The sequence below is a fragment of the Gobio gobio genome, assembly GCF_949357685.1.
Source record: "Gobio gobio genome assembly, chromosome: 15".
NCBI lineage: Eukaryota > Metazoa > Chordata > Actinopteri > Cypriniformes > Gobionidae > Gobio > Gobio gobio.
The window spans coordinates 49,872,931-50,017,109 of NC_137108.1; the positions used below are offsets into that span (position 1 = coordinate 49,872,931).

A 144,179-nucleotide genomic window follows, 5' to 3' on the forward strand; every position below is an offset into this window, starting at 1 on the left:
TACACATCTTCTCGTCTGAAGGGACTGTATGGCAGATAGGCCCTGAAGCATGGCAACGCGACGCAGCGCTCGTTCCCTGTTCTCAGGGAACAGAGGTTACATACGTAACCTTAGACGTTCCCTTTCGAAAGGGAACTCTCGCTGCGTCTAGCTGACGCTATGGGGAACGATATACCAACGCCGCCATGCTGAGGGGAGTGTCTGCCCATTGGCAGTGACAACTGTCAACTCAAGTAATTCATAGAAAAACCTGAGCGATTCCCCCTCAGGTCCAGGGCTGACAGTGACAGCACTCCCTACGGTCATAGCCCAAGCTATAAAACTAAACGGAACCCTAACGCACTGCGTGGAGTTCCATCTAGACAGCTTGAAGGCCCGGGACCACTACTTCCAAAGAAGGGGTCCCTTCAAGGGAATGTGGCTAGGGGACCCGAAGGAACCCCAGCCAGTCACTACTCGGGAAATGTTCTCCCGAGTGCCACCAGGGAGGCCTGACCTGGTGCCCTAAGTGTTATGGACACTTCGGTTTAGCCAACCCTGTCTGTTCAAACAGAGCCTCTGGATGGTGCCCAAGGGGCGTCCAAGCTAAGGGACTGAAACACAGGCAGTCTTACTTAGCCCGGAACTCAGAGACGGGTTATCCAAGAGAGCAACACTCAGCGTAGTGCTTTTCAACCCTTGCTATCGAGGGGAGTCTGCCTGCTCAAATCAAGGATCTACCAGGTGCTTGTGTTTCAAAGCAGTAGGGAGGCCGAAAGGGCCTTAATGACTGATCTAACAGGGAGGCCTCATGAGAGGCCTACGACCGTCTGACCAGGCTCAGGCGGCTGAGCACTCATAGACGACCCTCATAGAGGGGAGCAGCTGAGCCTGCCTGGCGAGTAACCTCCAGCTGTAAGCCCAACTACCACAATTTCTCACAGAGAACTGGTAATCAAAGTGCCTAGCTCAGGAACTTCAACTTCAAGGAGGCCCTGTGGGCCTACTACTTGATAGCGGGTATTCCAGGGAGGCCTATAGAGGCCTACTACCTAACCGCAAGCCATGCTGGAAACCCAAGCATCCAGGCTCGGGACTCCGTCCTCAGGGAGGCCTTAGTGAGGCCTACTACCTGACAGCAATACCGCCTGCTGAGGTTACCCTTGTTTTCTCAAGGAGGCCTATGGAGGCCTACTACTTGACAGTCAAGCTACGCAGGCTAGTCGGGCATCCTGTTTAAGGAACCCGTCCTCAAGGGAGGCCTATTTAAGGCCTACTACCTGATAACCAGCCTTTAGGGAGGCCTGGAGAGGCCTACTACCTGATTGCAATACGTGCTAAATGACTGGGTCCCAGGAACACCTCAGGGAGGCCTGATGGGGCCTACTACCTCGTTCGAGTGACCACCATCTGGGACTCGACAGTCAAGCTACGCAGGCTTTTCGAGCATCCTGATTAAGGAACTCGCCCTCAAGGGAGGCCTATTAAGGCCTACTACCTGATAAGCAGCCTTCAGGGAGGCCTGGAGAGGCCTACTACCTGTTTGCAATACGTGCTAACTGTTTCAAATGACTGGGTCCCAGGAACACATTAGGGAGGCCTGATGGGGCCTACTACCTTGTTCGAGTGACCACAATCTGGGAGCTCACCCACCGGGAGGCCTATTGAGGCCTACTACCCGACAGTCAAGCTACGCAGGCTTTTCGAGCATCCTGATTAAGGAACTCGCCCTCAAGGGAGGCCTATTAAGGCCTACTACCTGATAACCAGCCTTCAGGGAGGCCTGGAGAGGCCTGCTACCTGTTTGCAATGCGTGCTAACTGTATCAAATGACTGGATCCCAGGAACGCCTTAGGGAGGCCTGATGGGGCCTACTACCTCGTTCGAGTGACCACAACCTGGGAGCTCACCCTCAGGGAGGCCTATTGAGGCCTACTAGTCGACAGTCAAGCTACGCAGGCTATCCGAGCATCCTGATTAAGGAACTCGCTCTCAAGGGAGGCCTATTGAGGCCTACTACCAGATAATCAGCCTTTAGGGAGGCCTGGAGAGGCCTGCTACCTGTTTGCAATTCGTGCTTAACTGTTTTAGATGACTGGATCCCAGGAACACCTTAGGGAGGCCTGATGGGGCCTACTACCTTAGAATTTAACAGCAGGTCTTCAGGGAGGCCTGATGAGGCCTACAACCTGCCTCTGGGAGTGACCACAATCTGGGAGCTCACCCTCAGAAAGGCCTAGTAAGGTCTTAGAGTTAACAGCAGGCCTTCAGGGAGGCCTGATGAGGCCTACAACCTGCCTCTGGTAGTGATCACAACCTGAGAGCTCACCCTCAGGGAGGCCTAATAAGGCCTTACAACTAACAGCGGGCCTTCAGGGAGGCCTGATGAGGCCTACAACCTGATAGCCGCCAGGCTAGCTGTCCCGATGCGCACATCGGTACATACCTCCAGTGAGGCCTGGTTGAGGCCTTCCAACTGAAAACGCGCCTTGTTCAAGAGGCCTACTGAGGCCTACAATTGACAGCCGACCTTCAGGAGAGCATTTTTGCCCCTCTTTAACCTGATAGCCAGCTAGGCTAGCAGTACCTTGATGCCTCAGCATTGGCACCTGCCTTACTAGAGCCTCCGATCTAAGTGGTACATATTACCAACGGTGGCGGTGCCTCAGCAACGCGCCTCCTTCATCCACATCCCAACTGACGCCTCAGCGTTCAGTCGTTGATGAATACCCAACTCTATACAGGAAACCTGGGGTCTGTAAGAAATACATATTTTTAGTGTAATACACAAAAATGACCACTCTCACCTGCGGCATGCTGAGCGAAGACTCATTGTGCGGTTCTCACCACCATGTTCTACCGCCCTTGAATGCCTGAAAGGGGCGTTCTCACTGAGCAGGTCCGGGTGGGCCATCAGAACATAGTTCTACTCATCATGGGCCCGCCTCAGGCCTGATGTAAGAAGTGCCTGGGTAAAAAATCATTAAAAGACATTAAAAAGGAAAAAGGAGAGGGCTAGGATGTAACCGCCCTCAAGGGAAGTGATCCATCACCAACGGCGAGAGCGTTGGTCCTGGATCACCTCCCTCAGATCCTTTTTCCCCCCCGGGAATCCCATCTCCTCTGTGCCCTGCTCCTCCACGGAGGGGGGGGGGGCACGAGAGGAGACGCTAGCTCTCTGGTCCTGCCTACGGTCCTCAGACCGTGAAGGACCAGGTCCCGCCTGCCTGGGTGGGGGCGCGGATCTCAGCGGTATGCATGTCTTAAATGCCGCTGAACGCGCCTTCGCCTCCCTGAACTTTCCAACCCCCGCCTCAACGGAGGTGCCGAAAAGTTCAGTCGGCGAAACCGGCGAATCGAGGAGAAAGCCTTTCTCTTTCTCCCCGATATCAGCCAGGCTCAGCCACAGATGCCTCTCCGTGACCACCATAGCCGCCATAGAGCGGCCGATGGCAGCAGCAGTCTGCTTGGTGGCCCGGAGAGCAAGATCTGTGGTGCGGCGCAGCTCAGCAACCGCCTCAGGGGACAGCCCGGCCCCCTGGTCGAGATCCTCCAGCAGGTCCGCCTGGTGCGCCTGAAACACCGCCATGGTGTGAAAAGCAGCACCAGCCTGACCCGCTGCCGTGTATGCCCCTGCCATTAAAGCACAGTTTGAGCTCTCAGTGTTGATGCCCACGAAATGCGAGAAAAGTCTGCAAACTTTCCTCGCCAGTCGGTAGCCTCAACACATATCCATATTCCCCTATCCCCTCGACATCAGCGAAGTTAAACACTGATGCTGATGAATATTGGGTCGAATATGGATTCTTCCATGCCCTCTCGATCTCTGTAAGAAGATCAAGAAGGAATGGAAGGCTCATCTGAGCTGATGGTTTATGGCCAAGGAGAAAACGATTGTGCAATCTACCACGAGCGATCTCTCCTCTAACGCGCCAACATGGCAGCCGCAGCCTGCCTGCAGTACGTTCCATAACATTCATCAGCTCAGCATACACGGTCAGGGTGGCTGAGAGGATTCATACCACTCTCACCAGCCATCCCTAAGAGCACTTGCTGTTTAGTCTCGTTAACCGCCAGATCGTCGCGACGATCGGCGAGCTGCATCTGAGAACCCATGATGTATGCCAACGCTCAGCCTCAGCTTGAACGGGACAGCATCATCCAGTCCCAGATGCCAAACTTTCTTCCCTCAGGAAAAAAGCCAGACTAGAGTGGAGCGATCTCAGATTGAAAACCGCTCACACTCACACACAAACAACTTCAAATGAACTTGACTGTGCATGCTCTTGATCCCAGGCAGTAAATACACACTCGTGTGTATTAATAATTGAATTTGTTTTACCTTAACTCGTATAGCAGTTCAAACAGACAGTCCCTGAAGACGAGAAAGATGTGTATGTGTTGGCACGGCGCCCTTTTATACTTCCGGGTCGCACGTTGATGACGTCATGGGCTGACGTCGGTCAAAGACTTTGCCGTGATTCGATAGTAGCTTCAGACACCAGTCACGCCGAGGGCGTTCCCCATAGCGTCAGCTAGACGCAGCGAGAGTTCCCTTTCGAAAGGGAAACATAGGTTAACTGATATTTCTGACAACTTAAAAATCAAAAGGGGTCAAATTGACCCGCAACATAACACAAGGGTTAATACAAACCTGGTAAAAATGAGTGTCGTCAATGGATGAAAGCCTTGTTTTGCCCTCCAGGTGGGGATCATGTGAAAACTATGAATCATTGTTCTACCACAATAATGTCACATATTAATTAATATTTTGATTGACCGTCCTTGTTAGACAGTTAATTTTGATTGGATAAGCGTTTTCATTATAATGCTTTTCTGTGTTTTTATAATAATATTTCACAATTTGTACTGTTTTTGATCAAATAAATGCAGCCGTATAATAATATTTCACAATTTTTACTGTTTTTGATCAAATAAATGCAGCCGTATAATAATATTTCACAATTTTTACTGTATTTTTGATCAAATAATTGCAGCCTTGTAATAATATTTCAAAATGTTACTGTATTTTTGATCAAATTATTGCAACCTTGACCTTGTAATAATATTTCACAATTTTTACTGTATTTTTGATCAAATAATTGCAGCCTTGTAATAATATTTCACAATTTTGACTGTTTTTGATTAAATAAATGCAGCCTGTAATTTTGAAAGAATTTAGCAAATGCGCTTTCTATCATTTCTTTGTTTATTGCATGTACTGTATGAGGGATGCAGGATTTTGCTTGTTCATCAGTATCTCACTGTAAAAAGCTTTTTTATCTAGAGAGATCTTCAAATCAACATCCTGCCACGACCGAACATGGGTGCGACTCTGAGAACTGGGCTATCAGCGTCTGAAACTCTTTGCTTTCATGTCTAGGGAGTGTAAAGTGTGTACAAATTGAACCACACCAGAAATCCAGCCAATTTTGCTGATCTATGATGATCTGCTTCACCATATTTTTCTGAATGGAGTGATTCAGGGCTGCTATGAGCGTTGAGCAGCCGGCTAGTTTTGCTCAAGGACCCAGATTTTACATTAGACGTCAATGTCACATCATGCAACCTGTCCATGTTGTCTAATTTATACCAAGTGACGAAATAATTTCTGCCAGAATACTCTAGTTTGATTGGATATGACTTTTACTTTACTTTTTAGGAACTTTGAAACTACATGACAACTTATTCTACTAACCCGAACCCTAACCTAACAGTCTACTACAGTTTTGTGATTTTTTTGGCCAAACCGTTCAGAAGTTAAAAGCGAAAATATAACTCCAGACCACTAGGTGGGACTGCAATGAAAACTGTGCAGGTCATGGTTGTCATAACACACACCAAATTTGCGGCGTTATATATCAAGCGTTGCGGAGATATAGCCTCATGTTCATTTTGGCGTGCACTTTGTTGAATTCGTTTGCTCGTTATTCGAGAGCGATTTGATGAATTCTATAACTTTTTACCGCCATGGTCTGAAGATGATCTGGTTAAATTGTTGTGAATATAGGAGGAACAGGAGGAGTTCAATGCCAAGGAATCAGAGGACAAAATGATTTTGTTTCTATCACTTACGGTTCAAATGTTATTAGCCTAAACCTAAATGCAGCTTTGGACAGTTGGTGGCGCTAGAGGGATTGAGTTAGAGACTCAAAATTTGCTGTGTTGACAGTTCAGACTGTCCACGTTTTGTGTGCCAAATATCATAACTTTCCCACAAGCGGTTCTATGGACTGCCATAGACTCATGAGCGGAAGAAGAAGCAGACTAATAATAAGAATGCCACCGATTACAATAGCACCTTCAATGCTTGGCCACTAATGAACATATTTTGACCTATTTGGTGCATCCCTCTAGTCCGAAGATTTCCCTGTGCGACTGAGACTGCCTGATTTGTGAAGAAATCTGCGTTCTGTCCATAGCCAAATACTCCAGTGAGAGTTAGTTGACAAGTAGTTGCAAAGTTACTTGTTCTCTCTCGCTCTCTTCTGACGAGCTTGTTTGTTTTGCATGTAATTATTTGTATTTTGCATTGTTTTTCCCTGCCATCGGAACAGACCTGCCACCAGTTTTTGGTTTGAGAACCACATCTTCCTGTACAGTAAACATCAGCATTTGTTCAAATAAAGATGCTAATACAATTCACACACTCTAAATACTGTAAATTGTTCAGCAAGAACAACAAAATAATAAAAGATTCTAAATTTAGACGAGACCTCTGATATTTTGCCCTAGGCGGCGTAATAAATTTAGTCTGTAATTAAAAAGTACCGACTGGATGAAAACAACAGCAGTCTTGCTTCTTCTTCTTCTTCAGCCGGGCTGATAGTTGTAAAGATTAATTTGAGGGTGTTGTTCGGGGTGAGAGGGAACGCTTGAAATCTTGTGTTCTGCAATGTACCACCATTCCTGTACAAACTGCTGAGTTCTTTTTCAATCATGCATTTTCATTTTACTGTCCATTAGATTGGGCTGGCAGGAAAAATATGGCTCTGTCAACACAATTAAGCTGACTTCCTGTGTCAGACACCCACGCCGCCGCTTTAACACCTACTGTCAGTGTGCAGATGTACTTCAGAAGCTGCACTGTTAGCGACTTCTTCAACACGCACTCTCAGCTGTTATGGCAGTCGTGGCAGACGGCGTGAAATATTTGGTTTTAAAGTCAACATGACATCGAAATTAACCCAATTAATTTATTAATGTGTGTTTCTGGTGCATATTGTTCCACATAAAAAAATAGCAGAATGTAATCATTTGATCCAGCTCTGAAACAAATCCTTCTTATGTTCAATGGAACTGATATGCACTGTATTGCCAAAAGTTTTGGGACGCTGCACATGAACTTTAATCCGTCCCCAAACTGTTCCCACAAAGGTCTTGGTAAGAGTTCCTTTCACTGGAACTAAGGGGCCGAGCCCAACCCCTGAAAAACAACCCCACCCCATAATCCCACCTCCACCAAACTTTACACTTGGCACAATGCAGTCAGGCGAGTCCCGTTGTCCTGGCAACCGCCAAACCCAGACTCGTCCATGGGATTGTCAGACAGAGAAGCGTGATTGGTCACTCAGAGAACACGTCTCCACTGCTCTAGAGTCCAGTGGCGGCGCGCTTTACCCCACTGCATCCCACACTTTGGTGATGTAAGGCTTGGATGAGCTGCTCGGCCATGGAAACCCATTCCATGAAGCTCTACACACTGTTCTTGAGCTCATCTGAAGGACACAGAAGTTTGGAGGTCTGGAGTTCTTGACTCTGCAGAAAGTTGGCGACTTCTGTGACCCTCAGCATGCGCTGACCCCGCTCTGTGATTTCAGTTTGTGTCTGAGTTGCTGTTGTTCTCAATCGCTTCCACTTTGTTATAACACCACTAACAGTTGAGCGTGGAATATTTAGTAGTGAGGATCTTTTAGGAACTTTTTTAAAACTAAAAAACAAAAATAATATTAGACAACTTGAAAGTTTATAATATAATATATTGTATATAATATATAATTATATATGTATTTATGTGTATATATATATATATATATATATATATATATATATATATATATATATATATATATATATATATATTTATATATATATTTATATATATATATTAGGGCTGTCAAAAGATTAATCGCGATTAATCGCATCCAAAATAAAAGTTTGTGTTTACATAATATATGTGTGTGTACTCTGTTAATTATTATTTATATATAAATACACACACAAGCATGTATATATTTAAGAAAAAAATATTATTTTTATATATAAAACATTTATATTTATGTATATTATAGATTATATAAATGTATATATACATGCAAATATTTCTTAAATATAAACATGAATGTGTATTCATTTTTATATATAGATAATAATTAACACAGTACACACACATATATTATGTAAACACAAACTTTTATTTTGGATGCGATTAATCTTTTGACAGCCCTAATATATATATATGTATATATTTATGTGTGTGTGTGTGTGTGTGTGTGTGTGTGTGTGTGTGTGTGTGTGTGTGTGTGTGTGTGTGTGTGTGTGTGTGTGTGTGTATACACATATATAACTTTAAAGAATATTTATGTAACTTCTATATAGACCATCTATTAACTTTATATTCATAGAGAAAATACAGTTTCTACAAAGACACGTAAAACTTTATAGCCTTTTTTTCTTACTTTCTCTCTTTCGTTAGCAGTTGGTCTCTACGCTTGTGATGTAGTCATGGCTGTTGAAAATGTGTTTCACATCACAACTGCTTCTATATTGTGTAGTTCACCATGACCGGAACGCTCCATTATCCAATCAGCATCCAGAACCAGAACCGCTCTCTTGATGATTTGGATGAATGTGTGTAAATCAAAGCTGATCAGTGTTTCTCTCCAGCGCTCACCAAGCCCTCTTGTGGTCACTCTGGAGAACAGCGCGTCAGAGGCTCGTCCTGTCTCCTGGATCCACATGAAGGTCAGTCCTCCAGAGTCAGATATTCTCTCCTCTCTTCACATTACTATTTCAGACTCAAGGAATTTCCCCCGACCCCTCCCGCTTGAGATCACTCTCATCTGAAACTAATGTGTGACGCTGATTCATACAGAGAACCTGAAAATTATGAATGCCAATGATAAATGAAACCATCATGGCTTTTGTGGAGTCCCGAAGCCACTATTTGGGCGCGTTTTCTGAGAAGCAATGTGAGGATGACAAGAAACAGCTCTTAACGATAAGAAGTATATTTCACTAAAATCTCCAATAATGGATTTGATAGGAATGCATTCACTTCCATTAAAAGCAAACACACCTTTTGTTGTCGTTGCACGGCTTTAGAATACGTTTAATGACTTCCTCTGAGATTATGTAAATTTTGGCCTAGTTATCAAGTCCGAGGTGTCAGTGTTTTATTTTTGTGGAAATGTACAGATGCTTGTTTCCATGATGTGAAGTTAAACATAGCACATTGTTGCAGCCGCCTTTCCGTTCATATGACAATAACACCGCAACAAACATATTTGGACAAACACCCTTGAGCTTGTTCTGTAGCAACAGGTGATGCTCACCAAGGTCGTGTAGGTGAGAACACACATTCTCCTCTCAGACTTTGAGATAATATGCATGTCTGCTAGAAAATAAAGTGTAAATTAGTGTCAAGTGCAGAGAGCGCAGTCTGATATTTCAGATTTTTTTGGTTGTATTAATGCATTTAGTTTAAAATTGCAATCTGCAGAATAAAATCTAGGCCTGTTTAGTATATGTGCTTGTGTTATATATCAGAGACCACTCAGCTTGATCACAAATTAAATATAGATCAAAGTCAATCGTGTAACTTTTGTGCCTTTTTTCCTCAGAGACTCAGAGAGTGTGCATTGTCACTTCAGGAGGCTGGTGGTCATGTTACAGCACTCTCTGGTCTGCACTTATTCATTCAGGGTTTCCTCATGTTGCATCATGTAAATTCTATATGATTTCAATACATGTTAATGAATTCGCGTGTGCATGAAAACCAACAGGCTGGGAGTTTTAAAAATCGATTTCTCTCTTCTTCTTTTTTTTTTAAATCAAACTTTGTCTTCAGAATCAAAACACTGCGCCGTTAATTATTTCCTCTTCATCAGAGGAAGGAAACGCTGAAGCTGTACTGGAAATGTGCATCGGAGATGACTGTGTGTGATGTATGTTTACTGTCGAATAAATGTCAGATTAACTCTGGTGTAAAAGCTTTCTAATAACGTGCGCTTTTGTGTCGGATGACTCACATTTGAAAGGATTCATTCTAATCATCATCATCATCATCATCATCATCTTCATATCTGGTGCAAAACTCCCGCAGAATGACAGTTTTACCTCGAATAGTTTCCTTTTCCGCCTATATATTTTTTTTAAATATATGTTTTCATCAGGTGTTAGAAACTGGAGTAAACGATAAATTATTACAATACAAATAAAAACTAAGACTAGGTTATAAAACGTTTGTAAGCCGTGCTACGAATTACAACTTTATTGCATTTGGTGTTTATTTAAAATTGAATGATTTAAAACGGAGAAAAAATCAACTCATAAATCAGCGCTCGGACAGAAATATAACAGAGATTTGTTTTAATTCTATTATGTAGGCTAAACCATAAAAATAACCCATGTGTACATTCACTGAAGTGATATTAATATATGATCGTTATTAAAAAATAGAATCAGTTACGCGACAAAATTAAACGTTCTCTCACACACGCGTGTGCATAATTGAAAACGTATTGATCTATAAACAAGTAAATGCGCTTTTTTTAATTTTATTTTTTATAAAAAAATAAAATGTTCTTGTGATCCCGTGTCAAGATGCGCGAGAGCCGCGAGTGTGTGTGTGTGTGCGTGTGTGTGTGTGTGTGTGTGTGAAGTCGCACATGAAATCAAATGACTAGAAGTGTAAACACACCGTGGCTGCGGATGGCAAGTTTTAAATAATTTTATACAGTCCTCCTGCCTGACAATTTTAACATGTGGTGTGTAAATATGAGAATGGCTGAGTGTGAAAGTGGATGAGTCCCTGGAGAGCGCGCACGGAGACGCGCCGCTCCAAAAATCAAAGTGGGGCAAGGAGACGCGGTGCGCCACAGCTGGCAGATCGTCTTATGTCGACGGGGAGGGGCGGTTCGTTTACCTGACACCCCTCTCATCGAGCTCGAACCCTCCCCCTTCCCTCGCGCTTCTATCCCGCACCGCAGCCCACGTTGCGCGCAGTCCGTGCGCTCCCAACTCCAGCGGCACGCGCAGGGACACCTCCATCTCCATCAGCGAGCAGAGCTGTGCACGCGATCCGGCTTTGGATCTCTCAACGCGGGGACGAAGTTAAACGAGCGCTCTCAACTTTTGGATGGAAAACGCGAGCATTCGAGGAGATTGCTAACTTCTCTAAGGTATTGTAGTATTTCCGTTCTCTCTCTGGTGTCTCCGAGCATCTGCTCCGAACGCAAAGCTGCTGTATATTTAACGACCAGTCAGATCCGTTCAATAGATACACAATTGATAACGAGGGGGGTGAAAAATCATTCATGTATAAACATCCAAGTATCCGGGAGATTTTTGGCAAGTTCGTTTTTTAATTTTTTATAATGCAAACTCCAGTGTTTTAAACACAATCCGGTGGTCAGGACCATGCGCAACGCCAATGGCATATGCATGCATGTGCACCAGATCCAAACAGGGAAAAAAAGGAGGAAAAAAAAAATCCCATTTTATGGAGTCAAGAGGCAGACATGCTCCTAAATAAGATGAAATGACTAATACGACTAAATGGTTCTAAATAAAACTGACTCCCAGCCTGCAGAGAATCGCTTCACACTCTGTGTGTGTTTTCCTGCAGGCTGGTGTGATGTTGAACTTTTTATTTCTCAGGATTATGAGTTTTAGTGCATGGTCGGGACCACAGTTTGCATTTACATGGCAAGAAAAAAAGGAGACTTGAGGGAGATTTAAGTAGAAGAAATGCATTTGTCATATGTGCATCAAATGCACGCTGGAATATCTGTTTTAATGCAAAATCTTCTGGAGCTCAGATGAATGCATATTTCTGACCCGGGATGCTTGCATTCAGGCAAATAAAAGTACATTTGTCTCTGTGCTTTTAATTCACATCTACGGCTCACAACTGGTGTGATAGAATAAATGATATTGTATTTAAATATATGTACATCACAGTTGTTATGCGTGTTGATCTCGTGAAGATGCTCACCACAGTTCCTCGTGCGAACATTGCATGTAATTAACGGCGGAAATAAAACAACGTGATGATGATAGAATTGTGAGGTGCACGCCCCGAAATATTATTCTGTGTGACTGACACACTTCTCGCAATCCCGTTTGTAGTGCAGAGTTTATCTGATTCCCTCATTAGGAGGTCAGTGTGGTGAAAACCAGGTTATTCTTCTCGAGATTACTCTAGTTATCTGGGGTAGAATTAATGTGGTGGATCTGGTCAGTGTTTCTCAGAACAGAGCTCGTGAGCTTTTCCTGCCAGTGTCAGGTTTGCTTCTTGTAAGACATCAAAGTAGCTGCTATTATGCGGGTCTTCTTTCACTCTTGGTGTCACATTGAGAAGTACAGTCTGCTGATGTGAAACCGTGTGGGCCCTCTTGATGTCAACCCGAAAGTTGTCGAGCGTTTTTATTGGCATCGCTTAACCCCATTTCCACGGCTATTGTTCGAGATGCTCTCCCTGATAAGATAATCTGTGTCCCAAATCTCTGCGAGATGTTTGTGTAAGCAACATCCTCTGGGTTTCTCCCGTCTGACAGGGGGATCCGCGCACAATAGGCCCCGAATGCACAACCTTGAGCTGCAAATAGCAACAGGATGTCAGAGTAGTGGTGTTGTAAATGGACCAAGCGGTGAAACTTCTCACCTGCAGAAGGGAGAGGCGCACGCCGCTTGCCCTCCCGACCCTTGGAGACCAATTATCCGGCACGGGTTATTTTCAGCGTGCACCTGAGAGCATAATCAAGGCAACTCGTCCTTGATGAATTATTTCCACTCCGTCTTGCATGATTTGTCCTGTTGTAAGTGACAGCTATCGGAGCTCGAATTCCTCGCCTCCCGGCTGAAGAACTTCTCGGTTGGTCTGTGATTCTTGTCGTGAAGCAAAAGCGTTAATTGTCTTCACCGCAGCGGTGATGAACGCCAGGGTGAAATAACAGCTCCTCAGCAAAGAGAAGAATTATACTTGTGGTTAGAGCACGGTAAATACCTGTTTAGCTGCCAGCGCATGCATTTATTAGACTGTCGCCAGCAAATAAGAGGTCTGTCTCGTTTTTTAATATGTGGCTGCTCGGAGATTCCACCCTGTTTGGAAAGAGCTGTTATGATTTCTAATAGTTAGGAAAGGTAACAATGAATCAGAGACTTTTGATGACAAGCTCCAACCAGTTTAGGGGAAAAAAAGAAGAAAGGAAAATTAAGGATTGTTTGTGCATACTTGGGCTCTGAGTCAAGCAGAGGATCACGTGCAACTCCAAAATAATTTAGCAACTTTTTTTTTTCTCCCCCGAGCTCATCTGCATACATTTGACGCCCGTGCTATTTAATTCCTCAAGCGCTGACTTTTATCTGCGTTTGACAATCGTAGCGTCAAAAAGTGCGTCAAGTCGATTCGGTCACGCTCAGGCTCGGTGACACTCGCGTACAACATCATCGTTCTCCGCAGCACCATCACTAACACAATTTGAAATGCGCACACTCGCAGCGTACCACCTTAAACCTTTTTTCAAATTTCGCATAACCTAAATTTAGGCACTCCATATGTTTTGATCTGATGTTATTGTCTGCTATTTCTATGCTTGTCGTTATCCGATCTGTGTAGGTTTTCTCGAATCCTTTGTTCTGGTAAGGCGACACAAAGAAAGCAGTATGTATCAGAGGAATGCACATACTGCAAAAGATCAGGGTTTTAATACCCACCCACATACTCGCGAGAAACAATTAAAAGAAGATACTCTCTTTTGCAGTGCACACACACATGCACTTATAGAGATTTGGAGGGACGCAGATTAACGCCATGCAAATCTTTGCCTTTGCAGTGTAGTAGACTGAAAAGAAGGAAGAGCTTTTCATTTGTTGCTTTTGATTTGTCGTGCACACACACATATTGATAAAACTGAACATCCTGGCTTTTGTCATCAGGCCTCTGATGCATAACATGCAACCTTTCAGACTTTTGTTGCATCCAATCCGATGCATTTAATGCCCTATTTTTAGTACGGTTGTGTGTTAGACGGTGCACTCCTTCTGAACTTTGTGAATGACGGGCCAAAGTTCTGCGTGGGCTGCATCGTCTCAGCAAAGCCCCGGACAAAGAGCTTCTCAGCCGTCCTTTCCGTCTCACTGTCACTGCTTTAACTTTATTAATTGTTGATACGCGGCAATCCACGAGGCAGAAATTACAGGGCTAATTATTTGATCATGTGACGCTGCCCCACTGCAGTGACAGAAAAGTAATTTCCCAGGCCTTGAAACTGATCTCGCTTGATCGTTAGATGAAGGATTCGTTTTATAATTCGATAAAAGCCAGGAATAAACAAGAAGCCGATAAAGAGCCGTGCGCGCGGAGGGAGTAATTGTTTTTAAATAATTAATACGGACTCCTTCGGGAGGCTCAAAGAGCAGGATCTTTTTTTGTTGTTGTTTGCGGCTGGACTTTAGGAAAAGCTCTCTCTGATTTTAAAAGTCTGTCACACTTTATCTGGCAGGTGTTCAGCCACAGGGGGACGTTTACAGTGTGCACTACACGGAAACGAGTGTTCACCGTGAGTCGAAGTAATTAGTGTAAGTTGTGGACGCCCCTCGTAATAAGTCATTAGACATTAAATGATTATTATATCGTGAGACGTGCACAGTCAGCTCTAAAACGTCCAGACTGCAATGAGTTCCAGGTTTTGGTGTTTCCAGGAAACGTTTGTTTTGAACGTTTCACACACTGCCCATTTGCCTCCTCGTGGATCGCGTCTCTCGGTTCGCTGTGTGGTGGGCACTGATGACTTACCCCATGCTGTTTGTGTTATCAAACTGCCGAGATGCTCTTGGCTCTGATTTATAACACTAGCTCAAATAATCTCGTTAATGCACATTTAACATTGCGGAAGTGGCAAGCACATAGACTAAACAACACCTACGCGAGCGAGCGTTCAGAAGAGCGCTGGTGAAATGTGCCGAGTGATAAACGGCCTCCAGTGCAGCTCAGGAGAGGAGCACCGCACTGTCTGCCTGTCATGAGGGCTTCCGACTTACACACGGTGTGTCGCTATTCCAGGAGGAATGGGAAAATGCAACATCCTTAGGATGCAATGCAATGACCAGAAGTTTAAATCCTTTGGGGGGTTTCGAGAGTTGTGCATTTTTTGCAAATGTATGTGCAAATGCCAGATATTTCATCTGATGCTATATGAACTGAGCTTGATTATTGTGTCATATTCCAGGATAAATGGGAAAATGCATAATAAACAATGCAACATCTTCAGGATGAAGAGCTTTAAATTGCTATTTAAATTTTTTTGCAAATATTTTAAATATGACCAAATATTTCATCTGATGCCATATGAACGGAGCTAGCATACTGTGTCACTATTTCAGGATCAATTGGAAAAGGCGATATAAACAATGCAACATCTTTAGGATGCAATGAAAAAAGTTGAAATCCTCTGGGAATTTTTTTTTTTTTTTTGCAAATATTTTAAATATTTCATCTGATGCCATATGAACTGAGCGTGATTACACACACTGTGTAGTTATTCCAGGATAAATGCATAATAAACAATGCAACATCTTTAGGATGCAATGCATTGAGAAAAGTTGAAATCCTCTGCGGTTTTCAAGAGTTGTGCATTGCTTAAAAAAATTTTTTTTTTTGCAAATATTTTAAATATGACCAAATATTTCATCTGATGCCATATGAACGGAGCTAGCATATCGTGTCACTATTTCAAGATAAATTGGAAAAGGCGATATAAACAATGCAACATCTTTAGGATGCAATGAAAAAAGTTGAAATCCTTTGGGAATTTTTTTTTTTTTTGCAAATATTTTAAATATTTCATCTGATGCCATATGAACTGAGCTTGATTATTGTGTCATATTCCAGGATCAATGGGAAAAAGCATAATAAACAATGCAACATCTTTAGGATGCAATGCAATGAAAAGAGCTTTAAATTGCTATTTAAATTTATTTGCAAATATATTAAATATGACTAAATATTTCATCTCGACTCCATATGAACGGAGCTAGCATACTGTGTCACTATTTCAGGATAAATTGGATTTTTAGGATGCAATGAAAAAAGTTGAAATCCTCTGGGATTTTTTTTTTGTTTTTTTTTTTGCAAATATTTTAAATATTTCATCTGATGCCATATGAACTGAGCTTGATTACACACACTGTGTAGTTATTCCAGGATAAATGCATAATAAACAATGCAACATCTTTAGGATGCAATGCATTGAGAAAAGTTTAAATCCTCTGCGGTTTTCAAGAGCTGTGCAATGCTTAAAAAATTTTTTTTTTTGCAAATGTATTAAATATGACCAAATATTTAATCTGATGCCATATAGCTTCATTACACATACTGTGTCGCTATTCCAGGATAAATGGGAAAAGGCGATATAAACAATGCAACATCTTTAGGATGCAATGAAATGGAAAAGAAAGTTTAAATCCTCTGGTATTTTTTTTTTGTGCAAATATATTATATATGACCATCTGATGCCATATGAACTGAGCTTGATTACACACACACTGTGTAGTTATTCCAGGATAAATGCATAATAAACAATGCAACATCTTCAGGATGCAATGCAATGAAAGAAAGTTGAAATCCTCTGCGGTTTTCAAGAGCTGTGCATTGCTTTAAAAAAAATTATATGCAAAAATATTCAATATGATCAAACATTTCATCTGATGCCATATAGCTTGATTACACATATTGTGTTGTTATTCCAGGATAAACGGGAAAAGACGATATAAACAATGCAACATCTTTAGGATTCAATGCATTGAGAAAAGTTGAAATCCTCTGCGGTTTTCAAGAGTTGTGCATTGCTTTAAAAAATTATTTTTTGCCAAAAATATTAAATATGACCAAATATTTCAACTGACGCCATATGAACGGACCTAGCATATTGTGTCGCTATTCCAGGATAAATTGGAAAAGGCGATAAAAAAAATGCAACATTTTTAGGATGCAATGAAAAAAAAAGTTGAAATCCTCTGGGATTTTTGAAGAGTTGCTTATTTTTTTGTGCAAATATATTAAATATGACCATCTGATGCCATATGAACTGAGCTTGATTATTGTGTCATATTCCAGGATAAATGGGAATCTGCATAATAAACAATGCAACATCTTTAGGATGCGATGCAGTGAAAAAATCTTCTGGGGTTTTTCAAGAGCTGTGAGATGTGCATTGCTTTTTTTGCAATTTAATTTTTGCAAATATATTAAATATGACCAATTATTTCATCTGATGCCATATGAACGGAGCTAGCATAAATGGGGAAAGGCGATATAAACAATGCAACATCTTTAGGATGCAATGAAAAAAAGTTGAAATCCTCTGCGGTTTTCAAGAGTTGAGAGATGTGCATTGCTTTTTTTGGCAATTTAGTTTTTGCAAATATATAAAATATGACCAAATATTACATTTGATGCCATATGAATTCCGGGATAAATGGGAAAATGCATGATAAATAATGCAGTCTTTAGGATGCAATGCAGTGAAAAAATCTTCTGGGGTTTTTCAAGAGTTGAGGGTTGTGCATTGCTTTTTTTTGCAATTTAATTTTTGCAAATATATTAAAAACGGCCAAATATTTAATCCGATGCCATATGAACGGAGCTTTTTTACTCACATTGTGCCGCTATTCCAGGATACATTGAGAACATCTTTAGGATGCAATGAAAAAAGTTGAAATCCTCTGGGATTTTTGAAGAGTTTTTTTTGTTTTTGCAAATATATTAAATATTTAATCTGATGCTATATGAACTGAGCTTGATTACACATATTGTGTCGCTATTCCAGGATAAATTGGAAAATGCATGATAAACAATGCAACATCTTTAGGATGCAATGAAAAAAGTTGAAATCCTCTGCGGTTTTCTAGAGTTGTGAGATGTGCATCGCTTTTTTTGGCAATTTAGTTTTTGCAAATATATTAAATATGACCAGATATTACATTTGATGCCTTATGAATTCCAGGATAAATGGGAAAATGCATGATTAATAATGCAATCTTTAGGTTGCAATGCAGTGAAAAAAATCTTCTGGGGTTTTGCATTGCTTTTTTTGCAAATTAATTTTTGCAAATATATTAAATACGGCCAAATATTACATCTGATGCCATATGAACGGAGCTTTTTTTACTCACATTGTGTCGCTATTCCAGGATAAATTGAGAACATCTTTAGGAAAGTTGAAATCCTCTGTGGTTTTTGAAGACTTGCTTATATTTTTTGCAAATATAAGACCAAATATTTCATCTGATATCATGTGAACAGAGCTTGATCGCACGTGCATCTAAAATTTGACTCTTAAATGATTTATATTCATATCAGTGTGACCAAATCAGTCCTTCACACCAATAACATTTGTGTTTATAATCATTATATTTTTTACTGTTTCCCATGAGCACGTTCCCATTTTCAACTCTTCAATTGTGTTTACCCTTCTTTAAACAGGCCAGCGCTGAATTATAACCACAGTTGATCAAATCATTTCTGCTCTGTGAGTCTGCATGCCCTTCTGTATGTCAGAGTTGGTGTGTGTGTGTGTGTGTGTGCCAGGGCTCTTGGCAGTGTCTGCACCTGTTGGCAGCATCAGGACCCTCCTGGCAAGGCCGGCAGAGATTGTGTGATGCTCTTGTGCGAGAGCAGAGGAGACTGCAGCCACGTCAACATGGCGGCCGGACGGCAACTGCACAATCCCTTTGTGAGCCACTGATGGATTGTGGGAAATGCAGCACAGATAAAATGCATATTTTTGAGATCGGGTGTATTTTACATGCATATTGTGTGATGAACTGCTGTATTGGTCATAATGGAAGAGCATCTCTGGAAAGTTGTGTTGAACTGCAGTGTGTGATATGCATTGAAACGCATCTCTCCTCTCTTGGCCATCACTCTTCTCTTACATTTCCTGTTTTGAGCCGACAGTGAGACTTAATGTTCCAGCTCAGCCGCTCTGCTGATTTCATATCGTTTCGTGTCCATACATGTTGCACACCCTGCTTTTAAAACACATTTTACTGTCACTATAATTAATTATTGCGCCCATTAGTCATTATAACTGTTGATTCTGGCATAGGCATGTGCTTGGGTACTTATAAAACAAAGCCAATCTTTTCTTTTTTTTGCAGTGAATAAACAGTATATTCAATCTCACTTGGCATCACAATAACATACAGTAGCAGAAACGCATGCAATTAAATAATTAGACTATCCCTCTGGATTTCCCCTACAGGTCGAACTCCTGCACTGGTCATATTTATTTATTACTTCGATACACAAGTTATGCTGAAATAGTATGTGCGAACAGTCAAGTTCAGATCAGCTGACGACCTTTGACCCCTGCACTGGGTTAGAAAATGGACAAACCCACACTGTAAAAAAAATGATAGGATCAATCAGTTATGACAACATATGTTTTTAAAGTTCATTTAACCTGTCGAAATAAGTTAAGCAATTTTTAATTTTTTTAATTTAAGTTATACCAGATTCAAATCAACATTATAAGTCAGTTTAACGTAATCTAAATTGAAATGACTTGTACTTTTAAGTTGCTTTAACTTAAGAATTTAAGGCAGCGACTGAACTTAAGTTTTTAAGTTGAAATAGGTTGAATTTTTTACAGTGCAGCGGTTGGGTTGTTTTAACCCAGCGAATGGGTTGTTGTAACCCAGCGGTTGTGTTATTTTAACCCAGCGAATGGGTTGTTTTAACCTAGCGGTTGGGTTGTTTTAACCCAGTGAATGTGTTGTTTTAACCCAATGAATGAGTTGTTTTAACCCAGCGGTTGGGTTGTTTTAACCCAGTGAATGGGTTGTTTTAACCCAGCGGTTGGATTGTTTTAACCCAGTAAATGGGTTGTTTTAACTCAGCAGCGGTTGGGTTGTTTTAACCCAGCGAATGGGTTGTTTTAACCCAGTGAATGGGTTGTTTTAACCCAGTGAATGTGTTGTTTTAACCCAGCGGTTGGGTTGTTTTAACCCAGTGAATGGGTTGTTTTAACCCAGCGGTTGGATTGTTTTAACCCAGTAAATGGGTTGTTTTAACTCAGCAGCGGTTGGGTTGTTTTAACCCAGCGAATGGGTTGTTTTAATCCAGTGAATGTGTTGTTTTAACCCAGTGAATGGGTTGTTTTAACCCAGCGGTTGGATTGTTTTAGCCCAGTGAATGGGTTGTTTCAACCCAGCGGTTGGGTTGTTTTAACCCAGAGGTTGGGTTAAATGCTGGGTTAGTTTTATTTAACCCAACTTTTTTTTTTATTACTATATGTCTGGCTTAAAATGAACCCAAAATAGGTTGGAAATTAATAATCAGACACATAATTACTAGAGGAAACAATAATAGTCAAAAGGTGAACGTTTATTAATAAGCAATTTAATAAACGTTTATTGTTTAATTATTATTCATTAAACATTATTAATGCTCATTTATTAAACATACGGTATTAATAAATGTTAATTTCCAACTTTGGGTGCAAGTAATATAGTCATTTTTAAACAATAGTTGAGTTAAATAAAACTACCCAGCGGTTGAGGCAAACATTTAACCCAATCGCTGGGTTAAAACAACCCAGTTTATGAGTTTGTCCATTTTGAACCCAACTTGGGTTGTTGCTAACCCAGCATTTTTTAGAGTCATCATTTTGCCTGACTGTTGTCTTTATGCATCTTTGTGTTTTTGTTTTTATTAATAATGTTATTAATTAATTAATAATTAATGTGATTCTAAGTCATTTTATAAGTTGAACAGCACTGCGCATTCTCTTCAAAATCAATTGTTTTACACGCATCAATTTTGCTTATGTTTACAGAAAATAGATCTGTGTGTGTGTGTGTGTGTGTGTGTGTGTGTGTGTGTGTGTGTGTGTGTGTGTGTGTGTGTGTGTGTGTGTGTGTGTGTGTGTGTGTGTGTGTGTGTGTGTGTGTGTGTGTGTGTGTGTGTGTGTGTGTGTGTGTGTGTGTGTGTTCAGTTGGATGTTTGCTGTCACCTGCACGCGTGCGTGCGTGTGTGTGTGTGTGTGTGTGTGTGTGTGTGTGTGTGTGTGTGTGTGTGTGTGTCATGCACCAGCATCACTGACAGATGGCGTGTCCTTTTGCTATAAGAAATATTGCACTCTCGAGGCTCTTTTGCAACTTTTAAAAAACAGAAAAGCTGCTGTAATATCATCACACTCGTTCATATGATCATTCGCGTTTGCCTTCCACTCGATTCCGATCGACAACACACACCATCGCGACCAAAATCACACCGTGCGCGAACAAAGATCGTTTATTTTATAACAGAATTAAATAAATATGCACTCTGCTTTTATTGCGTTATGCAGAAATCCATGTGCATCCTGTGTGTGTGAGTGTACAGGATGTGTGTGTGTGTGTGTTATTCAGTAATAAATGCAGAACCGCCTCACTCTAATCAAGCTGATTAAAAATTCCTGCGCGCGTGCAGGCGGAAATCCACCATCATCATCCTCGTTCTCCGGCACTTTTACTTTATTTTCGCCTCCATCCTCCTCCAGGACAGCGGGACACGCGGGAGCACCCGAAATCCGTCTTCAATCGCGTCGTTTAGGAGCTTTCGAGATGAGGAGAAGCGGCAGGCAGCGCGGAGAGAGAGAGAGGGAGGGATGAGCCGATGCAACTCATAATTTAATGGGGACAGAGAGAGAGAGCGAGAGAGAGAGAGAGAGAGACTGAGAGAGAGAGACACACACACATACACAGAAGGGAAACAGAAAGAAAAGGACCGAGCGCGAATGTTACAAATGTAACCAGCGGAAGATACAATGTAGCGTTGACGCGCGCCAGGAATGTTCGCACGCTTTGATGTTTCGCTCGACGCTCGAAAGTGTATCGCGCACTTTTAAAGCCGCTTCGGATCCGCACCTCGGCTGGAGATGAGACGGCAGGTCGCCGGGGCTTCGAGCTGTTGTTCGGCCAGATGAGAGGCGATCCGCGAGCGCTTCTGCTCCCACAGCCTCGCGTCGTTCGAGCCCAACGGGATGTGTAGGGAACGCCGATGCTCACTTTTATTTTTCCGCGTTATTTTCCCGCACGGAACGGACGCTGGATGCGACGCTAAACTATTGAACTCTAGGATTGATGCGTTTATTCTAAAGATTTCATCACATTTTTAAAGTACTTTGCGCTTTGTGTACACGCTTCTAAATGCGTTATCCGCTGTCACCCACGAGACACTGTGGTGTGGAGGATAGATATTAGATATAATAAGTGGTATTCGCCTGAAGTTTGTGCTCATCCTGCCAAAACTTGTTCATCTCTTTATATGCTCGTCTTAAAGTGGTGAGTTCAAGATTTCATTCTTTTTTTTATGGGATGATTTAAAGTGTTTCTACTTCCTTTTAAATCATGAAATGTGTGTATGCACGCTAGATTTGTTTAATATTCTGTTATATACACTTAAAAAATGTACATGTGCATTAGATTAAAGTCATTTTAAGGGTTAGGAGAAGTTGTCTTACTAAATGGACATTAAATCCGCAGAATTTTTATATATCCTCTATACCTGTTCTGTGGGTTTTACATGAAGTCATGTCAGTTCATCTTGTGCTGTGGAGCTCATGCATGTCTGATGTCTTGTTTGGCCTGTTTGGTGAAATCTAACCCCGTCTGTCATGCTGACTGTGAATGCAATGTTGAGACGCGTCTTTTTTTTTGTGCTAATCTTGGATAGGTGTTGTAGGGGAAACTTTTTTTTTTTTAGGGGGGGTGGATGTCATTAATTGTAACCAAAAATCATCATCATTGAGTCTCCCCTCAGTTAAATATTTTACCGCACATTAATGCGACTGTACAAAAACGAGCTTGTTTGCTCTTCACATGGGATTCTGCAGTGGGTTAGACATGCATAATACATGCTCTTAAGAATCGTCGTCGCATGAAACATTGTAAATGCCATGTTACATTAGGCTCGATTTGACATTTCAGTCTACATGGAGGAGTCGGAAGTTTATGTTGCATTTTCTTCTTTTTCCGCGGTCGATTAATCTTTTTAATAAAGTTTTGGATGTTTATGATCTTCCTAACGCCACGTCTTTCCCTTCAGGTGACAGCGAGCAGTGGTGCTGAGAACCATGGAGCATCTCAGCGAAACGTGCCTGGGGAAGGAGAACTGTGAGATGGTCAACAGTCTGAACGACACCAAGGCACCTCCGGCCAAACTGGCCCGCCTGGAGCAGAACGGAAGCCCGCTCGGCAGATCTCGTCTGGGCAGCACTGGAGCTAAACTCTCCGGAGTGCCCTTCAAACCCCCAGGACATCATCTAAAGGCCTGCCACAAGAGGGGTGAGCTCGCTTTTTCTTAGCACTGTGTCCTGGGAAGCCATTCCAGCGAGAAGCAAACACAATGATATTGGGCTACTGGATATACGTCACTCAGAGTGACCAATAAAATGTTGTGGCCACTGATGGTTAGGGCGAAAAACTCTAATGCTGCATTCACACCAAACGCGAATAGAGCGTCAAAATCGCGTCTAGTTGGACGCTTGAACATTTTGCATCCATTGCATATAAAATCGAGCGTTTGAAGCAAAATAGATCAAGGCGCTCCAGGAGAAATATGTCATAAAACACCACTCTGCCTCTTTTCATTTTCATTAAAAATATATATTAAACATTAATAGCCACACAAATGTGGTCCAGGCAACTCCTACATTATCTTCACTGCATGTGTATTTAAATATCCTTGAAAAATAAAGTAGTGAAACTTCTCTTTGCCCTCAGTCAAAACGATTTGGCAGACAACAAATGATAGATTCATGATCGTCCGTTAGATCCACACAAGACGAGTTATATCTCGTGTTTAACCACTACAGGACATCAGAGCCAGCGGCAGACGGCAGAAGGACTGGCCGAGGAAAGGCTGCTCTCGCCGGGGTTCATGAGCGCTGAGCGCCCGGTGATCGCCTGGATCTCACAACTCCAAAAACACAAGATTATTTTTTTAAATAGGCGCTCTCTTTATAAATAAACCACAGATTTGAGCTTTAAACAACTACATTCTCACCTGAAAAAGTCTTAAAACTAAATTTAGTGACACTAGTAGTATTTTTAAATTATGCAGGGTTTCTCATCACGTCACTTTACCATGTGACAGCAGCGAGCAGGCTCCTGATTGGTTAACGCGGCGCGAATTGACGCCAAAGTTCAGATTTTTCAACTCGGGCGTCAGACGCGAATTCGCTTCAAACGCGTGAATGCACAAAAAGCACCACTCGCGCATAACGCACGTATCGCGCAAGACGCTCAATTCGCGTCCAATTTGCGCAAACTGGATGTGCGAATGAGGCGGAATCGCGTCCTGGACCTCCAGACGTGCATCAACACGCTTTTCCATTGACTTAACATGGAAATCACTCGCGCCAGACGCTCTATTCGTGTTCGGTGTGAACGCAGCATAATACAGTCAAACCAAAGATGATTCAGACACCAGATATAATTTTCACTAGTGTGTGCAGGACACTATAGTTTATTAATATAAGTGAGGATTTTCAAAATAAAGTAAACTGTGACATTATAATCCAGTAAAACTGGGAGCAAAATGATTCAGACACTTTGAGCTGAGCACGTTTTGCTGAAGTGTTTTTTCTTTAGTTGCTAATGTGACTGAACTACATGAAGCATTGCTTGGTCATCGGTTGAGCTAAACTGGTATTATCTGATTGTGTAGTTAAGTCTAATTGGTTGATTGTAATCGCATTCCTTTCTATCAAAGTTATCTGACATTATCAAGATGAGTTCTTCTCATAATTTTATTAGCATTTTCTAAACTATAGCGGATAAACTGATAATGTGAGGAATGTTGAACGTGTCTGAATACATGTTGGTTTGACTGTATCTTGCACCTGGAGAAAATATGGCTGGGGTATTCAATTAAAGTTTCATGAGGTCCGGTCTCTGTGTTTACTTCCCAGCAGAGCTACGGACAATACTTTTTTTTTGGAACAGTTTTACATTTCCGTTGGGGCAGCTGTAGGACTTTGTAAAAGGAAAAAAATATTAAACACTCAAAATAGTGATTGAAGATGAGACTCTTGGGCCAAAAAGTGGGATTTTTACAGAAATGTAACCAAAAAAAAGTATGTATTTCTCCTAAACTGGATGTGAATATTGGCCAGGACACTCTTGTGAAAGAGATTTATAATCTCAGAGGGATTATCCTGGTTAAATAAAGGTCAAATAAAATAAAATAAAATAAAAGGTAAGATCAGGCAATTATTTAAAGGGTTAGTTCACTTTAAAATGAAAATTTTACTCACCCCATCTCGTCCAAGATGTCTTTCTTTCTTCAGTGGAAGAGAAATGAAGTTTCTTGAGGAAAACATTCCAGGATTTTTCTGCACATAATGGACTTCAATGGGAACCAACGGTTGAAGGTCCAAATCAATGCAGTTTCAAAGGAAGGGCTTCAGAGGCTCTGACCGATCCCAGACCAGGAATAGAGTCTGATCTAGACAAACCATCGGACACATTTACAACAAAAATAAACATTTATATACTTTTTAACCTAAATTGCTCATCTTGCGCTGCGACACCACGGATAATGTAATCACGTCGGAAAGGTCACACTAGATGTAGGCGGAAGTACCGCCCGTGTTTACAAAGCGCTCGTGTGAAGACTAACACAAACATCCTTTAGCAAAAAAAGGTTAAACGACGATGTCGGATGATTTTGAAGTTGGAGATGGAGGTTTTTTTTTGTGAAGGGTGTTTGTATTAGTCTTCGCACATTCGCTTGGGGCGGTACTTCCGCCTACATCTAGTGTGAGCTTTCCGACGTGATTACATTATCCGTGGTGTCGCAGCGCAAGATGAGCAATTTAGGTTAAAAAGTATATAAATGTTTATTTTTGTTGTAAATGTGGCCGATGGTTTGTCTAGATCAGACTCTATTCCTGGTCTAGGATCGGTCAGAGCCTCTGAAGCCCTTCCTCTGAAACTGCATTGATTTGGACCTTCAACCGTTGGTTCCCATTGAAGTCCATTATGTGCAGAACAATCCTGGAATGTTTTCCTCAAAAAACTTGTCATGTTCATCCAAGACATGAACGTCTTAGATGAGATGAGGGTGAGTAAATGATCATAATTTTGAAGTGAACTAATCCTGTAATGTATTATTATGTACATTGACATCTTTGTGTCTGGCACGAACACACTGGGGGTGCAGGGTTTACCTCTTAGGAAAAATATGGACCATTTTTATATTTTGCTCAACGCAATAAATTACCAAAAACAAACAATGGACACAATCTAATAATCCAAACTCTCATCATGAGGACAAAACAAAGTTAACTCATTTCAAAGTCTCTCCCTTGCCACCTCTAAATACATCATCTCCAAATTCAAACATTGTTTATTATGAAATGCTATTAATATGCTGATTATTAATGCTAAATGTATGACAAAAACGCCACAGGTTAACTCGTCTCAAACCTGGTTTAGTTAAACAGTCGGAATCAGGATCTGTATGACAGATTAAAATAATTGTATTTGCTTCAGTCTGGTTTTCGGCAGCGTTTTAGTGAAAACTGCTCACGTGTTTCTGCTACTGTTGTTAAAATAACTGCGTCTGCAGCTCTTCATGTGACGCTTTGTTTAAAGTGAACAAAGCACGTTTGGCTCTAGATAAAAATATTATAGATTTAGCTCCAAAACGACCCGAGCCCTTGTGGGTTGAACCACTCCGTTGTTTCGTTACTTTAATCTGTAGAAACGTTAAAATGACGCAATTATGTCCGGATGGAGCCATTTGAATAACACTGAAATATGGAGTAAAGATGCGAAGTAGTTAGCATATTTGTTGCATCGCTAGTCCACCAGCAACATTTCTAAAGGTATATTTGTGTTTAGTATGTCGGAATATCTTTTCGAATTGAAATTCTTAGTAAATTAATTTTGCGTTTCAGTGATTTTGATGTTTCAGTGCATTGCTATTTACTTCTCTAAGTGTATATTAGTGTCAAACGATTAACCGCATCCAAAATAAAAGTTTGTTTACATAATATATGTGTGTGTGTGTGTACTGTGTATAATTCTGTATATTTGAATGTATACATTTAAGAAATATTTGCGTGTGTGTGTTTATGTATACATAATAATAATTATACACAGTACACACATATATTATGTAAACATGAACTTTTATTTTGGATGTGATTAATCGTTTGACAACAAAACCAGTCATATTTTTTTGAAATTGAGATTTATACATCATCTGAAAGCTGAATAAATAATCTTTCCATTGATGTATGGTTTGTTTTGATAGGACAATATTTGAAAATCGGGAATCTGAGGGTGCCAAAAAATCTAAATATTGAGAAAATCTCCTTTAAAGTTGTCCAAATGAAGTCCTTAGCAATACATATTACTACTAATAATACATATATGATATATTTACGGTAGGAAATGTACAAAATATCTTCATGGAACATGATCCTAATATCCTAATGATTTTTGGTATAAAAGAAAAATGGATAATTTTGACCCATACAATGGCTATTGCCACAAATATACCCGTGAGACGCACGACTGGTTTTGTGCTGCAGGGTCACATATAATAAAATATATATTGTGTATGTGTACAATTACGTATATCTGCAGTGTACAATTAAAGGGGAAATATTTTAGCTACACCAACTAGCGTTAGTTATTCATGTTCCTCTGCTTCGTTCCATAGCTCTCTGGCCAAGCGTTATTATTATTATTATTTATGGGGAATGGTAAAGTTTTTGCTGAGTGCCTGCTGAACTTTGGTAGCTACTGTATTCATTGTTTTAGCTGAATAATATTTACCATGGGCTTTTCTCAGCTCATGGGAACAAAGCGTGTATTGATCCTGAAATGAACCGACACAGCAGTCTTTATTGTTAGATCTTTATCTATTAAAAATGGAAAAGCTTCGATTCAGCACATTCCCTGGCATCTGCTTATGATTACCCTATTTATCGATTGTTTTCCAGAAAACGGTCGCACTCTTAGGGAAGCTGCGACCGTGAGGAGCAGAAATCTGATTTATCACAATATGAGACGTTGATATTACCCCCAGCCTGTGTTAAACCCTGTAAAAATAAAGATCCCGAGTCCAAGAGATCATGAAGTTCCTGAGATTTCATCACCGGAGTGTTGCAGCTGGCTGGTATTATGTGATATTTGCACAGTAAACCCGAACACATGACAGCTTTGGACGGAGATTCTTGGTTTTTTCCCTGATAGCGCCGCACTGTTTACACAGACTCGTAAACCTCAAGGCTATAGGGAGCTGCTGCGTGCAGTGCATCATGGGAAGGGTTCTGGGATCTGCCTGGAGAAGTATTCTAATGTGATTTGAGCACCTTAACAATAAATAAAGCGCTAAACCCACGATAACCTTTTAGTGTGCTAACGCGTTTAAATAGCAGAGCTGTTTCGTCGACGCCGTCTCTGCTCGCTCCGCGTTCTGATCTTATTATGCATGTTACAATGTAACGCCATTACAGCGGATTATAATCAATTGATTAATTAGAGGTGGCACGCTTAGGCAAATGTATCTGTTCCTGTTGCTCGTGCTTTGGGTTATGGTTCCTTCAGTAAATGCAAACTTTTATTTGCATTTGCATTTTTGGCCGAACTTGCATGCAACACATTCCTGCGTTCTAGCAGCTCCCTGTGTGTGTGTGTGTGTGTGTGTGGTGCACGCTCTCTTTAAAATGTGTTGCATGCATGCATGCTTTAAAAAGTCAATCTAAATACTTTGTAATATTAAAGGGATAGTTCACCCAAAAATGAATATTAGCCCATGATTTCCTTTCCCTCAAGTCATCCTAGGTGTATATGACATTCTTCTTTCAGACGAATACAATCTGAGTTATATTACAAAAATCCAGGCTAATCCAAGCTTTATAATAGCAGTAATAGTTGCTCTGTTTTTGAAGTCCATAAAAAATGCAACTGTCCATCGAATAACGTGCTCCACACAGCTCTGGGGTGTTAATAAAGGCCTTCTGAAGCGAATCGATGCGTTTGTGTAAGAAAAATATCCACATTTAAAACTTAGTAAAGTAAAGTTCCAGCCGATCACCTTCCGTGGAAAAGTGTTGAAAGTGCCATCTCGCAATTCAAGATGCGTACGCGACAAACGGAAGCCTTTGATCGGCACTTTCAACACGGTTTCCATAAATTGAATACGAAACTTTACTTTATAAAATAATAAGCGACCTCTGGCGCAGATAAATTACATACTGTGCCTTTAACATGAAGCATAAAAACAGTCGTAGATCATCCAGGTAATGACAGACAGTTCAGATTCAAGGGTATGTGGATTCAAGGGTAATGTGGCGATTTGTATTAATTTTGGTTTTCTCTGGTATATTTGTGCAATAGCCAACAATACATTGTATGGGTCAAAATTATTCATTATTCTTTTATGCCAAAAATCATATTAAGATCATGTTCCATGAAGATATTTAGTAAATGTCCTACCGTAAATATATCACAAATGTATTATTAGTAGTAATATGCATTGCTAAGGACTTCATTTGGACAACTTTTAAAGGAGATTTTCTCAATATTTCGTCTTTTTGGCACCCTCAGATTCCTGATTTTCAAATATTGTCTTATCATAACAAACCATACATAAATGTAAAGATTATTTATTCAGCTTTCAGATCCTTATGACTGGTTTTGTGGTCACATGTAAACATCTATTATGTGAAATAGCTTATTCAGGACAGTACTGAATAAAAGTAATCTCCATTTTTTTTTTTTTTTTTATGATCCCAGATTCCTCTTATTTAGTTAAAACCAGGGCTTAAAAACGGAAAAAAATATCAATCGGTTCACTCCGAGCAGAATCGATATTATAGCGTTTCCGTTTTTGCGTTCCTCAATAAACATTACAGTTCCGAAAACGGTTTGATATGAAAAAATACCGGTTAATAACGTTATTTTAATTTAGCCTATACTTTAAACAAATACGTATAAATAGGCTTATTTTCACTCAATAATAATATAACGCATGGTAATTAAACTTGAATATTTATTTCATAACATTTTTAAAACCAGAAATACATGCATTAATTACAAAGCATAAACAGCGGACCTGTTTTAATGGAGCGTTAGACAATCGAAAGTGGCCCTCTTATGCCTAATTCTTTTCAGAAGAGTGATAACATTCTTTTTACATAACTTTTTTTCAACACAACTTGTTTTAAAAATTGCATGAATAAAGAATAAATAAACTGGATAACCATTGCTCTTTTAATGCACCGTCAACTGCTAATTTCAAAGCAAACACTGCGCAACACGTCCTTGCATCACATAATCAAATTCAGTCAGCTAATAAAGCTTGATCATTTAATGCAATATAACATTTAATACGAAGCATCAACCGTCTATATAGAAAACATTGACCTGTATTGGCAATCTGAAAGACTATAGGATAAATGTTTGATAGATGCTGTAGCCTACTTGGATAGGCTTAAACTGAATCCATAAACTAACCTAAATCAGACTATTTGAGCTTAAAGTCCGTACTGCTTATTTAAACGTACGAAAAGAATGTCCTCCAATACCTGCGCTTTCATTGTAGACCTCAGCAGGGAAAGAAATGAGGCATGAAAATTCGCACTCACACTGACTTGCGTTACCGGTAGATTCATAGATGATGGTGCGCAGACATTTCACTCACGCTTGATCCGTCAGCGTCACATGCTGGACTACTCTATTCATTATTGGTCACTGCCAAATTAAAATATTAAAGAGAACGATAAAATAACGTTATTAACCGGTTAATGATCATTTCAAATTAACGTTTCTGTTCAGAACGATTCAAATTGATTTTGATTTCGTTTTCGTTTTTGTTCCTCTTAAAATTAAGTTCGTTTTCGGTTTTCGTTTTCGACCGGTTCAGAGCCCTGGTTAAAACTATTAAAACTTTGCATATATGGGTATGAAACTGTATGTTAGGATGCTTTTGCAGCGTCCGAGTCTGAGAATCGCCAATCGCTGTTTACATGAATTGCCCGTTAGTTTACATTTGAATGTCATTTATTTCATTTAATCACTTGCGTTGTAAATGGGTGGTAATGAAATCCAGTGTATTTGAAATGCATGCATTTGGTGTAAAGCGTGCCCTCTTGTTTCTGCTAGGTAACATGCTGCCGGTGTTCTGTGTGGTGGAGCACTATGAGAGCCCCATCGAGTTTGACAGCAAAGAGGAGCACGCAGAGTTCGTTCTGGTCAGGAAGGACATGCTCTTCAACCAGCTGATCGAGATGGCCCTGCTCTCTCTGGGTTACTCGCACAGTTCGGCCGCACAGGCTAAAGGTACGGCATTTCACTGGCTTTCCCTGCACAGATTTCTCCAGAACATGCCCAGGATTTGTTCTATGCCTTTAACCGTGAGTCATCGAACGCCGGGCAGATGCTCAGATATTTTTGGAGGCTAAACAGAGATATTTCGGGAGTGATTTGTTGGCCAGGCTCCGGGTTTTGCTCGTGCTGACCTGATGCCGAGGTCAGGGGGGTTGTGGGTAGCGGCAGGAACACACAGGTGCACCTCCTGCTCTCTGTAATCACACTTTTCTCAATGGGAACGAGTGTGGAGGTGGGCCTGCTGTTTCTAATTGCTCGCTTTATGGAGTTGGGGGTTATTTTAAGAGCTGTAGCCTTCAGACTGTAATTTATTGCAGGCTGTCCATCATCATTTCTTTTTCCTTTGGATCTTCTGGATTTTCGTTTAGTGCCAGTCGAAAGACAACACATGCTCGAGATTTGAGAGTGAAGGCCTCTCTTCAACCCCATACTAAAAAATACTATGGTATTATCATAAAAATGAACTTAAAAAAATCGAATTGATAGTTTTTTAAAACTTTCTATTCATCAAATCTTGAGAACAAATTTAACTGTTTTCAAAATTGACAATCATAAATGTTTCTTAAGCATCAAATCCTCATATTAGAGTGATTTGTGAAAGGTCATGTGACATGGAGTAATGATGATAAATTCAGCTTTGATCACAGGAATAAATTACACTTTACTATATATTCACACAGAAAACACGTATTTTAAACTGTAAAAATATATCAAAATTTTACAGTATTTTTGATCAAATAAATGCAGCCCTGGTGAGCAGAAGAGATGGAAAAAACATTAAAATCGACCCCAAACCTTTGACAATTTAACCAATATTTGTGCATACTGTTTTTTTAAACAATACCATTCAAACTTAAATTGATTTCAGCATTAAATATGGATATTTATAACCAACATTTTTCTCACTTCACCTGATGTCTTGTCTAGATTTTTTTTAATTAATGTTGTCACAATGCATTATGGGATTGTGTTAGATGTCCGCGATGCTTCCCGCATAAGGAGATTGCTTTAAATACCGCCTATGTTTTTTTATTTATTATGAAAAATTGTCTGTAAGCATATGTAATAAAAACAAGAATGAATGTAGGCAGCTTACTAGGTATTGAGGTTTTAACATTACTGTGATGGTAATAGTATTTTTTTGAAGTGTGTTATGTTGTATATGGTTATTAAAGGATTAGTTCACTTTCAAATAAACTTTTGCTTATAATTTACTCACCCCCTTGTCATCCAAGATATCCATGTCTTTCTGTCTTCAGTCGAAAAGAAATGAAGATTTTTGATGAAAAGATTTCAGGATATTTTTCCATATAATTGAAGTCAATAGACCCCAACTTAAACTTTATTTATTTTTTAAAAAATGACCGATCGTTTCACTAGATAAGACCCTTATTGATCGTCTGGTACCGTTTGATGTGGTTTAAAGCCCTTTTGAAGCTGTACTGAACCTCTCATTTGGACCTTGAACCGTTTGGGGTCTATTGACTTCCATTATATGGAAAAATATTCTGAAATCTTTTCATCAAAAATCTTCATTTCTTTTCGACTGAAGACAGAAAGACATGGATATGACAAGGGGGTGAGTAAATTATAAGCAAAAGTTTATTTGAAAGTGAACTAATCCTTTAAATAGCATAACGAAGTACCAGAATTGCCACATTATTTTTTGTAAAGAACCTAAAGGGGTCCAATTTAGTTTTTTCCATGTTCATCTGTCTTTAGTGTGTAATGTTGCTCTTCTCTATATCAGTGTTTCTGAACTCCTGAAACGCCTCCATTGTAGTCTTGAGTTTCTTCCGGGAACCAACACGTCACAATATTCCTCATTATAATAATTAATATGCAGAATAAAGAGGCGGGGCCTGGTTGAGTTAGTTAGTCGTGTGTTGAAACTGCCGGTTATGGTGAGGGGCGGGACATTTCCCAAACACCAATCACAACACACTACTCCAGCCGACCAATCAGAGCACAGTGTGCTTTTCAGAAGGCGGGGCTTCATAGAGACAGAGCGTTACTGACAGACTGGGAAGAGAGGAGCCGCAACAATGGAGAATATGAGGAAAATAATCAACATTCAAGAGTCCCCTTTAATAAAAAGTGTAGTCTTTTGTTCCCGTGTGCTGTCGTGTGTGTGTCTGCCTGTGGTTAATCGTGTGTTTCCTCACCGCAGGTCTGATTCAGGTGGGCAAGTGGAACCCCGTGCCTCTTTCCTACGTGACGGATGCACCCGACGCCACAGTTGCGGACATGTTACAGGATGTGTACCATGTGGTCACGCTGAAAATCCAGCTACACAGGTCAGTGTTTCCCATGTACTGTACCCACAACACAACAGCAGCAGTGCAGCCACAAACAGTGCAGATATTTTTTTCCCCCACAAGCCACTGCTGTGGGCACACACACCTCTTCCTCTTTCTGTACACATCCATGTATATCTGTGTGTCTCTGTGCGTCTCGTCTCCAGAGGCTCTGTGGCTGTCTCACACTTAAAGGTGTGCCGGTCTCTCCTCTTCTTTGTGTGTGTGTGTGTGTCTATGCAAACATGGATGTGTTAATTGCACATTACCGCTCATCCAATTATTAAGAACTATGAAATTATCAGTATTGCGCTTTTTAGAAAAAAAACTAAGATTAATCCAAGGATGCCTTTTAAATTCAAGGATGTGTCATTTTTTTACACTAGCATTACCCGAATTCAGACTGTTCAGGCAAACACAAACTTAAGTTAAAGTTTGCGTGTGTGTGTTTTGAAAACAGTCATTGTTTTTGCAGTTCCGTTTGGTGACGCCGGTGGCGCGGAAATGACACTCGTCATCCTTAATTTGCATTGCATGCTGGAGCCGAACATCGGTGTGCGATATTTACTTGGCAGCTTGCCGTTTATTGCGTCCTATTGAACAAGCATTCATTAATGACACCCTGAATGCAGCTGTGTTTTCTCCATTGATTTTGCTCGTGCATTTTTTTTTTTTTTCTCTCTTTCGAACACGCTCTAATATACTGGATAAATATGCTTTTTAATGCATCTAGCATCTAAATCTAGCTGGAAACACCTTAAATTGTTTTAGCAAGCACATCAAGGCAGGAAGGTAGAAGTAACGTGAAATAATAGTCGCCGCATGCAGCTGATGTATAATTCATGCATCAATACAGCAGATGTGTTGTATAAAGTAATTAACTAATCAGAACAATCAGGAGAGAGAGAGAGAGAGGGAGAGAGACTCCAGATGCATCTGCTTCATGCGCCAAATGAAATCTGTCTGTCTTAGAGGGACGCTTGCAGCAGAGACGCAAAGCCCAGTGCTCACTGTCCTCCCTCTCTCTCTTTTCACTCTTTCTCTCTTGTTCTATCCCTTCCTGCAGTTGTCCTAAACTGGAAGACCTTCCTCCAGAGCAGTGGACCCACTCTACAGTAAGAAATGCGCTCAAGGAGTTACTCAAAGACATGAACCAGAGCTCTCTGGCAAAAGAATGTCCCTTATCACAGGTGCTGGAGCCTTCCACGTCTAGTTGCCAAGATTGCAAGTGTCCCTTTTCAAATGCCCAGAGTTTGATAGAGTGGAAATGGACAGAATTGCCATAGAAATCCAAATCAATAGCCATTGTCATCCCTGTAGATTAATGCACTTTATTTTGCTGCTGTTGCTAGCCGTTGTGAATGCGAGTATTGTTGGGTAAACAATGGGCGAACCACAATGATCTTGATAATGCATTACAAGCTGTGAACTGTTATGGGTGAATCTCACGAAACCTGTCAACGTGTGGGTTTTTTTTAAGCTTAAAATCTGAAAGAAAGAATTGCATTGTGCTCGGAAAATCACGCCTGTTTTCATTTGCACCGTGTTGCGTTATTTTAATGACAGCCATGCAAAACTTTGAAGTATTTATATGGTATGGTAGTTTATTTATGCTGATTTTTAAAAAAGGTTTAAAAATACTGTATTACTACACTCTAAAAAAAAAAAAAGGTTCTATATTGCACCAAAAATGGTTCTTGGTTCGTAATCATAGGGGAACCTTTTTTAGTGCTATATAGCACCAATTTTGGTGCTTCAGCGGTTCTTCAGAGGTTCTTCACCGGTTCTTTGACTAAGGTGCTATATAGCACCTCTGAAGAACCGGTGAAGAACCACTGAAGCACCAAAATTGGTGCTATATAGCACTAAAAAAGGTTCCCCTATGATTACGAGCCTTTTTTTTTAGAGTGTATGAAAATGCCATCAGAATCACTTTTGAGAACAATCAGGATTGTTCATCAGAATGGTACGCAACGTGGTAAAGGTTTTGGCTCAAAATCATGGACATGATTTGAAAAGGATAAATTAAGTCATGCTTGCATTATTCACGGCATTGGAAATGAATGGGAGGTGAATTTCCTAGTGGAAGCGTTTGGTACTGCATACATAAAATCTGACTGAAAGCTCATTTTTTGAGATATCAATCGAAGATTTGGAACACAACTTGATTTTCTCACAGTTTTAGAGTAAAACGTGTTTTGGAAAATGTATAAATTCTCATTACCGCAATGTAAAACTTTAACATTTTTATACGACAGGGTAGTTTGTTTATGCTGCGTTCCCTGGGATCGAACCCACGATTGCATGATCACATGATGTTGTATTTTGCAATCCTCTACCAATTGAGCTACGCAAAACCCGAAATATGACGCAAATAAAACCTGGCAGAACTTTAGTAAACACTCCTATGGGTCGTATTTCATGGAAGTGACAAACGACCTATATATGCGTATTGGTTGGAGGACGTGCTGTTCAGTAAAAATTATTATTATTTATTATTTTTTTTAGAGGATTTTTATAGTAAAAAAAAGTCAAATTACCACATTGGAAACGAATTTGAAATAAATTGAATCTAGTGGAAGCGTTTGGTACTGCACCCAAACAGACTTACTAAAAGCTCATTTCTTACAAAATCAACCTCAAATTTGGAGCACAACTTGTTTAGCTTTGATTTTCTCAGTTTGAGTAAAACGTTTTAAAAAATATTCATATACAAATTTTAAATGGTATTTTTGTGCATTTTTCATTACAATAAATGTAAAATTTTATATATATATATAAATATATATAATTTTTTTTTTTTTTTAAGTTCACTTTTTTTTCACTTCAACAAAAATCTTCCAAATGTCTTCTTTAAAAAGACCAAACTTCAGTCCGTCTGACCGTTTAAGCTAGACATTTAATTTTCAGGTCCATACTCCAAATAGTGAATAAATGGATCATAATGATTGTATAAATATAATATAGTACCATAAAATTCCCTAAAAATATCGAATATTAAATTAAAAACATATTATCTGACAAAAAAATAGTACAATAATTAATTATTACAATAGTACAATTAATTGAATAAAAAAATTATAATTTTTGAGCGATACGCAAACACATGTTCAACTTCCAGACTATTACTGTAATGAGAATTAATAAAAAATGATCCTAAAAATGTAAAATCTAATTCCCTTTACCCGTCTTGATGTTGTTAAATGTGACCTGGACACACTTTCATGAGATTCACCCTTAAAGCAGCTGCTTTTTAAATAAGCAGAGCTCCTGTTTAAATGCTTAAGGGAAGACGAGTGTTTCAGCTCGTGTGTTTGGCACAGTGCATTTCATCTCAGGGAAGCCCGTTCTTTACCTGCAGGTGTGTGTGTGTGTGTGTGTGCGGTGGTGTAAAGAGTCCCAGGGTGCTGTTCAGGCAGCGCAGGGGCTGGGCCGCTCCACATCTCTCTAATCACTCTGTTTACAGTCCATATGTGAGCTATTCCCAGCGAGCAGCGGCCCGGTACTTACACTGAATTAGAGTCCGCTCTCCGCTCGCATGCTGGAGATGGCTGGGCGGCCTGCGATGCTTGGGGGAGGGGGGAGTTTCTGCTTTTGTGTTTTCCAGGATGCCTCGTCATGTTAGGCTCGTCTTTGGTAGGTGACCTTTCTTCCTAGAGTAGCTGTTGAGTAGGAGAGATCAGGCCGATTCAAGAACCAACGCCAACTTTTATAGGATTAGTGTCTCCTTGATACTCCAAACGGTAATCCCTGCTCTTGAAAAGGTTAATGAATGGAGATTCGGGAGAAGTACGCCACTTTGGTTAGCAGAAGGGGATTGGGACTGGTGTTTGTTGCATGTTTAGGTTTACGCACTAGCACTAGCACTAGCATTGGTTGGTGAACTGTGTGTCTAGTCATTCTTAAAGGAAGAGGATGTTGGTTAAAGGGTCCATCATGCATACACCAGACTTGTTTCGTAGTGCCGTTCATGTGGGATGTGTTGAGTTTTCAAAGTTGATCTGCTTGATTTGAGTTAAATGCGACACTCATTGTGCAAGAAGCGGAGAAATATAAGGTGTAATGATGATGAGAATGTATATTATGCTCGAATGTATGTGCATAAATCGTCATGAATCATTACGATAACATCCTCGTGAGCATTGTAGGCATTGTAGGAAAGGCATTGGATTTTAATTTTATAATAATGTTGATATTAAATTGTAGTATTTTTTTATTTGTATTTATTTATTTATTTATTTGAATTTTAGCATTTTTTTAATTAATTTTGGATGATATTAATTAAATTGTAGTATTTATGTGCATTTATTTATTTATTTATTTGAATTAAGCATTTTTTAATTTGTAGTATTTAAATTGTAGTATTTAATTTGTATTTATTTATTTGAATTAAGTATTTTAAAAAAAATACATTTTGGATGATATTAATTAAATTGTAGTATTTTTTTATTTGAATTTAGCATTTTTTATTTTGTTTAAATTTTGGATGATGTGAATTTAAATTGTAGTATTTTTAATGTGTACTTAATTGAATTGAGCTTTTTATTAATTTGAATGATATGAATTCAATTGTAGGTTTTTTTTTATTTGTAATTATTTATTTGAATTTAGCTTTTTTATTCATTTTGGATGAATTTAGCGACTTCTTAGCAAGGTCATCAATGCACTAATGTTTTTTTTTTTTTTTTTTTTAATAAAAAAATAAATTCATCACCTCTTTAGTGCGGCGCAATATAAATTAAACATTACATTTTTTAATCATATTGATGTTATGAATTTTAATGTTAGCATTTTTGTGGCATCAGGGATGAATTTAGAAAGTCAACTTGCTAAAGCTTTTTATAGTAAAAGTTGTGAAAATTAAATTTTAATATAATGGTATTATTACTTATTGATTTTAAATGTAGGATTATTTTTTTTGTGTGGGATGAATTTAGCAACTTCTCAGGAAGTCCTAATATATATTATATTATATTATATTATATTATATTATATTATATTATATTATATTATATTATATTATATTATATTATATTATATTATATTATATTATATTATATTATATTATATTATATTATATTATATTATATTAAATTATATTAATTATATTAATTATATTATATTATATTATATTAATAAAAGTAAATGGCTAAAATTCATGGAAAAAATCTCTAAAAGCTAAACTCTCCAGCTGACCTCACTAATGGACTAGTTAATTGTTGGGTGATGAATTGCCCACGCTGACCCGTTCCTTGTGTTGTTCATTGTGTGTTTGGGTTAAAGATGCCATGGTTTTGTTTTCAGCACAAAATAATCTGACCTCCGTCGGGCCGATTCACCGCGCACGGCTAAAGAAAGGAGAAAAGTAAATTGCTCCGGCAGGTTTGCGCGAGGCCCCTCCCGCTCATCAGCCGTCTTTCAGCACACGTATGTTTCGCCGTGATCAAACTTAACCCCTGTGTCCCCTCAGACGAGCGCAACAAAAGAGCTTCCCACCCACCCCGCGGCCCTGAAAGAGCAGCTGTGGAGTTGCATAGCAGCAAATAGCCATCAAATGCCATCTTTACGGGCTGAGCTCGGGCTTGACATGGCCTTTCTCACGGAAAAAGAAGCTGTAATTAAGACGTTTTTACACACAAAAAAAAAAGGGACGGGGAATTAACACTCCAACACAATGCGAACACTCTCTCCGCAGGGAGACGAAAAGATGCCACGTAAGAAGGAAGTAACAGGGAGCGTTTCTATGCGACTCTCCCGTGACGGAAAGTCAGATAGATGGTTCAGGTCGATAGTGGCGTGACAGACTTCCTGGGCGCTCTGATAAGGCCTCTTGATGGTTATCTTTTAAAGAGGCTTGTCCCATTACCTGTTGATGGCTCCTGGCGCTCGGTACGCCGAGGTGTTTATCTGCATGGTTTGCAGTGGCGTACGGGGAGATGTGCGGCGTGAGACGAGTGATTAATGAACGCAGCTTCTCACAACATCTGTGTCAACTGTACTCAAGATGAGCGCAGATCATTGACTCATGAAGTTTGTACCTCCTCTATTGTGTTTGTTGGCCCTCTTCCTCCATGACTGTTGTTTCAGATCGGCGATAAAAGAGGGCTGTGACATTTAAAACGCCAGTGCGGTTTGAACCTGAACTCCTATCTGCATGCATACTCCACTTATGCCTTCTCCTCATCTTGGAGACCGTCACACACTTTTCATTTCTACAGCAGCATGAGCTTTGGCAGTAAAGGTTAATAGTCCTTCTCGAGCGAACACAGCGCAGTGTTTTCGGTGAGCGGTTAACCCTCTTCTGGCTGCTCCTGCTGAACTGTGCACCTGTTCATGGGGATTCGTCCTGATGCCGTCGGAGAACCGCTTCACATCCTGTGGAACTTAAAGAGGTTTTGTTTTCATTCATGCTCTGTGGCAGAGGAGAGCATATTTTTGCATTTAAATTTTTTTATATTATACCGTTATATGAAATGCTCACCCCCATCTCATCCAAGATGTTCACGTCTTACTTTCTTCAGTCGAAAAATGACGTTTTTTGAGGAAAACGTTCCAGGATTTTTCTGCACATAATGGACTTCAATGGGAACCAACGTTTGAAGGTCCAAATCAATGCAGTTTCAAAGGAAGGGCTTCAGAGGCTCTGACCGATCCCAGACCAGGAGTCTGATCTAGATAAACCAAAAAATGAACATTTATATACTTTTTAACCTCAAATGCGCGACTTAGTTGTTGTGCTTCTTTACAACGCATCGGAAAGGTCATGTGATGTAGGTGGAAGTGCCGACCTAGTGCCAAAAATCTCCATAACTGAATCCGAAATCGCCCCTTCATTCGCGATTCCCTACATTGTTCACTAATATTGTTCACTTGAAGGAGTGAATGAAAACAAGTGAGTGAAGTCGGACAGCCATTGTTTGGACAGGCTGTACACTCGTGTTATGGGATTGAATGAGTGCCCTCAATAACGTCCACTATGGTTTCGGACACCACCACAAATGGCTGTCCCTTTAAATAGGGTATAGAAGGCGGTTTCGGATTCAGCCCATCTCATGTTCTCCTCCAACTTTAAAATAGTCCGACATCATTGTTTTAACTTTATTTTTGTAAAGGGCGTTTGATTTAGTCTTTGCACGTTCGTTTTAACACTGGGACGTTACTTCCACGTACGTCACAGACGTGACCTTTCCGACTTAAAAAGTATATAAATGTTTATTTTTTGGTTTGTCTAGATCAGACTCTATTCCTCGTCTAGGATCGGTCAGAGCCTCTGAAGCCCTTCCTTTGAAACTGCATTGATTTGGACCTTCAACCGTTGGTTCCCATTGAAGTCCATTATGTGGAGAACAATCCTGGAATGTTTTCCTCAAAAAACTTCATTTCTTTTCAACTGAAGAAAGAAAGACATGATTTTGGATGAGATGGGGGGTGAGGAAATCATCAGGACATTTTCATTTTGAAGCGAACTAATCCTTTAACTTGCATATGATGTTGTGGAATAGCACTTTTAGGGTGCTTTCACATCTCTAGTTCGGTTCATTTGGTCCGAACCAAGGGCAAACAATTATACACTGTAGCATTTTTCAGCTTTTTTGGATACTTTTCACACCAGACTGATTGCTTTGGTCCGAACCAGTTGAAACGAACCAAAATGCAGTCACATGACAACATCCACATCACTCATTGGCCATGGCGTTTCCTAAACTGCGACTGCGCGGGCTGGTTTTGTCCCTGGTCATAATCTATTAGATTGTTTGTATACACCACAATATGCAAACAATACATTTCTATAATGAAGCGCGGATGCGGCTTGAAAACAACGCTCTAATGCACTGCAAACGGTGAGCGCGCATCGCTCCTCACTTCAAGCGGAGATCGCGCTGTTCTTTTGAGTTTTTGAAAGTTGGGACCTAATATGGTAATCAGACCAAATTTCTATGAGGCTCAGCACCTCCTCACTACTCCAACTTAGTCCGCGAGCTGCCATGCTAAAGTGCAAACTGTCTACAAACACTTCCTCATCCCATAATGCACAGCTGGTTTAGTCCAAAAATGATCAGTACTTGCAGTTGGGCATGTTTGAGGTCGGATCACGTTCTCACCACAAACGAACCGCTCCAAAGGGGAAAACCAACTCAAGTACGATTCAACCGAACTAAATGAGGCAGGTGTGAAAGCACCCTTAAATTCTTTATGATGCCATACTTAAAACTCCATATGAAAACAGAGCAATTTAGGGTCCAATTCTCACTATTAACTATGACTTTTGCCTTAATAAACTCCTAATTATTGCTTATTAATAGTTGGTAAAGTAGTTGTTAAGTTTAGGTATTGGGTAGATTAAGGGATGGCATTTAAGTATTAATAAACAGCCTAGTAACATGCAAGCTAATAAACAACTAGTTAATAGTGAGCATTGGACCCTAAACTAAAGTGTTACCAAATCTCCATACTGTGACATAAGCAAGCATTTTTAAGTTTAAATGATGTTGATAGTTCTGTATGATGCCATAGTTTTAAACTTTTTAAAGCTCCATATGAAAACAGAGTAATTTAAATGTCCATGCCATAAACAAACTTACCCCGGTTTCACAGACAAGGCTTAAGTCTAGTCCCAGACTAAAATGCATGTTTGAGCTGTTTCAGCGTATATGAAAATATGTCAGTGCCATTGTTTTGTTCTCAAGTTGCACACCACACACTTTTATAAAAAGCTACTTAAATGCCCTAATTGAGCTAAGTACTAATCCTAGCTTAATCTAAGCCCTGTCTGTGAAACCAGGCCTGTATTATAATCATAGAAGAACTTGTCCATATTACGCCACAAGCAGACGTTAAAGGGATAGTTTACCCAAAAATACTTTTCTCGCCCCCCCCTTTTAAACGTCATATGGTTTAAAACTCCATTTGAAATTACAAAAGAACGATTTGAACATTTTAAAGTTCATTATTAAAGCTGCACGCAGCGATGAAAGGGCCCTCACACCCGGTGGCCTCAGGAAAACAGCAAATAGTGGGCCACATGCATTTAAGCGGATAAATAAATGAGAAAAAACAAAACAAATTAGCCCATCAGTTATATTACAAAAGTCCAGGCCATATGATGAGCGGACCTGGTCGCGTTAGTCTTTCCATCGGCAGGGGAACTTTCAACAATTTTTCCATAAATTAAACAGGGAAGGCGGTCGGCCAAAAGTTTACTTGATAAAGTTTTAAATATGGTTGTTTTTCTTACACAAACGCATCAATTCGCTTCAGAAGGCCTTTATTAACACCCCAGAGCCGCGTGGAGCAGTTAAATGACGGACAGATGCACTTTTTATGGACTTCAAAAACAGAGCAACTATGAATCCAATTCTAATGCTTGGATTAGCCTGGACTTTTGTTATATAACTCAGATTTTATTAGTCTGAAAGAAGAATGTCATATACACCTAGGACGACTTGAGGGTGAGTAAATTATGGGCTAATTTTCATTTTTGGGTGAACTATCCCTTTAAATTACTTTCTATAAATTATATGTTAGTGTGAACTCGTGAAAGGGATATTATCAAACGTGAAGTTTGGGGCAGAACTTCCTGTTTCATGGCGAAACATCAAATTTTGTGAGGCCGCCACGGACACGCCCTTCAGCGAAAACTCAAGTACTTCACAATTCAACATCGCAAAGGCCTTTAGATTAGACTGACCAAATATGATGTTGATCTGGTTAAATCTTTAAGAGGAGTTTGTTAAAGTACAACGTCTGGAAATGGCAAAAACTGCAAAAAAATTTGCTGAGAAAATTCAAAATATCTCACTTCCTGTTGGTTTTCAGATTTTGCTCCAAGGGACTTTTTTGTAGGTATTGTGCTGTTACATGCGTGTACCGAATTTCATACCTCTACATGAAATGTAGCGCAAACAGCGCTTATTTGAAATTTTGTAGGTGTCGCTATTGAGCCATTTTGCCATGCCTCATTCCGAAACTCATATCAGACGTACATTTTGCAAAGTTCATGAGTTTTTGAGCATGTTTAGGCCCTCAAAAATGCGAGAGAAGAATAATAATAGGCCGAGCAATTCCAATAGGGTCGTCACACCATCGGTGCTCGAGCCCTAATGATGTCAAAGGAGAACGTTTGTAAGTTCCCACACCAACCAATAATGTAACCCCAGAAACGAACTGCGTTTTCACACCTACCTAGTTTGGTCCGTATTTTCTGACTTTTCAGTTTGTTCCGAATCAAAATGACAGGTGTGAAACCTCCCCTGACCACGGGCCGGACCAAACAGACGAAATTTGGTCCGACGAAAAGAGGTAATCTCTGTCCGGATCAAACTGAACAAAGGTTCGGTTGGTTTCTAGTGTGAAAGCATTTTCTGTATGGCTCGGACTTTCAGAGCATTTACAGGAAGTTCCTGTTTATGTTTAAATATTATAATGTTATTTTTAAATTCAATCTAGGCTACATTGATTATGAAAAGTGAAAAGATGCGCAATATGTCAGAAGACAGGAAGGTCAGAAATGATTTTGAAAGAAATTTTGTATGATTTTGCTTAGAAAGCCTTTCTTTAATGTGAATTTCATTTGGATAAATTGTATCTTAATTTTAATAAACGTTTAATCAGATAATTGCCTGGATTTAATAAATAAGAAGCAAATAGTCTATAGCAGACAATAATCGCGGCAGCGATCACATGCTTTTCAAGCTTTATATACAAATATTTCTCATGTTTGTGAGACAAGGGAGTTTCGGTTTATTTGAGACGCGCTCCAGTTCATGTGTAATGTCCACTTTTAAACGTAACAAATAAAAAATAGTCCAGCAATGCGCACTGTTCAATAGTGGCAACGATATACGTCCGTTCATTCACTCTTGTCAAAAACGCTGACGTCAGACGCATGTCCGTTTACAAACCAATCAATGTCCAGATGCCGCCCACATAGATGAAGACGAGTGGACGCAAGTGTGTCATGTAAAGTTCTTTAGTGCGCTTGCATAATTGCAATGTAAAACCAAACCAAAACTAACCAAATGTATAAAATGTATCAAAACATGAACTTCGGTTCGGACCTTGGTGCGGACTTTCAGGTGTGAAAACGCCCTAAAGCTCACGGTTCTTGATGATGGATGCATATCCGCCACTGAAGCTCCGAGTGCATCTCCACGTTTGCTCCAGGACGCATTGGAGCGTGTGTAAAGGGGAATGCTGAAGTTCTCCATGTTCCTCTGTCTGAGCCACGAACCCCCCTCCTCCCAACCTCACGTCCCCAAGTGCTCATGTTCTAAAAATGATAAAGCTGCCATACCTGTAATTTAAAAACAGATGGTTTCATCTTTTGAATATTTATAACAATCAAAACAATTTCTGCGCTATGTAGCCCGGGGCTATTAGGGTGTTAAGTGTTGGGTTTAATGAAAAAGAATCTCGGCTTTTTTCGGAGTGGAATGTATTAAAATAGAAGAAGAAGAAAGCAGAGGAGATGAATGGGAAACGTGCTGTTAGGGCAGCGAGGAGACGTGAACTCGTTGTGTGGTCTCGACATGCAGCTCCGGCTGTGAAAACAGATCCTCCTGTATGCGTCCTCTTTCATACTCTGTGGCATTTGTTAAAGGGACATGTATTTTTAAGTTTATATTACTGCAGGAATAAATTGTGCATGCATCGCATTTCTTACCGTTTCTTGGATCAAGATATGACACTTTATACTATATACATAATGCACAGTGGCAGGATTTGTTGTTGTACTGTGTGTGTGAACGTGAATCTTAAACGACATGCAATTTTGTCTTGCAGAGTATGATTTCTTCAATTGTTAACAGCACTTACTATGCAAATGTGTCTGCGGCCAAGTGTCAAGGGACGCTGGTACAAACATTTCAAGAAGACAAAAGACATGATCGGTAAGAAGAGTCACAATCACAGCAGACCGGCAAAACTGGGACTAAAATCTGTCTGTCTGTCTCTCTATCTGTATCTATCCGTCTATCTGTCTGTCTCTATCTGTCTATCTATCTGTGTCTATCTGTCCATCTGTCTCTTTATCTGTCTGTCTCTCTCTGACTGTCTGTCTCTCTATCCGTCTATCTGTCTCTATCTATCTGTGTCTATCTGTCCGTCTATCTGTCTCTATCTATCTGTGTCTATCTGTCCGTCTGTCTGTCTCTATCTGTCCATCTGTCTCTGTCTCTCTATCTGTCTATCTGTCCGTCTCTCTATCTGTCTCTCTATCTGTCTCTCTATCTGTCTCTCTATCTGTCTATCTGTCTGTCTCTCTATCTGTCTCTCTATCTGTCTATCTATCTGTCTCTCTATCTGTCTATCTATCTATCTGTCTGTCTATCTGTCTCTATCTGTCTCTATCTGTCCATCTTTATCTGTCTATTGGTTCGTCTATCTATCTGTCTCTCTATCTGTCTCTCTTTCTCTCTATCTGTCTCTCTATCTGTCTCTCTATCTCTCTATATGTCTCTCTATCTGTCTCTCTATCTGTCTATCTGTCTGTCTCTCTATCTGTCTATCTATCTGTCTCTCTATCTGTCTATCTATCTATCTGTCCATCTGTCTGTCTGTCTATCTGTCTATCTGTCTCTATCTGTCCATCTTTATCTGTCTATCGGTTCGTCTATCTGTCCGTCTCTCTATCTGTCTATCTATCTGTCCATCTGTCTCTCTCTGTCTGTCTCTCTGTCCATCTCTCTCTATCTGTCCGTCTCTCTATCTGTCTATCTCTCTATCTGTCCGTCTCTCTATCTGTCTCTATCTGTTTCTCTATCTGTTTCTCTATCTGCCTCTCTATCGGTCTCTTTATCTGTCTCTCTAGCTGTCTCTATCTGTCTATCTCTCTATCTGTCCATTTGTCTCTATATCTGTCTCTTTATCTGTCTCTATCTGTTTCTCTATCTGTCTCTTTATCTGTCTGTCTCTGTCTGTCTCTATCAGTCCATCTCTGTTTCTCTATCCGTCTCTCTATCGGTCTCTTTATCTGTCTCTAGCTGTCTCTATCTGTCTATCTCTCTATCTATCTATCCATTTGTCTCTATATCTGTCTCTATCTGTCTCTTTATCTGTCTCTTTATCTGTCTGTCTCTGTCTCTTTATCTGTCTCTATCTGTCTGTCTATCTGTCTCTGTCTGTCTCTATCAGTCCATCTCTGTTTCTCTATCTGTCTCTCTATCTGTCTCTATCTGTCCATCTGTCTCTGTCTCTTTATCTGTCTATCTGTCCGTCTCTGTTTCTCTATCTGTCTCTATCTGTCCATCTGTCTCTGTCTCTTTATCTGTCTATCTGTCCGTCTCTGTTTCTCTATCTGTCTCTCTATCTGTCTCTTTATCTGTCTGTCTCTATCAGTCCATCTCTGTCTCTCTATCCGTCTCTATATCTGTCTGTCTATCTGTCTGTCTATCTGTGTCTGTCTAGTTGTAATATACCTCATTTGCATATGTTCTCTATATTCAGTTAAAATGCAAACCTAACAAAAATCAAAAATCATACATGTTTAAGACCATAAAAACCCTTAGTGACTTAATAATGTAATCTTTGCCATGCACACAATGCAGCGATGTGATGTTCAGACGCACCTGTTAATGAGTCAGTCAGGTTGTTATACTTCAGCTCTTGACATCTGCCTCTTGTTTCCTGTTCACACGTTCACTTTTACCCCCACTAACACTCTCTCTCTCTCTCTCTCTCTCTCTCTCTCTCTCTCTCTCTCTCTCTCTCTCTCTCTCTCTCTCTCTCTCTCTCTCTCTCTCTCTCTCTCTCTCTCTCTCTCTCTCTCTCTCTCTCTCTCTCTCTCTCTCCACACCTGTGAATGTGTGTGTGTTCATCCGCGCAGTGGTGCGCCAGCCCTCCCAGCTGGAGGGTTACCTGGGGACGTGTGTCCTCCACGACAGTCCACGTGCCACCACGTTAGGTAGGTCATGTGACACACCGCAGCTGTATCATATATCACACATGAGCGCATCAGCTGCAACGCTAATAACTATATAGATATAGATATATGCACACATACCTGGTTTTCTTTTGTTGTTGCACGAAATGTTAGCCGACCCGAATGTATTTGTCTAGCGCTTTTCACGATACACATCGTTTCAAAGCAGCTCTACAGAAAAACAATTAATGCTTATAATATCTATCATATTAAAGTTGTAGTAATATAGTTATGATGCAAGCCATTGAGATTTGCTGTATAGTATATTTCACTGTAAAGTTGGATATATAGATCCACTTTTATCATTGAGCTGAGTGGTGATAATTATAGAAGCTTGTTTCTGCCACAGAATAAAAAATAAAACATCGACAACCCAAGTGCATTTTACCTCAAACTTGCAACTAGTTAACTTTCTAAAGAAGCAATCGCTTTTTATTTTGTTTTAGTTAGTTTTGCCAAACACACATTACAGTTTTGGTTAGTTATCGTTTTTTTGTAATGCCTCGTTTTTGTTTTTATTTCAGTTAACGACAATGTTTTTTCCCCACCTAGTTTTAGTTTTTTCGTTCTTTTTCGTTGACGATTATAACCTTGATCCCTACATCCCTGTAGTTTACTCCAGTCTTCTCCCAGTTCACCGGTCACTTACTTTCATGTAGTTTGTGAGACGTGGAGACATTTACGTGACGTAAATCCGACAGCTCCGATTCTCTGAATCCTGGCGCCAATCACGGTTTTAAATGACTAAACACATTCACTCACACATATTTGAATATCAGAAAGTTCATGACATAGTTAACAAGTGTGTGAATATTTTGAATAAAAACTGACAAAAAAACTCAACTAAACTGTCGTACAGCACTATTGTGACTGCGATGTCACGTGAGAAGCATGACGCGTCGCCATGGAAATAATAAGGCGATGCGCTCTAAAATATCTAGCCAGAGAATATGGTCATATTTGATGCTGGTTTGTAGCAGACCAAGATATCGTTTTAAAAGTATCGGTTTGGCACCGGAAACGTAAAAAAAACAAACGATACCCAACCCTATTTATAACACACAATTGCTTATAGTTAATGTCTCATTATTCTGAGAAGTAAAGTCAGAGTTATGAGTTATAAAGACAGAATTTAAAGTTATAAAGTCAGAATTGCTAGTTTATATCTTGCAATTGTGACTTTTCTCACAATTCTGACTTTATAACACGCAATTGCAAGTTTAGATCTCATTATTCTGAGAAGTAAAGTCTGAATTGTGAGTTAAAAAGTCAGATTTTTAGTTATAAAGTCAGAATCGAAAGTTATAAAGTCAGAATTGTGAGTTATAAAGTCAGAATTGTGAGTTATAAAGTCAGAATTGTGAGTTATAAAGTCAGAATTGAGTTATAAAGTCAGAATTGAGAGTTATAAAGTTAGAATTGTGAGTTATAAAGTCAGAATTGAGTTATAAAGTCAGAATCGAAAGTTATAAAGTCAGAATCGAAAGTTATAAAGTCAGAATTGTGAGTTATAAAGTCAGAATTGTGAGTTATAAAGTCAGAATTGAGTTATAAAGTCAGAATTGAGAGTTATAAAGTCAGAATTGTGAGTTATAAAGTCAGAATTGAGTTATAAAGTCAGAATTGAGAGTTATAAAGTTAGAATTGAGAGTTATAATGTCAGAATTGAGATTTTATATCTTGCAATTCTGACTTTTCTCACAATTCTGACTTTATAACACGCAATTGCAAGTTTATATCTCATTATTCTGAGAAGTAAAGTCAGAATTGCGATATATAAACTCGTAATTGCAAGGAAAAGTCAGAATTGCGAGTTTGTCTTGCAATTCTGATTTTATAACTCTCAATTCTGACTTTATAACATGCAATTCTGAGAAAAAAAGGTCTGATTTGCAAGATATAAACAATTGTGAGAAAAAAAGTTGCAATTATCTCTTAAAATGTTTTATTCTATGGCGGAAACGACCTTCCATAGATGATAGAGCTGTGGAATAATATTCTTTACATTTTGCGACAATGTAAATAATCCCGCAGTTGAGATTTGCTCTATAGTATTCATCGCTTTAAATGCGTGTGAGGTTGGATATATACTAATTACCAAATGTCTCTAACATTATATTTGGAAAGGTTTATTTCCATTTTTTGGTTTCGTTTTGACACTGCGACGTCCACACTGAAAGCAAAAATGCTTCTCGACACACACAGCCAATCAGAACATACCTGATGTTTAATATTGAGTATAGAGTGGGATTTTTGGACCAATGAGATTAAGGGGCGGGGCTTCGATTCAGATCTAAAGCTGAAATTGAAAGTTTCACAATTGAAGAATTAGTCATTTTCCTGTCTGTTACTGTGAAGCTGCTTTGTATTGTATAAGGCGCTACATAAATAAACTAAAATGCGACTTGCATTGCATTCAAGGGATACGTTTATGACCTTGGTGGTGCTACTCTTTAAACTGCAGGAATGCAAAGCTACGCCAAGGTTGCGCCATGGTTGCGCCAAGGTTGAGCCAAGGTTGTGGGTTTGACTCCCAGAGAGCACTGCTAATGGTTAAATGATGTCTTGAATGCTCTGTCCGGGACACAACGGGTTGAGCGCGTCCCACCCTGCTTCGTTTCTCAAGTGGTCAGTGAGAGGCGGATCTGGCAGGATCTTTGGGAGTGTGGCGAGGCGTCTCTAGCGCAGCAGCGCTCCCATTCAGACGCAGCCGGGCCGTGGGCTTTTACTCCCTCCCCTCATCCCACATTCTCTCTCCCATTGTGCTCCTAATCCCAGCCCGCTTTGTGGCGAATTCCACAGGAGGGACTCCGGTGCTCTGTCTGCGCCGCTGCGAACGGGGCCTGCGAACGCTTTCTTCCAAACCCTTTCAATTTGTGTGGAAAAGTGTGTGCCCCCCAGCAGTTTTCAACACCAAAAAACACAGCGTAACATCAGAGCGCAGGAATGAGGGGATTATGGGAGAGCTTTGATTATTACCCAATTTTGTTTGTTTGTTTTTTTCCCCGTTCCTTCTCACTTTCTGCTGATATTGAAAAGAACAGCCGCGGCTTTGTGCTCGCTGTCAGTTCAGACACATGTTTGCGTCCTTGAGCTTATTGTGCGTATCTCTGGAGAGTTTCCATGCGCTTAATCTGGTTTTTATCTTCCTGTTGAAATATTTATATGATATGCTTTTTTTTTGCGTTCTTCATAAAATCCGTAAGATTGTGATGGCGGCGTGTTAGTAGGTGATGGGCATTGTCTTCAAACGAATCTCTTTCAACTGACTACTATATCGTTTATGTAAAGCACTTTGAACTGCATTTTACGCCTGAAAGGTGCAATATAATGTTTAGCATTTAAAAAAAAGGCAAAATACTTCAGTCATTTAAACTGTTAGTTTGGCATTTATAATATGATATAATATCATGTATATAAATAAAACAACTTCTGTTAGATGTGATTAATCAATTTGACAGCTCTAAAAATAATATAAAAAAAATACAAATTGAAAAATTAAAAGGAATAAAAATACAAATTGAAAAATTAAAAGGAATAAAAATATGTAGGACATATTCCCTAAAATGGACAATTGGGCATGCTAATATTATCAAAATACCTGATTTATTGTCCTTTCACTATTCTATGTTGAACAGACATGTTTACAAAATGAATCAATATCAAACTGTAAACACTTTTATAATATTTATATTATATTTTATTAGGGCCCGAGCACCGATGGTGTGAGAACCCTATTGGAATTGCTCCGTTTATTATTATTATTATTATTATTATTATTATTATTATTATTATTATTATTACCAAATTAAGCGCTTTTTTGAGGGCCTAAACACACTTAAAGTCATCTTACTTTGCACACGAGTGAAAATGTACGTCTGTTATGGGATTCAGAATTAGGCGTGGCAAAATGGCTTGATAGCACCACCTATAACATTTAAATGAAGTGCCCCTCCCGCTAGGTTTCACGTACAGGTATGAAATTCGGTACACGCATGTAACAGCCCAATACCCACAAAAAAGTCTCATGGCACTAAATCTGAAAACTAACAGTAAGTCAGATATTTTTAATTTTCTTTGCAAAATTTTAGCAAATTTTGCCTTTCCAGACGTTGTACTTTAATCAACTCCGCCTAGTTATATATATTATACTTTTATTAACTTTCATTTAATTGTTTTCCCTTTATGTTGTTCCCAAGCTGTTAGTTTGTCCATGTAAAAAATAAAATGAGAAATTGATAAATCTAAATGCATCTCTTTTTAGTACAACTCCAAAAAGCTTTAAAAATGGACAAATGAGCTCATTAAAAGTAGTCCATGCACTGTCTTTCAGAAGGGATGGGTTTGGAATGGCAGAATTATTTCTTTTTTAATTCACAAAGACACTTTCCGCAGAACTTTTGTTGTAAAAGAATCAGACAGCATCTGATGGCCTGTTTATGAGGCCGTGCTCTGGCCTTCCAGCGCAACACGCTCCGGCTATATTTAGACTTTCCCAAAATTTCATATTAGCCAGCTCGTGTACCTTGTTTTAGAATTAAGAGCATAAAAGGACGATTCAAGTGTGTCGCTCTCTGGCTCGGTCCATGAGAAGACGTCCCGCTCGCTGCTTCAGCGGAGCGCCCACACTGGCTTGTTGTTATTGCTCACATGATTTGGCCATGGACATTATAAACTAATTTCTGGTGCTGCCAATTTATGCAGATACAGGTCACACACTGCGCCCATTATATTAGAGAGGTTGTGCTGGGTGACTGTAGTAATGGCAGGCTGGAACGGCTTCGATTAGCATCGTTCGGTTTGAAACTTTTGCCTTTTGACTTCAGGTCATGTCTAGCTCATTATAAAAGTGTTTACGGTTTGATATTGATTCATTTGTAAACGCGTCTGTTGAACATTGAATAGTGAAAGGACAATAAATTGCATATTTTAAAAAATATTAACATGCCCCAATTGTCTATTTTAGGCGATATGTCCTATATATATATATATATATATATATATATATATATATATATATATATATATATATATATATATATATATATATATATATATATATATATATATATATATATATATATATATATATATATATATATATATATATATATATATATATATATATATATATATATATATATATATATAATGTATATGTGTGTGTGTATTATTTATATATATATACATACATACATACATACATACATACATACATACATACATACATACATACATAGATGCATATAATATACATACAGAGATGCACATAATATACATACAGAAACGCATATAATATACATACATATACACATATAATATACATACATACATACATACATATACACATTAATATACATATATACATATATACACACACAGACATACTATACAATATATATATTATTTAAACAAACTTTTATGTTAGATGCGATTGGCAGCACTAATTATTTTATTTTTTATTTACCATTTATTTAGTAAGGGCAAAAGAATAATACTTTGTTGCCAAGTTGATACTAAAATAAAAATGTGGATTTGTATATAAATACAATTTTAATTGAAGTTTCAGTAAACAGGAAGGATGAAAATCAGATTTGTTTCAGTCTATTTTGCTGTTAATATGAATCAAACAACACAATATTGACAAGATAAAGAGGAAAGCACTTACTGTGCTCTTTATTAATGACTGTTTACATGGATAATTACTTGAAACAGTATTTACTTAATTGAGAAATGCTTCCACTACATGCCACTAATTTAATTTGTTTATATTAATATGTAATTTTTTTTTTAAATGGAAGAAGCAAGTTCAGTAGCATAGAAATTTCAAAATTTCACTGTTATCGGGATAAAATACTGAAATATTGTTATTGTTATTATTACATCCCAATCCCGATAACACCTCACTCACTCACACACTCACTCACTCACACACTCACACATGTTGGGTTTTCATGTTTTATGGGGACTTACCATAGGCGTAATGTTTTTTATACTGTATAAACCATATTTTCTATCCCCTTACACTGCCCCTGCCCCTAAACCTACCCATGACACACACATACACACACACACACACACACACACACACACTGCCCCTAAACCTACCCATCACAGGAGACTGTGCAGTTCACTTTCTGTGAAAAAAACCTTGTTCTGTGACATGGGAACGTCCTCATATTTCACCCTCTTTTTGTAATACCCATGTCATTATACACATTTGTGTCCTGATATTTCACAAAAACATGCCCACACACACACTCTCTCTCTCACACACTCACTCACACACTCACACACTCACACACTCACTCACTCACTCACTCACTCACTCACTCACTCACTCACTCACTCACTCACTCACTCACACACACACACTCACTCACTCACTCACTCACTCACACTCACTCACTCACTCACTCACTCACTCACTCACTCACTCACTCACACTCTCACACACTCACTCACTCACTCACTCACACACTCACACACTCACTCAGTCACTCACTCACACACTCACTCACACTCACTCACTCACTCTCACTCACTCACTCACTCACTCACTCACTCACTCACACTCTCACTCACTCACTCACTCACTCACACACTCACTCAGTCACTCAGTCACTCACTCACACACTCACACACTCACTCACTCAGTCACTCACTCACTCACTCACTCACTCACTCACTCACTCACTCACTCACACACTCACTCACTCACTCAGTCACTCACTCACTCACTCACTCACTCACTCACACACTCAGTCACTCACTCACTCACACACTCACACACTCACTCACACACTCACACACTCACTCACTCACTCACTCAGTCACTCACACACTCACTCACTCACTCAGTCACTCACTCACACTCTCACACTCACACACTCTCACTCACTCACACACTCACTCACTCACTCACTCACTCACTCACACACTCACTCACACTCTCACTCACACTCTCACTCACTCACACACTCACTCACTCACTCACTCACACACTCACTCACTCACTCAGTCACTCACTCACACACTCACTCAGTCACTCACTCACTCACTCACTCACTCACACTCTCACACACTCACACACTCACTCACTCACTCACTCACACACTCACTCACTCACTCAGTCACTCACTCACTCACTCACTCACTCAGTCACTCACTCACTCACTCACTCACTCACTCACACACTCACTCACTCACTCACTCAGTCACTCACACACTCACTCACTCAGTCACTCAGTCACTCAGTCACTCACTCACACTCTCACACTCACACACTCTCACTCACTCACACACTCACACACTCATTCACTCACTCACTCACACACACACACACACTCACTCACACTCTCACACACTCACTCACTCACTCACTCACTCACTCACTCAGTCACTCACTCACACTCACTCACTCACTCACTCACTCACTCACTCACTCACTCACTCACACTCTCACACACTCACTCACTCACTCACTCACTCACTCACTCAGTCACTCACTCACTCACTCACTCACTCACTCACTCACTCACTCACTCACTCACTCACTCACTCACTCACTCACTCACTCACTCACTCACTCACTCACACACACACTCACACTCTCACTCACTCACTCACTCACTCACTCACTCACTCACTCACTCAGTCACTCAGTCACTCACTCACACTCTCACACTCACACACTCTCACTCACTCACACACTCACACACTCATTCACTCACTCACTCACACACACACTCACTCACACTCTCACACACTCACTCACTCACTCAGTCACTCACTCACACTCACACACTCACTCACTCACTCACACACTCACTCACGCACACTCTCACACACTCACACACTCACACTTCTCATCAGATAGTTGTCAGTTAAAACCGTGTGAACCCTGACATGCTTGCTCTTCTCTGTGTCCACCTTTAGCTGAGATGGACGGTCTGTCCGATCTTTCTCCACCCGGAACAAACCACCTGAGCTTCAGTCAGCAGCCCATCCCGGGCAGCACCGCGGAGCAGCCGCCGTCCCCCGTGCCCCTGTCCCACAGCAGTCAGGCCCCCGGGCGGGCTCAGCTCCCCGGCCTGCACCCCGGCCTGGTGTCCACCCCCATCAGTCCGCAGCTGGTGAGCCAGCAGATGGTAATGGCTCAGATCCTCAACCAGCAGTACGCCGTCAACCGGCTCCTGGCCCAGCAGTCCCTGAGCCAGCAGTACCTCAACCACCCGCCCGTCAACCGCGCGCTCAACAAACCGCTGGACGCGCAGGTGTCCTCCAACTCCGAGGTGTCCTCCGAGATCTACCAGTGGGTGAGAGACGAGCTGAAGAGGGCGGGCATCTCCCAGGCCGTGTTCGCCCGTGTGGCCTTCAACAGGACGCAGGTACAGAACTGCATATGATATAAAAGACATGCATGGGTTGAAGAGGATCGCATAATGTATAGTAGACTGTCTTATCTGTCTTATCTGTCTTATTACGATCTATTATGACCTCTGAGCTGTAAAGCTGCCAGAATAATAATAATAATAATGATAATAATACGCTGTTTGTTAATTGGCCAGAGGAGAACTGGCACCCCGACTGAGCTTGGTTCTCCCAAGGTTTATTTTTCTCCATTAGGTCAACTAATGGGGTTTTGGTTTCCTTGCCACTGTTGCCTCTGGCTTGGCGTGCTCAGTTTAAATTTTTCAACTAAACATCGAAATAAATCTAATTAAACTAAATTAACCATTTAAACTAAATTACTGATCTAATTATTGATCTAAAGCCCACACTGTCACTGTATGATAATTGAAATGAACTGATGACATCAGCGTTTTTTCCAGAATGGCTATACAGCTGAATAAAATTATGCTGCATTATTTTCCTGTTTAACACTGTAAAGCTGCTTTGAAACAATCTACATTGTTAAAAGCGCTATATAAATGAAGTTGACTTGACTTATCCTAATTGACCTATCGGTAAGCCCCGCCCCCCTTAGTTATTGTTGCTAACTCGGACAAACAAACGGAGTTGCTGTATCTTACAATGACCTTATCCCAAGATGTTTTTGGACACAGAATGTAGCGTATATCCCGTCTGAATGATGGCCAAACTTTACTCAAGTTTATTATGTCCTTTTTCACTCCAAAAAATCATCGTAAGAGCTGAACAAACAAAGCATAAGAAGTGCGCATGAACGTCTCATTCACAAACTCTCTCTCTCCGTTGCATTACCATAAACATACACAGCAAACTACACAAAAACACTCACGGTAAACAAACATAAACACAGAGCTTATGCCTTTCTGAGGGTGCAGTTAATAACTGGTAAACTTTGTATCTGCAAAACAACTCCGATAAACTGCGTGCGAGCTCTTCCTTTCACTGCCCGTAGACTATAATACCCATCAAAATATGAGTCCTCCTTAGTAGGACAGATAATGTAGACCTTAAACATATCTAAAATTAAATTAATTTACATATAACCAGTTTAATATGGAGAGGCACTGAAATGTAGACCTTCGTGTTTTTGACCTACAGTGTGACATGAGAACAGTTAGTTATTTCGGTTTGTATGTTAGCAGGGACTTTAATCGTAACTTAACGAGAGTATGACAAACAGAAAATCCTCTCAGGATCTCTGGAATCAGTGTTACAGTACCTCAGGCACGACATTTTAGCATTTTTGTAGCATAAACACCATCAAACCGATGAGCGCTTCGGATTTTCCAATGTTTCTCTATGGCGCTGACGCCTAAAGATGTCCGAGTTCCGGCCCCAGCGCAACTGATACTCAACTGCTATTGGCTCATCTGCATTCGAGGGGAGGGGCTTACCGATAGGTCAATTAGATTCACATGAGCTCCAAGAACTTGCTGCCTACACAGGAAGCATTTTAAGGCATCATAGGGCCCTATTTTAATGATCTGAGCTCATGGCACTGGTGCTCTTAAGGCGTGTCCGAATCCACTTTTGCTAGTTTAACTACGGGAAATGCGGTCAGTGCGCCGGCGCATGATCCAAAAGGGTCTCTTAATGAGTAATGGGTGTGTTTTGGGCGTGACGTGCAATAAACCAATCAGAGTCTCATCTCCCTTTCCCTTTAAAAGCCAGTTGTGGCTTTTCAACTTTATTTGGATGTTTCATCCACCCCTAGCATGTGCAGTAGTGGCCAAAAGTCATGCCCAGCCTAGGAAAATTGACATCTTCACCCTTTATTCCAATATTATTAATATTTTGTAAGCATATTGCATAGATGTGCTTGGAGTCACTTGTGGAGTCAGTTGCAATGAAACCACAAATTGTGCAACAAGAACCATCGAAAATATTAATGTTGTAGTCAATGTATGCTTTTTCCTGTCAGCTTTCAATATTTTTGTCTGATAAATAATTTAGTGTTTGGTTATTTCCTCATATTTAACATGTTTAAAAAAATATATAAAATATTTCCCTCATATTTTGATGACTTTTGGTCACTATCGTACTGTAGTGTCACTTCTGAAGTATAATATCAGTCTGTGTAAGACAGCTCAGGTTCTGCAGCGGAGACATTAATTTTGCACCTCAAAACAATAGAGGCAAACTGAATGGTAGCTCAGATGATGGCAATAAACATCAGTTAACATTTTAGAGAAATCTCAAAATAAAATCTTGAAAAACATTTAATAAAATTCAGAGTTTTAGACTTATAACATGGTCATACATGTGGCTTCAGCTGCAGTGCATTTCTAGATTGCTACAATGCCAACTTCAATTTTATTTTCATAAAGATATTTCATACAAATACTTAACAAAACTTTGAAGCTTATTATAGCTATTTTTGATTATGAAAATAATTTTGAATTGACAGTAAACTGCCAAGTGTCTGCTTTCAAATGAGACCATACTTATGCTTTTAGTGCAAAGGATTCATGAACCGTATCGGTTTGAGTATGCCATTTCTTAGGATGTTTTCAAAAGCGGGGGTGCAGGCTAGCAGGTTAAATCTGCTGATCTTCTAGATTGCTGTCAAATGATTGAGTTGATGATTATAAATGCTGAATCATATCCCATCAGCTGTGACATGTTGGTGCGATGCTTGCCACTACAGGCTCTGTACAGCATTAAAACTCACCGCGATCGTTCGATGCTTTATCTGCTTTTGTTTTGGGTTCAAACACAAAGAGAACAGTCGTCCAGGAAATGAGGGGTTATCAGGAGCGAGTGAGAGCACTTTTCTCACACCTCATCTTTCAATCAAACCATCAGCTTCCTGATCACTGACTCGCGTCTTCTGGTCTGCACGCCCTGTGTTTCATCACTGCGGGTAATGTGTTGACAGCGCGGAGCTGGGACGGGACGGTTATTAGCGGTGTTAGCATCACTGTTATTACTGCTCCTTCAAATGATTACGTTTTCCAGTCAAAAAGTCATTCCTCATTGCTTGTGGGACGCTATTGTGCATGAAGGATTTCTCAAATTGAATCAGCGGCTTTCACTCGACTGGCAAACTTCTGTTTTTGAAATCACTGTAAAGTTTTTGGATGCAGAAAAGTCTTCATTTATTTTTACTAATGCTAGGCAAAATGATTTATGGCTGATCAATATTGTTATCAAGGATATTATATTAATACTTGAATCATAGTAGATTAATTCTATGATTTGTTCCATTTTTTTTGACAGTCATAATGCACTAGTGTTTATAAATGTTCATTAATGTTTAAAGATTCTTCTGGCTGCATTTTTTTTTAAATCATGAATACAGTAAAAACAGTAATATTGTGATTTTTTTTTTTTTTTTTTTTTTTAATATAGCGGTTTATAATAATGACAATGTCATTATTGATTTTTAAAACTGTTGTGCTCCTTAAAATATTTTAGGATTATTTGATGAATATAAAGTTCTTCTGTAGCATTATAAAGAGTCTTCATTGTCACTTTTGATTAATTTAATGCATCCTTGCTGAATAAAAGTATTAATTTATTACAAAATAAAACTAAATAATAATAAATTAAATTAAGAAAAACTAAATAACTGTCAGAATTGCTCATAATGAGTTTAATGTTTTTATATGATTTATTATGTAATTTTATTTCAAAATCCAGTCCGCACAGAATGAGTTTGGAGTAAAAAAATTTTTTTTTTACATAACTCATTCTGAGGTGTTCTGACTGTTATGTTTTATTTCATTTTTTTATTTTTATTTCATTTTTTACAAAAATCCAAACTCATTCTGACTGTTTTTTGTTTTGTTTTGTTTTTTAAAATTAATTAATAAATAAAAAAAATTAAACTCATTCTGAGCTATTCTGACTTTGGATTTTGAAATAAAATTACATTATAAAATAAGTCACAGTAGCTCAGAATGAGTTTGGATTTTAAAATAAAATGTAATAAAAATTCAATAAAAAAATAAGTCACAATAGCTCAGAATGAGTTTGGATTTTAAAACAAAATGTAATAAAAAATAATCAGAATAGCTCAGAATTAGTTAGGATTTTTGTAAAAAATTAAATATAAATTAAATACAAAAATAACAATCAGAATAGCTCAGAATGAGTTTGGATTTTAAAATCAAATTTAATAAAAATATAACAGTCAAAATATCTCAGAGTTAGTTTATTTTTATATGATTTAATATGTAATTTTATTTCAAAATCCAGTCACAATAGCTCAGAATGAGTTAGAATTTTTTTTTTATTAATAAAAAATAACAGTCAGAATAGCTCAGAATGAATTTGAATTTTGAAATAAAATTTTAATTTTAGTGTGAAATATATGAATGACATTCTGAGGCATCAATGCTTTAACCCACCCAGAACATCCTAGCAAACACTGCGAAAGTGTTCAGACGATCTGAACATTGTGTGTGTTTTGCACGAGTTGTCATTAGTAAAATCCCAGCGCTCCGTTCTAACCCAAAGCCTTGACAAGCGTCTGCCATCATCAGGTGAGACAAAGAGAGGCGTACCTGGACATGTGCCAGCGGGGGGGGGTGATGCCTCGTGACGTTCTCCTTTCGGCAGGACGGGACTTTGTGTTGGAGCGACTGGAATCACGACGTCATGTTTGCACAAAGCGCTGTGAAGAATCTGAAACATGCATTTTCTTTTGTTTTCCACAGAGCTCTTAAATATTTATTTGACATTCTTCTGTGCACGTGAATGACGGATGCTTGTGGTGGCATGTCAGGCGGCGTCTCAGAGTCCGTGTTTCTGCGGGTGTGATGGCCCTTCTTAGAGATTATGGCTTTTAATCACAGTTTGCAAAGTGTGTAAACCTTGATGGATTAATTGACCCGCCGTTTAATGTTTCGGACCCCTCCTAACCCTAGCTCTACTGTTCAAGAGACTCACAGAGGCGGCTTTTATTCGATCAAAAATAGTCAAATTCTGAAATACAACTTAAAATAACCGTTTTCTAAGTGAATATATAGTAAAGTGTCATTTATTCCTGTGATCAAAGCTGGATTTATCATATTTACTCCAGTCTTCAGTGTCACATGATCCTCAAATCACTCTCATATGAGGATCTGATGCTCAATTTATGATTATTATCAGTGTTTTCAACAACTTTTCTGACATTATGAAGGTCTTCACTGTCACTTTTGATCAATTTAATGCGTCCTTGCTGAATAAATGTGTTAATTAAAGTCGCTTTGGATGAATGCACAAATGTATATAAATGTACGATTGTGTGTGTATTGCATAATTTCTGTCCAGTTGCTTTTCTCTTTCCAGGGACTGTGAGAAGCGATTTACAGTCTTAATCGCATTACTGTATAATTTTAACTTCCCTCTAAAGAAAGGCTTTGTAATGTCACATTTAAGTCATAAGCTCCATTAAATTATTAGCACCGCATGAGCATATTTTACGGCGCAACTCTTTTAATAGTTCATTCCTGGGAAGTGGGCGGAGCCTAGCGAAGGGTCAATAGCTTTGTCACGCATGTTTTAATTGTCGCACTTGGACTGATTGCTCTTTTCTAAGTGGACGATGCATTTATTTCTGTCTGGTTCTTCCAGGGTCTTCTCTCAGAGATTCTCAGGAAAGAGGAAGACCCCAAGACGGCGTCTCAGTCGCTCCTGGTCAACCTGCGAGCGATGCAGAACTTCCTGCAGTTACCGGAAGCGGAGCGGGACCGGATCTATCAGGACGAGCGGGAGCGCAGCCTGACGGCGGCCTCTGCCATGGGCCCCGCGCCCCTCATCAGCACCCCTCCCTCACGCCCCGTACAAGTAAGCAGGATCGCAACCTTTGATGCATTTCATTAATTTTTTTGTGTTTTTCAAACAGAAACAAGATTGTTTTTCTCACCCCATTGGCAGGGAATTTAGCTTGTTTTCAGCAAAAGCTCGCTTCATTTTTGTTATTTTCCAGAAAACAAGAAAGAATATCTCATGTAATTTTACTAATCTAGTAACTGCATCTTGATTTAAGAATTTTTTATATTTAGACTGGAAACAAGACAAAAATACTTAATAAAAGCATTTTGTTGTTTTCCAGTAAAAAAAGAAAAAAAAAGGATAGATAGATAGATAGATAGATAGATAGATAGATAGATAGATAGATAGATAGATAGATAGATAGATAGATAGATAGATAGATAGATAGATAGATAGATAGATAGATAGATAGATAGATAGATAGATAGATAGATAGATAGATATTATTCATTTTATTTCTTTTTTTTTTCATGTTTTATGCATAAATCAAGCAGATTTACGGTAAAGATTCTCTGAAAACAAGCCTAATTTTTATTTATTAATTTTTTCTTAAGTAAATGTTGTTTTAAGATGGTTATTGTTACTGGAAGACAAAGCAAAAATACTGGTTATTTGTATAGATTTTTTTGTCTTGTTTTCCTATATCTTCAAATGTATCTAAGTTTATATATGTGTAAAAATACTTTTAAAAAGTTTTTTAAAGTATTTTTTACACACATTTTCTCGTATGTATGTATGTATGTATGTATGTATGTATGTATGTATGTATGTATGTATGTATGTATGTATGTATGTATGTATGTATGTATGTATGTATGTATGTATGTATGTGTAAAAATATTTAAAACAAGATACATTTGGAGATATTTTACTGTGAGGAAATAGCAACAAAAAAAATGTATGGGGAAGGGGTCTTGTTTTACAGTAAAACATATATTTGCAGTCTTTAAACAAATATACATTTATTTGGATAAATTTTACTTAGCAAATTCTGTAAGATAATAAGACAGAAAATATATCTTGAATTGGATTGGCAAATGTTTTTCTTGTTTTATGCATAAAACGGGTTTCCTGTAAATAGATCTGCAAACAAGAAAAATGGCATAAATTAGCCTTAAGTAAATGTTTTAAAGTGGTTATTTTTACTGGAAGACAAAGTAAAAATACTGGTCAATTTTTTTTAATAGTCTTGTTTTATAGTTAACATATCTGTATTATATCCTTAAAACAAAACACATTTGTTGACATTTTACTGTAAGATAATATGATGGAGAGAATATATCTTGAATAAGGTTAATTGTTCTTACTCTTTTGCTAAATGTTTTTCTTGTTTTATGCATAAGGGTAAGAAAAATGAACCTTATTCAAGTTATATTCTCTCCATCTTAATATTTTACAGTAAAATGTCAACAATTTTTTGTTTTAAGGATGAAATACAGATATGTTAACTATAAAACATGACTAAAAATATGATAAAATTAACCAGTATTTTTATTTTGTCTTCCAGTAAAAATAACCATCTTACAACATTTACTTAATTAATTTTTATTTATTTTTTGTGCAATTTTTCTTGTTTGCAGATCTAGTTACAGGAAACCCGTTTTATTCATAAAACAAGAATTTAGCAATAATCAAACAGATTTGCTGTAAATAGATTCTCTATTTTTCACAAAATATATATATATATATTTTTTTCCCCGCAATTTTTCTTCTAGAGTAAACGTTGTAAGAAGTTATTTTTACTGGAAGACGAAGCAAAATTACGGATTTGTTAACGTGCACTGCTAAATCATTCAGTAAGACCATAAACATTAATGAATGAATAAAGTAAATGGGATGATGTTGGTGGAACTGAACACCCAGCACACATTCAGCGTGCGCTCGCTGACTAACATAATGACTGATTAGCTCAGGTATGCTTCCCATCAGTCATCTTCAAAGTATTTGCTTTCCTCAGTCCTAAGGACCCCCAACAACTGCTGAAAAATGATTTTATAGCTGCTGTGTGTGATTTTGACATTGAGTTTGAGAGTGTGCTACCAATGGGAAACCTGTTTGGAAACGGTCATTATTGGTGCAATTCTGTTTGGTGCGGAAATGATGCACTGCAGCTTTAAATCACAGTGTATTGTTGTGATCTGTTGGTCAGGAGCTCACACAAGGACACCATTATGACCTCATACTGGATACAGGATTGTGACTGACATGCAGTTCGGTGCAAACGCATTGATACAGATACAACACTGCGATTCCAGATGCTATACTGACCTGGATGTGATTTGTTAATAGTGCCGTTAACAGCAGAAAATATTTTATATTTCATGCATTTAGCAGACGCTTTTATCCAAATATTAAATGATGAGTGTGGACTTGAAATTGAATTATTTGTACAGTTGTTGGTGAGTACTAAAACTAGAGATCTGTTGATGTGCTGATACTTTTGAGGAAACAATTTTACATTTTATGCTTTTAACAGATGCTTTTATCCAGCTATTAAATACCGTCGCTGTCGGGTGGAAACCTTGTATCTCCAAAACCACTAGTTTCCAGGAAATGGGGGGGAAAAAGCCCCTTTTTTTATAGGCAAATAAACAGTGTTGTCAAAGTTGATATTGTGGCTTTAAATATGTTCAGACACTTGTATGCATCATTATATTATTAACATTTAACCAAAATCAAGCTCTAATGGAGTTACGAGATTTTTGACCAGTGAATTTTGGATAATTTTGGACATTTGTGTTGTGTCCATCACTGGAACAGAGGCAATAAGTGCATCAATTATGCTTTTATCAACTCGCAGATTATAAAGTTCATTGTAGCTATGTGGGCACTCCGTTTTTTTCTGTGATTTGGCCACAATCTCATATTATTAAAGACAAAGTGCTTAGCCATTACTGTCTTAAATAGCCTGTGCAATGACTTGATGACAAATGCTGGACTAAGACGCTCTTCTCTGCTCCTCAAACATAAAACATTAGCCTTTTATTTATATATATATATAAATATAATGGTGCTTCTTGAGTAAAGAAAACGCTGCACTTCAACAACCCTTTCTTTCCATTGCATTGCAAACAAGCAGAGATGTGTGCGTCTCATTCACTAGAGGTGGGTGGAGTTATGAGGTTTGACTGACAGTTTGAGGAGCCAATGGATTACGAGGTTTAGTCACAAGCTCTTTTAAATGCTTTTCATTGGTTAAATATTTGCAAAAACCCACAGACAGACGTAAAGGGTAACCAATAATAAAGGGGAACTTGTATCTCCAAAACCGCTAGTTTCCAGGAAATGGGGGAAAAAAGCACTTTTTTTTAATAGGCTAAATAAACATTGTCAAAGTTGTTATTGTGGCTTTAAATATGTTCAGACACTTATTATATTAACATTTAACCAAAATCAAGCTCTAATGGAGTTACGAGATTTTTGACCTGTGAATTTCAAATAATTTTGGACATTTGTTTTGTAGCTATATGAGCACTTTTTTTCTGTGATTTGGCCACAATCTCATGTTATTAAAGACAAAGTGCTTTGCACAGGCTATTTAAGACGGTACTGGCTATGACTTGATGACAAATGCTGGACTAAGACGCTCTTATCTTCTCCTCAAATACATGAAACATTAGCCTATATTTATATATCGCTTTACTTAAACAACCCATTCTTTATTTCCATTGCATTGCAAACGAGCAGAGATGTGTGCGTCTCATTCACTAGAGGTGGGTGGAGTTATGAGGTTTGACTGACAGTTTGAGGAGCCAATGGATTACGAGGTTTAGTCACAAGCTCTTTTAAATGCTTTTCATTGGTTAAATATTTGCAAAAACCCACAGACAGACGTAAAGGGTAACCAATAATAATGATTTATGAAAGAAAAAAAACGAAACAAGGTTTCCGTCTGACAACGACATATTTTTACAGTTATTGGCGAGTACCAAAACAAAAGTATCGGTACATAAATGCATCTGTAATGCATTTAGCAGATGCTTTTACCAAATATTAAATAGCTACCCTTAAATTATGAGTATGCAAGTATTTTTACAGTTTTTGGCGAGTACTCAAACACAAGCATCAGTACATCAATGCATCTCTTCTTTGGAGGAAACGTTTAGTGCAGGAAAGCGTTTCAGAGCTCTCCACGCAGGGCGAGAAAGGTATGCAGAACGCTCTCCACTGCGGCCCGGCCTCCTTCAAACGCAGTTGAGTGTGTCTTAGTGGATCGGACACAAAGCCTTCCTGTGTGTGATGGACTGAGGAGGGTCTTTTATACAGGATAAGAACTCCCCGCACACACACAGAATGTGTAAAGACCGAAATGTCATCAGTGCTCACTCAAGTGTGCATGCATTTGTGTGTGTGTGTGCGCGCTTGCGTGCATCATGTCCCTGTGTGTGTGTGTGTGTGTGTGTGCAAACCAGATGCTGCTTTCCTGTTCAGATCCCATTATCAGATGGTGCTGTAACCTGATTATTCAGCAACTGCGCCTAATTCGTCAGCCTTGTACAGCGCTCGGCAAAAGTCTCCATTATCTGATGATATTTGGACAAATTGGTGAAATTTTAAATCAAAGGGCATGTCGATGCACTGGTTGACACGCATATAATGGCTGTGTTCCAAAATCTAGTGCGGCATCCTAACTGAGACAGAACCTCATTAGTAACTGATTTGGAGCGCTCTTCATGGGCAGCAGAGAAGCATGCAGGAAACTCCACTCTTCTGATTCCTGTAGAGTTTGGTGCTGTTTGCATTTTGCTACTGTAATACGCAAATGTTAGGTCATTTATCTTAAAGGGTCATAACACACACACACACACACAGTTTCTGCCAGTCTCATGTTAATCTTGAGTATCTATAGAGTAGTGTTGCATCCTTCATATCTCAGAAGAGTCTTATCATATTTATAAAGGACAGATACACTGTACCGACTCTTTCAGAAAACAGCCGAGTCCGTGGAGGCGTGCAGTGGGCGGAGCTAAAGAGAGACAGACACACACACACACACATCACGGCATTATCCCTGGATATCTCTCAATTCACTATACGTTGGTGTTGTTCTAATTATATGCACTTACACGCCGATTGCCAACAAAACACACACATTTGATGCCGTTTCACCGCCTGTGGTTTCCACTCATGACCGGGAACAAACACACACACTTAGAACTCCGTAAACACAAACTGCATCCACTGTTCCCTTAACGCTGGGTTATTTGTGAAGCTGAACAAGGTGATCTTGCCCTCACACACACACTTCTTTAGTGACATTGTTGATCTCGTGTCTAAAAACACAACTCCAGTGTGTGTGTGTGTGTGTGTGTGTGTGTGTGTGTGTGTGTGTGTGTGTGTGTGTGTGTGTGTGTGTGTGTGTGTGTGTGTGTGTGTGTGTGTGTGTGTGTGTGTGTGTGTGTGTGTGTGTGTGTGTGTGTGTGTGTGTGTGTGTGTGTGTGTGTGTGTGTGTGTGTGTGTGTGTGTGTGTGTGTGTGTGTGTGTGTGTGTGTGTGTGTGTGTGTGTGTGTGTGTGTGTGTGTGTGTGTGTGTGTGTGTGTGTGTGTGTGTGTGTGTGTGTGTGTGTGTGTGTGTGTGTGTGTGCGCGCGCGCGCGCATCCCGGGAGAAGTGCCCATATAAGGAATTCCACCCTTTATGACATCATACAGGGCCATACTCAAACATTTTCTGAAACTTGTTTGAATCCTGAAGGAGTGTATTTGGCACAGAAATACTCCGTCATAAGTATTTTGTCCATGTTTAGCATGAGAATCAACTCTTTAACAGTGTAAATCAGTCAGAATATAATTAATAACATTATATTAGACTATTGTATTTAATATTGTAAACGTTCCTGCCTACCTTTTTAAACGGCCTTGCACATGACGCCTTTTATATGCATGTCCGGGCGGTCAGATAAGGTTTTGCCCGTCTCTGGCTCTTTTGCATGAGGAATGAAGGATAACGCAGATCCACGTAGAGGGAAGTGTTGTGATGCAGGGCAGCTTGATGCTGACAGATATGAGTGAGACGTTCACAGGGTTTTCTGCTGTAAATCAGCAGGGTGGCTCGTCTTGCAGCGCTGCAAGGCTTTTATGACGCCCATAAAAACAGATGTGAAGGTATGTTTCCCACATACGTTAATGGATCGTCAGACAGTGTGTGTGCAAGTTTGCACACGCTCATCCCTTTATAATTAGATATGGTCACAAAATAACTCAACCTAGACACTGATGCTTCACATGTAAATGACAGCCGTTGACAGCCTCTTCACCGGCTCTGCTGTGAACCCTTCATATTCAGAACAAAAAAATGATCGAAATCTTTGCAAGCTGCAGAAATCATTTGCTTTAGGATCAGCTACTGCGATGTATAAATCTGATCGTGTGTACTGGAGTATTCTAAGCATTCTGATCAAGTGTTGTTTTAGTCCAGTGTTTCAAGTGTGTGTGTGGGATGTCTTGCTTACATTACGAGGACAAAATGTCCCCACAAAAGCAATATCCGAAATCTTTGTCCTTGTGGGGAAATTTTTTGGTCAACGGCTTATAAATCAGTTGCATATAAAACAAGTTGTATGTTTTATGAAATTGTAAAAATGCAGAAAGTTTTCTGTGATGGGTTGGTTTATGATTGGGGGATAGAATATACATTATGTATATTAAAAACCCAACGTTTATGTGTGTGTGTCTTCACAGCCCAGAAGAGAGGAGTGTAACAATGTGAGACCAGAAGACTGGAATCCCAGAATTCCAGTGGGCATCTCTCCTGTGAGTGCACATATGGTACATTGTTTATGGAAAAATGATGCATGATTTTGTCCTTGATTATAAACCTACATTTATATGTAGGCCTGTATAGCAATTCTTAACATATAAATGTAAGGCATTTTTGCTGAAAAAAAGTATATACTACTAGAGTGTATATGTATATACTTTACTGTATAAATATACATATAGTGTGTGTGTATGTATGTGTATATGTAATAAATATATAAAATGTATTTTTTTTGTCAGTAAAGATGCATTGAGTTGATCAAAAGTATCATTTATAATGTTACAAAATATTCTATTTCAAATAAATGATGTTTATGAACATTCTGTTAATCAACGAATCCTGAAATTTTCACAAAAATATGAAGCAACACATTTTTTTTTCAATTTCAGTCATTATAAGAGCTGAAAATTCAGCTTTGCATCACAGGAATAAATTACATTTTAAAATATATTACAAAAACAAATAAAAGTAGTAATATTTCACTGTTTTTACTGTATTTTTGATCAAATAAATGCAGCCTTGGTGAGCAGAAGAGACAGTTTTGTGTGTGTATATTAATATAGGATATATTATAATTTTTTACATGGTTTGACAGGTACACTAAAAACCAAGTCTCTTTCCCTTCAGGTCAAGCCCAACCCTCTGAGCTCGGAGTGGAACGGGAAATCGGAGAGCTGCGTGTTAAACATCAACTCCTCCATCTACGACGAGATCCAGCAGGAGATGAAGAGGGCCAAAGTGTCCCAGGCCATGTTCGCCAAGGTCGCCGCCTCAAAGAGCCAGGTACAGCTCAAACCTCACACACACACACGCTGACTTTCACTAGCCTGTCACGCTTCAATCGCTCGTCTGGTTGACAAAACATTGTCGAGTATTTTTGTGTACAGTCTAAAGAAGGCCCAGATAGCAAGATAAAAGTGTAAAAGGAGAGCTTTGTTAAGCCTCGCACTCGTCGGCGGGCAGGTAGCGCAGCGCCGTAATGACTTACGCCGCTTTATTGTGGGTTTGCGAACAGCAGACAGTGTTGCAACATAAAACAAATGTGTTTATATAATTCAGCCGTGCAACGACCACACGTTATCTCAGCCTTCTGCTGAACACAGGCCTCTGTGAGAGACATTACCGTCTGTTTTAGCCTATTAAAACTAATTAAAGAAACGCAAGGCGAGCCCCATTATTAAAGGTTTCACATATCTATGTGCACACTTAAAGATTTTCACAATTACATCTGATGGGCGGGGAATGCGAATAAAAGCCCTAAATTATCTGGAAATATCAGCAGGTTTTTGCTGATTGCACTGATTATGGTGCCAGATACTTTTGTTTCACCAAATTACAGTTTGATGCACAAACCACTGTTTTTGTCGGAGGGAGTTCAAAGCCGAGAAGGGTGGAGGAGAGAGAAGACAAACCGGGGCATTTATTCCAGTAAGATTCTCGTGTAAAATGATGGTTTGAGAGAAAAGAGCCCCCTCTCTGTCTCTCTGCAGCCCTGCCTGAGCCTGTGTGCTCCATTCATGGCTGGTGTGAATGTGAATTGAGCAGCAGATAAGAACTGTGCTAATTACGCAGCTGAAAAAGGGGCCTGGGAGAGCACTTATCTCCGGCTCCATCTCGTAATGTGCGCTCCCCGGGCAGCTGGTACCCCCTCCTTCCCTTTCCCAGCCCCCTCCGCGGGGCCCGCGGGGGCCGCCGGCTGAATGTCCGGCCGAACGCGTCGGAATGATGCCGTTTAAGAGACGCCGGCCCGTCCCGGTGTGGTGATTAGCGCGAGGAAACTCTTCTGGAATTGGGGCGTGTTGTTTAAAGAGTCGTGGATTGGTATTGGCCGTAATTACATTTTCATGCTGATTGGTGACTGTACGATTTAGTTGTTCTTGAAGATACTCTTGAGGCGACAGGTTGAAACTACATTTCCCAGCATTCTCTGTAGTTGCACATGAACGCTAAAATACGTGTGCTTTAACATGAAAATACAGAAAAACCCGACTCTATAGGTCGTTTTTCAAGCACTTTATTACAACCTTTATATACCTTTTTAGAGTCATGCCTAGCTGGCGTAAAAATGTCGTGTTACGTCTGTCGTCATGAAATCTGCCGTTACCAATCAAAATGCGTGTACACCTAAATGCAATGTGTGGACTTTTGTCATATTTCCATTTAGCAAAAATCTTTTTTTTATTAACAACTACACCCACCCCTAAACCTGCCCAGTGATTTATAGTGCATGGACACTTTATGAGCACATGCGTTCCCCACGATTGCAGGATCACATGATGTTGTATTTTGCAAAGCTAAATTGAGCTACGCAAAACCCGAAATATGATGCAAATAAAACCTAACAATGCATTAAAAATGAACGTGTCCTGTTTTCAATAGGGGCGCAACTTTAGTAAACGCTCCTATGGGTCGTATTTCAGGAATTAAAATGAAAGTGTCCTGTTGTCGATAGGGCGCAATTTTAGTAAACGCTCCTATGGGTCGTATTTCAGGAATTAAAATGAACGTGTCCTGTTGTCGATAGGGCGCAACTTTAGTAAACACTCCTTTTTTTTTGTGTAAACGCTATTTCAGGGAAGTGACAAACGACCTATATAGGCGTATTGGTTGGAGGACATGTTGCGAAAATACTATTTTAGTATTTCTACTGCAACAGTTCAATGTGTTACTTGCGATTCTTTGTAACTGAAGCAATTTTTACTCGAAAACAGTCAATCGTACACCCAGAATGCCGTAAAACACACTAGTGTGATGGTCAAACAATCATTTAGTGCATGTTTACATAGAAAAACAACAGGAAAGCAGTGCTGTGAAATGCAGAAATGCTGCTCTTTAATGTGCATTGTATGCAGCATAAGATTGTCTTTAATCAAATTATATATTTTTGCAAATGCATTTCCTACTTTCTGACAAAGTCGAATTTATAATTTCTGAACTAAGTAGTCAAACTATTAACTAGTTGCTTATTATCATGCATATTACTAGGATATTAGAACTTATAAAGCGCATATTAATGCAAGAGCATATTCTACATCCCTTCATCTACATAATACCTAAACTTAACCACTACCTTACTAACAGTAATTAAGAGTTTATTGAAGCAAAAGTCATAGTTAATAGTGAGAATTGGACCCTAACACTGCATTCACAGCGTTAACGCTTCTTATTTACTTTGAATGGGTGACGTCATGCGTTGCCGAACTGAATTCGGCCATCGCGTTGCTTCAATTGCGTTGCAAGCGGAAGATTTCTCAACTTTTCAAGCGCCAACGCATGAGTCATCCACTCAAATCGCCCTATGCAAATACCCTAGAGCAGACGCTAGCCAATTGCGTTCATGCAAGTAATGTGATTGGCTGTTGCCACTATGAAGGTCGCATCAGCACCAAGCTTCAGCCACGCCCTCCGTCAAGCGTTAACGCAGATGCTCCGTTTGAATGCAGCGTAAACTAAAGTATGACCCACTTTACGATAAGGTCCCATTAGTTAGTGTTGGTTAATGCATTAACTCGCATTACCTAACAATCAGTATTTATTCATCTTTATTAACGTTTAACAACCGTTCATTGTTAGTGTTATAGGGTTCTATATTTTCTGTGAATCTGTTTAAATGGAGTTTACAGTATAATTATATAATATTTTAAAATTTGGATGAATAAATCAAAAGTAGGGCTGTTTACGTAATCAAATCACGATCTGGACTAGTTTTAAAGCTCAAAAAGACTGCGATTGAAATATATGCATGATCTGCATGTCTCAGTTTGGTCTACTTCACATACTGAAGCTTCATCTCCAGAGAGTCACTTCACCATAAAGCTGGGCTGCGTTTAACTCGCAAACTTCCCTAAGAATCCACACAGCCATTTTGAAGTGCGTTCAACTTCAAGTGGGCGAGGGAAGCTTATTTGGACAGACCCTCGACCCCTCGATTTTGACGGAGGGAGCGAGTCTTCTCAACATGTACACTCCAGGCAGATCCATAGACCACAATGCAACATGATTGTGACGTTTTACCCCCACCCCAATGATATTGGAGTTATTTCCACATTTAATACTTGTAGCTACCTTAAGCTGACTGTTATAGTTTATTAGTGCAATTGTTTATATTTTCTCAGACAGCCCATGCATACATGCAGGCCTATAGAATGGTGCATAAAACAAATTCCTAAGAAAAAAACTGTAAATAATAAATCGGCTCCATTGCGGATTCCAAGTGATCGAGGGCTTACATTTAAACGCATTTTAAGGGTTTCGCCAGTAGTGCGCACTTGTAAGTGACGTACGGAGGGAAGTTAGCAAGTGATTTAGGACTTAAATGTCGCCCAAATACACACAGAGGTCATCACAACAACGCCAAAATACAAGTTTGGTTTGACGGAAATCTATTGTACAGTACAATGCACTTCTCAAAGTAACAACAATAATACAGTTAATTAATAAAACATTTGATCATAACTATGACTTTTGCCTCAATATACTCTTAATTACTGCTTATTAATAGTTAGTAAGGTAGTGGTTAAGTTTAGGTATTATGGGATGTAGAATATGATCATGCATTAATATGTGCTTTATAAGTGCTAATAAACAGCCAATATCATACTAATATGCATGATAATAAGCAACTAGTTTAACTAGTCTAATCTAAAGGGTTCCCAAACATTTGAAGGAATATTTATATTTTAATTAAACAGTGAACCACGGTTGTTTGCCAAAAAATGAATCATTTGATTACATTTTAAAAGATTAAATTGTTATGCATTCATATGATCACCACTGTTTTTGATAATACATTTGTATTGCATCATAAATCACAGAATCCAGAAATTTTAATTATAGACAGAATTTGGGGGGGAATGAATGTGAGCTCAAGTCTATTAAATATGAATATGAACGAAGAAAGTATTTTTGGTAACACTTTAGTATGGGGAACACATTCACTATTAACTGTGCCTCAAACTCCTAATTAATAGTTAGTTAGGTAGTTAAGTTTAGGTATTGGGTAGATTAAGGGATGTAGAATATGAGCATTAATATGTGCTTTTATAAGTACTAATATACTAGTAATATGCATGATAAGCAACTAGTTAATAGTGAGAATTAGACCCTAAAATAAAGTGCATTTTGGTGCGGACCAACACCGCTGAAAAGATGGATCTCGCGCCGCTTCCAAACTGACTCTGGTGCGAATCAAATATGGACGCAACACGGACCAAAGACATATAAACGAACCAAAAACACCATCCAAAACACCATCATATGTAGCAACACACAACCAACAAGCGCATTTAACCCATTGTTTTGGATGTTTGATATGTTCCGAGAATAAACGGCGAGGTTGTTAAAGGAACACTCCACTTTTTTTGAAGATAGGCTCATTTTACAAGTCCCCTAGAGTTAAATAGTTGAGTTTTACCGTTTTTGAACCCATTCAGCCGATCTTTGTATCTGGCGGTAGCACTTTTAGCATAGCTTAGCATACATCATTGATTCTGATCAGTCCATTAGCATCTCATTCAAAAAATGACCAAAGACACTTTCAATATTTTTCCTATTTAAAATGTGACTCTTCTACAGTTACATCGTGTGCTAAGATCAACTGAAAATGAAAAGTTGCGACTTTCTACACCTATATGGCTAGGAACTACTTTCTCATTCCTGCGTAATAGTCGCGGATCTTCGCGGCCGTACCATGGCTGCAGCGGCGCAATGATTGGTTGGTATTCTGTGAAACATGGTGGTAGTTACACCTTCGACTTACTATCACAGCCCTTTACAACACACAGAACCATGGCTAATAACACAGCTAAATCCACAACACAATTTGTCGGCTGCAAGCCTGAAACTTTCTCTGCAACTACACAAACTTAGTGCCGGTCACATTGAAAGTTCCCCAGCTGGGCTACTTTCAGGCGCTGTAATATCATTGCGCCGCTGCAGCCGTGGTACGGCCGCGAAGATCCGCCACTATTACGCAGGAATGAGAAAGTAGTTCCTAGCCATATAGGTGTAGAAAATCGCAACTTTTCATTTTCAGTTGGTCTTAGCACACGATGTAACTGTAGAAGAGTCACGTTTTAAAGGGGCTATATGCGTTTTTCTGAAATTTAAACTCGCGACTGACACCTGTGACCAAAAAATAGAACTGCTCTTATTTTCTGCTCGCTCTCGCAGCGGTGGTGACGTCACATCCGCAGACAGCGCGGGAAAAACCGACCCGACAGAAAATAGGAAAAATAGGATACAGGCTTATCGGTGCACCCACTGTGAGCGGACAAGGTGTCAGTATGCTCATCAGGAGATGTTTGAGTCATAAATGGTCAAATAAAAAGGCTATTGTTACGTTTATTTTGGGGGAAAAGTTGCATATAGCCCCTTTAAATAGGAAAAATATTGAAAGTGTCTTTGGTCATTTTTTGAATGAGATGCTAATGGACTGATCAGAATCAATGATGTATGCTAAGCTATGCTAAAAGTGCTACCGCCAGATACAAAGATCGGCTGAATGGATTCAAAAACGGTAAAACTGGCTGTGATAGTAAGTCGAAGGTGTAACTACCACCATGTTTCACAGAATACCAACCAATCATTGCGCCGCTGCAGCCATGGTACGGCCGCGAAGATCCGCGACTATTACGCAGGAATGAGAAAGTAGTTCCTAGCCATATAGGTGTAGAAAATCGCAACTTTTCATTTTCAGTTGGTCTTAGCACACGATGTAACTGTAGAAGAGTCAAGTTTTAAATAGGAAAAATATTGAAAGTGTCTTTGGTCATTTTTTGAATGAGATGCTAATGGACTGATCAGAATCAATGATGTATGCTAAGCTATGCTAAAAGTGCCAGATACAAAGATCGGCTGAATGGATTCAAAAACGGTAAAACTCAACTATTTAACTCTAGGGGACTTGTAAAATGAGCCTATTTTCAAAAAAAGTGGAGTGTTCCTTTAACACATCCCTGTGCCTTTTCGGTTCGGTGTTAAAATGCCAATGTGATCGCTAAACGGACCAAAGCTAACCAAAGTGTGAGCACACCCTAATATAGTGCACAAATGGAACAAAGTGTGTGTGTGTGTCTGGCTGAAGGACCTCGGGGTCCTGGATGGCGTGTCCTGGGAGGCGTTTTGCCGTATGGTTATCTTCCGTGGCGTGTCGGATTAATTGGCGCGGCCATCAGTGCAGGAATCCTGGGCCGTGGCGGAGGTAGACTGCAGCAGCACTAGCCGCAGCACACGCTAGAGATCTGGCACAGGACGCGGGTTTGGCTTCCGCAGCCACGGGGCTCCAGACTCGGCCCAGCTCTGCCCTCCACAAGAGCCGTGGCGGAGGGGGAGGCGCAGCCCTCGTCCCCTGGGCTTCAGAAGCCGTAAACACTAGTTTGAGGGGGTTAAAGAGAACCGTTGCGTGTGTGTGTGTGTGTGTGTGTGTGTACCTGCTTACTCATGTGGCTGTGCACGGCTGTTGTGTGTGTGTGTGTGTGTGTGTGTGTGTGTGTGTGTGTGCTGTTTGCTGGGGGATGGGCACTGGATCGGAGCCATGCCGTCCCCCTCTCTGGGCACACATCCATACAGGACGTGAGTGCCAGGCTTTATCTATTTGGTGGCACTTTCATATTCCGAGTAGCATTTCAATTAATTTCTCCTCCTGCACCACAGAAAAACCAGCGTTTTGCAGCTTGTAAACTGGAAAAGAAAAGCATAAACTGATCGTTCGCACGCTCGCATTGACGTTCAGAAATCCTGACGCTTTGGAGGTGAACGCGAGATTAGTGGTGAATTCTCCAGCATTGTTGTGTATTTTTATCTAATCGAATGCATTTCTGAAGGTTTCTACAGTGTTGTTGAAAAGTTTGGGGTTGGTATGATTTTTATGTCTCGTGATTCAAAAATACAGTAAAATTCTGAAACATTATTACAATTTGAAAGAACTTTTTTCTATGTGAATATATACAGTAAAATGTAATTTATTTTTGTGATCAAAGCTGGATTTATCATCATTACTCCAGTCTTCAGTGTCACATGATCCTTCACAAATCACTCTCATATGAGGATTTACTGCTCAAGAAACATTTATGATTATTATCAATGTTGAAAACATTCAGGATTCAACGTTTCAGGATTTTATATATTTGTTACATTATAAATTCAGTCTTTACTGTTACTTTTGATCAATTTAATGCATCCTCGCTGAATAAAATCTGCAATTTCTTGCAACAAAAAATCCCCCAAGATGGAGAAAGTTCATTTACAGTCAATGAATGCAGATATTTAGTATATAATTTGTAATAACAGGCATTGATGAATCACTCCGAGTAAGACCAGGAACGAGTGTTTTGTAAATGAGGGCACTTTTGGTTTCATTCTGACTTGAATACGTAGGTTTAGAGGTTTGTTAAAATCCCGAACTCTCACTATGAGAGATGGCAATAGTGAAGTATGACTTAGCAAACACGGCTAATACAGACATGACAGCGCTGGACTGGCATTCAGAGAGCTCTGCTGGGGCTGAGAGAATAGAGAGGAGAAGGGCATTCTGGGAGTTGTGCTGACAGCCTCTGATGGTGAACACAATCGCGGCCCCTGTTGTCAGATGACAAGCCCTTTAGAACCCAGAGCCATTCCCTTAGAGTGACCTGTCTCTCTCTCTCTCTGTCTGCCTCGGTGTCTCTCTCTCTCCTGGAAGAGGCTGTGGTAATTAGCAGGGCTCTAATGAGACAGAATGTCAGTGATCTGCCGCAGTACAGGGGGGCAGGCGATAGGCCGGTGTGTGTATGAAGGGGGGGTAGAGGAGGCTGTGCCATCTGTCACTGAGCGCCTGGCTCGCTGCTCTCTAGGGGGGCAACAGTGGGTCGGGGAGAAGAGAGAGAGAGAGAGAGAGATATTAAAATGTGCAGGATAGAGTGTATACCAATGCAAAATGGCAATTGTAATTTCAGCTGGTGGTTGACCGATATATCGTCCATTTGCAGATTGATAGCCGTGCCTCATTGATTGACGAACAGATTTGGATTCATGCTGTTTTCACTGCCTTGCCAACATCATAACCCCAACATTTAATAAACATTCTAATGATGACATTTTTTTTAAATATCATTTTTTTAATATTGAGGGTTTATATTATAAAATTGCTAAAATATTTAATTAATAAATATAAACATTATAAAATGTCTTAAATATACATTTTTTATTTATTTGATATTATCTTTCATTTCCTGGTTTCAATTTATATGTCTTGTCAATGGATACTATTTATAAATTCTATAAAAAGTGATAAAATAAGCATTTATGCAATTTTAGCTGGATATTTTATTTTATTAAATTGTATTTTTTAAGTGTGTGTGTGTGTGTGTGTGTGTGTTAATGTGTATATATATATATATATATGCGCGCACACACACGTGCATACACATGCATGTATGCATACAATACATACGTATACATATATACATACAATATAATATAATACAATACAATACACACACACATGCATACACGCATACATACACGCATGCATACATACACACACAAATACATACATACGTACACACACACACACACACACACACACACACGAACACATACATACATACAACATACAATACAATACAATACAATACAATACAATACAATACAATACACACACACACACACACACACACACACACACACACACACACACACACACACACACACACACACACACACACACACACACACACACACACACACACATGCATACATACATCATAAACAGACACACATGCATACATGCATACATACATACATGCATACATACATACATGCATATAATACAATACACACACACATGCATACACGCATACACGCACGCACACATACATACGTACACACACACACACACACACACACACACACACACACACGCATACATACATACATTACACACACATGCATACATGTGTATATATATAAAAATCTATAAATTAATAAACTACTTTCATTCAACTATTTAGACTAGTAAAAGACCAATATATCAACCAGACATATTAATCACCCAATTTTTGGAATTATTATTAATATATATATATATATAGTCGTCATAGTTGGTTGAGCTTCTGTAGTGGTGAACGGGAGACAATCGCATAAATCCATGATAGTGTTTCTATGACTCCAAAAGAGAGGGGGAAAAACAGAGGGAGAGAAAGAGGGCAGATCTAAACGCATCAACTGCATTTACTTTCAAGCCGGATGCAAATGAAATCCCACTCCTATAGGGAAGAGCAGTGCTCCCTCTTCCCATTCGGCTCCTATGATTTTACACAGAATGTATATTTTTCATTATTGTGCTTCGTTTGGAAGAGTTGTTTGTTTACGGTTATGAATTCTCCGTGTCCCAGGGGCGTGTGCGAGGCAGATGGGAGCGCCGGGCCTCGGAGAGCGGAAATAGGGCCATGACTGTTTATTAATTGATTTATTTATTTATCTGGCTGCCTGGTTATTAGGTTGCCTGGGAAACAGCTGCAGTTCCCCTGTATTATTAAAGACACAATATTCGTGAACCAGAGACCCAGATGTCGGGGAAATTAATTTTGCGTCTGATTTATCGCACGAAAGGCAGCGCTCCCTTCCAAACGAACCTCTTTCCTTGTCGTTTAACGGATTGGCTTCTGGTTCCTGTTGCGGTGACCAGCATCTTGTCTTTCTCTTGCTTGTTCTCCATCTGTTCTCTCTCTCTCTCTCTCTCTCTCTGCGTGTAAGGTAGTGTTAGAGGTGGCCCGGTTTCTCGCGTTCTCCTCTGTCAGACCACACAGGGCTTGTTCTGAGGCCCATTCTCGCTAATCTGATCAGGCAGGCAAATACGCCGGGAAAAGCGGCTTTAATGATCCCCCTAATTACCTCAAGTCAATACCAACTGTATTATTAGACTCCGGGAAAATATTCCATTAGGGTCCCCCCCGTGGGACTCCCCGCACGTAGCGATGTCACGCGCCGCGCGCCCCCATGCTTGTAATTAATTTTATTTACACACGCAGGAATGCACAAGGTCGCACCTGCAGCCCGGAGCCGCCTCGCCCGGCCCCCGACTCGCCCGCTTAATCAGATCTGTCATAATTACCATTCTGCATGCTTCTGACACACGCTGAGAAATATTTCAATTTAACTGCAGCCAATGGCTGAGGCGGAAAGCGGCTCGCCCACGGCGTACAGAGGCGGGCCAGACCCGCTCTCCTGTTTCCCTCCTTCTCTCTCTCTTCTTGTGCTCGGCAAGGCTTTGGACATTAGTGATGAACTGAGCTGTAGAAGTTGCCACATATATGTGTGTTTGTTGCTGATGGGGAGTTTGATTATTATTGGAGTCCCCTCATTATTTGATATTTATCCCTGCTGCACTCCATCACTCACTGCTTTGTTTGACGTTACAATAAGCACAAAAGTTATAAAAGTTTAGCTTTTTTTGGTTGCTTGGTCTGTCTCAGCGGTCGCTCATCAATGCCAATCAGATCAAAGGAGGCGGGGCTTACTGTCTCTACGGTCGCTTGTCAATGCCAATCAGATCAAAGGAGGCGGGGCTTACTGTCTCTACGGTCGCTTGTCAATGCCAATCAGATCAAAGGAGGCGGGGCTTACTGTCTCTACGGTCGCTTGTCAATGCCAATCAGATCAAAGGAGGCGGGGCTTACTGTCTCTACGGTCGCTCATCAATGCCAATCAGATCAAAGGAGGTGGGGCTTACGGTCTCAGTGGTCTAACGCCGCTCGTCAATGCCAATCAGATCAAAGGAGGTGGGGCTTACGGTCTCAGTGGTCTAACGCCGCTCGTCAATGCCAATCAGATCAAAGGAGGCGGGGCTTACTGTCTCAGCGGTCTAACGTCGCTCGTCAAAGCCAATCAGATCAAAGGAGGCGGGGCTTACTGTCTCAGTGGTCTAACGCCGCTCGTCAATGCCAATCAGATCAAAGGAGGCGGGGCTTACGGTCTCAGTGGTCTAACGCCGCTCGTCAATGCCAATCAGATCAAAGGAGGCGGGGCTTACTGTCTCAGCGGTCAAACGTCGCTCGTCCATGCCAATCAGATCAAAGGAGGCGGGGCTTACAGTCTCAGCGGTCTAACGTCGCTCGTCAATGCCAATCAGATCAAAGGAGGCGGGGCTTACGGTCTCAGCGGTCTAACGTCGCTCGTCAATGCCAATCAGATCAAAGGAGGCGGGGCTTACGGTCTCAGCGGTCTAACGTCGCTCGTCAATGCCAATCAGATCAAAGGAGGCGGGGCTTACGGTCTCGGCGGTCTAACATCGCTCGTCAATGCCAATCAGATCAAAGGAGGCGGGGCTTACGGTCTCAGCGGTCTAACGTCGCTCGTCAATGCCAATCAGATCAAAGGAGGCGGGGCTTACGGTCTCAGCGGTCTAACGTCGCTCGTCAATGCCAATCAGATCAAAGGAGGCGGGGCTTACAGTCTCAGCGGTACGTCGCTCGTCAATGCCAATCAGATCAAAGGAGGCGGGGCTTACGGTCTCAGCGGTCTAACGTCGCTTGTCAATGCCAATCAGATCAAAGGAGGCGGGGCTTACTGTCTCAGCGGTCTAACGTCGCTCTTCAATGCAATCAGATCAAAGGAGGCGGGGCTTACTGTCTCAGTGGTCTAAAGCCGCTCGTCAATGCCAATCAGATCAAAGGAGGCGGGGCTTATGGTATCAGCGGTCCAACGTCGCTCGTCAATGGCAATCAGATCAAAGGAGGCGGGGCTTACTGTCTCAGCGGTCTAACGTCGCTCGTCAAAGCCAATCAGATCAAAGGAGGCGGGGCTTACTGTCTCAGTGGTCTAACGCCGCTCGTCAATGCCAATCAGATCAAAGGAGGTGGGGCTTACGGTCTCAGTGGTCTAACGCCGCTCGTCAATGCCAATCAGATCAAAGGAGGCGGGGCTTACTGTCTCAGCGGTCTAACGTCGCTCGTCAAAGCCAATCAGATCAAAGGAGGCGGGGCTTACTGTCTCAGTGGTCTAACGCCGCTCGTCAATGCCAATCAGATCAAAGGAGGCGGGGCTTACGGTCTCAGTGGTCTAACGCCGCTCGTCAATGCCAATCAGATCAAAGGAGGCGGGGCTTACTGTCTCAGCGGTCAAACGTCGCTCGTCCATGCCAATCAGATCAAAGGAGGCGGGGCTTACAGTCTCAGCGGTCTAACGTCGCTCGTCAATGCCAATCAGATCAAAGGAGGCGGGGCTTACGGTCTCAGCGGTCTAACGTCGCTCTTCAATGCAATCAGATCAAAGGAGGCGGGGCTTACTGTCTCAGTGGTCTAAAGCCGCTCGTCAATGCCAATCAGATCAAAGGAGGCGGGGCTTATGGTATCAGCGGTCCAACGTCGCTCGTCAATGGCAATCAGATCAAAGGAGGCGGGGCTTACTGTCTCAGCGGTCTAACGTCGCTCGTCAAAGCCAATCAGATCAAAGGAGGCGGGGCTTACTGTCTCAGTGGTCTAACGCCGCTCGTCAATGCCAATCAGATCAAAGGAGGTGGGGCTTACGGTCTCAGTGGTCTAACGCCGCTCGTCAATGCCAATCAGATCAAAGGAGGCGGGGCTTACTGTCTCAGCGGTCTAACGTCGCTCGTCAAAGCCAATCAGATCAAAGGAGGCGGGGCTTACTGTCTCAGTGGTCTAACGCCGCTCGTCAATGCCAATCAGATCAAAGGAGGCGGGGCTTACGGTCTCAGTGGTCTAACGCCGCTCGTCAATGCCAATCAGATCAAAGGAGGCGGGGCTTACTGTCTCAGCGGTCAAACGTCGCTCGTCCATGCCAATCAGATCAAAGGAGGCGGGGCTTACAGTCTCAGCGGTCTAACGTCGCTCGTCAATGCCAATCAGATCAAAGGAGGCGGGGCTTACGGTCTCAGCGGTCTAACGTCGCTCGTCAATGCCAATCAGATCAAAGGAGGCGGGGCTTACGGTCTCAGCGGTCTAACGTCGCTCGTCAATGCCAATCAGATCAAAGGAGGCGGGGCTTACGGTCTCGGCGGTCTAACATCGCTCGTCAATGCCAATCAGATCAAAGGAGGCGGGGCTTACGGTCTCAGCGGTCTAACGTCGCTCGTCAATGCCAATCAGATCAAAGGAGGCGGGGCTTACGGTCTCAGCGGTCTAACGTCGCTCGTCAATGCCAATCAGATCAAAGGAGGCGGGGCTTACGGTCTCAGCGGCCGCTCGTCAATGCCAATCAGATCAAAGGAGGTGGGGCTTAATGTTCACAGAAGACTAGTGCGAATTCCAACGCAATATTTTAGTTTAATTAATGAAAAGTGCATGAATAATAGTGAAAGTTGCATAACAGCTCTTAAAGTGACAGCAGCCTAATAAACCTGGTGCAGTCACTTTGTGTCATTAATGTGAATCAAACGACAAAAGACAAAGAGACAAAAAATTACTTTTGTAGGTTTAATAAGGATTAATCTACATTTAATTTATTACTGTAAAGTTGAACAGCTATAATTACTCTTCATCCCCAGTAATTGAGAAGGTTATTTTAATAGAGACATTGTTCTCAGTATTTTCATCAATGATACTGGCCTTCATTCATACTTAGTAAAAAGATTCAATGTGAAATTACATATTACAATATAAAATATATATTAATGTTAGGAGAAATTACAGAAGAATGTATTGTTTTAATTGATTGGCAGTACACACACACACACTGAATATAGATTAGTGGCATTGTATTAAAATCAGATGATCCTGCGCTATATTTGACCATCATAAAACAATTAAAGTTCCTCAATTGCTTCAAAAGCCTCTGTCATAAAAGTTAGGTCTTGATCTATTTTTGCCGTTTTAAAGCAAACATTGTGCATTAATTAAGAGTGCTGTTGGAGCTGACATGTACAATTTGGAGGCTTTATGCAGTTTTAATCTATAATTCAATAAGATCAGGCATGATTTATCTGCTTAATTACTCTCTGATATTAGCAATTAAACTCCAGCTTTGAATTAAATCTCAATCACACGCTTATAATTGATGGACTAGCGTTTTCTCATAGGTTGCTTGTGTGTCGAGGGCTGCTTGCAGGCTCGCTGCTCTTTGTTTGAATTGATGCAATCAACCTACTTACACTTTATGTTGGGTCTGTTTTTTTGTTTGTGTTCTTTCAGGATTTTTTGAAAATGTTAACCTAGTTATCTGCCACTAGATAAGCCAGGTTAGTGACGCTGTATCAAGGTGCAAAGTTGTTTTTGGGTAGTTGTTGGTAAATTAAGCTTTGACGCTCAGATAGGAGCTTGTTTTTTGTTTAATGTTTGTATAATTGTAACCAAAGTCAAATGCATTATAATATTTGCTGATTCCTTGTTACATCTGAAATTGGTTGTCATGTGTTTTAATGCATTATTGAATGAGTAGATCAGTGTTATAATGCAGGGCTCCAGACTAACATTGGAGAGCAGTGGCGCTGGAGGAAGGTTCATTTAATAATAACATTACTATTGTTTTGAATAAGTGCAGTTACTAATAATATAACATAACATGTTTTTTTTATTGGAAATGTAACAGTGAAGCACAGTAACATGCAAAAATATTCTGCTCTTATTATTAAATGTACTGTTGTTCTTCTATAGTCTCACACTGAACTGACCGACAGCTTCAGTGATTTTACAAAAATAGGTGCTTTCTTTCTGCAAACCAGTCACAATTTAAAGAAAAGTTTTTTTTTGTGACTTCCTACTTTTTTTCTATATATTAAGGAGTGAAAATTGCTCCTCTGCCGCCAGCTACTGGTTATAGTGGTCTTTTTAAAAATAAAAGTGCTTGTTTGCCACAAAGTGTTATGTTTCCTACAGCTTTAGATTTTTAGTTTTACAAACCATCACATTCAAATATAAATAACATTAAAATTGGATAATATTTAGAGTTCTGAAGTGTTGGAAAAAGTGCGACGCCCTTGAAAAGTGCTTGAATTTCACTCTCAAGAGGTTGTATGAACATTCTGCCATAGTTACTACAGTAAATCATGTGGTGTTACTGTTCCATTCCGCTTTCGTTTTCCGCTTCTCATATATAACAGAATTGGCAGCTCTTATCAGTCAGGCACCAGCGCGACCTCTAACAAAATGTAGTTGCACCAGCAGGAAAAAAGGTCGCAACATGCCACCATTTGGTCTCAGTGTGGACCCTGTTATTGCTGAGGTTACAATGCATTATAAGGTGCATTACAAGGCATAACTAATGCAAGTGCTTTAAGATGATTTTCTGAAAGTGCGTACCATTTACAATGAATGAGGATGTCACCAAAGCAATGACTAGAATTATCAGGAAATCTAGAAAATGTGGCTTAAGCAATACTTTCTGAGGCCAGTGTACTGTAACTCTCAGAGAACTGTATGAATGGCGTGATGCATGTTGCTTAGCAGGTTTCTCGAAGGCCCGCATGCATAACAAGCCTTTTGTCTCTGGCTAGAGATGTCTAGATAGATGGATTGACAAACAGACGGGCATTATTGATCCCCGAGGGGAATTTTTTTCCTATAAAAAAACAGCACTATACATTTTACATGTTGCAATCAAACAGGATGAAACATGTCGCCTTACATGTATGGTGAGAGATGTGAATCAGCGGATAACTCTTGTTCTAGTTTGTTTGTAATTCCAGGTCAATACGGTCATGGCAAAGCCACGGTTTGAGAAGAGTCTTAGGAGTCGACTCTGGATAGCCTCAGAGTCGGGGTCGGTGTCTGAAATCGCTCACTTGTTTACTGATTCTCTAATCCCTATATAGTGCATGGCAGTCAAGTGCACTATATAAGCAAGAAGTGAATGAAATTAATCGAGGAATTCAGACACTGAGGTAATGCATCAAAAATAAACACATCAATAAGTGTACATTATTGTAAGTATTTAGTAGAGATCCGCAACCGCATCACAAAACTCATCATCCGTCTGCCATCCATCCACACCAACGGTTATTTGACCAATTTTCAAAGCCGCACCCGCCCGCCATCCTCTGATTGTTTTAAGGTCTATGTGCGACGCGAGGCTAAAGCTCTTGTCTGTTCTAGAAGCACACTGATCCAATGCAGCAAAGACATTTAAAGGCTAAAGTCCCTGCTAGTATAGCCTATTGGCTATGAATATTGTATCCCAGAATATCAGCAGTGAACTCCGTCTCTGATCGGCGCACAGGGACAAAAATAAATAAATAGCCTAAATAAAATGCACATCGACAAACCTGATCTTTTATCATTGTAATAAACGCAATTTGGCACATTTCAACATGCTGCTCTTTAGCCCACTACTAATTAATGCCTATTGCACTTTATTTTTTGGCAAAAAGGAAGAAAGCTCGAATAAGTCATTCACATGTCATGTCAGGGTGATGACTAGGACGAGCCTGAAGAAATTAAACGGTTAATTTTGACTAGAGAGAGTGTCTTTTTCAGGCCTTTACCATCAGGCCTAACAATCATACGAGAACCAAACGATGGAGCCTCGATATTAAAGAAACGCTGACTCTATTCGTTCACTGAAATTCGCTGAAAGTCCTCTGTGCACCCTGTATATGTTCACATTTAAAAAAAAATTAAGACAAAACTTGCCTGCTTGCCTTGCACATCTAATGGGCAAAGCTTTCCGACTATTTTTCTTGCCTCCTTTTAAATGCCTGTTCCCCGAGTGACTACAATGACTGGCTGTTTTAAAATATAACGAATATCGAAACAAAATAACCCAGACAGTCTAATCTACGAGATGTTTAGGCCATACTGACAGCTATGAGCTTGCAGGTTTGCTTAGTGGCCTACCCATAGATATAGATAATAAAGGCTAGATGTCTCGTCCGCGCTGCTGGCCAATGGAGGTCGATGTCCGCACCTGGCGGCCATCTTGTCACAGTCAGCTCGCTCACTCATAACATTGTGTTTTAATGGTGCGTGTACTTTTTAAATAACCATAACTTGCTCAATTTTCTACCGATTTTCAAACTGTTTGGTTTGTTATAAACGTCAGAGATGTAGTTATGACACTGCATACTTATGAATAATTATTCATAATTTGTTCAAGCATCCGGAATTATAGCAACGTCAATAACGATTGTAAGAAACCAAACACTTTGTAAATCCGTCCAGATTTCAGTGAGATAAGATTTGTGTTCAGATCACTCGCCTTACATCAGGAGCGACAGAGACCTGCCTGTGACAAGATGGCCGCCGGTGATGACGTTAAAGACTCCGCCGTAAGACATCTAGCCTTTATTATGTATATCTATGGGCCTACCAGGCACTGCAAATGTATATATTTTTTTCATTTGATTGGTTCAACTGCCACCCGCCCGAATTTAATTAAAATATTATTTTTCGTCACGTCATCCGCCCGATCCGCAGTTTATCCCCAGAGTCCGCGGCTGTAACTGCGCATCTCTAGTATTTAGTATCTTTAACTCATCGTTTAAGACAAATCATGTGCGTTTAGCGTCATCCCTCGACAACAGTGTGACGTTTTCCTCTATATAGTTAGCTATTGGCAACAGCTAGCTAGCAACATTGATAGCCACTCATCAAGTCATCGCTAAATTGGACGGCCACGCTAAAAGTGTGCGCTTTTAATAATGGGATTTTAAGGCTTTGTGTCGGGGGAAAATAAATGACGTTTAATTTTGTCTTATTTCTGACCCGGTTTTTATGTAAAGTAAATGGAGTCGGGTGTAAAAATATATTACGTGTGTAACAACTGCAATTCTGTCTTATTTCGATGTAAAGTACTCCTACAGTGGCATTCGGGAATCGGAGTCGACTCCAAAAAACCTGGAATTGAACACCTCAAGGCTGAATCCGAACCCTCATTCACCATTCCCTACTTTAGTCCACTAATATAGTTAGTGAATGAAAACAATGAGTGAAGTCGGACAGCCGTTGAGTGTACATCGGCTGTACACTCGTGTCATTGCAGTGCATTGTGGGATTGAACGAGTGCACTCAATAACGTCCACTATGGTTTCGGACACCACTACAAATGGCTGTCCCCTCAAATAATGCCCTATGAGGGAATAGGGAGCGATTTCGGATTCATCCCCTAGTCTTTGCTGTTTATAATGGCTCACGTGTTGGAAGGACACTCTCTCTATCGCCCCCTTGAGTTTGGAGGTTTGTTGAGAAGGGGCTCGCTGCAGCCTGCGGTGGATGTCCAACCCGGCCCACATCCAAGTGTGACGTCAGAGGCCAGGCCAATGCCGCCCTGCAGCCGATTTTTAAGATTTTATTGGTCATATCAATCACAGTAGAGACTGTGACACTGATCCCTAAACCTACCCGTCACTGTAACGAATTAAGTACTGATTGCCTACACCAAACACTGATCTCTAAACCTACCCGTAACTGTAACCAATGAAATTAGCTGCAGGGCGGGAGTTCTGACGTCACACTTGGATGTGGGCGGAGTTGGATATCCACCACAGGCTGCAGCGAGCCCTACTTGGGTTTGTTAGCATGTGCGATGCATGAAATGTGTGTGTAGCCTGAGGACGAGTGTTAGCTTGACCACATCTGCGGGGAACGGATGCGTCTCTGAGTTCATCTGGGGCTCTGGCCTCATTTTCTCTTCCTCCACGCCAAGACCATTTGAATAAATACTGGGAGCAGGTCTATTTGCATAGCAAGATATCCAAAAAGGCAGGCCTATTTTTGGCCTGTTGTTTTTTTTTTTTGCTTATTGTTGCAGAAGATTCACATATGCTGTGCGAGCGCATTAATATATTTCAGCCAACAGATGGACTTGATGCGCATGCGGCGGGTCCAATTCCTTCACTCGTACATCCGCAAACCCCACACACACGTTCGAGCGCAGACGAAAACAGGTTTGAACATACTGTATTATCTTCTGAATTGATCTGCATGACACTGTCTGCCAAAGCTGAGCCGGTGCCAGATTCAGGAGGGGCGGTAGAGCAGGAAACAATAATGCTTTGTCTGTTGAACACTGCAGCCCTCTGCCTGACATCAAGATGTTTGTTTCTCGCTTTTGTTTTTACTTCAGCGCGCTCGAGACTGAAGCCATAACAATGGATTAGCATCTGTATTTAAAAACAATGGGAAAGAGCGCAAAAGAAAGAGCGGCTCTTTAACATCTGCCCCCAGACTGCGGCTCCTGACAGCCGTGCGTGTGAGCGACAGTCCAGGAGTTTGTGTGTTTGTTTAGTGGAGGATCCTGATACGCCCTCGGGTCTATAGGGGCTGTATCTCCTGCAAAACTTGCTGACTTGTTTGAGAAAGGCAGTCAGCGATGTGATGACTGATAAGCGAATGGCCGTGTTGTAGAGGGCAGAGCGCTGATCTGGAGACAGCGGTGACAAAGACATCAGCATTTACATAATATCATAACTATACAGTACGCAAGATTAGGCTTAGTGCGTCTCAACTATAATATGCCATAGTGTCTGGAAGGGTTAGTGTTTTTGAGCTATACTGTATGTCAACAATGCATGTTTTTATTTTATATATATATATATATATGCAAAAAATGCAAGAACTTAAAAGAGAAAGAAAAAATTATATTTTTTACACCTAAAAGTATATCTATTTTATATAATTAATATCTTTGTTTTTTATTTATAAAAAAAAATCTATAAAATTACATTTAATTAAATAAAATATATTTATTTATTTAGAAGATGATAGATGAGATGATATATTGATATATATTTAGTAAACATTTTTTTAGATGTACTGTATGTCAACAATGTTCGTTTAATATTATATATATAATAAATAAATAAATAAAACGGACACAATAATTATAATATTTAAAGAACTGAAAAGAGAGACAAAATTATATACATTTTAACATATAATATATATGTATTTTCTATAATTAATAATATATATCTTTGGTTTTTATTCATCAAATTTATAAATATATTATAATTTAATTTAAATACATTTTATAGGTTTTCTTTTGCTTATAATGATGATATATTGATATTAATATAATAATATATCATATTTTTAGGTATACTGTCACCAATGAATGCCTTATTTATATTTTAAAAAATATATTTTTTGTAAAAAAAACTAAAACATTGTGTGTGTGTGTGTATATGTATGTATGTGTATATATATATATATATATATATATATATATACATATATATATACATATATATATATATATATATACATATATATATACACACAATTATTTAAATAAAATTTTCATTTATTAATTTTATAAATAAAAACCTAAGATATATATTATTAATTATGTCAAATAAAGATATATTTTTATATGTTAAAATATATATTTTTTTCTTTTTATATTATTTAAATATTATACATATGTCAACAATGCCAATTTTATTTATATAATTAATTATATATATGTATACACACACACACACACACACACACACACACACACTGACATATCAAGATGTCATATTTTTGGTATCCTATAAAATGTTATTTAGTTAAATAGCCTGTCTTTGATTTTCTCAACTTAATTTAGCGTCCTACTTTTTCTTGAGGGTATCTCGCCTGTACTTATGCTTGTGAGTAGTTTAAACCAGCGGCCAGAACGAGTCTCTAGATTCTCTAAAGGTTTCGTGTCACACGTTTAGCGTGTAGAAGTTGATGAACTGGGAGGATGGTGGAGCTGCTGGTGTCTCTGAGGAGTCTGAGGCCTGGCTGAACTGGGCGAGCGCGGGGACGATAAGGAGCAAATGAGATAATAAAAAGGTGTTGATGGTGCCATGTGACTGTGATGAGGAAAAGCACAACTGTCTGGGGCTCCTGAACTCAATCCCAAGGTTATTAATGTGCTCGCTGGCATCTCAGGCCGGGGCGAGGGACATAAACGCCACGCTGTTCTCTCACAGTTGTGTCCTGTGCGTCTCTCATTGGCAGCTTGTGACCGCTCGGCCCTCACACACATACACACGCTGTCCTGCTTAGTTGGGTGAATCTCACGCATGAATTCAGTCTTTGTGTGCAAGAGAAATATTTTTATCAGAATGCACCACTGCTATTTATACCTCGAACAAAATGAGGCTCTGCTGCACCGCTTGACCCGTCCAACAACCATCAGCTGGAAATGAGCGTCAAGAATATTTCATATTTCACACCCAAGAAAAACAACAGCATTTGGCTTAACACATTTTCAATAAAAAAAAAAATAATACAAAAAAAAATATATAAATATATTTATATTTAATCTTCGGTGTGACATGGACGATGTTTTGTTCTGAGATTCACTAGAATCACTGTTAGTGCAATATATCTATTATTTTTAATATGCGATCAAATGGAAATCAGATGGAGATGCTGAAGTCTTCTCATGTTTTTCCTGAAACCCCAAAATAAAATACAATTTGGCTTCATAATGAAATAAAAATCTTCTCGCTTGATTTACTTTAAGCCCAATTTAATAAAAAAAAAATCGATTTATCAATAAAATTTGACTAAATAAAATTAATTGAATTGATAAAACTACATAAAAGTATTACAGTACTACCTTTTATATATATATAAAATATTGTTTTAATATTATATTATTTTTATTACTTAACTTAGCAATAAAAATAATATTAAAAATAATATATAGTGTAACTTAATTTAGTAATAAAATAAAATCTTAAGATGAATTTCCTTTAAGCCAAATGTAATGAATTGTTTTGTATTGATCTTTTATTATGGGGTTTCATGACAAACATGAGGAGACTTCAGCATCTGGATTTGATTTGATTTCATTGTCTAGTAAAAATAAACGATGGATTTCACTAGTGAATGTTTTTTTCTTCATATGGCTACTGGGTGAAGAAATGCCCAGTCACATTTCACACCAATAATAAAATAAAAATCTTAAGCTTAATATTTGTATTTTATTGTTTTGTTTTTTTAATCCTTTTATTTTTTATCTTTTTATTTGATATTTTTTATCTTATGTATATTTTTTATTGTTTTATATTTTGTTTTTATTTTTTGTATCATATTTATTTTATTTTGGTTTTGATTTTTGATCCTTTATTTTATCTTATTTTATATTATTGTTTTGTTTTATATTTTTAGTTTTTTAACCCTTTATTTTTAATCCTTTATTTTTTTTCTTATGTTATTTTTTTAATCTTTTTATTTTATTTTGTTTTTTAACCCTTCCTTTTTTATCTTTTATGTTAATTTTAATCATATTTATATTTTATATTATTGTTTTGTATTTTTAGTTTTTTAATCCTTTATTTTTTTATCTTTTGTGGGGGTTTTTTAAATCTTATTTATATTTTATTTTGTTTTGTTTTATATTTTTTTGGTTTTTTTAACCCTTTATTTTTTAATCCTTCATTTTTTTTTAAATCTTTTTTTATTTTGTTTTTGTTTTTAACCCTTCATTTTGTTTAAAATCTTTTTTTTTTTTAATCATATTTATATTTCATATTATTGTTTTGTTTTTTTAACCCTTTATTTTATTTTTACGTTATTATTTTTATCCTTTTTTATCAACTTTTTCAAATCTTATTTTATATAAATTTTTTCCCAATCTTATATGTAACGTTGTATGTATTTCTCGTCTGGAGCTTCAGAAGTGATTGCAACAGTTTCTCAATCTGAGCTCAGACAGTAACAGTCCAGAGCTGTGAAGACAATGTGTCAACTATTCACTCAGCAGACGCTTTTATTTCTCAATGTTTCGGGGAGAAACTTTATAAAACAACTATCCATCCAACTATTACCATCACGGCTAGCCAAGCTATAGTCAGTGTTCATTCTCCATGACTTCATATCTCCATATCCTTCAATAATATCCATTATCCTTTGACAGAATTGGCCAAACAAATCCCGCGAGTGCGCTCTGTGTATGGGAAGACACTGGAAGAAATGCAATTGGACCAAAACAAACGCTTTCTCAGGTGTTCAAGGCCCAGAGAGTGTGGCTGTCCAACGCAAACGTGTCTGTTGTGTTTTTGCTCTATAATGCTGCAGCATTAATGCTAATACCTCTGTTGACTCTCTACGCTTTCGCTGTTTTTTCTGGTGGCTCGGTGGGATTTGTTTGCCGTTTTATCCGCAGATGTTTGATTGAGGATTATTTTACGATAGTGTGCTTAATGGCTGCGATAAGGTGTGTGTGTTTGAACTGTGTTGGGCTACAGACATCACAGCAGGAACGGAGCTCAAATCCCTGTGCGTGCAAATAAAACAAAATGCCACAATAAACGTGGCAGAGGAACAAGGTGAGCTGTGATGAGCCGCTCTCTCTCTGGGGCTTTACATGGCTTTTGGGAGGAGCGGGAACATGGGACAACAGAAATGCTGAGTTATCTTTGCCATGCAGCGCTCTGGTGTGGCTCTGGCTTCTGCTGTGTGTGTGTGTGTGTGTGTGTGTGTGTGATGGGTAATCCTGTGGAAATGAAAGGTGCTGCCACACACTGGCCTGGAGATTACGCCATCACGTTTGTAAGTCTGCCAGGACTGCTGGAACACACACTTGAGCTTTAAAACTAGCCTTTTAACCCTCAGAGCCCGACGGCATCGCCCACGACGTCACACGGCACCTCCGATAAATATCTATATTATTTCATGAAACTTTTATCGATTTTCTTACCGTTTTTTCCAGCAGAAAGCTAACGAGCTAGCCATCACGGGGGTGTCTTTGGTGTCTTTGTAGCCTTTACAGAAGGTTTTCTATCCAGCCTGGAACATGTGCATCTTTTTGGAGTTGTTCAGCAATAAATCAAAACGCTTACATCCAAGATTTATCCACTTGATGTCCATAATTTATACATTTTCCGTTATTTTTGCCGCTAGCGCGATGCTAGCTGCCATTTTGGATGAGGGTTTGACCAATGACAGGCTGATCCGTCATCCACGTTGGTGTGCGTCATTACGCATGAACCACAGCTCTGTTATTGTGGATAGAGAGAGACGCACGGCTAGTGTTGAGGAGATAGAGAGAGAGACGCGCTGCAGTTTTTAGTAGTTTTGTGGAGAAAGTTTGAGGAGAAAGTTTGAGGAGAAGTTCCTGATAGGAACTGTTTTGAGGCTTGGCACCAGTAAATATCCAAAATCCAAAGAGGCCAAAAACGCCTGGACTTTTTTTGGAAAAATGTAAATAGTTTTGGTTCTGTATAAGTTATCATGTTTATTCCTGAGTTCCAGGACTCCAAAGACTTGAACAAACTGTTTTCCAGAGGAAATATGCTTAGCTTTTATTTATTTGTGTGTGTTTTCAATAAATATTTGAGTGATTCAATTTCCGTTTTATGTTTTCATTTGTCTTTATGGTCCCATAACTTATTTTACATTCAGGTGACATCAATGCAACACAAATATACTGACAGTGCAACTTGTCTTGAAAAAAAAGAGGTATGTCAATTGTCTGTGCACAACAGGGTTGATGTTTTACAAGCTTTTTTAGTAAATAACACCAGGCGGAAAATTAATTGTAAAAATACCCTTAGGTCTTAAAGGGTTAACACACTTTATATTGACCATTTAAGGAGGACCTACTGTGCCTTTTCCACGTCCATCCGTCTTTAGTGTGTAATGTTGCTCTTCTCTACATCAGTGTCACAATATTCCTCATTATAATAATTCATACGTGGAATAAAGGGGCGTGGCCTGGTTGAGTTAGTTAGTCGTGTGTTGAAACTGCCGGTTATGGTCGGGACATTTCCCAAACTGACCAATCACAACACACTGCTCCAGCCGACCAATCAGAGCATGGTGTGCTCTTCAGAAGGCGGGGCTTCTTAGAGACAAGAAGTAAACAGAGCAATACTGACAGACTGGGAAAAGAGGAGCCGCAACAATGGAGAATATGAGGAAACTAAAGTGAACATTTTAACATGGACTTGCCAACATTAGTCTTGTATTTCATGCCATTTTACATTATATGCATCTACACTGTATGTGTATATCTCTCAAAATTAAATGCAAAATGCTACAAAAAACAAAAAAAAACAAGGTTTTATTCAGCAATGATGCATTAAATAGATCAAAAGTGACATTAAAGACATTTATAATGTTACAAAAGATTCTATTTCAAATAAATGCTGGTCTTTTGCACTTTTGATTCATCAAAAAAATCCTGAAAAACATCAGTTTATACAATTGATAATAATCATAAATGTTTCTTGAGCATCAAATCCTCATATTAGAGTGATTTGGGAAGAGAGGAGCCGCAACAAAAGGAGAATGAGGGAAACTTAATGTTGGCAAGTCCATGTTAAAAGGTTCCCTTGTATTTCATGCCATTTTACACGATATGCATCAACAGTATGTGTATATCTCAAAAAATTTAATACAAAATGCTAACAAAACTGATTTTACTTAGACTTGTATTCCGCAATGCTGCATTAAATTGATCAAAAGTGACATTAAAGACATTTATAATGTTACAAAAGATTATATTTCAAATAAATGCTGTTCTTTTGAACTTTTGATTCATCAAAAAATCCTGAAAAAAATCAGTTTCCACAAAAATATGACTATTTTCAGCACTGATAATAGTCATAAATGTTTATTAAGCAGCAAATCCTCATATTAGAGTGATTTGTGAAGGGTCATGTGACGCTTGAAGTAATGATGATAAATCCAGCTTTGATCACAGGAATAAATTACACTTTACTATATATTCACATGGAGAACAGCTGATTTAATCAGTAATAATATTTGTGAATTTTACAGTATTTTGGGTTAAATAAAAGCAGCTTTGTGTCTTAAGTGAAGTGGTGTTTTCTGTTGACTCCTGCAGGGTTGGCTGTGTGAGCTGCTGCGCTGGAAAGAGGACCCGTCCCCGGAGAACCGCACACTCTGGGAGAACCTGTCCATGATCCGCCGGTTCCTCAGTTTGTCCCAAATGGAGCGTGACGCTATATATGAGCAGGAGAGCAACGGAGGACAGCAGCACCATGTGGACAGACCGCCTCACCTGCTGCATATGCCCACGGACCCGCTACAGGTCAGCATCACAATACACACCACAGACGGACGGATTGAGTTTAAAGGGTTAGTTCACCCAAAAATGAAAATTCTGTCCTTAATTACTCACCCTCATGTTGTTCGACACCCGTCAGACCTCCGTTCATCTTCAGAACACAAATGAAGATATTTTAGTTGAAATCTGATGGCTCTGAAAGGCCTCCATTGGCTCAATGGCACTTTATACTCTCAAGACCCTTAAAAGACACTAAAGACGTCGTTACAAAGTCCATCTCACTACAGTGGCTCTACAATAACTTTATGAATCGGCGACAATAGTTTTTGTGCGCAAAAAAACCCTAAATAACTACTTACATAGTGATGACGATTTCAAAACAAGGCCTCATGAAGCTTTGAAGCGTTATGAATCAATGAGTCGAATGATGATTCGGATCGCGTGTCAAACCGCCAAACTGCTGAAATTTGGCGATTCAAACCGCTGAATCGACTCAGTGATTCATAACGCTTCGAAGCTTCATGAGGCCGTGTTTTGAAATCGTCATCACTATGTAAGTCGTTATTTAGGGTTTTTTTGCGCACAAAAACTATTATCGCCGATTCATAAAGTTATTGTAGAACCACTGTAGTGAGATGGACTTTGTAACGACGTCTTTAGTGTCTTTTAAGGGTCTTGAGAGTGTAAAGTGCCATTGTGCCAATGGAGGCCTTTCAGAGCCATCAGATTTACACTAAAATATCTTCATTTCTGTTCCGAAGATGAACGGAGGTCTGACGGGTGTCGAACGGCATGAGGGGAAGTCATTAATGACAGAATTTTCAGAATAACCCTTTAAAGGCTTAGTTCACCCCAAAAAAATGCGGCTCCACACCCGTAAGATCTCCGTTCATCTTCAGATATTTGTGTTGAAATCTGAAGGCTCAGTGAGGCCTGCATAGAGAGCAAAGCAATTTCCTCTCTCAAGATCCATTAATGTACTCAAAGCATATTTAAATCAGTCCATGTGAGTACAGTGGTTCAATATTAATATTTTTGGTGCGCCAAAACCCCCCCGAAATAACGACTTATATAGTGATAACCGATTTCAAAACACTGCTTCATGAAGATTCGAACCGTGTTGAATCAGTGGCTCAGAAAATATCACTGTACTCACATGAATTGATTTAAATATGTTTTTAGTACATTAATAGATCTTGAGAGAGGAAATGTCATTGCTCCGAGTCTTATGGGTGTGGAACGGCATGAGGGTGAGGAATAAATGACATTATTTTCATTTTTGGGTGAACTAACCCTTTAGCACGATTGGAAACGAGGCTGTGAGGGACTTGTAGTCCTAGATCCAGGGTTTGACATTAAAGGTCTTTGCACACTTTTCAAATGCTTTTGTACGTATTCGTCATCCTAAAATGTCATGCACTGAAACCTTGCACACTGAGTCTGATGCGTATTCATTAATTTGCAAAACAATTCAAGCAGTGAGGAGGATTTTGTTGTCCCCTCTCTTCTTAAAAAGAGAGAGAGAGATCCACCTCCTTTATCAAGGAGCTGTGGGATTATCCCGAGTGATTTACTTCAGGATGTCAATGGCTCAGTTTGATGCTTCACTAGCGATACTGGAGACACATTATATATTGACACTTTGTTTGTCATACAGTGATTTGTGCTGCGAGATTAAGTGGATCAAGTTGTCGGACACCGTTGTGGATTTTGCTGTTCATACGGTGGCTCTGAAGTGTCAAAACACCTATCAAAATGGTTGCTACGGATGTGAAAAACGCAGAAAATCAAACCCGATTAGATTTTTTTTATGACGGACGAAAGGCAGTGTGTATGCGTGATTGACACAACGTAAAGTCGTATTTATTTTTTAACGCTCACATTAAAAAAGAGAATTTCAGACTTTTCTAACACTTTTTGCTCACCAGCCACTGTGTTAAACGGTTTTCTAAAGTTACTAGACACTCTGCATTTTCACTCGCCACAATTTTGACATCAATACCATAGAGAAAAACTGCCATATGGATATTTTTTATATCATCACATAGTTTGTCAGCAGGTTTATTAGGCTGCTGTCTCTTTAAGAGCTGACGCACGGATCCAATACACTATTACACGTGCGCTTTCTTTCTCAAATGTTTACGTCCACTTAAAACATTTGTGAATACTCGGCAAGGTTGGCGTTTTGACATTTATTTTGTGTGTATTTGACTGTTTACGTGCAATAAGCAGCGAAAAATAACTCAGAATCCAGATTTTTGTGGTTTGGCCGAATCCACTGGTTAAGATTCTTCCGAAACCGAATCCTACTCCCATCCTCAGTCCATTATCACAGTAAACACATTAATGAAGTAAACAACGTCCACAGCAGTGTATTTTTCATTTTATTTTAACTGTTAAAAAAAAAGAAAGAATAGGCAACATTATGCCAGGATGACTGTCCTACCTGAAGTTGCTGCACTTTGGCTGTAGATTCCCTCATGCACAACTCGTATTCTTTCAGATGTTTCATATGCAAATGTTTTAACAGCGGCTGTTGTTTAGGGTCCTTGTCACCACGAGACAAATCGGCATTGCAAAATGAACACGTAGCTCGACTTGAATCGCCTTCTTTTGACTGAAAGTACTGCCAAACAACACGTTTTCTGCTCACAAGTTCCTATTTGACTTTCTCACAGCCTGCATTCGAACGGTCCACCTAGTAAACACCTTCCCATAATCAACAGTGGCGACATTACGTCGACCAGCGGAGCATGTGTAGTGGAAGCCTAAGGTTCGATTGAAAAAAATGATAATGCTGCATTCACACCAAACGCAAATAGAGCGTTGAAACCGCGTCTAGTTGGACGCTTGAACATTTTGAATCCATTCGCGCATCCACAGCGAATTGGACACACGCTCAAGGAGAAATGTCATAAAACACCTCTGCCTCTTTTCATTTTCATAAAAAAATATATTAAAGGGTTAGTTCACCCAAAAATGAAATTCTGTCATTAATTCCTCACCCTCATGTCGTTCGACACCCGTAAGACCTCCGTTCATATTCGGAACACAAATGAAGATATTTTAGTGTAAAGCTGATGACTGAGAAAGGCTTCACACAGGCCTCCATTGGCATTCAGTACATTTACACTCACAAGACCCATAAAAGGCACTTAAAACGTCCATCTCACCACAGTGACTCTACAATAGTTTTACGATGCGACGACAATAGTTTTTGTGCGCAAAAAAAAATCTAAATAACACCTTTATCCAGCTTGTTATTGCCTTCCGTGTGTGTCTGTGTTACACACCACTGCTGAAATACACACACTCGGACATTAATGTCAAGCCCTGGTCCTAGATCATCATTTTCATAACACAACTTTCAAAACTATTTTTTTTCTAGGATTCTTCGGTTGGACAATATTATTAAACATGCACTGCATTTCTGTCCCTCACAGCCTCATTCTCATTCCTGTCAAAAATGAAATCTGGCGTTAGCCGGATTATTAAGACCTGTAGTTATTTTAGCTGGAAATGGTTTATGTTTTTGATCAAGTGTGGAGGTTTTCAAACACACTGTGTACACAGAGCAGTCATTAGCCACGTCGTTTGTCTGCATTTACATATCAAGGACAGCTAGCTATTTTGATAAATTCATCACTATTCAGAATCCAAATATAATCACAAAAATCCCCAAGTTCTGGTGCTTACAGCTGCGTATTTGAGCAGATATTATTTTGTTTACTCAGAAGCATATGGTCATTCCAAGAAAATAGCAAAACATTTATTCACTTCCATTTTCACCACTTAAGCGGCGAGATCTGCTGCGGTTTCAGAGATCTGATCAGTCTGATGATCAAGCATTTGGTTACGCTTTAGCATTTACAGCGTGTGTGTGTGTGTGTGTGTGTATATATCATCTGTGCACTAACATGAACATGAACAATGTGCAATAATCTGTTAATGTTAGCTAATGCATTAGTTAAGAAATGAGATCTTATTATAAAGTGTTATCAAGCGTAAATGCCTGCTGTGGGATAATAAAGCCATCAAATACAAAATGCCGTGCATTAGTGATTTTTACCTCTTATTTACCTTTTATTTTCACTCCAACCAAAATATCTAATTATTCTAACAAATGAATAACTTTAACATCAGTGCAAAAACAGCTTATTATTAAACAGGAATTTTTTATTTTTTATTTTATTATATTTGACTCAAACTGACTCAAAACCAAAAGATCAAATTTGTCAAAGAAGAATGTTTCTCCTTATTTTATTATTTTATTTTATTTTGATTGTAATTGACTCAAACCAAAAAAATCAAATTATTAAACAAGTGTTTCTCATTTTATTTTATAAAATATATATGTTATTTTGAATATATGATTATGATAAAATAGGATTATTAAAATGAAAATAAAACTATATATATATTTGTTTAAAAGTCAAATTATTAAATGAGTGATTTATTTGTAATTTTTTTCTATTGTAATTGACCTCAAACCAAAAGATAAAATTATTAAACGAGTGTTTCTAATTATTATTATTATATTATAAAATATATTATGATATCATTATTATTTCTTATATTATCTTATTGGTTTTTTATTTGTAATTTTTTTTTATTATTTTGATTGTAATTGACTCAAACCAAAACAATCTAATTATTAAATGAGTGCTTCTCATTTTATTGAAAAAAAAAATATATATATACACATTTTTCCCTCCGTTAAATCATGTTTCTGTGCGCTGTCGTGAAGCTGAGCGTTCTCATGAGCAAACACATTCATGTCTCCTTCAGTGTGTGTGTGTGTGTGTGTGAGAATGACTCCTCAGCTTTAATGCAGTGCCTGTCATCTGTTGACATGATGTCTTGTGCTTGCTGGTTAACTTGGTCGTGTCCCATTTATTTCTGCCTATTGTGTTCCAATGTCTTTGAAATGTTATCAGGAGACGAGTGCATTCGCAAAAATGTTATCAAGCATCCCGGCTCCCTTTGGGAATGTCCCAGGAAAAGCCGTCTGTATGGTGTGTGTGAAAGCAGCAGCTGCCGGCTACAATGGCCCAAACTCACAAACAATGGCACATTTCAGAGCAAATGTGTCATGTGTTTACAGCGACGTGAAGGTGGCCGAAACACACACACACCGATGGCGCTCGCACGCCGCACATCTCTCTCCGCACCACGGATCGAGTGTGTGTGTGTGTGTGTGTGTGTTTACCGCATTAAGCACAGCATTTCAATAGGGCTTGATAAGCAATCAACACACCGGCTCGTTCTGTGTGAAGACTCTGATGAAGAGTTCACACTCGTGTTAAAGCTGTCAAACCCTCACATCTGATCACATCTCAATTTATCCAGAACTGGATGAAGATTTCTGCTGGAAAATCTCCTTTTATTATAGAATTAATGGCTCTGACTGAATTTTTTTAGGACCCTAATGGAACCAGACCAATAGATCAAACTATTCATAACCTCAAGTCTGACATCAATACAGAAACACCTAATTATTAAACACATTTGTATTTTTATTGTACTGTATTGACTCAAACCAAAAGATCAAATTATTCATTGGCATCAGTGCAAAAACATCAAATTATTAAACAAGAATGTTTATCTTATTTTTTGTTTTATTTATATTATTTTTTATATTGACTCAAATCAAAAGATCAAATTATTAAACTTGTATAAATATAAGAATATATTTCTCTTTTTTTGTTCTTTTATTCGTAATTGACTCAAACTATCAAATTATTCTTAACAAATTAATAAGTCAAAAACAGTGCAAAAACATCAGATTATTAAAGAATAATTTTCATTATTTAATTTAATTTAATTTATTTTGATTATAATGGACTCAAAATTAGTGTTTAATAATTTTTTTTTTTAGTTTAATTATTTTATTTGATTATGATAAAAGATAAAAACAAAAGATAAAATTATTAAACAATGTTTTTTTTTATATATTTTATTTTATTATTATTATTTGTTTATTTATTTATTTTATCATAATGGACGCAACCCAAAAGATACAATTATTAAACAATATTTTTTTTATTTTTTATTTTTTATTTTATTTTATCGTAATGGACTCGAACCAAAAGATAAAATGATTAAACAATGTTTTTTTTATTTTTTATTATTTAAATTTTTTTTTTTATTATTAATATTTTTTATCGTAATGGACGCAAACCAAAAGACAAAATGATTAAACAATGTTTTTTATTTTATTTATTATTTAAATTTTTTTTTTTATTATTAATATTTTTTATCGTAATGGACGCAAACCAAAAGACAAAATGATTAAACAATGTTTTTTATTTTATTTATTATTTTTCTGTAATGGACACAAACCAAAAGGTCAAATTATTAAACAAGAATATTTCTCTTATTATTTATCTCATTTTGATGGTAACGGACTCAAACCAAAAGGGTGAAACGAGTAGAAATAAATAACTCCTCAAAGCCGTCAATACACCAGAACCCAGTGCTCTAAAGTGTGCCGTTCAGACAAGTTCCCCTGAGTTTGACGTGTGTGTGTGTTTCTGGTTTCCCGTCTCAGACTCATCAACAGCCGTCCTCTCAGCTCCAGGCCCAGCTGCCCCTGCTCCACCCCTCACAGCCTCCTCTATCCCAGCAGCCCTTGCAGCAGCAGCAGCAGCAGCAGATGGGACCGCGGCTGCCCCCTCGGCAACCCTCCACCGCTTCACCGGCCGAAACCGAGGACGAGAACCGCTGCAAGAGTCGCCAAGGCAACCGCATCTCCATGGAGGCGCTGGGCATCCTGCAGAGCTTCATTCAGGACGTGGGCCTGTATCCGGACGAGGAGGCCATCCACACACTCTCAGCACAGCTGGACCTGCCCAAACACACCATCATCAAGTTCTTCCAGAACCAGCGCTTCTACATCAACCACGCCGGCAAGCTGAAGGAGCCCATGGGCTTCCCCTCGAACCACAGCAAGGACGAGGGTCTGACGGACTTCAAGGAGGGCGAGCTGCTGAGCGAGCTGGAGGAGGGCGTGCAGACCAACAGCACCATGTTCTCCATCAAAATGGAGGAGCACCTGGCGGCCGAAGCGCACGCACAAACGGAGCAGGAGGCGAAAGAGTGACTCGGATCTTTCTCTTCCAAACCGGAAGACTTTCTACACCAGACTGAGCGATGCAGAGATGACCGGCTCACAGTTTTGTAAAGCGTGGAATATTTCACTGTAAAGACTCGTGCATCATTTCAATAATCTGCACAACTAGACAAAATGTACAAAACACACACACACACAAAAAACAAAACATCTTAAAGGAATAGTTCACTCCTAAATAAAGAGGCCGTTTGTGATGAAGTGAATGAGGACTGTTACGCTTCAGACGTCAGTACAACACTTTACAGCTGTTATTTTATTTATTTTCAGAATCATAGGATCAAATTATTCCTAACAAAGGAATAAATCTGGCATCTGTGCAAAATATTTCTCATTTTATTTGTATTTATTTTCATAATGGACTCAAAAGATCTGACATCAGTGCAAAAACTTCAATTATTAAACAATGATATTTTTTACTTTGTTTTATTTATTAACCTAATGGACTGAGACCAATCGATCAAATAATAATAAATAAAAAAATCAAGTCTGACATCGGTCAAACATTATTAAACATTAATATTTCTCTCATTTTATTATTTGTATTTATTTTCCTAATGGACTCAAAAGATCTGACATCAGTGCAAAAAACTTCAATTATTAAACAAGAATTATTTTTTTATTTAATTTTATAGATTTTTTTCATAATGGGCTCAAAACAAAAGATCAAATTATTCCTAACAAATTAGTAAGTCTGACAATAGATCAAATAATTCAAGAATTCAAGCCTGACATCAGTCAAAAACTTTTTATTATTTCATTTTATTGATTTTTTTAATTTTATTGATTTATTTTTTTTACGTAATGGGCTCAGAACAAAAGATCAAAATATTCCTGACAAATTAATAAATCTGACATCAGTGCAAAAAAATGACATTTATTAAACAAGAATATTTATTTTACTTTGTTTTATTTAATGTTCGTAATGGACTCAAAAGATCAAATTATTCAACTTATAACGGATTCTTGTTTAATAATTTCAGTCCAAAACTTGAAATTAATAAACAAGAAGAATTTTTTTTTACATATTTTTATTTTATTTTATTTTATTAACCTAATGGACTGAGACCAATTGATCAAATAATCTGTCAAAATTATAAATTAATAAACAAGAATATATATATATATATATATTTTTTTTATTTAATTACATTTTATTTATTATTAACCTAATGGACTGAGACCAATAGATCAAATAATTCAAGAAATCACCAATCACGTCTCACATCAGTCAAAAAACATCAAAATTAATAAACAAGAATTTTTTTTTACATTATTTTTTATTTAATTTTATTAACCTAACGGACTGAGACCAATAGATCAAATAATTCAAGAAATCACGTCTCACATCAGGCAAAAAACATCAAAATTAATAAACAAGAATATTTTTTTTTAATATAATTTTTTTATTTTATTTTATTAACCTAACGGACTGAGACCAATAGATCAAATAGTTCAAGAAATCAGTCAAAAAAAATTAAAAAAGGATTAAAAACACGAGTTCAAATAGCCCAAATCATGTGTAATTGTCCTCTTTTCTTCCATCTAAAATGGCGTGAGCGTTCTGCGAGTCCTCATTCACTTCTGTAGTGTATTGATACTGATATTATGGATTGAGCTGCTCCTTTAAGAGAACAGGATGTTGCTGTGGATATTTGCCGACTGCACTTGTTGTCTGTTGTTTTTACACTGATTTTAAACTACTGATTAAAAAAAAAAAGAAAAAGAAAAAAAGGAAAGTCCATGGAGTTTGATAGACTTTGATGTTTACGTACGTGATGTTAACTGGATTTTTTTTTTTATAAAAAGAAGAAAATGCATGAAATTGGAGACGAGGGGGAAAAGACGAAGGCCTTAAAGCCGAGGTCCCGAGTCGAGCACTGCGGCTAATCGCTCTCTGGATCCCAAACTATTATTTGCTTTGAAGAAATATAAATAAATATATATATATATATATACATAGACATATATTAATTGTAAAAAAGTATACAGTCTTAAAGAAACTATGCCAACAAATGCCTTGTACTATATGGCACTGCCGATGTTCGATTTATTTTGCAAAACCTTCGGTCACTTCCAATGTGAATCACAACCTCGTTCGGTTCTCATCGTCCAGCATTATTTATTTCCCGCGTTCCCGTGATCGGGACATCCCACGCTTTTGGTTTTTTACTGATCTTCGTTCTATTTATAAATGTAATTTTGATGGGCGGTAAAATCAGAAGTGTCTTAACGTTTTAAATGGAAAATGTGCTTTAACAGTTGCCTAAAAAAAAAAAAAAAAAAGAGAGAAAAGTGCTGTATGTCGAGCTTCACGATTAATGTTGTATGCAATTTTTACTATCATGCAAATAAGCTTAGGTAAACGACTAACCTATAGACCACCTTTAGAGAGAAAAACATATGCAATTTGTGTGAAATCGATCGATGTTTGCAATGTGTCTTCCTTTGGTTAACGACCCGACTCGAAAAGCTATTCCTGTATAAATATGATGTATAAAAAGTTGTTTTTTTATGAGTTCACTGCAATGAGAACACCAGTTATTTTGTTACGACTGACTGTTTTATAAGTGTTTCTTGGTTCGCAGAGTGGTTCCTGATTGTTAATGACACAATTATTAAACTGTTTGTATTGTACTCCGGCATCTTTGCGTTAATGTGCATTAAAAGAATATCCACAGCGATACGTCCCCGGTCCTGTCGGTGTGTGTGTGTGTGTGTGTGTGCGAGGAGCAACAGGATGAAGTGGTATTAGTGGCGTGTTTAGGGGTAAATAGACGGCAGGTGTTAAGGCCCTGATAATGAGCAGATCTGCGGGGATTGGAGGTGTAAAGCTGTGAAGGTGCTTTGACTTCCTGATGAACTCCAGGTAGACGCCTGTGGAAATCCGTCTCGCCCATATGGAGGCAAATCGTCGGTGACCTCCACAGGCGCTTTTCGGGAGAAAAACGCACGCTTATCTTTTTCAGGACGAGGGTAAATCCCGTTTAAACGACTCGTTTTGCTTTTGTTATTAATGACGACCTTTGTATATGCATATGCGTGTGGCAGGAGATGTGTAGATTACTGTAATATATGAACTACAGCACAATCGTTTGTTGTCAAACTGACAGCGCATCGTTATTATTGCAAGTGGGGGGGGGGGGGCTTTCCTTTTTAAAGTATGTGAAGTTTAATATGTGTACATTTTAGCAGGCATCGAATTTCATGAAAATGTTCAATAAAATTCCTTATTACCACGGAGGTCCTCGACTCAAATGTGTTCCAATGAATGACAGACGAGATAATCCTGTTTCTGGGTTTGTTTTTTAATCATAACATTTCCACTTGGAAATTAATCTGATGTGATCATTTGAATGTTCTTAACATGAATGGACAATAAAAAAAATCTCTTAAAAACAACCTGACCTCAGAACATTGCACCATGTACTTCATATATATTAAAATAAATATTACTCTTAGCAAAAAACAGATATACATATTTTGGGGGGGAAACACTGTCACAGGGTTATCAACTAAAACCATAAACCACAATTTATTGTGTGTGTGTGTGTGTGTGTATATATATATATATATATATATATATATTTGTGGCAATAGCCAACAATACATTGCATGGGTCAAAATTATCCATTTTTCTTTTATGCCAAAAATCATTCGGATATTCAGATCATGTTCCATGAAGATGTCGTACCGTAAATATATCATAAATGTATTATAAGTAGTAAAATGCATTGCTAAGGACTTCATTTGAACAACGTTAAAGGAGATTTTCCTCAATATTTCGATTTTTTTTGCACCCTCAGATTCCAGATTTTCAAATATTGTCCTATCATAACAAACCATACATCAATGGAAAGATTATTTATTCAGCTTTCAGATGATGTATAAATCGTTTTTTTTTTTTTTTTAAAGGACCCTTATGACTGGTTTTGTGGCCCAGGGTCATATTTTATGGTCATTTGTGACCCTGGACTGTAGGGGTCAACTTTTTGAAATTGATATTTATCATCTGAAAGATTAATAAATATGCTTTCCATTGATGTATGGTTTGTTAGGATAAAAAAACAAACACTGTCCCAGGGTTATTATTGTCAACTAAAACCGTAAACCACAATTTATTGTGTATATATTCAAGTAATGAAATTAAGTATCTAAAATTAATTTGTATGGTCTTGTGACAGAGAAGTGTTGCATATTACTACTAATAATACATTTGTTATATTTACGGTAAGAAATGTACAAAATATCTTCATGGAACATGATCTTAATATCCTTATGATTTTTGCCATAAAAGAAAAGTTGATAATTTTGACCCATACAGTGTATTGTTGGCTATTGCCACAAATATAACCGTGAGACGCACGACTGGATTTGTGCTCCAGTGTCACATATTAGTTTAAGTAGAAGTTATTAAATCACATAATATAATAAACAACTAAAAGTACAGTGTAAACTTAACAAAAACTACATAGACATTTAAAAACTACTGACAAAAGCACAACAATATGACTAAAAATGTGCAAAAAAATCTAAAACCTAATTCAAAATAGTAACAAAAACTTATATATATATATATATATATATATATATATATATATATATTATATAAAGTTTTTGTTACTATTTTGAATGAGGTTTTATATATATATATATATATATATATATATATATATATATATATATATATATATATATATATATATATATATATATATATATATATATATTACCATTAAAATAACACTGCTACGTCCTATTTTATAAGGTTTCACAACTGTCAGATGTTTATGAAAACAAAAATCATCATATTAAAGTAAGCTCAGATTTCACCTGTCATGAGAACAGAGCAATGAAGTTTTATTTTAATTTTATTTTTTGTTATTTTATTTTATTATATTTTATTAAAAATTTTTCTTTTCTTTTCTTATTTTTTTTGTCAAGAGACGACAAAAGACAATGAGAACAAGGCAATGGAGTTTTTTTAAAATTATTTTATTTTATTTTATTGAATTGTTTTATTTTTTTTTATTTTTTTTTATCTTTTATTATGTTTTATTATATTTTTATTTTTGTCATGAGACAATGACAAAAGACAATGAGAACAAGGCAATTGAGTTTTTTTATTTATTATTTTTTATTATTTTATTTTTTATTATTTTATTTTATTAAATTGTTTTATTTTTATTATAATTTTTTTTCATCTTTTATACATTTTTTTAATAAAAAAAAAAAAAAATCAGATTGTGATCATATTTTCTGTCACAACCATGAAAACATGGTACAATATATACTCTATTATTTCTCAAAAACAGAACTGTCAAACCCCAACAAATGAACAAGTCTTTACCTCTGTCCACTCACATGTCTGTGTGCGTCTTCATACACCGTATCCAAGTGTATCTATCCATGCTTTGTGAATACTTCACTCAATATTTTACCTGAAGAGTAAATGAAGAGGTTTGACAACAGGTTGACACAATAATAGCAGGTTTGGGGAGAATGCAGCACTTACCCATCAGCCCCGGGGACTGCGCAGTAAATCAAACACGAAATGCAGCAGAAAAGTTATTTTGATGTGATCTCTCTGGGAAAATAGGTTCTCTCTTCTCAAACTCCAGATGGAGGCCACGGCAGAAGCGTTCGGACATTAAATCAAATAAAAAACACTGATAATAATCATAAATGTTTCTTGAGCATCAAATCCTCATATGAGAATAATTTGTGAAGGCTCATGTGACACTGAGGACTGGAGTAATGATGATAAATTCAGCTTTGATCACAGAAATAAATTACACTTTACTATATAAATAGGATATATGTAGGATAAATGACTTTTTATATTCTTATATATATATATATATATATATATATATATATATATATATATATATATATATATATATATATATATATATATATATATATATATATATTAAAGAGTCATTAAATGTAAAATCTAAAACAACTATTGCAAGTAAAGCTGTATTTTGACATTTTAGTTAAATAATTGACTGACCAATGACAGACAAAAGAGATTAATCTGAAAGGTAAATTTATTATTTGACTTATGAACAGGCAAATGAATATTTACATATACAATTGCCCATATTTTAATTGAAGACACGCCATAATATCAACACTATGAATTAAAATGGAATGATTCGACTCAATTAGCCTACAGGTTTTAATACAAAACTAAGAATGTACATCTAGTTAATGAAACTATTGGATAATAACCCCATTAATGTACCTTAAAAAATAAGAACTCTAGAGCCGATTAGGACCATTTTAACCTAAAAGTCTAATATTAACTTTTTATAGCAAAATAATAACTATAAAATTTACTCTCAAAGCATCAATGTGTCCACAAATTCATCATTAACAAATTGACACACACAAAAAATAATTTCCACATATTATTTTTATGTTAAAAATAAATAATAAAAAAGCAATATTTACCTACTTACATTTTAATTTAATTATATGAATAAATGACAAATCTTGTGTCGTTTGATTTTCGCAAATATTTTTGAGTGATGACGCAAACGAATCAGCGTTTCGATTCTTTAAATGATTCGTTGAACTGATTAATTCATTCATTTCTTAATTACCAACGGAAGTTTCATTCGGAGACGCCGTTACAAACATACGTGAATTATCGCCACGTTAATAACATTTGTAAGAAACCAAACCATTTGTAAATCCGTCAAGATTTCAGCGAGATAAGAGTATTTGTGTTCAGATCACTCGCCTTACTTCAGGAGCCACAGAACCCGCCAGAAAGCTTGCCTGTGACAAGATGGCCGCCGGTGATGACGTTAGAGACTCCGCCGTTAGATATCTAGCCTTTATTATGTATATATATGGTTAAAAACACCTGTCTCTGCATGGTCTCTGCTTTCATTTTGAAGCGATCGGCGTATGACATCAAAGTACCGCGAGATCGATAAGAGAACAACAGTTCCATATGATTTTGAATCGCTCTCGCGGTACTTTGATGTCAACGATCGATTCAATCAAGCAAACGACAACTCGCCTGAGTCTCCTCGTGTGTTACGCGACGAGAAGGATTGTACTGGAAGTAAAAGTGCGGGAGAGGTGAGGAGACGCCAGTTTAACCGATTAGAAATTAACTTTACATGACCGCGGCTTGATGCGTTAAATAGAGCTGATGTCAACTGACTGGACCCTTTTCACCGACGGGTCATCAACATCGTAAGTCCTGCAGTTTTTTTTTTTTTTTTTTTTACATATATATAAATATTTTAAAATGTACGTACATTTATAACACTTGCATCAAATTACAAGAAACTAGTTAAAGGGATAGTTCACCCAATTGTTGCCTCTTTTATGAAGTCCACCATAAATGCATCTATCATCATAAAAGTGAATCCATCCATCATTAAAGTGCATCTATCATCATAAAAGTGAATCCATCCATCATAAAGTGCATCCGTCCATCATAAAGTGCATCCGTCCATCATAAAGTGCATCTATCATCATAAAAGCGCATCTATCCATCATAAAAGCGCATCCATCCATCCATCATAAAAGTGCATCTATCCGTTATCTATCCATCATAAAAGTGCATCTATCCTTTATCTATCCATCATAAAAGTGCATCTATCCTTTATCTATCCATCATAAAAGTGCTTCCATCCGTCATAAAAGTGCATCCATCCATCATAAAAGTGCATCCATCCATCATAAAAGTGCATCTATCAATCATAAGTGCTTCCATCCGTCATAAAAGTGCATCCATCCATCATAAAAGTGCATCCATCCATCATAAAAGCGCATCTATCAATCATAAAAGTGCATCTATCCATCATAAAAGTGCATCTATCCATCATAAAAGTGCATCTATCCATCATAAAAGTGCATCTATCCATCATAAAAGCGCATCTATCAATCATAAAAGTGCATCTATCCATCATAAAAGTGCATCTATCCATCATAAAAGTGCATCCATCCACCATAAAAGTGCATCTATCCATCATAAAAGTGCATCTATCCATAATAAAAGTGCATCTATCCATCATAAAAGTGCATCCATCCACCATTAAAGTGCATCTATCCATCATAAAAGCGCATCTATCAATCATAAAAGTGCATCTATCCATCATAAAAGAGCATCTATCCATCATAAAAGTGCATCTATCCATCATAAAAGTGCATCTATCATCATAAAAGTGCATTTATCCATCATAAAATCCGCCATTATAACAATACACAATTTTAGGGCGTTTTCACACCTGAAAGTCCGCACCAAGGTCCGCACCGAAGTTCATGTTTTTATACTTTCTATACATTGGGTTAGTTTTGGTTTGGTTTCACATTGCAATTATGCGAGCGCACTAAAGAACTTTACATTACACACTTGCCTCAACTCGTCTTCATCTATGTGGGCGGCATCTGGACATTTATTGGTTTGTAAACGGACGTGCGTCTGACGTCAAGAATGAATGAACAGACGCATATCGTCGTTGCCACTATTGAACAGTGCGCATTGCTGGACTATTTTTTATTCGTTACGTTTAAAAGTGGACATTTCAAGCTTTATATTCACACATTTCTCATGTTTGTGAGACGAGTAGCTGCTGAGTTTGGGTTTATTTGAGACGCGATTATTGTCTGCTATAGACTATTTGCTTATTTATTAAATCCAGGCAATTATCTGATTAAACGTTGATTAAAAGTAAGATACAATTTATACAAAACTAAATTCCCATTAAAGAAAGGCTTTCTAAGCAAAATCATACAAAATTTTGTTTAAAATTATTTCTGACTTTCTGTCTTCTGACATATCTTTTCACTTTTCATAATCAATGTAGCCTAGATTGAATTTAAAAATAACATTATAATATTTTAACATAAACAGGAACTTCCTGTAAATGCTCTGAAAGTCCGAACAATACAGAAAATGCTTTCACACTAGAAACCAACCGAACCTTTGTTCAGTTTGATCCGGACTGAGACGACCTCTTTTCGTCGGAGCAAATCTTGTCTGATTGACTGAAAAGTCAGAAAATGCCCTTAATTAACACTAAAATTTAACTGGTGTACATTTGTTGTTGTTGTTACAAGGCTAGACATGTGACTGCATCTGTACAGCTGGTGATTCTGGTCAAGAACAGCCGTCTGACTGTGTGAGTGCCAAAGCATTTTCCCCATAGACTTTTGGAAAATCGCAAAAAATAAGATCTGTGTTCAACAAAGAGTTATGACCCTTACATGTTTTGTCTATCAAGATAATCTTTACAAATGAATCCAAAATGTATAAATTTTGAAGCTTAAATAAAGCCGTCAGATATAAGATGCTAACGGTAGGCTATAAACGGACTACAGCACACCATGGTCGCGGATCAACGTCGTCATCAAGCTTCCTCAAACTTTATTTAAAAGCACGCTCGCTCATTATGATCTGCGCTGTGTATGAACACTTATCCACTTTTTCATGAGAAATATTGCCCATTCGTTTTTTCCAAAAATGTTAGAAACTAATTTTGTTTATGCGTGCCTCTCTGAGATTTATCTTTTGTTCATGTTTTTTCAGACAATATGATTATCACTGTGATAACATTAAATGACATGAAACACAACCCAGTCTCTTTTTGTTAAATGCAAGTTTATGTATGATCAATAATACAAAAGTATAAGTAAAATGTATAATAAGCTATACATTAAATAAAGCAAACAAAGTCTACTCTCGCCGGCTAAACAAGCGCTGACCGCCGCTGACCCACTGGAGCTCACAACTCCGAAAACGCCAGATAAAATGTTAAAATAGGCACTCTTCTTATAAATAAACCACAGATTTGAGCTTTAAACAACTACATTATCGACTGAAAAAGTCTTAAAACTACGTTTTGTCACACATTAACAGTAGATTTGAACACAAAAAGACGTGTAAACACAGCCCATGTCAGCCATTTCTCAACGAGACGAACATGTGAAGAGAGTAAACTCCAAATGTTCAAGCATCCAACTTAGCGCGATTTATTCACGCCACATAAGTTCTTCATATTGTGAGGCTGAAACGCGGGCTAGTGAGAGATTTCCTGTTTGTCACGATGACGTCTAAAGTCCCCGCCAAAGGATGTAGTCCCTTTTAGCAACTTGTTAGCAACCACCGTTTTTAAGACACAATTAGGGTTGGGTATCGTTTGGGTTTTTTTCGATTCCTGTGCCAAACCGATACTTTTAAAACGGTTCCGGTGCCTGAACCGATACTTTTTTTTTTTTTAAAGGCCACCAAACGAGGTGGATGACATTAAATGGCTTTTTATTTATTTATTTATTATTTAAATTGAACCATTTATTAAAAGTTTAATGTATACTTAAATGTATGAATATAAATAAATACAAAACACAATTTACTTATTTACAAATTATAATTGACATATTTACAAATTCACAGTAAAACCTAAGCCACCTAACCCAACTACAACAGGCCTAATATAACTCTAAACAGTTAGCCTACAGTAATAACAGCAGTCGTCTGTATTCTTGCTCTGCTACAAACCAGCTTCGAGCTTCAGCTTTATTTTGAAATATGATCATATTCTCTGGCTAAATATTTTAGAACGCATCGCCTTAATGTTTCCATGGCGACGCGTCATGTTTCTCACATGACACACAGCAGCCGCAATAGCGCTGACAGCTCAGCTGTATCGGGTTTATTTCGTTTTTTCTTTTTATTCAAAATATTCACAAACTTCTTAACTGTGTCACGAACTATCTGATGTTCAAATGTGTGAGTGAATGTGTGTTAGTTGATCTATAAAGCGCAATGGGCGACGCCATGTTAGTTTATGCCTCAGAATCGGATCTGTTGGATTTGCAACACTTGAGTTCATTCTCGTCTCACGAAATACATGAAAGTAAGTGACCAGTGAACTGGAAGAAGAATAGAGTAAACTATATAGTTACTGTATAAAATGCATGTATCTGATGTGAATAAAACACGTAACGTTAGTCAAATTATAACCGTCTGAAAGGATTGTCATTGCCGCTTTCATAGACATCAGTGTGTGTTTTTTGCTAGTAGCCTACTTATGAGCATTTAAATGTCTGAAACCTGAAATAAACATGATGTGGTTGAAAACACTGAATAGTTGTCATGAGTTGTGATGTGACCAGCGCTGAGCGTCTGTCTCTGGCTCAGCCAAAGCGCGAAAGCACGTTTGAATTTTGGCACCGAAATGAGGAACTGAAATCTGCGTTCTGATTCGGTCTGGTACATACCGGTTATATAAATACCGGTGCCATATTGGAACCGGATTTCGGTACCCAACCCTAGACACAATAAAGTTTTAAAAAATCACAAGCAGGTTTTAACCAATGTGTTTTATGTCATAGATCAAAACGTGAAAATATTTAGAGGCTTTGTTAACCACAGACCTTATTTCAGGCGATTTAGCAAAAACCCATTCAAAAAACCCACAGACTTTAGGGTGAGGGAACCGGAAGTGCTAAAATGCTAACTCACTTCCGCGTTTTGGCCTACAAAGTGACGTCATAACTTCGGCACTCTATGATCATTCACAGTTTGTGTTGTTCTTATGTTGTGTCTGTCTTCAAATCTTCAAAGTTTTGTTTGATGCCATTAACCTCTCAAACTTTGATAAATCCAGTGATTGTTTGGTTTTGTAGCAGGACATCCAGCTGAGCTGACCCGGGTCCCTGAGAACGGACAGATATATAAATCCATCCCATCATATTTAGCTGTCAGCTCAGAGAACACTGATGTGATGCTTCAAATGATGAACCCCGCTGTTACAAATTGCCGTCTTTTTCAAAATCTGGGTCACTTGGAGGGTCTGAAATCAGCAAACAGGCTCGGCTTGGGCTTCATAATGCCCTAAAGGATGATCAGGTGTATTTTTGTGCCTTTTGCTTCACATAACATAAGAGAGAAGGCCACGTTTAACTCCGAGTTTATCTCAGGATGGGCATCATTGTTAAACTCATTTCTTCAGTGTCATTTACGGATGATGTATTGACCCCAAATAGCATTCGAAAGACATAACCAGTTTCATTTCATGATTGACATTACCATCATTTTTTAAATGGCATTTCATTTGATCAAAAACTGTTTCCCAGACCTTTTGCACCTTAAGGAAAGTTTTTCGTTACTGTTGAATGTAAATTCATGTTTTTTTGTAATGCGTCCATACCATTTTTATCAGTTCCCCATTCCAGCTGATTTGAGGACCATTGCTAATATTGGGTGGGTGGGCATTATCTTGTTGACAGGATGATCAGCCAATCCCAGCGAAGTGGAGGCACCATACTGGTGGATGTCAGTGGCAGACCCGACTAATCGTTAATGAGAATCGATGTGTTGGGTCAGAGGTCATCGACTCTCACCTGAGCTTATGCGACGCTTGCATCCTATGTCACGCGTCAGGTCAGAGGTCGTGTTGGGTCAGAGGTCATCGACTCTTACCTGAGCTTATGCGACGCTTGCATCCTATGTCACGCGTCAGGTCAGAGGTCACTCGTCATGTGTTGGGTCAGAGGTCATCGACTCTCACCTGAGCTTATGCGACGCTTGCATCCTATGTCACGCGTCAGGTCAGAGGTCACTCGTCATGTGTTGGGTCAGAGGTCATCGACTCTCACCTGAGCTTATGCGACGCTTGCATCCTATGTCACGCGTCGGGTCAGATGTCACTCGTCATGTGTTGGGTCAGAGGTCGTCGACTCTCACCTGAGCTTATGCTACGCTTGCATCCTATGTCACGCGTCGGGTCAGAGGTCACTCGTCATGTGTTGGGTCAGAGGTCGTCGACTCTCACCTGAGCTTATGCTACGCTTGCGTCCTATGTCACGCGTCGGGTCAGAGGTCACTCGTCATGTGTTGGGTCAGAGGTCGTCGACTCTCACCTGAGCTTATGCTACGCTTGCATCCTATGTCACGCGTCGGGTCAGAGGTCACTCGTCATGTGTTGGGTCAGAGGTCGTCGACTCTCACCTGAGCTTATGCTACGCTTGCATCCTATGTCACGCGTCGGGTCAGAGGTCACTCGTCATGTGTTGGGTCAGAGGTCGTCGACTCTCACCTGAGCTTACGCTACTCTTGCATCCTATGTCACGCGTCGGGTCAGAGGTCACTCGTCATGTGTTGGGTCAGAGGTCGTCGACTCTCACCTGAGCTTATGCTACGCTTGCATCCTATGTCACGCGTCGGGTCAGAGGTCACTCGTCATGTGTTGGGTCAGAGGTCGTCGACTCTCACCTGAGCTTATGCTACGCTTGCATCCTATGTCACGCGTCGGGTCAGAGGTCACTCGTCATGTGTTGGGTCAGAGGTCGTCGACTCTCACCTGAGCTTATGCTACGCTTGCGTCCTATGTCACGCGTCGGGTCAGAGGTCACTCGTCATGTGTTGGGTCAGAGGTCGTCGACTCTCACCTGAGCTTATGCTACGCTTGCATCCTATGTCACGCGTCGGGTCAGAGGTCACTCGTCATGTGTTGGGTCAGAGGTCGTCGACTCTCACCTGAGCTTATGCTACGCTTGCGTCCTATGTCACGCGTCGGGTCAGAGGTCACTCGTCATGTGTTGGGTCAGAGGTCGTCGACTCTCACCTGAGCTTATGCTACGCTTGCATCCTATGTCATGCGTCGGGTCAGAGGTCACTCGTCATGTGTTGGGTCAGAGGTCGTCGACTCTCACCTGAGCTTATGCTACGCTTGCATCCTATGTCACGCGTCGGGTCAGAGGTCACTCGTCATGTGTTGGGTCAGAGGTCGTCGACTCTCACCTGAGCTTACGCTACTCTTGCATCCTATGTCACGTGTTGGGTTGGGTTGGGTTAGGGCTGGGCGATAAAACGATAACGATAATTATCATGAAATAATTTTCCTCCATAGCATTGAGCCCAACACAGCGCTAAATCTACATTAGCCTAATATCAGTTCACGCATAGGCTTATCGCCTTGGTAGTTGTAGTGGATGACTTACAGCAAGCTAACCTTACCAAACTATAATCACTAAAACATCGGACCTATGGAAAAATACATCGGTATCATCATCTTTTGTATTTGGTGATTTATTAATAACTCCGCATCGCCTGTATTAAAAGAGAAATAAAATAATTTCATCCGATGTTTAAAGTGAATAAAATAGACTTGACAGTCCTTACTGGAGTTCATCAACTACTGATCTTTGTGCTCTCTCCCAGCCCACCGCAGTTGTGTGTGTGTGTGTGTGTGTGTGTGTGTGTGTGTGTGTGTGTGTGTGTGTGTGTGTGTGTGTGTGTGTGTGTGTGTGTGTGTGTGTGTGTCTGTGTGTGTGTCTGTGTGTGTGTGTGTGTGTGTGTGTGTGTGTGTGTGTGTGTGTGTGTGTGTGTGTGTGTGTGTGTGTGTGTGTGTGTGTGTGTGTGTGTTAGAGCTGCAACTAACGATTATTTTTTCGATTAGTCGACTAATCTAACGATTATTTTTCCAGATTAATCTTATTATTCTTTTTTACTGATTATTGTATTTAAAACAGGGTAGTGAATTTGTATATTATTTTAACATGAAATCAATGAATGATGACAATATTAATTGTATTTCAGGAAGGGTAGTGTACATAGTATGCCATTTTATAATGAAATATATGAACAAAAGAAGCTTTTTAAACATAATATATAATGATACTATTCATCATAAAATGTATACAGAGTAGGCCTAATTAGGAAAAGTTGTTTACTATAGTAGTTGAGTATGATTTACTTATTGATTTGTGTCAATAGTAAACGAAAATGCACTTGTATTTATCTGCAAAAGGTTCACATACAGGAGGAGCTTTCAGCATAGTTTTAATGTATAACTAGTCGTCTATTTTGAAGATACATGTGCATAAACAACGACTAAAGCTGCCAGAAGTTTTAGCCCAAACTTCAAAGACACATTTAAATGATTAAAGCTAGAGGCATATCTTAACTTTAATGTTACTTTAATCATGTAAACTACCTATATACAACAAGTTATTATGCATATGTGTTTGGGACAGAGCGGAACCAGGTCGCATTAACAGGAGATATATGCAGCCCATAATAAATAAAAGCACGAGACGTACTGGGGTCGGAGAAGAACACCGGAAAATGTGACCGTTTGTTGCAATACACGCGCCACGGTTCAGCTGCGCGAGAGAACACTGGAAGGGTTGCCAGGTTTACACAACAAAACCCACCCATTCGTTACTCAAAACTAGCCCAAAACAAGCCCAATAGTGTTTCGGGGAGGTTCTCTGGTAAACATCGCGTTCGGGGGGTTAAATATGTGTGTTTTTTTGCTTCAACCCGCGGACATGAGACACAGCCCGCGGCAACAGTGTAGAAGTAGCCCAATTCCGCGGAAAAAAGCGGACTTGGCAACACTGACTGCAGTGTGAAAGCTCCCGCTCTCCACGCGCACAGCACCTGCTCTGCCACCGCGCGCAATGTGAAACCGGCGTTACAGAGCGAACAAAGAACAGTTTTATTCGGCTTCTGTTTAAAGTACTCCTACACTTTTGAATGTCGCGGTCTGGCTTTATATGATAAATTATCATTTTCACTATGCCCGGGAGCAGAAGCTGCCATTATTCTAGATCTTCTGTTCCATTCTAGAACGTAAATAATGTGCCGCCGACGCGTCGACGTATTTTCGTAGTCGACGTCATCGACGACGTCGACGCGTCGTTGCAGCCCTAGTGTGTGTGTGTGTGTGTGTGTGTGTGTGTGTGTGTGTGTGTGTGTGTGTGTGCGGTGGACCAATCCACTGTAAGGCAAGAGAGGGGGGACTCAAAATGTTTCTAAACTTAAAACACATTTTTTGCCCGTTTGCGTGTTTGTTTTACTACTTACACAATTATTTGAATTAAGTATATGTAATTATATCATTGATATAAAGAGTGTAGAGTAAAAAAAAAGCTTTTTATTTTATTTATATTGTCAATGTAATTTATTTAAAAGGTTTGGCATGCTGACCAGAAATATTTTTTTATTTATTGACAAACATTATCTTTAAAGCACTTTAACTTTGCATTTGCTGTCAGCAGAGCCAAATGTTATCATTACAGTTCTAGATTTTACTATATATTTTATATATTTTATTTATATTCTAATATTCTACTATTAATATTGTAATAAATTGTTCACGTATTTGGGAAGTGTTTGTCATGTTTTGACAATAAAGGATAGTTTAAAATCATAATTAACTGTCTGTTTTCTACATTTTTCTCTCAGGAGCAAAAATATGCCCTTAAACTTTAAAGAAATAAAGATTTGACATTTATCGTGATAATTATCGATATAGACTGATATGGAAAATTATATTGTGATATTTTTTTTGGGCCATATCGCCCAGCCCTGGGTCGGGTCGGGTCAGGTCAGGTCAGGTCACTCGTCATATGCTGGGTCAGAGGTCGTCGACTCTCATCTCAGCATGCATCAGGTCAGAGGTCACTCATCATACGTCGGGTCAGAGGTCACTCTTCCGTCGGAGCTCTTAGTTATAAATATGGATATTTATCTTACACAAACGCATGGCTTCGCTCCATCCGGCCTTTCATACGGTCGTGTGGAGCAGTTTTATGATGGATGGATGCACTTTTTTGGGGCTTCAAAATCTCGTCCCCCATTCACTCCCATTATAAAGTGGTGAAGAGCCAGGATATTATCTAATATAACTCTGTGTTCGACTGAAAGAAGAAAGTCATATACATCTAGGATGGCTTGAGGGCGAGTCAATCTTTTGAATTTTTAGGTGAATGTCACTTTGACAGTAAAGTATAATATTTTGTAAAATCTGTTTATAATTGATCTAGTAATATTCGTGCTATCAGTCATTTTCTCACCCAATATTTGATCCGTTTTGAATGTTTTCTTGCTCTTCTTGTGTACTGTGCACGTTTTAGCATGCATGAAAGATCCGGATGATGTACTGCGTTTGTCAAGATGTGCAACCAATACTGTTATCCGTCATGTTTTATTCGCCCTCGGGTTGTTCCGACCTCGCTTGCTGTCTTCCGTGAAAGCTGCATATTGTTTCACATACTACTTTTTTGAAAAATTATTAGACGGTGCAAAGCGGCCCTGGTTTTGTACGTGTTGCTGTTGTAAATGGGAGAGATGTGTGGAGCAGGCTCTCAGCAGCGGCTCTCAGCACAGCTGGATGGCCTGATAAACCCCAAAGAGCTCCGGTCCAAACAGCCTGATAGATTCAAAGGTAGCGTGGCTCCTCTGAGCAGACATCTGAAGAGCAGGCTGGACTCAAAACCTCACTCCGCAGCCAGAATCTGACTTCACCTGGCATGAAACCGCACACGACATGGTGCAAAAATGGTATAAGTTGTTTGCATGTTCTGTGCATTAGGACTGGACGATTAATCGAAAAGTAAACTGACGTATTTTTCCCATGTCGTTATTTCGGTTTTAGTCACGTGACTCCGCCCCATCAGTCACATCAAGTGCAGTTTGCAGGCACACAGAGATGCAGGAGCAGTTATCTGTGTTTATAGATGCCCAGAATCACTTTAGTAACTGCGTGTTTTACACAGTTTATACAGGTCAGTTAATCGCCGTTCTTATATGCGCTGATACACACACACACGGACGGCGCGCAAGCCCCGAAACCAGATCACTTTAACTTGCGTCCTCATTAAGTTTGTCAATTAAATGAGTTTAAAGCAGTGTTAATTTTGACAGCATATTTTGATTTAGTTTTAGTCGTAGTCTTTTGACTAAAATGCAATTTAGTTTTAGTCATATTTTAGTCACCTGAATTGTTTTTAATTTTAGGCTAGTTTTAGTTGACTAAATCTACAGTAGTTTTAGTCTCCTAAAATCTAATGAGTTTAGTTAAATTGTAATACATTAAGCATTTAAGCATTACATAACCGACTGTCACTTGAACTGACATTTTGACATCATTTTGTTTTTGACATTAAAAATACACGAAAGAGCTCAATTCACTTTTTTGTTTGTTTTTTAAAAACATCTAACTTTTTATTTTTGTTTTAGTTAGTAGGCCTGATCAGGTTAAGCTAAAGCTTCAAATAAGTTTGTTTATTTTTTTTTTTTATTTCAGTTAACATTTATTTAATTTCAAGTAATGAAGATTTTTTTAATGGTTTTAGTGAACTATTATAACCCTGATACTTTATTGAATATGTGTCAAATACTGGTCTTTCCTCCTGACTATGAATTTAATGGGAATGAAATTAAATACAGTTTATCGTGTAACCAAAAACGAATATATAATGCATGACTTTTAATTATAAACAAGCTCGAAATACCCCAGGACCCTTATTTTGAAATGTCTGCGCCTCTGTTGCAGTTGCAGGAGCTCATTCAAGTTCAGATGAGGGAGATAAAATATGCATTGTTACAACCGTCTAATATTACTATATAAACATCGTAAAGTAAACATTGTTTTTTTTTCGTCATAGTTTTTGTCATCCATCACTAGATTTTATTTAGTTATCGTCTCGTTTTCGTCAGTGAAAAAAGGTTGTTGACGAAAATTATGACAAATTATTCGTCAACGAAATTAACACTGATTTAAAGGCTTGCCAGTTTGAACATTTAAAGCGATTGTGCACTATTCAAGAACAACGTTATGGAAAAGCTTTTTTCTGTGACACAGAGCCGAGCCATGTCACATCTCTGACAACGCCTGAAGCCAGATCACGTTCACCTGCGTCCTCACGAAAAAGCTTTGTCATTTGTATGTTTTAAGGCCTGCCAGTTTGAACATTGAAGCGATGTTAGACCATAAGATGTGTATTATGTTGAACTAATGCCTGATATATTGTGACACACGAACACTCAGAAAGTCTTTCACACATCACGTGAAGATCGCGCGCAGAAACTCAGTGTCAACGCTGCCATGATTTATCACTAAAGTCGCTTAGAAACTCAACCGTTATAGATTTTAGTACCTTTGAAGTACAAACCACAGCTTCATTATGAATAGAGACTGTATGAGTAATTCACACACAATCTCTCTCTCATTAATGCATTCAAATAAATGTGTTAATTAGGGATGCAACAATACAGTTAGTCCACGGTTCAATACATACCTCGTTTTTTTTAACCACTGTTTTCGGTTCGGTTCGGTTCTGATGGCTTGTCACATCAGTTTTTTGCTAATCTATTCTTAGCCGACAGGAACAGCAAGAGGTTAAGGAGAAAAAATACTTTTTTTTATTTTACTTAAAACACTTGAAAAACCTTACTTAAACTTAAAACTTTACTTAAAAAAACCTTTTACACATTCATTGTCTACTGTAAAATATAAAATAAATATATATAAAGATTTACAGTGGCAGCTCAGAGCTGTACAGCAGCATTTAAGGATGAGATGGAATGAATAAATGTGAAATTAAAACACTACATAGACTTCACTATAAAATATACATTGATTCTTATTAAAGCTGCTGTGTTAAAGTTTTCCAGTTAAGAGCAGTGAGTGATTTTCTCTTTGTCTTTTGTTGTTTTATTAACATTAAAGGGATAGTTCAATCAAAAATGTAAATTCTGTCATCGATTACTCGAGCTCAAGTTGTTTTACACCTGAATAAAGTTCTTTCTTCTGTTTGACATAAAATATATTTTGAAGAATGTTGGAAACCAAACAGTTGCTGGACCCCATTGTAGGAAATAATAACATGGATGTCAATGGCTACCATCAGCTGTGTTCAACAGAAGAAAATACAGGTTTGGAACAACATTAGAGCGAGTAAATAATGGTGAACTGTCTCTTTAAGGACAGCGTGTTCAGGCTGCGCTGCTGTAAATTCAAGACCTGCACGCATCTAATATACAGACACACACGCAATTTTACTTTCACTTTTAGACATAACCGACTGTGTTTATGTTAACCTTGTGTGTATTTGACCGTATTAGCGCAGTAAGACTCTAGTAATCACGTGTTTGACAGGCGTTTAGTGCGTACGCTTGGAAAAGCGTGTGAAATGTTTAACCTGCAAGGCTTTAAAACGCATGCAAATAATGAGCTTTGGTGATTGTGAATATCTATAGTGTTCCGTGAGTATAACTCTACCACTAATGTGTGATGTGAATGTATGTCGCGTTGTTCAGTATATTGGGATGGAGGCAAATTATAGAATGTGTAGAAAAATTATTAATTAAATGCAAAACCGAAAAAAACGCAATTCACAAGCGTGTATTGAACCTTGAATGCATTTACAAACTGCCCAAAATAGAGCTGCTAGGTTGGTATTACAATGTCCCTTCAGAATTAACACTATCAGTATGCACCATGGACTCTCATGGTTAATGGTGGAGTAAAGGCTGGTTTTCAACACAATTACATTTTTTAGAAACACTGTCTTTTCTTTTCTACTCGTTTTTTTATATATAACCAAATTGTTAGGTGTGATCAGGTACTCTTACTTGACTAGGTCAGCTAATGATGGAAAGATGATGTTACCATGCCCAAAATCAAATGCTTTAAAGAGAACAGTTATTTATCGTGCCATCAATTATTGGAATAATTGCCCACTGAATATACCTAAAACAGGGCTCGACATTAACGCTTGTCCGGGACAAGTGGATTTTTTGAAGGGGCAAGTGAAAAACAATTTGACTTGCCCGACGGACAAGTATCCTGGTTAAAACGTCAAAACAAAAAATAACTAGGGAATCACCAAAGTGCAATAATGATTCTGCATTCAGTTAAAGTAAGTGCCGATCGATGGTGGATAATATAAAACAAACTGACGTTAACAAGGTTGAGCTGTTGAGGCTCGCGCAGCCTCTCGAGGAGAAAATAGAAAACAAATGAGCGGCGCTCACACACAGAAACTCAGTTAACATACACAGTTAAAATTATGCAGTTTTTATATTTATAACATATGATACAGTTAAGCAACATTACACTAACAAGAGTGTTGTTTTCCTGAATACCATCACGACTGAAAATGACACTGATTTCATACGCCAGTTCCATAAACAATTTAACATTCAGTCACTTACATTTTAGATGCAATATGGACTGTTTTTGTTCTATTTCAGCAGCGAAAATAGTTCCAACAAATATCACAGCAGAACTGTAACGCATCTCACAGCAATAGTGTGTGTTAGTGAATGATTCAGCGTTTTAATGAATCGGTTGAATCAAAGATTCAATGGCCTATTCGTAAACAACCGCCAAATTCTTGAATGATTCAGCCGTTTCACTGAATCGACTCAATGACTCGCTCATTCAGACGGTCACATGCTGCCACCTACTGGTGGTTTAGTTTCATCTTTCCAACACTTCTTATTTATTCAAAAATATTTAAAATAATCTCTTAACATTATTTAATGCAATTGTAATTTTTCAGTGTAAATTATTTAATTTGATTGGTAACAGCCTATAGTGTCTTATTCTAATTTAATTTATAGATCAAATTTAAGAATATAAAAGGAAAGCTGAAGCATATCCTATATTTAATAAGATTATGGAAAATGCCCTTTATAAAAAGGTACAAATATGCATTAAATATGTCAAAGCTGATTAAACACTGGTGAGAATATTGCTTCAGAATAGATTATATTTACAAAAAAATATCCGGACAAGCAAATGTTTTACTCAGACAAGTGAATGACAGATAGCGTGTGAACAGGCTTAATGTCGAGCCCTGCCTAAAATTAATAGCAAAATCTCTTTCAGGTACCATCTAAGAATGCACTATTTAAAATTGTGAATAGGGAATGGACATTTTTTCTGTATGAATGTAATACTGTAATTTATTCTGAATAATTTATTTTTATAATGATGTTTTACTGCTTTTAGATAATCATTATGTGGTTTTGTTTTTGATGTGGACCCCAGGAAGACTAGCTTGTCTCACTTTGGTGACAGCTATTGGGGATCCTTTTAACAATAAACAATAATAAACAATGCCGTACTGAACGGTTCAATATTATATTGAGAATTGTGGCATCCCTAGTGCTAATGTATCTGATGTTCAAGAAACAGAAATCTGCCCCATAGACAGTAGGGCTGCACAATATATCGAAATTATCGAAAAATTGCAAATGTACATATCGCAATATGCATATCGCAAGGGCACCCAATATCTGAATGATTTTAATAGGCTACTTCAACATTGTGAAAAGTGTACGTTTTAGGTTGACGCATACAGCAGAGAATAGACTGGGCACACGACTGTTACTTATGTGACTTGCTTGACGTTAAAAAGAGTTATTAAACACAATAACTTGCGAAAAACAATTCTCGCGCTGTCTGACACACACACCGAAACGTGCGCACAAGCTGTTCTTTTTTTCGTGTCGTGTTACACACTCATACTCTCAAATACACACACAGTTATGTCGAAAAGGCTGTCTTGATGAGTATTCATGTAAACGCAGTCGGTTATGCTATAAGTGAAAGATATCGGAAAGAAATAGATTTTACACACTTAAAGCGATAACGTATCACATATCGAATATCGCATTATTTAACAAGGATATCGCATTTTCTTCAATATCACACAGCCCTAATTAGGGATGCGCGGTATACCCGTACTGGGAAAATACCTGTATATATTTTATTTAAAACGGTACAATATCATGATTTTGCTCATTTCGGTATATGGTGCTGTTCCGAAGTTCACCGCTAGATGGCAGTGCGCTACCGAAACTGACGCGAAACCGGCAAATGTGGGGCCATAGAGGAACAAAATGAAAACCGCAGTTGATTCTCACTCAACACGCCCAAGACTAATTAATAAAGAGAGGATTAGACGTGAAATTTGGAATTGCTTTGCTTATAAAACTGCTGAAGAACCATCAAACCTTGCCAAGCATCTGTCACTTGCCATTCCTGTCTTGTCTAAGACATTAAGAGATCGACAGGTGAGTGCATAATTCAAAGATCGAATTAAGTTAGACATTTATTTTCTTTTAACACTCGTCAACGCACATAAGATCGTATCGTTTAAATATCATGAAATCTCCAGCGTTCGTTTCAACCAGTGATGTTTAGATTTCATAATATTTGCTCACATACTATTGCACTATTTACATTCGCGAAAGACATAACCAACTGTATTTATGTGACTACTCACTAAAGATGGACATTTGACATAATTTTGTGTGTATTTGACTAAGGAAAAACAACTTAATTTGCAATGCGCGAGCTCTTTAGGCTTGTGTGTTTGTTGTTGGAATGAGCGCAAAGAAAACTCTCTCTCTCAGAGCTCCCATACCATGTATTATGAAATTCTATAAAGTCGCTTGCATGTTCAAATTGGCAAGGTTTAAAAAGACATGGGCAAGTGATTTCTGTCAGCTCCCGAAACGACAGTGAAAGTGTTGAATCTGAGCGCACAGATTGCTTTAGTGTAGGTATGATGTCTTTTAAAGCCAGAAGCAATTTGCTAATTTTGAGAGCTAGAGAAGGGAGACGCGCAGTATTTCTGAAATTACTTCTTACAAAATAGTTAAAAAATGCCTGATTTGATGTGATTAATCTTTGTTGATTTAATTTAATAATAAACATTTGCGGTAATTTCCCGCTTCATAAAACCCCAAACTTGCGAGAGCGAGTAAAATTATGCACAATACCCGCGCCAAAATTCAGCCTGTATGGTATCGATTTAATATCGGTACTTCGGTATTAGATTGTGGTACCGTACCGAAGCCAAAATGGTGGTATTGAGCCATCCCTAGCCCTAATAGACAGTAACTGCTGAAAGTGAACCGTTTCCTTCAAGTAGCCCATTTTAAAATCACAAAAAAATTCACTTTTTCATTAGAAAAAAAATCCCACCTTTTAATAGTAGAAAATATTTACAGTACAAACCTTATCAGTGAACTATGAGGGCAAAAAAAGGACAGGAAAAAAAGGCAAAATAATCGTTCATTAATGGTAATCGAGGTAAAATGTCCAATTAATCGAGATTTTTATTTTTGGTCAAATCGTTACAGGCCTACTTTGCATACTTTAGCATGCACGAAAGATCTGTATGACACTGCGTTTGTCAAGATGTGCAACCAATACTGTTATTCCTCATGTTTTATTTGCCCTCGGGTTGTTCCGACCTCGTTGTCTGTCTTCCGTGAAAGACAGAGATGTTGCATCCTGTCTTCTTTTTGGAAAAATAGCACAACAATGCGTTTCCGAACACAGCCGAGGAGTGCAAACCTAATCAGATTCAGGTGGAATCGGGAGGGCCAATCAGATTCCGGTCTGCGTCCTGATGACTAATTAGATCTGTAGTCTCTTGATCAGTTACTTCCAAGCCTGTGGTCTCAAGCATTGCTCAGCTCAATTAACCCACCCCAAACTCTGCGCCTTACGAAAATAATCAAATTTAATGGTGTAATTGTGCAGCGAGAGGACCCATTTTACCTCGTCGTAAGCCTATGCAATAGATGAACAAAACACTGATGACCCTCTACAAAGCAGGTCGGTGGAGATCAAGATATCATCATGCTTTATCAGCGACGATCTCAAACACCTCCACTTTGCGGCTAAATTGAGATGTTGCCAAGCAACCGCATGGTATAGTGCCAGGAGCGCAGCTTTACAGCGTCCCAGTTGTCTTTTATCTCTTAGAAACACTAGACTGTCTGCCTATTTCTGTAGAACAAGTTTAAAGGTGTCGCACAAAACAAGTGAATCCGTACTGCGGTGTGATGGCACAAGTTTGCGTGGCGGCTGTGTGTGCAAACAGTGGTTTGCTGAGGCCAGTATCACATTTGCTATTGATTACACTGTAAAAAACACAGGCTCATAGATTTTAACCATATTTTGACTTGGGCTATAAGGCAAACAGTCAGAACATTGCACTTGCACAGTGAAGGGGTGAATCTCTAAAACATCAAGAGTGCAAAACAGACAAAAAATCTCTCACACACACACTTGTACACACAAAAACACACGCACACATTGTGTATGTGTGTGTGTGAGTTTTTTTTGTCTGTTTTGCACTCTTGATGTTTTAGAGATTCACCTCTTCACTGTTGAGTCCTTTTTTTCTGCATCCTGGCTGATTTGTAGATTGTATGCACACAAAAAAATCCGTATTTTCATATTTTTGCCAATTTCCCATTAATTTCCTATGGGGGTCATTTTTGACCCGAAGGTCCTGAGTGTGACAATTTTTTTTACGACCACTTAGACTTTTCAAATCCTGTCCCCAATTTTTTGGGGTGTTCATATACCAAGTACCAATAAAGTCCCCAAGTTTCGGACCATTCCGATGAAGCTACGATTTTTAAAAAATTTTATTTTAAAAAATTCGGGTTAGAAATGACCGAAGAGCCCCAGAGGGTTTATCGTGATTAGCAACATTTTGTAAATATGTCGTAATAATTTCAGTTACTCTCCAAGTTAATGTAGAAACAACTTAAAAACAGTATATTTTAAATATTTGTTGTAATGTCATCTTTTTATGAATGAAGGCCAGTGTCACTGATACTGATGTCTCTATGAAACATTAATGATAGACATTTAACCTTATTGTAAGCTGTACATTTCAACATTTATTAGGCTGTAAAAAAACAACTTTCTAATTTACGTGAATTTAAAACAATCTTCATATAAACCCATTATAGGGATAGGTGATATGGCCTAAAATCCATATTGCGATTATACATTGCAACCTCTTGCGATAACGATACATATCACAATATATAAATTATAATAGAACCATTTCAGAACAGGTTACATAGATGTTTGCAACAATCACATTATTATCAGTCATGTTAACACTAAGCACTATTCTGGACTGGTTGGGATGACCGAAATCTTATTTCATGATACGAGTAATTTAATATTTTTTAAATGTAATTTTATTATTACAATATAAATAATTAATTTAATTGTATCTGTTTTTTTTTTTTAAATAAGCCAACATGTAAATTACAAACAATATAGATATACACAATAACAATATACAATATACTAGAGGTCAGCCGATAGTGGATTTTACCGATACCGATAACTAGGTTGGACCGCACTTGCCGATAACCGATTAATGTACCGATAGTAGGGCTGGGCGATATATCGCATGACATTGTTAGGCGCATCTCGTCAGTAAAGCCGGTTCCTTGATTAGTAGTAAATCGCCATCACCTGCTTTTAGATAGAGCGGCGTTTACTACACAGAGCCGTAGTTCACTGACAAGCTGAGCCATATCGCGTTAATTATCACGGACGTATCGCCTCAGCTTTAGTGTATACGTTCACTAAAGACAAATCCGACTATGTTTACCCGAATATTTGCCAGGACGTGCATTTTTACATATTTTTGACCATTCGAACCGAATAATTCGCAAAACTGACGTCACGATCTGTCTGAGTGAAAGCGTGTGCGTTAATAATTATCAGCGTCGACGTCATCGATTGTATCGACCAATCGCGAAAGGCCTAATATTTATTTAAATGTTTTACAGGCTTTCGTGTGTTGTTTCACTGACGGAAGTAGCCTACTAAAATAAACACGCATGCTTAAATATATAGCCTCGTTTATATTTTTAATTTTCAAAATGTAGTTTTAATTGAGGTGTGTGTGTGTGTGTGTGTGTGTGTGTGTGTGTGTGTGTGTGTGTACCCCCCCCCCCCCCCCCCCCAACATTCATTTAGCTGAAATATCTGCTGTTGGATGCCTAATTAGTGGTGCTTGCCTGTAAAGGCGAAGCACACTTACTATTCTGTGGGCTTATTATTAGTGGTGCTTGCGAAGCAAGGCATCACTATTACGATCTCACCCAGGATCGGTTTATTTAGTATTCTTTATTCTGGACACTTTTTCGGCGCGCTTCTCCTCCCACATTTTTTGTCATAGACCCATGAATGAGGCGTCAAATCGACCGGCCTATACAGGAATGGTGTGCTATATCTTTTCTAAGGGGTCGGGGGTATGATGTTCGCCTCAGGGGCGAAAAAGTAGCCGAAAAATCCCATTGACTTAAAATTGCGACAAACTTTAACGAGTCATAGCTCTGAGCGAGGATTTCGTAGAAACTCGTGGGTCACCACATTTGAAGAGGCTGACAGGCCCTGTAAGATGACACATCGCAATGGGGTGTGAGTTGTACCCCTGGGGCGCTAGAGCTCCACAAATTTTCTAAAATTTGACCCCAGTCATTGTCTATGGGGAGGATGTCCCATTAAACTCATGTGTTTCTCTTACTATGGGAAATTGCATAGGGATTTTGTATTGACCATAGCTCTGGCTCACAGTGTCTCAGAGACAAGGGGGTGTGCTCAATTTACTCAGACAGCCAATCACTATCTCAGGATGTTTGTCAACCTATCAAGCCACGCCCTAGCAACCATTTAGAGCTCCCTAGCAACTGATCCCATAGACTTCCATTGAAAGAGATCAAAGGGATATTTTTGGATAGAAGTGTCATAGAAACATGAGGGTGGGTTTGTTTGACTTGGGGCATCAACAGCCAATCACGAATCACCGTCAACACTTCATAGCCACGCCCTAGCAACCATTATCAAGCAGCCTAGCAACCATTTACCAAGACCTATATCTCTGCCTCAGAACATCATAGAGACATGGGGGTTGGTTTATATCATTCATACTGACAAGCAGTATCATCATTGGATGCTGCCAAGCCACTCCATAGCAACCAAACAGAGTACCCTAGCAACCGTTTACCAAGACCTATATCTCTGCCTCAGAACATCATAGAGACATGGGGGTTGGTTTATATCATTCATACTGACAAGCAGTATCATCATTGGATGCTGCCAAGCCACTCCATAGCAACCAAACAGAGTACCCTAGCAACCGTTTACCAAGACCTATATCTCTGCCTCAGAACATCGTACAGACATGGGGGTTGGCTTTTTTGCATCCCAGTAGCATCCAGGTGGCGAGTTTTGCCACGGCAAGCACCACTCACATTTTCTTCAGGAAATGTACATTCTAGTTTAGGCTACTTTCTTTTTTTAAGGTATATGTATGTGTTCATGGCACTCAGCTGACACATTTTTTTGAAGGACAGCATTGGCAGGATGTGGAATAGTGTGTTTTTGTTTTGTCGAAAAAATAATCGACCAACTAATCGATGATCAAAATAATCGTTAGTTGCAGCCCTAGTTTGAATGAATCCCTTTCCTTTGCATGACACATTGACATGACAGTACAGAACGGCTTTTTGGGTGCTATCCTGAAATTGTATAAATTAATATACAGTGGCATGAAAAAGTATGTGAACCGCTTGCAGAATCTGTGAAAATGGGAATAATTTTAACTAAATAAGAGGGATCATATAAAATGCATGTTATTTTTTATTTAGTACTGTCCTGAATAAGATATTTTACATAAAAAATGTTTACATGTAGTCCACAAGACAAAAAAATAGCTGAATTTATTAAAATAACCCTGATAAAAAGTTTCTGAACCATTGATTCTCAGTGCTTTGTGTCGTTCCCTGGATGATCCACGGCTGTGTGTGTGTGTGTGTGTGTGTGTGTGTCATTCCCTGGATGATCCACGGCTGTGTGTGTGTTTTGTGATGGTTGTTCACGAGTCCCTTGTTTGTCCTGAGCAGTTAAACTGCCCAATGTTCTTCAGAAAAATCCTCCAGCTCCTGCACATTCTTCAGTTTTCCAGCCTCTTTTTCGTATTTGAACTCTCTCCAGCAATGACTGTATGATTTTAAGATCCATCTTTTCACACTGAGGATGATTGAGGGACTCAAACACAACTACTAAACAAGGTTCAAACATTCACTGATGCTCCAGAAGGAAACAATGCATTAAGAGACGGGGGTGAAAACTTTTGAACAGGATGAAGATGTCCAAATTTTTCTTATTTTGTTTAAATATATATATATTTTTCATTTAGTACTGCCCTTCAGAAGCAACAGAAGATACTTGCATGTTTCCCGGAAGACAAATTAAGTACAATTTACCTTGATTTCCAAATTCAACAGGTTTTCACCCCCGGCTCTTAATGCATCGTGTTTCCTTCCTCAAGATTTACAAATAGTTGGAAACATTTGGGATATTGTAGGTACTCAACTGAACAAAATGTATAACACTGGCCTAGTGGTGTTTGAATATTTTACTCAAAAAATGTTACATAGTGCAGCTTTAAGTTTCATTACAAGCTGTTCACACAATGGCAATAAAAAAGTGATTAAAACCTGAAAAATTCTAATATAGCCCCTTTAAATAAATAGTTTAGTGTTTTGTTTTGTGAATTCAATCATTTGAATATCACTTATAACATTTTCTTTGTACAGTTACAGCGTTCTTGCTGTCAAGTGCTTATGCAGGCAGTGTAGCCCGTTATCTAATGCAGGTTCAATGGCTAGTTTGCTTTTTTGTTTTTTCCAGCAGGAATGGTTCAGACGAGGTAAAATACTCTAAACAACACAACCATAGCCATTTACTCACTAGGTGTCCACTTATTCATTTTCAGGAAATTTAGCTGAAGTGTCCTCTTATTATCTGAAGTACTAATTGAACCTATTTTCCTTTTTGAAGCCTGTCTACCTGCATTCATTTTAAAGCAATAACTCATGGATGAGCAACACCACTCATTGGCAACCACTCACACTGATGGCTCCACTTATGCGGTGACCAAAACAGCCCAGTTAGATCACGAATCGCCATGACTTCATCTCAGCGTTATGCAATTCAGTCACGGTCAGTACAGCTCTGACCTACAGGTTTCCTGCACACTGGGCTGGATTTCGTATAGGCTGCATTTAAACGATGAGTCCTAATGCACAGATCTGATTTACGTCAGGAATAAACCTTAAGAGAATTATCCATTAGTGTTGTTTGACTGGTGCATGAACGCCGGATCTGCGCAATATTCTCGCGCATGCGTCATGAAGGTCTACACGGAAGACAAGAACAAGTTGGATAAAGGTGTTGTTTTGATTTTTTTTTTGCTCACAAAAACTATTGTCATCACTTCGTAAAATGATTGTAGAGCCACTGTGGTGAGATGGACTTGTAACAACGTTTTAAGTGCCTTTTATGGGTCTTGTGAGTGTAAATGTACTGAATGCAAATGGAGGCCTATCTGAAGCCTTTCTCAGCATCAGCTTTACACTAAAATATCTTCATTTGTGTCTGAATATGAACGGAGGTCTGACGGGTGTCGAACGACATGAGTGTGAGTAATTGAGTCATTCCACGAAACCAGTAGAATTTGAGTCCCTCTGACCTTTTTAAGTGTATTTTATCTATTGGGTCACCAAAATCTATTTTTAAAAGCTTTTTGTATAAATTGAAATGTCTCCTTTAATAAAGTTTAAAAAACATGACATAAATTTTATCTTTACATAAGAAATTATCTTGTTTTTTCAGTTGACACCACCTATTTTGTCACGTCCCTCATGGCCTTCTATGAAAGTGTACTTGGGATATGAATAATAAAATTAGAAAAAAGTCCATACATTTTGCCAGTGCCATAAATATCTATCTTAGCTTTTTAGCTGGTAAGGTTTTTTTTCTAAGCAAATATATGATTATTCATTAAAATTACATTTTTTAGTTCCGTACCTCAGTAACCCCTCAACCCCGTTACACACATCATTCTCCCCCCATAAAAATAATGAATTGATCCTTAAGTGACATCAACAACTGGAAGTGACATCATAGAAGTCTTCTGAACAACACTGTGTGCAGACACAGGTAAATTACCACCTTCTCTTATAATTATAACTTATTTATATTGTGATATTGTGGTTGTCAAGCTTAACGACTCAACCCCGTTACATCAAATAAAGATGGAAAACTATTACTTGTGAAAATGAACTTTGTTATTTTAACAATATACATGATTTCTTAATATCATGCATGCCATGTGCTCTCCTGATATTCACTACATGTAGAGCAGTGGCAATGTTGAGCAAAAAATCACAACCCTGTTACACTCAACCCCGTTACTTCTTCGATAATAACGGGGTTGTGAGATTGTGATGGGGTTGTGTTTAACACTTTGGTTCTGAAGTTATCCAGTAATTTATATTGATCAAAAGTATTTTACCACATGCATACAGTGAGGAAAATAAGTATTTGAACGCCCTGCTATTTTGCAAGTTCTCCCACTTAGAAATCATGGAGGGGTCTGAAATTGTCATCGTAGGTGCATGTCCACTGTGAGAGACATAATCTAAAAAAAAAAATCCAGAAATCACAATATGATTTTTTAACTATTTATTTGTATGATACAGCCGCAAATAAGTATTTGAACACTGGTCTATCAACTAGAATTCTGCCCCTCAAAGACCTGTTAGTCTGCCTTTAAAATGTCCACCTCCACTCCATTTATTATCCTAAATTAGATGCACCTGTTTGAGGTCGTTAGCTGCATAAAGACACCTGTCCACCCCATACAATCAGTAAGAGACTACTAACATGGCCAAGACCAAAGAGCTGTCCAAAGACACTAGATACAAAATTGTACACCTCCACAAGGCTGGAAAGGGCTCCGGGGAAATTACCAAGCAGCTTGGTGAAAAAAGGTCCACTGTTGGAGCAATCATTAGAAAATGGAAGAAGCTAAACATGACTGTCAATCTCCCTCAGACTGGGGCTCCATGCAAGATCTCAGCTCGTGGGGTCTCAATGATCCTAAGAAAGGTGAGAAATCAGCCCAGAACTACAGGAGGAGCTGGTCAATGACCTGAAAAGAGCTGGGACCACCGTTTCCAAGGTTACTGTTGGTAATACACTAAGAGGTCATGGTTTGAAATCATGCATGGCACGGAAGGTTCCCCTGCTTAAACCAGCACATGTCCAGGCCCGTCTTAAGTTTGCCAATGACCATTTGGATGATCCAGAGGATTCATGGGAGAAAGTCATGTGGTCAGAGGAGACCAAAATAGAACTTTTTGGTCATAATTCCACTAAACGTGTTTGGAGTAAGAAGAATGATGAGTACCATCCCAAGAACACCATCCCTACTGTCAAGCATGGGGGGGGGGTAGCATCATGCTTTGGGGGTGTTTTTCTGCACATGGGACAGGGCGACTGCACTGTATTAAGGAGAGGATGACCGGGGCCATGTGTTGCCAGATTTTGGGGAACAACCTCCTTCCCTCAGTTAGAGCATTGAAGATGGGCAGGGCCGGCCCTGAAGATGGGTCGAGGCTGGGTCAATGACCCGTAGCACACAGCCAGGATAACCAAGGAGTGGCTCTGTAAGAAGCATATCAAGGTTCTGGCATGGCCTAGCCAGTCTCCAGACCTAAACCCAATAGAGAATCTTTGGAGGAGCTCAAACTCCGTGTTTCTCAGCGACAGGCCAGAAACCTGACTGATCTAGAGAAGATCTGTGTGGAGGAGTGGGCCAAAATCCCTCCTGCAGTGCAAACCTGCTGAACAACTACAGGAGACCTTTGACCTCTGGAATCGCAAACAAAGGTTACTGTACCAAATATTAACATTGATTTTCTCAGGTGTTCAAATACTTATTTGCAGCTGTATCATACAAATAAATAGTTAAAAAATCATACATTGTGATTTTATTCTATGTTATTGTGTACATTTATTGTTTTCCTGCAGTTGGGTTAATAAAACTCAGTTCAATTGCAGTTTATATCTGTTGTGTTATCTTTCTTGGTTACATAATGAAATAGTGTTTGAAGAAAATATCTAATTGAATTTGAGTAACTGAGTAACTATTTATATGTCAAACTGTATTTGTCTCTTCAACTCCGTTACCATATTCAACCCCGTTACCCCAGTCTCAACCCCGTCACACCTACATTTTCTTTCTTTTTTTCTTTAAGTGTATAAAAAAGTAAATACATTTTTGTTGAACTCAATCGGAAATGTTCAGAGTAATCATAACAATACTGATTTTAGTTAAAATTCTGAAGTTAAGATGCATCTTTGATAAAAAATGATGAGGTTCCTGTCACAAAAAGGGCCCATTTCAGGCTTTAGTATAGCAAAAGTATGACATTTTATGCAACTTTTATATTTTCAATTACTGAATTAGTGTGAGGGACATTTGATTAATAGGAAAATGTTGATTTCATTACAAATACATTTTATAATTGCATTCAGAGAGCTCCCATAGTGTCCATAACGGGGTTGAGGATTAATAGCGCCCATATCTTGAAAAAGTAACCAATAATAATAGGGATTTGATGCCTGAGATGGGAAAATATATTTTTCTGCAAGTTAAACATGTCATTATATTGTGGGGTGTTCAGAAAAGTAATACATTTTGGTAAATAATTTCAAAATGTGTAAGTCCAAATCGTACCGGTTTCGTGGAATGACTCAATTAATGACAGAATTTTCATTTTTGGGTGAACTAACCCTTTAATGAAGAAAAATGTGTGTCTGTCCTTAAATGAATTCAGTTATAACTAAAAGTTTCTTAAAGATAATGCTGTAAACTATATAGGGATCCCTTACTTACATATTGCTATTAAAGATTAACAACAACAGAGCCCAAACTATTAGCCTAAATTTATTTGCTATTTATTTTTAGATATAATAATCAAGGGCAGTTTTTGCATTAACTTATAAATCTAATTATTATTATTTTCTCCAATTCGTTGTTGAAATATAAACATTTAGTGGCTGTAAATTAAAGTGACAGGTTTATTTAAACATACATTAAATAAACAAGACATCACTAACAGGCTAAGTAGTATATAATGAATATATATAGGCTAATATAACGAATATATAGGCTAATATAGTGCATGTATTCAGTGAAAGAGTTAATCTCTCTAGTGAACTCACAGCTGTGGACACTGAATGACTTCTGAGGTAAACGTGATTCTACATGACATTGTTTACAAGCTGTTTTATTGTCTTTCCGCGGTTTAAACACCGATGGAGCGATTACACAACAGATGATACGTTTCAGTAAGTTGTAATGTATCCTCAACATACCTTAAGATATTAATTTATGTTTATTCTCTAGGAAGAGGTGATCGCGTTCACTCGCGCGCCGTCGCTTGAAGTTGAACTGATACACGTCTATCATCACGTCACATTATAGAGCGTTAAAACGGCATTTATTGTTTGAATTTCGTGATAAAATGGACTGAATACTCAATATGTTCATGTGGGAACTCGGATTGAAGTGTGTTCCGCGCTTTAAACAAGCCGACTGTTAACTGTTATAGATTGCATTCATAACCATTCGGTACACGAGCGCACCGTACCGAAAGCCCTGTACCGAAACGGTTCAATACGAATACGTGTACCGTTACACCCCTATTATCTGACATGCATTTGACAGTAATATTATTTATTTTTCTTAAGCGAAAAAGAACATCAAATGCAGCCACAAATCTAACACTGCAAACTGAAAAAGGTATTTTAGTTTTACAATATTACTGTATAAAAACTGTGCAACAAATAAATGTAGGAATATAAAAATATATATAAATCAGAAAATAATCTCTTTACAACAAAACGAGTGAAAAATAAGCAACCATCTAGGCATTATTATTATTATTATTAGTAGAGACATATTATTATTATTATTATTATTATTATTATTATTATTACATATACAGGGAGTGCAGAATTATTAGGCACGTTGATTTTCTGATCATATTTTTTTTCCAGGCACATTTGACCAATTCCAAACCACAGTAATCCTAATAACTACTATTAATTTAGTATTTAATAATGTATAAGTGATATATAATTGTTCATGAAGGCTGGAAATGAAAATCACCTTATATTCAGGTGTGCAGAATTATTAGGCATGTTTTCTTTTACAGATAAATTGAGCCAAAAAAGAGATTTAACTCAGACTGAAAAGTCAAAAAGTATTAAATGCCCATGAGAAGGATGCAATACTAATGCAATACTAGACATTGCAGTTAAGACATGACCATTGGACAGTGAAATGCTCGTTGGGTCAGCAGGATCTGACAAAAACAGGTGGTGAAGAAAAGACACCTGTTAACCGCAAAAGAATGAAGAATTAAGGTGAAGAATTAAGGGTGAAACCATCAGGAACCCTTTAGTCTCCAGCGCCACCATTTTCCAGAGCTGCAACCTACCAATTTATCTGTAAAAGAAAACATGCCTAATAATTCTGCACACCTGAATATAAGGTGATTTTCATTTCCAGCCTTCATGAACAATTATATATCACTTATACATTATTAAATACTAAATCAATAGTAGTTATTAGGATTACTGTGGTTTGGAATTGGTCAAATGTGCCTGGAAAAAAAATATGACCAGAAAATCAACGTGCCTAATAATTCTGCATTCCCTGTAGACGTAGCACTCATGAGCGGGGGAGCGGACTGTGGCATAATAAAAGTCCCGCTGCTCGCGAGGCGTGTGTTGCGTTCATCTTATTAACAATCGCTCCAGCGGTTCCTCAGCTCCACAACACTCGGTCCTCAAACTACGCCTTTGTTTTGAAAAAGCGACATCTAGCAGATGGAAACGTTACATACTGCACCTTTAACTTAAAAAATGAGGCCTAAATTTGAGTTTTGCCAACTTTATTTTGGTTTTTAGTGTGCGTTTGCTGCTCCTGTCACGTCCTAAAACATTTACTAAATGTTTTAAATGACTGTAAAAGTCCGACTTGCCATTGAATAAAAACATATTACTTATAATAGAGATTTTAGAGTGCATTTTTATTATTTAAAACATCAAATTGACCGACCAAGCACTTTCAAAAAAACAACCTAGCAAATGGGTTAATGTGTAAAACCCAACGATCTGGGTAAAAATAACAATAACCTATGCAACAACAACCCAGAAATGGCTGTTTTTAACCCAACATTTTTTTAGTGTATGTTAGAGCAAGAGGGGGAAACAATTTCTGTGTTTAATGTAAAATCAGGGCCCTCAAGCAAAACCAGCAGGTTAATGGATAGCATTTCACTTTGTTTCTCAAAAAAAAAAACCCGCCTATGATGTTCTCTGATCGTGAGTGAAATGTGTTATATAGTTGTCTGGAATCCTTTTAACAACGCTTAATTTAACACAAATCACTTGCCGAGGTGTTTGCGATACAGTAGGTGCATTGTGGGTAACTCCGATAACATTTAAGCATAACGGTTCTTTCTGCCGCTTCGCTTCTGTTAATGTGACGAGCAGAATAACACTTCAAGTCGGCTTCTCTCACACCTGTTTGTTTAAAGTATCAATGAATATAATTTCCACCTGGATCTACTTTAGCCATCCCGCAAAAGACCGACCGCGCGCAACTTACACCTAGCTAGCCATCATGCAGGAAAAAAGCACAAATAAAGATAAAGGCGAAAAAATGTATTTAAGTGTTTAAATGGATGGAACAGCTGTGGCGGGATGAATAACTCGTTAGCTCTGTGCATTTTAAGCCATTATACCCACACCTCTCACCTAGCCTCATTTGCAAAAAGGACAGGATTGAGGTGCTAATTAACGTGATAAAGAGTTGAGCAAATCTGATGGTGGCGCCGGATTTTGGAGGGAAAAAAATAATCTGTTACATCTGTATTCTCCAACACTCAGAAAGGTGTGACTTTCATGTTTAATTAATTAAACGTTCTCTTTAACTGCATCTTGACAAATACAAGCCAATTAGAAATGGAGGAGAAATGTTTGTGACTAATTAATGGTTGATTTCAGGGGGGGAAAAAAAGTCTAAAACTTGGAACAGATTTTAACTTGCAACAGTAGTCTCACACCTGGATTCTCACAGCACTAAATGCTGATTAGCAGGAAAATAAACCATGGTGTGGTGCAGTTAAAGTGAAGCATCACCTCTCAACGCTTTAACGGAGATGAATAGGGCTAATTCACCAGCGATGGGTGGGGCTGTTGCATTAATTGAACGCAGGCGAAACTCCAAAGGAACACGTCTCTGTTTTGTGGCTGATTTACCTCGGTTTGTTTGAAGCTCGCTTTTACATAATTACTTGTGAAGTGTTTTTGATCTCATCTAGGAGTTATTACAAAATAAAAGTCCTATTTTTTTTAACCATTTCGCCGTGCGTATGTCACCGTGACTAGTGGTTCCTAAACACATTTTTGCCAATTATTTATTTCTACACAACCATAAAATAACATTAACACTGAGGCTGTGTCCGAAATCGCCCCCATACCCTTTAATAGGGCAGTATTTGAGGGGTGTAACTAGGGCTGTGCAATATGGACAGAATAATCAGCGAGAATTTTTTTTTCCTTTTTTATTTTTTTATTTTGCAATTGCGATTTTATTTGCGATTTTGGCAATTGTGTTTGCTTTTTCAAACATGCCAGTGCACAAGAAGTGCATAACATATTTCATTATGAAATGACTAGGGGTGTGACGAGATACTTATCTCACAAGACGAGAAGAGATTTTTACATAGTATTTTTAAGAAATCCTAAATGATAAATAGAAAAATAGTTTGCAGGTGCTTTTGAAATGTTTAACTCATCATCTTGTAATCAATGTCATTTCAGTTCTACTTTCTGAGTTTGAATTATCATATGTAGTAAAAGACAACAAGCACCGTAAAGCAGTCCTTCCAGAAAAAGGCGTCTTGTTTTGTGATTGTTGCGGGTAAAAATCTTTGATTATGCGGCACGTTTTCTGAAAAACTTCGATGGAAAATGCGGGATTTTTATGCAATAAAATTGCGGGAACTTGCAAAAACTGCGGTTTGATGAAAAAGAGAAAAAAAGCACTACATCACAGAAAGTGCTGGGAATATTGAAGTTCTCATCTTGTTTTATTGAAGACCTTAATAAACACATGGCTCAAATTTACAAAACATTGAGTCAAACAAGTTCTGTAGCTTTAAAAAGAAATATGCTACAAATTCTGAAAAATGAATAAATAACTTCCTGTTTTACAGAGGTAGCTTAACAAAACAGACGTTTGAGTGCTTCCAATGCACAGTGCAATCTCGAAATCACCCCCTATAACCTTAAATAGGGTAGTATTTGAGGGGCGTAACTAGGGCTGTGCAATATGGACAGAATAATCATAGCTAATTTTTTTTCTTTCTTTTTTTATATTGCAATTACGATTTTATTTGCGATTTTGGCAATTGTGTTTGCTTTTTCAAACGTGCCAGTGCACAAGAAGTGCATAACGTAACATTTCACTATGAAATAACTAGGGGTGTGACGAGACACTTATCTCACGAGACGAGATTTATATATATATATATTATGTATTATATAAAAGGGGTGTAACGGGACACAAAACTGATGGTTCAGTACGTACCTCGGTTTTGAAGTCATGGTTCGGTACAGCAGATTTACAAAATTGCTTTTTATTTCTTTTTATTAAACAGTGGTTTACTGGAGAAAATAAAACTGTCTGTCCTTAAATGAATTAAATTATAACTAATTGAAGATATTGCTGTAAAATATATATATATATATATATAGGGAGCCCTTACTTGCACATTATTATTAAAGGTTAACAACAGAGCCCAAACTATTAGCCAAAATTCAGTTGCTATTCATGTTTAGATATAATAATCAACACTCAAATAACCCACAGTAAGCAAACATGTAAACTTCACATTAGGCAGTTTTTGCAATAATTTCTAAATCTAATTATAAATAGTTTTTTTTCTCCAATTCGTTGTTGAAATATAATCATTTACAGTGTCTGTCATTTTCATGACAGGTTTATTTAAACATACATGAAATAATCAAGACATCACTAACAGGTTAAGTGAATACAATGAAAATATAGGCTAATATAGAGCATATATTTAGTGAAAGAGTTGATTTCTCTAGTGAACTAACAGCTGTGGACACTGAATGACTGCCTGAGGTAAATGTGATGCTATGTTTACAAGCAGTTATATTGAGATCTTTCCGCCGTTGAAACACTGATTGAGCGATTACACCACATATGATACGTGACAGTAAGTTGTAGTGTATCCTCAGCATACCTTCAGATGTTCATTCATGTTTACTCTTTAGGAAGAGATGATTGATCGCGTTCACAGATGATCGCGTTCACGCGCGGCCGCTTCAACTGATGCGCCTATACAGTGATCAGTCACGCCACATTAAAGATCGTCAAAACGGCATTTATCATTTGAATTTCGTGATTAAATTAAGTGTTTAATATGTTCGTGTGGGAACTAGGATTGAAGTGTGTTTCCCGCTTAAAACAAGCCGACTGTTAACTGTTAAAAATTGCATACCCTATACCGAAATGGTTCGGTACGAATACGTTTACCGTTACAACCCTAGTGGCAATGTAAAAGCTAATTATTCAAGCGTGTAGTTTAGGTACGGTCTATGGTTTGAACATTAGCTTATTGGTATTAGCTGGCAAAAAAAATTACAAAAGCAAATAAAAAAAGATTTGGTCTGAGTTTCAGAATGGCTGAATGAATGAAAATGTAAACAATGCAGTGCAGAGCTTATAAAACACTGTACACGTAAGGAAGAGGAAAAGAAAATTACTCTTTTCTCAAGGTAGTAATTTCCCTTCAGAGATACATTAATAGAATTCATTCCTACTTTAATTCATATAAACTAATTTCCCTCAGTCATCGCTTGTAAAACCTCTCACTTCTATCCATAAAGAAACCTGCACTGCATGCTGTCTGCGTAAGACCGTTGCTTACTTACTGTTGCTTAATTCAAACTAACTTTTACTTTTACTTTAGTACGATAGGAACAGCTCGCGCAAATCTCCCTTTTGGGGCGCGCTGGTGAACGTGCGCAGAGTATGCTACGTTGATTCGCGCGCCTCTATTAAACCAGGCTTCAGCCATGTTGCGCTGAAAATCTGTCTTTTCAGTTCGTACAGGAACTTAGTGCTTATAAAAGCTCTGAACGCATGGTGCAAATCATTCATCAATAGCCTAATTCACTCACTACCATATATCTCATTCTGTGTCCGCTGCAGTGAGACATGCGCACAAAAACGTTGTAGTATTCTGAATTAAAATGTAAATAAATAAATCAAATCGCAGCCTTGTGCGGTTTAGAAATCGCATGTGCTTCAATCGCAATTGTTTTGCGTTTGCGATTAATTGCAGTTGAACCCAAGTGCAGCATTTTATTAAATCCAGAACGTGAACAGGAATACGATGAATAGACTTGGCTTGGTATACATTAGCATAGAATCGACAAGTAACATGAACTCACCTGCAATGGTACAGGGATAATACTCGACAAACTGACAAGGCGAATGGGGACTATATATATACAGATTGTGGTTTCAAGTCCTCCTGGGATGTTCGTATTTACGAGTTGAGAAGTCGTGTTTACGACATGTACATTTAAGTCTCTTTGGTCGAAGCAAGATGGCGGTGTACCACCTTTTAATGAATTTCACGAAAATACAGCAAGGTTTGTTAACTTTGCTTATAGAAAATGAAGAACAAAGAATAGGCAACAGCTGAGTTTTAATCTTTTACGTTTTTAATTAATCTATGAAGCCTCTGTATACTGTATCGTTATATATTAGGCTAATTGTTATATTACAATGCTAGCTTACTTTGTTGTAAATGACACAGCCTGACTGCTAAATACCCGTTATATTCAACTACAGGCGCTGGATGCATTGATTCCGCCATGTTTCTCACTGACACGCCCCCAACTCGTACAGATCGGGGCTTAAAGAAAATCCTGAACTTCCCACTGGTATTTATGACTTCGTGGTGGCGTTCATGTCTGAGACTAGGGGAACACATGACTATGACAACCAATGAACAACCAGAACTCAACCACATGACAAGACAATGAACCAATGAGAACTATGGACACATGACTAGACCAGCCAATGAGAACATGACACATAGACAAGGGAACCAATCAGAACAAGACACATGAAACTAGGGAAGCACATGACAGGTCACATAATGGCAAGGAGGTCACATGACAAGAACCAGGAAACATGACTGAGGCAAAATTACAAAATAAAAGACATGAAAACAAACGTGAACCAAATCCCAAAACCAAACGTGACAAGGGGACAGCCATTTGTAGTGTTGTCTGAAACCATAGTGGACGTTAAGTGCACTCATTCAATCCCATAATGCATTGCAATAACAACCGATGTACACTCCAACCACACTCGACGGCCCCAGAATACTCATAATGCATTGTGAAAGTTGCACGCCGAATGATTTCCTGCGTCTCGCCCACATCTGAATCATCCATCCATCCAATTTCCAATGTAGGTACAGCGTAATATACTGTCATTATAGTTCGTTAGTGAACGAATCTGCAGTTTTGAACGAATCGTGAGAGTCAGTGATTCAATGACTCATAAAGCTTGCTTTGTTATTTAATGAATGAATAACTCAATAGGGCTTTTCACACTTGAAATAGTTAACCCTGGGTGATTCTAAACCCTGGGTAAACTGAGTCCTGGGTTATCTTGCTTCACGTTTCGCACTGTTAATAATTAGTTAATAATTAATCCTGGGTATTCATAAACTGACGTTTGACATTGTACATTTCTAAACTTTAGGTTAACATTCTTATTTGCTTATTTGCAGGATCAGTGTCATTGATTGGACCT

General features: G+C 38.6%; 1 protein-coding gene across 1 annotated transcript; it reads left to right on the top strand.

Annotated features, from left to right (window-relative positions):
* The first annotated feature begins 21,904 nt into the window (after positions 1 to 21,904).
* satb1b (SATB homeobox 1b) lies at positions 21,905 to 102,916 on the top strand. The gene is given in 14 exon segments (XM_079836445.1): positions 21,905 to 22,530; positions 23,294 to 23,532; positions 31,372 to 31,548; positions 33,767 to 33,893; positions 34,960 to 35,083; positions 45,675 to 45,736; positions 45,738 to 45,781; positions 47,716 to 47,793; positions 55,750 to 56,201; positions 61,807 to 62,019; positions 68,686 to 68,757; positions 69,392 to 69,547; positions 95,465 to 95,671; positions 102,198 to 102,916. Coding segments are annotated over 13 exon segments (2,475 nt in total). The 5' UTR covers positions 21,905 to 22,530; positions 23,294 to 23,321; the 3' UTR covers positions 102,750 to 102,916.
* The last annotated feature ends 41,263 nt before the right edge of the window (positions 102,917 to 144,179 follow it).